At 55.7% G+C, this 142,183-nt stretch overlaps 1 protein-coding gene across 3 annotated transcripts; it reads right to left on the reverse strand.

The window, feature by feature from the left end:
- Positions 1 to 2,894: 2,894 nt before the first annotated feature.
- Positions 2,895 to 120,904, reverse strand: HIPK2 (homeodomain interacting protein kinase 2). 3 transcript variants are annotated; one of them, XM_075558733.1, is made up of 15 exons: positions 120,650 to 120,904; positions 74,779 to 75,862; positions 46,056 to 46,179; positions 45,740 to 45,859; positions 43,111 to 43,197; positions 42,695 to 42,879; positions 39,675 to 39,837; positions 36,636 to 36,762; positions 35,014 to 35,135; positions 30,860 to 30,999; positions 26,316 to 26,495; positions 22,662 to 22,946; positions 18,523 to 18,773; positions 14,102 to 14,259; positions 2,895 to 13,520 (listed from the first exon to the last, which is right to left on the reverse strand). In XM_075558733.1, the coding sequence occupies exons 1-15, from the start codon at positions 120,666 to 120,668 to the stop codon at positions 13,053 to 13,055; spliced, it is 3,513 nt and encodes a 1,170-aa protein (XP_075414848.1). In that variant the 5' UTR covers positions 120,669 to 120,904; the 3' UTR covers positions 2,895 to 13,052. The 3 variants fall into 3 exon arrangements, with proteins under 3 accessions (XP_075414848.1, XP_075414847.1, XP_075414846.1); XM_075558732.1 differs by having other exon boundaries at positions 18,523 to 18,770; positions 30,860 to 31,002; XM_075558731.1 differs by having other exon boundaries at positions 30,860 to 31,002; positions 120,650 to 120,901.
- Between the last annotated feature and the right edge of the window lie 21,279 nt (positions 120,905 to 142,183).

The following is a 142,183-nucleotide window of genomic DNA, read 5'->3' on the forward strand; positions in this document are numbered from 1 at the left end:
CACTTTCTCCAAGAGAGATTTGGTTGTTCTTTTGGCGGCCTGTGACACTTTCACTAGTCCTCAGCAGCACCATCACTGACATGGATCGATTCCTTGGTCTTCCTTATTCCATGTCCGACTTTCACACGTGTCGGGGCGACTGAAAACACATGTGGGGCACACACCTGCGTCTTCAGAGTGACATCCCTGCTTTTCAGTGCTCTAAAGAGGTCTCGCCCAGCAGATTGACCCATTGCAATGTGTCCTTTGATATCTTGACTGGTATGTCCATGCACACTGATGGTGGGGCAAGCAAGACCAACATATTTGACAACGCCAATAATTTGTACGTCTATCAAGCGATCTCTTGGCCCAGCAGTGAGGATTCGGGTTTTCTTGACGTTGAGGTGAATTTGTACTGAAGGCTGCAAGCTTTGGTCTTCATTAGCAAATGCTGCTCACTTGTAGCTAGCTAGGTCAACAGGCCTACCAGTAATCAGAAACAAACTGAGGTGCACTCCTCAAAATGTGCACTGTGGATCACCATGCCCACAAGCCACAACACAAGCAAACCTGCTGCTGAGTCCTGCCTGGAGCAGGAGGTGCAGAAGGGGCCTCCTGAAGAGGGGGCTCGGGGAATGAAGGCCCTCTCCCGAGGCCGCAGAGGGGAAGGCGATGGGGAGGACAGACAGCAGGAGAACGGGTTGGGGGTGGAGGTTGAGACTAAGGGCTCACCGGGGGTGGTGGGGGTGGTAATGAGACTGAGGTCAGTCTGCTGGGAGACTGGGCCTCGGGGGGGCGGGGTGTGAGCCGAGGGTGGATGGTGGGTGAAGATGACTGCAGGAAGAGGTCTGGGGACACAGGGAGTGGGAAGAGTGGTGATGGTGGCTTGGGAGAGGCCAGAAGACAGGAAGGGAGGCTGGGGATTGAGGACTCAGGTGGTTGTGGTTGGTGGGTGCCAAGGGCCGGGAGGGGCCTGGACAGAGGGTGTGGTCTCCTCTGCTTCCCAGTGTGGAACAGCTGTGGTGACTGGGTCACTGACCACTGACATCTGATGAGCTCTGGGTGGGAGGAAGCTGGAGCTCCAGCCCAGATCCCCAAGGAATGCTGGAATACCCTGAGGCCTGCCCACAGCCTCAGTGGGTGCTCAGGGCCCAGATGCCTGGAAGGTCACCTTGGGAGCCAGGAGCAATGACCCTGGTTGAGCTGCCCAGGAACCAACCAGGGGTCAGATGACCTCCAGGCCCCGTCACCACCCCCGGGCCCAGGAGCAAATTAAAAACAGTGGGACATGGGGAATGAACAGTGAAAAAAAACCAAACCTACCACCTGCTCTCAGCTCACTCAGCCTCGAGATTCAGCATGCATCAGGGCAGAAGTCTGCTCCGTTAGGTTTTTCAAATTCCAGTTTTGGTGGAAGCATTCATACCCGCACGGCTGCTGCGGCCCACTTCCTGCACCATCACCGTTGACATCGCTTACCTTCGTCACGGGGCGCCACCATTCCGGTGAGCTCGGCCCTAGTTGTTTGACCCCACATAGCCTCCTGTCCCACGTTCACACCTATGTTTACCTGTATGGTTGTCCCTCAGGCCTCATAAGATGAATGTATGTTTTAAGTGCACTTCTCAAAGATGACCTTTTTTTTGTGTGTTAAAGTTTTATTGGCATATAATCCACACAGCATACAATGAAAGAGTGCGATCACATCATGAAGAGTTATACAATCATTGCTGCAGGGACACAGTTCTGTTTTAAAGTTTGACGAGTATCGCAGGTGAGAGTCTTCCAGGTTTCCAGGGGTCCAGCCAGTCTGGACTCTGGGAATTTGAAGTTCTGTTCCACATTTTTGCTGCTTGCCCTTTTCATCAGGACCCATCTGTCGGTCCCGGTTGAAAGGTTTGGCAACAATAGCCTGGTGCTATCCACTTCTGCATTCTTGGCAGGGAAGGCAGTGAGCTACACCGTCCACACCCTCCTCCTCCCCCCTGGTGCTCCCAGGGCGGAGGGACCCACTGCTGGCCCTCGGATGGTTGCCTGCAGGCTTTGAAGACAGACTAGTAGGTGAGAGAACAGAAACCCTAAACATGCCACTGGGCCAACCTAGCGGGATGTCCCATGAAACCAAGACCCTTGTTTGTGGGCTTGCGTTCTCAGGACTGGGTTTGGAGTCTACAGACAACAAAAGCCCAAAGCCCTTTGCAGAGACGCCATGAGGATCAAGGCTCTGCTGGATTCCTTCTGTGAAACCGAAATGTCAGCCGTCTTGCCCTCAGGCAGCCTGTGTGAGCATGTGGGTTACAACGCTGCCCTCACCCCTCCTGGCAGGAGCAGCTGCCCAGAGGGGCTCCCCTGATGCAGAGTGGGGTCATGAGGTTGAATGGTCATGAGTCCTACCCTGACTGTGTTGGTGGGAGGGTCTCGCAGCCTGTCTTGTAAGCTCTCCTGTCTAGCGTCCAATGTGTACCCATCTCCTTCCTGTTTCTGTGTTCCCGCCCGCAACTGTGATGCCTTGATCTGCCACCCATCCTGCTTCTGTGACAGCTCACTCCGTCCTCCGGTGTCCTGTTGAAGCCTCGTAAACCCTTGGCGGCCACGTGACCTCCCTGGTCTGGATGAGCTGTCTCTGTCCTGTTTCAGACGGATGAAATGCTCTCCTTCAGTGACATTCTTGACCCTAGAACCTCGAACCCAAGGGCCACATCCCAGGAGCTGCTCGCTTCCGCAGCAGTTCCTCTGATCCTGGCTGTGAAGACAGCGCTCACACAGCTCTTGCCAAAGCAACTTTTCCAGGGGTCTGTGGACGTTTCTGGAAGCACCGCATACTTCCTGGAAGGGTTGCCGACCCCATCCCGCCCCCAGCCCTCGCCCCAAAGATGCCCCTTGTCACATCACCCCTGGAGTCATGCAGGTGGTTTGAGTGTGGGGCAGAGAAAAGGCCCGGATGAGTGTGCAGGATTTCAAACAGTTTAATGTAACTCCAAGACAAAGTGTGATTACATCTCTACACATATACAATATGCATATGTGAGTTTACAAATTTTAATAACTCGTTTCACCTCAGAGACCGAAAATATGATCAAAAAGAAACTGTGAGTAACAAGCTATAATAACATAGTTCACCACAACGGGACCCCTTTCTCACCCTACAGTTAGTCATATTACAATTAAAATAACTCTATTCTTCTATAATTTTTTCTGTTAAAATCATCTCATAAATTTACAATGCTATTATTAGTTTCCAAGACTAATATAAATTCACTCCATTTTTCTACAACGAAAATGATTATTAATTTAGAAGCACACGACGTCATGATGAAAAAACACAAGCATTTTTAGTAGCAAGAACTTGGATCAGTTAAAGAATGAGTTTTCTTGTAAAACATCCTAAAGCCAAGTAAAATATCCATTCCTGTAACATACCTATGTGACTAAAGGACAGGCTACACAGAGGTCTACATTACATTGGTTTGTCTCCAAAATAAAGAAAGAAAGAAAAGAAAAAAAAAACAAAAGAGAAACCAAAAAGTAGACATTTATAAATAAAAAAAGAGAGGGGACAATTCACAGAGGGGGGAAAAAAAGAGGTTCACGACAAAATACTGTTGCACGCGATAATTTTCACAAAGATTAACGTGGAGTTAACACTTTTTACTACAGAAACCGCACAGTGAAGGGACACAACAGACCAGGCCTTGCTGTCATGGGGCCACTGGGCTGAGATGGTGGGGTGGGGTGGGAGCTGGGTGAGACGGCCTTGGGGAGGGAGCCCTGTCCCTGGGACTGGGCCAGCAGATCCCCTCCCCCTGTTCTCCTTCCAGGGAGAGAGCCCTGATGGCCAGAATGCCCTCGATTCGCAGGCAGGCGGAAGGCAAACATGCCTACAGATCCGTCTCTTCCATCCAAAAGGACACCCTTGTGGGGACCGGATGCACCACCTCAGGCTGCGGCTCAGTACGGCTGGCCAACGGAAATGGGATGGGAAAACCCAGGCGAGGCTCACTGACCTTCTCACCTGTCCATGCCCTTGACTGCAGGGGCGGGGAGGTGACAGCGGAACCCTCGGGGCTGCCCCCACTCACGGTTCTCCTCGGCTGACCACCATCCATGGCCCACCTCCTGGCCCCTCTTCCTCCTCATCCATAAAGCTATCCTTTTCCTATCAGAAATTTGGTTTGAGAGAGAGATATATAGACACACACATATATATCTATATCTATACAGTGATTCTACTAAACTAGAACCTCCGCCGCCGTCCTCCAGCCTGACTTCCTTGTCTCCTGCATTTGGTTAACAACGCACACGCGCAGAGCAGGGGACGCTCGGGGTGGGGCCAGGCATGACTGTGCCATGGGGGCAAGCTTCGGTGGGCAGCCCCTCAGAAATGAGGGGGCGGGTGGGTTTGAAGGGACGGGGAGACACTGCTCGTGGAGGCTGCCCCTACCATTAAGGTTTGCCTTTGAGGGGCTGCTGGGGATGGGTGGGGCGGAAGGAGATGTCACCATTCAGAAGTCACGGAAAAGCTACAGAGGATGCGTGTGGTCAGGCCACTTCCCACTTCCCAAGTTCTTCCTTAAAACCTGAGCCCAACTATTAACATAATAATAATAATAACAACAACAACAACAACAATAAAAGTACGGAAAAGTCCACTGCCCCTTCAACCAAGCCGGTGGACGTAGGTCGGAGGCAAGACCACCCCTTCTCAAGCGGGTGCCAAGCGGGTCCTTCTCCCCATTCCTGGGAGGTTCCTGGGGGTCCTGGGGGGGGGGGGAATGAGGCCAAGGACCTAACTTAAGGAGATCAGCAGCGGGGCCCTTGGGAGAGGGAGGCGGAGCCAGGAGAGGCTCATTGGAGATGGGCTGGAAGAAACCGGAGCCCAGGTGGAAGGCACCCGTCCTGACTACAGCTCACACCCACTCCTCACATTCAACAAGGAGCCAGTTTCCACACCTCTAGGTTTTAAATAAGGGTTAAAGCCCCACAGACAATGACATCCAAGTTCATTTGGTTAATTGACGCTGAGGACAAGACGAACAGACAGAGGAAATCTGAGAGATGTTTGTGAGGCGAGGCAAGATGGGAACTATTACACATGGACATTTCTAACAGAAAACTATGAGACTACCCAGTTGATGAAGTTGCACTGGGGGTGAAATGCATGGAATCGCAAAAAAAAAAAAAATTAAATTAAAAAAGTAAGAAAATAGGCCCCTGGTCTCAAAAGTTTGTAGTGTGAAAGAGCGTATCTGCTAAGAGGAAAGCCTTTTTGACTACACAGACCCAGGCTCTCAGGAAACACCCCCCACAAATGTTTTTATGTCTTTCCCTAGCAGTGCCCGTCCTCATCCCTGAAGATACTCCAAACATGTTTCCCCTTGCGCTGGCCTCCAGTGGACAGCCCTGGGTACCCACTCCCCGCCGCCCCTCACTCTCCTTCCTTCTGCTCAGCAGCACTCACAGCCTCGGAAGGACCCTTCCCAGCATCCCAGGTGCCAAATCTAAGCTTGAGGATGCACACAAAGTCAACGCGTCCCTGGATCTTGTTCGGGGGAGAAAAATGAATCAAGAACAGCAGATGGATGAAAAACCCTGCCAAGCAGTTAACTGAACTACGGTCGGGCCCCCAGAAATAGCAGCTGTCCCTTCAGGGCCTTCTAAGCCCCGGTGTCCTCTCTGGCCTGGCAGCTGGAAGTCAGTGGAGCTATGAAAAAGTTAAATACTTAAGTCATGACACAACAAGGGGCCGGGACCTGTTCTCTCTAGTACCCAGGGACAAGGGGTGTGCACAGCAGACCAGTGGCGATGGGGCTTGGGGTTCCCCTTCCCACTTGGTCTGGGTTTGCTTGTTACATCCTTGTAGATTACATGGACCAGTGACATGGAAGGGCACATTTGCCTGTGACCAAAGAGAGTGCTGCCAGGGCTTGGAGGTGTCAGTTACAAGCAGAAGGTTTTCAAGGTACCAGCCTAAATGTAAACTAGAACCCATGTAGCCAGAAGGATGCTCACAAGAGCCCACAGCTGATTCCAGAGGGAACGCCCGGAGATCGCGGCTCTTCTGGGGTCTCGGAAGGCCACATGACTTTCACAGCAGCTAAAATGGTATGTGCTCAACACGGGCACCGGCATCACAGTCCATGACACCGCACCAAGGGTCACTAGCTCCTTGATTTTTAAGATTTCTGTAAAGATGAGCTATTTTTGGAATTCAGTTAAGCAACAATGGCTGGGGTGCTGGCTGGGGGGTAGGGTGCCGAGGAGGGGGGCGGGTGCAATTCATTATTTTCAGTTCACGTACAGTTCCTACACCAAGCTGGCGATGTGATTTTAAAGAAACGCTAACACCAGGATGAATGCCCACATTTGAGGTAATTATTGCCATTAGGTCACAGTTTGTGTAAGAGGATGCTTCTAAAACCTTCTTTAGAAAAAAAATCTGCGGGCGTTCCGGAAGATTCCAGAATACCTATAGCAACCAACCAGGATCTCAAATCCTGATTAGCTGGGTTTGCTTCCAATGGAGTCAAAGTTCCAGAGGATCCCAGAACGTGTGTAAACGACCTAAGAATTTAGGCAAACAAGCCTGGAGCCAGTCTAACAGAGTTTTTAAGAGACAACAAACAAGCAACCCAACATCGGAGGAGATGGCTCCTAACAAATGACATGTATCTAAATGAAAGATCTAGTCCCAAAGCATATGTAGAGTCTAACCACCTTTCAAGCAAAATTTAAAAGCGTGTCAGCATTACTTTCCTTGGAGCCCAGCAGCTGTGCAGCTTTTCTCTGTTCCTGCAACTGTGACTTGCCGTTTCTCCGAAAGTTTTGTTTGGCCCCTGACCCTTTAAGTCCTGTTCCCCACCCACCCTTTAAAAACAAAGCCAAACAGCCCCAGACCCCAAACCAAACAACACAACAGAAGGGAAGAGGAAGCAGGAGGAAGTTCCTGGGCACCAAAGCCACACGCCAGAATGTACACACGCTTGGTGTGGTCCCTCGCCTGGCTCCCTCCGAGAGCTGACGAGGGGCATCTATTGCCGAGATCTGAGTTAGTTGTGGTGATGTTTATCAGTGCAGTAAAAAATAGAATTTTGAAAAAAAATATATATACTTTTAGTATTGCCTTTCTAGAATGGACCATTAATGAGGAAACGTTATTTCAAAAAATAAAACACAAACGGAACGGGAGAAAAGACTCTTTTTCACGCTTCCAAGAGTTTGGGCTAGCAGCGCTGCTTGAGCCCCAGTGCACACTGGAGAGAAACCGAAAATGGATTCTACTCTGCGACCCGCAAGAGCCTCTCCGAAGGTTTTCTCAACAAGTTACATAAGCTGGGGGCGGGGGTGGGGTGGGGGGGCACGCTTCCACCTGCGTCGACTAGGGAGCCGACTCCCTCATTGCATTGACCTTCTGCTGAGTTTCAGCGTGGAGTGGCGTGAGGCTCGCGGTCCTCACAGGCCCTTCTCAGCACAAACTCACAGGAGGTGGTGGGGGCAGCTGGTTGGGACCACTGTGCTGGGGCTGGACAGCTGGGTCCCTGCCCGGGCTCTGCTGGGTGCTGGCCTTGGGATCCTGAGGAGGTCCCGGAGCTCTCAGGCCAGTTGTCCCCGCTGTCGGGAAGCTACGATCGGTGATCTCACGGGCTGAGGGACGGGCAGCTTTTAGCACAGTGTTTGGCACACAGCAAGGGGGACTCCCATCGAATGGTTCCAGAGAAATGGGTGGCTGCTTGGTGCTGTTAATTACAAAAGTAACAAAGCAAAACAAAAACCAAGGCCCGGTGAGCAGAAGCCACATTACAAACGTGGGGATTTGGGGCTACCATTGCTGCACCTTTCTTTTAACACATGCCACTTGCTCAGCGGGTCAGCTTCCTCGTTTCGGGGGGCGGGGCAGGCAGGCGAGGGGCTGTGAGCCTTCAGTAACTGCGGCGATCAGAGACTGGTAGGGACTCCCTGGGTGCTGCACACTTGGCTCCCACTGAGACAAAGTTGGGTGGGTTGAGCCCACCCAGAGGCCGTGGAAGAAAGGCCTGGCAATTCCACATCTGAAAACCAACCACGAAACACCTAAGCAGCACAGTCCTATTCTGCTACGCCTGGGCCGCCACGAGGCAGTCAACACAACTGCAGCCGTGGGTTCGCTTTTTAAAAGGAGAGGCAAGAAAAGGAGAGAGAGAGAGAGAGAGAGAGAGAGAGATATCACAGAGCATTTTTTGGCGGAGTCTCAGACCAGTGGCTGCCAAAGATTTGAGGGGGTTCTTGTGAGATGCCCAGACAACTCCCCAGTGGGCTGGGTGCTCAGTGAATCACCCTCTTATGTCACTCTCCGTGGGCCTGAGGGGAGACCCCACCAGCCAGGTGCTCTCTTGAACTCCAGAACAGGGGCCTCTGCTGGGTCGGGTGGGTACCATGAACATCGGTGCTGGAAGCCTTCCCGTGTGTCTTCTGCATCTAAAGAGGCTCTGGTTCCCGACAGAATGCCAGGGGACCTTCTCTGTGGCGGTGAGAAGAGCGAGTCCTAAGGCATCACCGTGGAAAAGGACTGGCAGTGGCGGGAGGCCCCCGGGTGCTCAACCCCGCACAGCCGGCCGCCTGGCAGAGGTGAGAGAGGGGTGGGCACAAATTCGACGAGATGAAGAGCCATCGGAACACGAGTTGGGACTGAATTTCGAGGAAGGACGGCACTCTGGAGCCCCCGACTAGAGATGACGTTATTGCCCAGAGGGGAGACGGAAAGCCATCTTGGCCTTAGGTCTCAGAGTTTCTTTGGCTAAAAGAAGGGGCAGGTTTAGCTTCTGGGGTCAGTTTGGTGAGGACAGCTCCCACCTGCTCATTTGAGGCCTCCCTGCTGGGCCGGCAGAGGTCAGGAGCGAGAGGGGGAAACAGACAGGGTGTGGGGTGGAGGCCCTGGAGGGAAGGCGGGGTGGGCCGGGAAGGATCCTTGCCTTTCTGAGGAATTGTCTTAACCTAGTGATGTTCTTCTCTCTGGTTTCTGTCACAGGTCACCACGGCCCGGCGCCCAACACCGCCCGGGACTGAGAGCCAGGCCGGGGCTGGGGAGGCATTGCGCTTTATCAACCATGAACCATCTGAAAGACTTCCGGAAGCCTCCTCATTGCCCTTCTCCAGTTTCCAAGACCGTCTGCTCCACGCACTCGCACGCACTCACACACCCAAACCCTCTGCCGCCAGCTTGTTCAGAAATGAGCGTCTGCAATCCCACTGGCCCGCTCCAGGGCAACATCCCTTCCTCACACCCAACAACCTGCTGTGTTGAGTCTTCTGGTGGGGAGAGGGGGACACCTACGGGGGGCGGTGTGTGTCTCTTAGCCGCCCTCAGAGAGGACAGGCCACACAGCGCCACCCACCAACCCTTCTCCCCGCTGAGTCAGCCCTGCCGGGATCCACCTTCGTGTCCACTGGCATTGTGCCCACACCTTGGCCTGCTCACCCCAGCCCTTGGAAATGGGCATGGCATCAGAGACGAGAGCCAGCCGGTTAGCAGCAAGCCACCCTCCAGGGTACCAGTGTGAGAGCTCTCCACCTGTCCTTCCACCTTCCCTGGCCACTGCCGTCCTCACGGCAGGTCTTCACGGAGGCCCCAGTTATGCCTGAAGACTTGCTGACATTCCTCCAGGGGGGCCAGGTCTGGGCTCGTGGTGGGAGTCCAGGGTCCCTGCTCATCCGTCAGGGGAGGGTCTGGCCTCCTTGCTGGGACCCTCTCCTGGGATCTCTGATCCACACCTCTGCGGGAGGGGATGCTGGAGAGGCGGTCAGGTGAGGGAAGGGAGGGTGCAGGGATGTCTTCAGACACTGGGGGTGGGGCAGCCAGACTGACCTCTTTTTCCTTCCTGCAGAGAACGCGCCCGTATAAACCCTCTTCCTCCACGGCCAGTGCTGGAAGGCTTTGCCAAGGAGCCCATTTGGGGTAGGCGGGTGGGTGGCAGGCTGCTGCGGCCGAGCAGTGCTTCATGGCAGTGACCCCTTGGTGGGCGTGGCACCACGTGTGAAAGGCTGTGGGTCTGGGTCCCACCCATCAACTACCATTTGGTCACTGCTTTCTTTTGTCTTCAGACCGGGTGCTAGGAGGGTGTGCGGGGGAGAGGCAGCACTGCTACCAAGGGAGGGAGGATGAACTGAGACCACTTGCCCATCCATCACGGTGACATCAGTTCATCACCCCCCAGAGGCTCTAGGAGGGGTCAACTGTCTGTGCACAGAAGGACATAAGCCACCATCCTGGTGTGTGACGGGAACAGGTGTGTGCTAGCTCTGGGCAGAGGGGGTTTTTCTTCGGGATAGGTAAAGCAGCAGAGGTGGGGTGACTAAACTTTGAGGGTTAGAGGAGGGTTTGGCGATGGGGGCCACCCCCCCTCCCTCAGAGTTGTCACAGCCCATGGGGAATCCAGAGGGACACAGGGCAGAACGGAGGTGATGGCAACAACTGTACCCCTCCCCCCAGTCTCACAAGTCAGACATCTGGGTGTCCCTCTGTCTACTCACACGCTCACAGACAGAACCAGTCCACAGGTGAACACCTCAGAATAAATGCGCTTTCAAACCCCTTCCCCCACACACCCCCAGGAACGACAAGCTTGACAATGGCAAAGACCCCAAACAACTCCTCCTACAATGACATCGCACTCACTCCTGCTGGGGAGAGGAGGATGGGTGGGGGGTGGGGGGGTCGGTGGGGACAAGGAACAGGCTAGTCCTGTCAAGTGGGCTGAGCATGGACTTCAGACTGGAAGGGTGGCTGTGGTTTCTGCTCAGAGGTCTGTCTGGAGAGGCTGCAGCTGGCTAGGATGGGCATCCAGGAAGCCACCCGATAAGGCAAACGGAAGGTCACCTAGAGCCATGACATTGGTCTGAGACATGGCTGCCACCTGGCTGCCAGGTGGGACCTGTGACCGGCGTCTCCCAGGCTGGTGTGTGTGTGTGTGTGGGGGGAGGGGGGCTCTGGCTCCTGTGTCCAAGGAAAGCTTGACCCTCACTGACCATTTCCCCCGACAGTCCACCTCGGGACAAAGACACATTACTATGGTCACCAAGAGGAGAGTCGGGTTGGCCGGCCAACCTCCTTCACCGTCTACAGAAACGTTGGGTCGTGAGATTCCCCCAGCCAGGGACACGTGCTCCAGGGTGGGGACCCCTTCTTTGTAAGGTCAGGAGGGCTCACTGTGGGGCAGGGGTGGGGTTTTCCAGCGTTACTTCACAGCTAAGAAATAAGGTAGCAGCTTCAAGGCTGAGTGGGATGAAGTCGGGGTTCCCCGCACACATTCCTTTCACAGTAGGTCATTCGGGGAGGCCTCAGACTGGGTGGAGGGACCCCCAAAGTTCCCCCCACACCCGCGCCCCCAGTGGACACCTCCCTCTGCCCTCAGGGGTCGTTAGCCAAGAATGACAAGTAGAGCCAACCCCACCCGGGCCCCCGGCGGTGTTCCAAGCCTGAGAAAAGGTCGAGAATGCGTCTGGGGTGGCAGAGGGTGAAGGGCACATTTCGTCGGAAACGGTCACTGCCAGTGGGTATGTTTCCCAAAGTGCTGTGGGCGACCCCTGCTCCCGGAGACCCTCGCAGTAACCCTCCTTTCAGACCTCCCCAAACACAAAACCAGCCGCGCCTGGCTGGGGCCATGACCCCTTGTGGTCCTGTGATGTGGCCAGGCTGCCTTCTCCCTGCTGTGGGTGGCCTGGGGGGCGGTCACGATGGGCTGGCTGCATCTTGTCCCAACACCCCAGCGCGGAAGCAAGCAGGGCGAGGCCGCAGCACTTGGTGCACAGCGTCAAGACCATGACCGTGATGCCCCGCCCCACAGAACTCACTCAAGCCACGCCCACGGCCCCATGCTCCGGCCTCCGTCTCAGGCCCGCAGGCTGCCCACACCCTTCTGTGACAGCGCGAGGCGACACGACTAAGGGACACACGAGATACGAGGCGCCCCAGGGAAGGCTGGAGGAGAAGGTCCCAAGAGCACGGGCCGCGGTGGCTGCTTGGCGTCCCAGCGGCGGTGGCCCTGGACGCGGCTGCCCTTCCGTAAGGCACTAGGAGGGAGATGTAAATCCAGGACTGGGAGGGCGGTCAGGGCCACGACGCGCGCGCGCACGCACGCACGCACGCACGCACGAGCTCACGCGCGCGCGCGCACACACACGCGCGCCCGGGCCACTCCGCGGGGCACCCGCCTGGGGGAAGTCACTCATCTTTGTGCAGTCGCATTGAGGAATCGTCTGTTGGTATCGCTGGAGCGGAGCTCGAACTGGACGATGCGGGGGCAGAATGCTACATCCTACTCTGGGGGGGCCGCCGGGGACGACCGCCAGCCCTCCGCTGCGCCACTAGGGGGTCGCACCAAACCGAACCTAAACCCTTGGAAGAAAGGAACGCAACCTCGCCACGTTTTTAGGAATCACATTGCTTAGGGATTTGTCCAGAGCGGGCAGGAAGGCCAGCTAGCCCCTCTCCGGGGCTCTCCACCCCGAAACCAGACGTCTCTGCGTCTGCCTCTCACACCCCAACCCTACCCCCTCCCCAAACATCAGCCTCGCCAGGGCTCAGCCTGGCACTCAGAGTTCTGGAAAAATCCCTAATGCTTACGTTGAATTCATTAAAAATCTATTGGATCTCCACAGCCGGCGGCGTCCCTGGCAGCAAACACTTCCAACGTCACCTGCTGCCCTAAGAAAATAGTCTTTGAGAAGTTCATAGATTAAAGTTCTTCAGATCCTGGGACCCGCCCTTCTCCCCGCCCCCCTGCTTCCGGAATCTTCCGCAATGCCCCGTCTCTGTGCCCGCTGGGTGCAGAGTGGGCTGAGAGCTGGATGTGTTCCTTACGCTGGACGCCTTTCTTTTTCTTCTTTCTTCCTTTTTAACATAAAAAGCATAGATCTCCCCCCACCCCACCCAAATCCCCTCTTTTTAAAACGTCTCTCCTCCACTCTGAGTCATTTCCTTCTTGGTTCACGTTTCCGTCTGCCCGCCCCTGCTCCCTGTACCCTGCCCCGTCTGTGTGGCAGGGTCTTCAGTATGCATTGCCCCCCACCCCGGCCGCTGGCCGCCCCCTCCCCAGCGTTTATAGGTAAGGGTACTGGTTGACCTTGGCGGGACTCAGCGGGTATCCAGTGTAGACGGTAGAGGCCGGCGAGGCGCTGATGTAGGTCTGGTGGGCGAACTGGGCAGGGTATTGACTCGGGTGGAGGGTGGGCGAGGGCAGCACCCGTGGACCCATGCTCACGGGCACCTGGTGGACGATGCTGGCGGGGTAGGCGGTGTGCTGCACAGGGTGGCGGGCTGAGCCCTGGGAGGCCACCAGGTGGGCCACTGTGCCGGTGGAGCCCAGGGCCGCGGGGGCCGTGTACGTGTACAGGTGAGGCTGGGCTGGGAGGTGGGCAGCAGCCGCAGCGGCCAGGTGGGGGTGAACTGCGCCGTGGCTGGGGCTGTTGTGTGGGAAGGAGTAGGGGGCTTGGGCCATCGTGGGGGCGATATAGGCCTGCTGCCTGCGGTGGCTCCCTGCTCGGTCTGCGCTGATGTGCTGCTGGGCCTGCAGGAGGCAAAGAGGGGGTGATTGAGGGGGAGTGCATAAAACTAGAGCCATGCTGCCTGCTCCTGTCAGGGGGCACAATGTCTGGGCCAGGCAGTGGCAGAATCCCCACAGGTGCCCAGTACACTGCTCTGAGCCAAGGGGGCCTTCATTTAAGGGGGCCTGTTGATGGCAGACTTGAACCCTTAGCTGCATGCGCTTCTATGATCCCCCCAAAACAAACAAACAAAAAAACTCCCAGGCAAGCCAGCCACACAGCTGCCACCTCCAGTGACCACCCAGGGGCAGGACCCGAGTCCCTCCCAGCCTGAACAACAGCTCCTGCTTAGCTCCTTTACTGGGGCCTCTCAACGTGGCAGTCAACCTCTGTCTGGGTCTCAGGCCAGCTGCATGGGGACAGCCCTCCCCCCCACACCCTGGCCGCCCTCTTCCCCATTTTTAAGCTCTGGCATCAGGGTGCTGTGTTCTGAACCACTTGGGGTTTGCTCTCCACCCTCCACCCTCAGGAAGGAGGCACTTTCGGGTGGTCCTGTCCTTACCCGGCTGCCCTGGTGGTGGTGGGTGGGTGGGGGGGCGCTCACCTGGCTGAGATTCAGAGGCTGCTGCTGGAAGTGTGGTCCTGGCCGTGGTTGCCTGTAGGTAATGGCTCCAGATGAGGTCCCTGATGTGTGGCCGCTGGTGGAGGTCACGTTGCTGGAGGACTTGGACTTGTAGAAGGATGAGTGGTGGCCAGCGCTGACTGTTGGGAGGAGAGGCCACTGGTTAGCTGGGTGGAATGGGAGGGACACGGGACGAGGTGCCCAGTAGAGAGTCTGTGGGCTTGTGGAACAAGCACATTTGAGGCCAGCTCCCTGGGGCCTGGGACCATGGTGCCTTGCTTGGTGCCACACTGGTAACCGGGCGCTGGGCACATCATGAGCCTCAACGCTGTCTGGGTCTCTGAGGGTGGGATGGAGCAGAGGGAAATGGGTGAGTGTCAGGGAAGTGGCTTGAGTCACAGCCAGAGACTATAGGCCCCAATAGCCCTCTGGGAGGGGCCATTCCTGCTACCAGGGACAGGGCAGAGCACTCCTGGAGGTCAAGTGTTTGGAATATAAAAGACTTTCATTCCTTCTACTTTCTACGGGTCCAGGCCTGTTTTGGACTTATCTTTCCTCCGCCGCCTGGTGAGAGTCACGGAAAATCTAAGAAGCAGAGGGGAGAAGGATGTCCTTTGTGCTTCGTCAGGGCCTCCCCCAGCGTAGGGTGAGCGTTAGGGTGGGGCTGTCAGCTGAGACTCAGAGAAGCATTGTTGGTGTAAGGTGCCATCAAGGGAGATCCAGCTCATAGCGACTCTGTGTACAACAGAGTGGGACACTGCCCGGTCCTGTGCCGTCCTCACCATGGTCCTTATGTTGGACCCCACTGTTGAAGCCACCGTGTCCGTCCATCTCCTGGGTGGGCTTCCTCTTCTTCACCCATCTTCGGCTTGACCCAGCATCATGGCCCGTCTAAAGTACTGAGATGATGTCTCCCAATTCTGGCTTCTAAGCAGCATTCTGGCTCTGCTTCTCCTACGACAGATTTGTTTGTCCTGGCGGCCCAGGGCGCTCTCACAGCCACCACCAGCACCGCCATTCCACTGCGCTGGAGTTCCTGTGATCTCCGTATTCACTCTGCGATTGCCATGCACCGCAGGGCACTGGAAAGCCCATCGCCTGGGCCAGGCGCACTTTTCAAAGTGACGTATTTGCTCTTCAGCACTTTGAAGCGGTCTTGTGCAGCTGATTCCCCTAACGCAGTGCATCATTTGATTTCTCCAGTGCAGCTTCCATGAACATGGCTGTGGATCCAAGCCAAACGAAACAAACCCCGACAACGTGAATCTTTTCTCCATTTGTTATGCTATCATCTTCCGGTCCAACTGGGAGGATTTGGGGTTTCCTTACACGGAGTTTTAATTCACACTGAGGACCGCACTGCTTGATTTTCATCGGCAAGTGCTTCAAGTCGTCGCACTTTCAGAAAGCATGGCTATGTCATCTGCACACTACTGGTTGTTAGTAAGTCTTCCTCTAATCCTCATGCTCCTCTCTTCTTCTAATCCAGCTTCTCTGGCGATCTGCTCTGCACACAGGCTGAATAAGTGTGGTGAGAGGCGACAACCCTGGCACACACCTTTCCTGACTTTAAACCCCGCACTGTTCCCTGGTTCTGTTCTCACCGCTGCCTCTTGGTCCATGTACAAGGTCTGAACGAGCAAAGTGAAGCGTTCCAGAATTCCCATTTTTCTCAAGGTTATTCAGGGTTTGTTATGGCCCTGTGGTAGTTACATCATCTGTTGTCAATATGAGACTTAAGAGTGAAGGGGTGGAGTTTAGCCTGTCAGTCAGGTCGCAGCTTGATGACCTCATTTGGAGGCACTATGGAGATAAATAGCTTGTTGGAGATGGGACACATGCTCACTCCCTGGGAGACATTACTGAGGACCAGCCTGATGGAGCTACACTGATGCAGCCAGAGCCCTGGAGCTGGAGGAGCCACGTGGAGACAGACCCCTGTCAGCACTGAGATGCCTTCACTGCCACTGGAACCACAAGACTTTCCACCCACTGGCCTGGGATCTTCCTGCATTGCATGTGTTGCATAAGTTTCAAGAGGAATTTATAGATTGATATCAGGCATAAGGGCTAATATCAGACTTAAGGACTTGATCTGGGCTGTTTTCTCAACATTTAATTGCTCTTGTATATAAAGCTCTTTCTTACACACCTATGTGTGTCTATGAGTTTGTTTCTCTAGTCTACCCGGACTGACACAGGTCCACACAGTCAAATGCCTTTGCAGCGTCCAAAGAACACCAGTCACCATCTTTCTGCTAGTCTCTGTTTTCAGCCAAGATTCATCTGACACCGGCAACGATGCCCATAGCGCCATGTGCTTTTCTGTAGCCGTCTTCCAAATTTATTGGCATGGATGAGTCAGTGTTTCTGGGCCTTCCTCAGCTTGTTGACACCTTTCGATTAGTCTTTGGTGACCCACCAATTCCAGACACACAGTGATGACCAAGCAGGGTGTGGGAATAGTCTCCATGAACAAGAGCCCAAGAGCTCCCTGAGGCACCAGGAGGAACAGGATGAGGGTGCTGACGGGGAACCAGCCATCTTTGCCAGCTTCTGTGAAGAGCCATCCGTGCTGGCTGCCTCTCAGCACGGCGGGTCTGGGGCTCGAAGGGCAGGGTGCCTACTGTGAAGGACACCCTGCAGGGGTGGGTGTGGCTGCACACTGGGTGCTCGCCTGCCTCTCCACTCTCCCCAGAGTACAGATGACTGAAGGTCCAGATGAATAATCCAGGCACTATGGAAAAGGCCACCCACTGTCCCTGAGAAGACTGTGTGGAAGGTGCCCAGTGTCGGGGTGCACAAGAGGAGAGGCACAGGCAGGGCCCGAGGCTTCTGAGAGCTGGCCAGGATGTCTGAAGCAGGTCCCCGGTGGTGCTCAGCACATGTTCAGGGCCCCCAGCGTGGGCTCTTGGCTATCTTTACCCATCTCCTGGCTGAGGCAGGGATCCCAGGCGGGATGGACTCTGGGAGTCACATGGGGAAGGCAGTGTGCCAGGAGCACCAGGGCCTGGTCCCGGCCAGTTCCCTTGCTGGACTTGCACCCCATCCCACGCCCTTCCAGTAACTCCATTTGGGTGCTGTCCGGAGGAGGCTCTTGGAGACTTGGCTCCAGGTGCTGTCCTCAGGGACTCTCCCTGACCTGAGACCACAGAAGGCTAGGGGGGAGGAAGGATGGACAGGCAGTCTTCCTCCGGACTGTAGTCATTGCAGGGAGACCATGGTCCCTGGCAAGCTGCGATTCCTGGTTCCAGGGGCCAGCACAGGGACCCGCAGCCCTGTAAAGCAGCGGTTCTTAACCTGTGAGTCGAGAACCCTTTGGGGGTGGAACGACACTTTCAGAGGGGTTGCCCGATTCATAGCAGTAGCAAAATGACAGTGATGAAGTAGCAACGAAAATAGCTTTATGGTTGCATGAGGAGCTGTCCGAAAGGGTCACAGCATTGGGAAGGCTGAGAACCACTGCCATGACGGACAGACAGCTGCAGGCCTGGGGTGGTGCTGTGCTCAGGGCATGGTGGGTTCTGGGACTCCGGAGCCACCAGGAATCTCTCCATAGACAGCAGCACATCGGTGCTCGAGGGACACCCGCTGTCATGGTTGGCTGCCACTCGTAGCCGCCCCGCTGGGTTTCCACAGCTGAACGTCTTTGCAGAAATGGACACCACAGCGGCTGGTGGGTTTGACCCGCTGACCTGTTTGCTTGCAGCAAGTGGTTTAACCACACTGCACCACCAGGCTGGCTTTTACTGGGAGTAACTTTTGTAATTCTTAGTATTTGTCTGAATGTCCCTTGTGTTCCTTGGCCATCTGGGTGGTTTTTAAGATTTGACTCCCAATAGAATGAAATGAGGCGCCCCGGTGGTGCAGTGGTTAGCAGCAAGGATGGGTGGCTCGGGACCACTAGCTCCATGGGAAGAAGAGGTGGCAGCTGCTTATGAGAGAAACCGCAACCTAGGCCGTTCTACCACCTCCTACAGGGCGCCGAGTTGGAAGTGACTCAATGGCAGTAGGGGTTCACAGGTTAATGCCTGGCGCTTCGAAGGACAGCCTTGTCAGTCAACTTCCGAAAAAACAAAACCACCAGACTCACTGCTGCTGAGCTGATTCTGATGCATGGTAATCCTAGCAAACAGGGCAGAGCTGCCGCTGGGGGTTTCTGAGACTGCGACTCTTTACAGAAGTACAAAGCCTCGTTTTCCCCCCAGGGAGCAAATGGTGGCTTTGAACTCCTCACCTCGAGGTGAGCAGTCTAGCACGTAACCACTATGCCACCAGGGCTCTGAGAAACTAGCCACTTCAACCCCGCGGAGCACAGTTCTACTTGACCACAAGGGTGGTGGGCTTGAGGCCAGCAGCAGGACACAGTGCCCCACCCCCGAGAAGCTGCCCTCCCCCGTTACCTGGCGCGAGGCCGTCACACTCCACCAGCACCTCGCTGGCCTGGGTCTTCAGAGGGGGCACGATGATGGTCCTGGGGTTGCCGGAGCAGTGGCTGTCCAGGCCGCCCTTGCTGTCAAAGGCGTGGCTGCTGCCGTGGCCGGCCCGCTGCTGCCCCGCCGAGTAGGGGCTGTTGTTGCTGGAGGAGTCGGAGTAGGGGGAGTCGTGGACCGTGACACAGCTGATGACGTTCTTCCGCTGCTTGGAGACGCTACTGGAAGGACAGGGGTGCAGAGGGAGGTGGGCGCCGCTCAGGCAGAGGCTCCCCAGCCCAGCTGCTGCCAGGTGTGAAGGGCTGGTGCCCGTGGGGGACTGGTGGGAGCTAAGCCCCAGGGATGCACCCAGAGTTCAGGCGTGCAGTGAGCCCAGCCCAGGGCCACTGGGATGAGCATCTAGTAAAGGTGGGGGGCGGGGGAGGGTGTTGGGCGGCAGGCAGCAGGAGCCTGGGAACTGGCGGCCTGGTCTAGGGGGTCAACCTGCTGAAGAGGAAACTGTGAGCTTAGCCTGGGGCCTGTGACATGCAGAAAGGGCACGGGGTTTCTAGGGGGACCCAGGACAGGCTACAGGGGTTGGGGGGAAGGTAAGGGAAGGTAAGGTCTGAGGAGGGTGGTGGGAAGGTCTAAAGAGGGAAAAGACAAGTCTGGGGAGGGAGGTGCTTTTTGAGGAATGGCAGGTTCTGAGGAGGGAGACACAGTCGTAAGGTGACCAGATTTTAACATTTGTAAAGCGGGACACCATTGATAAAACTCATATCCTGGTGAAATAGCCACAGGGCAGCCGAAAACCGTATACCCTTTAAAAAGGGACTTTTTAAAATGCTGCGGGACGTGGGAAAAATTGTTTAAAAGCGGACACCTGGTCACCTTATGACTTAGTGGGGAGCCAGTAAGGTCTGAGGAACCGTTTGTGCTGGGTCTACACCCTCTGCATCTTTGCAGGATCTGTGGGCAAAGGGGCAGTCATGGTCTGGGCCAGGCGAGGGTGCTTCCACACTGCCCTGGGCTGCTCACAGTAGCGGGGTGGAGGACGTGGTGTCTCTGGAAGCTGTCCTGTGTGCCTCCAAGCCCCGGGAGGCTGGTAGGAGGACGACAATTGGATGCACTGGGTTACCGGGTAAAGTTCTAAAAACGGACCTTATTAATGTGTTTTCATGCATTGATCATTTATTTTTAGGAAAGATTGACTGCTGAGGACAGATGGTCTGCTGCCGTCCCACTTGATGGCAGCCCTATTTCTAGAACGTCTCATAGGGGTGCAGTGGCTGTACGGTTGCCTGTCCAAGGTCACACGGAAGTGACAGGGCCTGCCCAAGGTCACACGGAAGTGACAGAGCCCCTGGGGGAGTTCTGGAGCTCCACCAACAAGGGCAGTGTCAGGCCGAGTGGGGGCACTGCCCTGAGAAGCTGGCTATAGCCTGGTGACTGAGGGGCTTGGGTGGGGTGCCCTCTCGAAGGCCCTGGTGCCACCACCGTGATGTTTTCTGGGTTCTGTCTGGCAGGTCATATCTAGGATGGACATTCTCAGGGGCTGCAGAAGAGCAGAAAAGGTCCCTCTGGCTCCGAGTGGAATTCACCTCCCCCCCTCCCCGCCCACCCTGTGGTAGCACTGCCTTCAGCATGAGCCGAGGTGGCTGAGGACAGGCCGCATCCTCTCTCAGTGACTTGGCGCCTCCTTGGGAAAAATGTAGACTCAGACAGTACCCACTACCCAGGACCTTTCTGGAAAAATCGAGTGAGGCCTCTACTCAACATAAACAAGTCCTTTCTGATAGCCAGAGCTGCCAGAGATAGGCTCGTTCACGAACCCCGGGCTTCCCGGCACGATGGGGCATGTGGCTGTCCTCGCTGTCAGCTCAAGTAGAGAGGGGCCCGGCTTGCTCAGCAAGTTTGAGGGTCCTCAAATCAAAATCCCCGATAAATATTTAAATCAGATCTGCCTTACTACTTAATTCTGAGGGCCCCTGCGAATGCTCTCTTCACTGTAGCCTAAGTATAGTTAGTTTTCCGTCTGCAGGCCAATTCTCCAGCCACAGTGGGAGTCACCTTTGGGAATTCATGGTCTTTCAGGTAGCAGACAGGGCTGGCATCAGGAGCCAGAACTGCAGGGACGTGGTGGAGCCGAGGTCGGCACACACAAGGTGGGGATGGAGATGCTCACTGTGAGGGAGGAGAGAGCAGTGTTCTGCTAGAACTGGATCAGTCTAGAGCTGTCCCGAGCTCCCTGTGGCTACACTTGGGGGCTCACTTCATCTGAGGGGAGCCCTCTCTGTCACCCCTGCCCATTTCAGACCCATCTCCCTGGCTTCTTGCTTTCCCCTTGATGACCAGCTGCTCTGCCGGTCTGATCCCACTTGCCCACCTCCGTGGCTTGGCCTCTCTCTCGCCATCCTCTGTTGGTGGTTCACACCTGCCTGCGTTTTGGCCTAAAGCACTCCCTCCACCCTGCTGTTTCCTGAAGCCATTTCCTCCCTGAGTCCCCACAGAAGTTGGCTGTTTTTTGTGCAGCTGGTGCAGCTTTGTGCTGCCATGATTTGTCTGCGCTTTCTTTTGCTTTTGCTTATGGCCCTGCAGACCTCTCGAGCCAGTGATCTTCATGACATTTCATGTTAGGATACTCCCGATCTCTGCACACGAGCTACCGTAGTCTCCTCCCTTCTTAAAATGTGCCCACCATCGCACGCATGGTCACACTGTGGCTGTTCAATAACATAGCGTCAACCAGACCCAAGTACACGTGCTTGCTTTCCGGATGCCTAAAAATTGGAATAGCCCTTTGAGCCTTCCAGAAAACACCATCATGGTATCTCACGGGAGAACCCACCTTGGTTCCTCTGTGATCTGAATCTGCAGCGCCTCCTTTTGGGCTTCACATCCTGGTCTAACTAGTCCCCCGGAGCCCCCACCAGGTGATATCACGTGAACTCACCCCTACAGGTGTCACAGTAGATCTGTGAGCCACAGGGTTTTCAGGGATGATTATGGGGCCTCGAACTGCCAACCTTGTAGTGCGCAGTTGAGCCCAGCCACTGTTTGCACCAGCTGCCTGACACACTCCTCACAGCACGAAGTGACCTCCCCCCCACCAGGCACTCTGGATCCGCAGCCACTCCAGGGGTGCACCTGCACAGCTTCTCTAGGACATCTAAGCCCCCTCCCCCAAACACACACCAGAGTCCCCGGGGGCACAGAGGTCAGGCGACCACAGTCACACAACCTCATCCTTTAGAAACAAGTTCTGGCTGAATTGATAGAGTAGGGTTTTAAATGATTTTCTATCTTCCAGGTCTGGCAAAGGGCTGTGGGGGAAGCTCCCTTCTGACTGGGCCCTCACCACGAACAGCTCCCCAGGGGAAGGGCAATCACGAGAAGGGCCTCACCGGACAGCTGTAGGTTTGGCAATGACTTCAAGGGTGGGGATTTCCTGCCCAACCAAGGGCTCTGTGATGGTGCATCAGTGACCAGGTAAGTCCACACCCACAGGGTCACAGGCTGGGGCTCGGCTCCCCGGCCCAGGAGCAGGCATGCCGGGTCTCGAGACCTTAGCCCATCGGGTACGGGGGGTGACTGCTTCCAGGGACAGGACCCTAGGTTCCAACAGTGGGTTACTGAGTGCCACCATACTCTGGCTGCACCCCAGGTTCCTCACTGTGCAAACACAACAAACGCTCTCCCCTCTTTCTGAGACACACGGGGGTAGGGTGGATTCTGAGGCCTCTGGAGGGAAGTCTGCAGGGGGCACCCACAGGTGGTCAGAGAGGTTGGGTTGGTCACTCCCAGGAGGGTTTCTGATGAACGGGACAGTGACGTCGTGTTCTGAGGGAGCCCGGCAGTGTGGGCCGAGGCGGTGAGCATTCATCATGTGGGGACAGGGAGCGGATATCCCGTACACCTGATTCTCACGGTGCCAACAAGCAACTGGGAGTCCACTCGGTGTCGACCAGCGATGGAAACACCTGCTCGGTGTCCCCTGAGAGTCACCTTAGGGTGCTAGGATGTAGCCGAGGCAGAGTGAGGGATCAGGCTGGCGGCTGGGGAGGGAAATGGCCCAGGCGGTGGCAGGGGCCCAGCACCCCCCTCCACGCTGGGGCGAGGTGTGGTCTCACCTGGTGGGGGCGTGCTTCTGCTCCTCCTCCTCATCCGTGTCGCTGCTGATGGTGATGACGCTGACCGTGGGGCTGGGGGTGTCGGGGATGACGATGGTCTGCCGCTGCCGCTCCCGGGTGCCGCTGGAGGCCGCGTCACCCCACCCGCAGGTGACCGTGGAGCCGCAGGCTGGGCTGTTGTGAACCATGGCGCAGCGCGGTGGCGTGTTCTCCTTCACGCGCTTGGAGCGTTGCGGGGAGCCGACGGCCTGAGAGGAGGTCACTTCGCAGGTGGACACGTTGCTCCTGGAATGGCAAAGGCGTGACCCTCAGAGGGAGGCCAGCCCAGGACCCGGGCCATCGGACACAGTGGGGATGCCAGGGCCAGGCACACGGGGAGCACCAGGCCCTGTGGTGGCACGAGGGGCTGAGCCTAGGGCCCCGTGGGCTTCCTGGGGTAGAGGGTGCCATCGCTGTGGCTGGTTGGCTCCCACCCAGCAGGCCCAAAGTCACATAGCAGCTCTGTGTGCCAAGGAGCGAAACGCTGCCCGGTGCTGTGCTGTCCCGTGCTCGGCTGTGGACCAGGTCTTTCTTCCTGGTCTCCTCTGACCGGGGCCAGCACGACAGCCACACACAGGCCTCCACTGACAGACAGGTGGCAGCAGCACGGGAAGTGCACCAGCTGGGATGAAGCCCGGGTCTCCCTCAAGGGAGGTGACATTCTACTACCAAGCTCCTGTGGATCTAACAGCGAGAACTTCCACCGGGTCTGCCCTGCAGCCCATTCTCGAGGGGTCCAGGTCCACCTTCCCAGCAGGGCCTGGTCATGGCTCAGAGTCCACAGCCACAGCTCCCCCCCAACACATACACACACACACACACACACACGCACACGCACACTGGATTTCCTAGTTTTGGGGTGTGGTGGGGGAAGTGGTATCTGCCACATGATGACTTTGGTTTCCTTGCTAATGGTTTATTTAACCAGAACACTCTTCTGTACAGTGTCTTGATCTAAAGCAGTGTTTCCCAAAGTGGGTGATGCCGTCCCCTGGGGGGCGGGGAGGAGCTCTGGAATGATCCAGAGGGGCTGCCGTTCTGGAAAGGGGACAATAGGTCAGTTGGGCTTGGGAACCTGTGGCTAAAGCAGGGTCGACAAACTGCAGCTCACTGGTCATACGTGGCTCCTGTGGGTCATGCAAGTGGTTCGGAATGGGAATCAGAAACACTGTAAAGATAGGATGCAGATAATAGCGATTCTACTTGCTTTTCGAATGTACTTTTGGTTCCCGAATAATTTAAAAATTGCTGTGAGGGACAATAGGGGCTCTTCCGCCTCAAGAGTGTGCTGGCCCCTGGTCTAGAGATCTAAACGTGGTCACCCAGACGCTGGGCTTCCTTCCTCTCGTCAGAGAGCAGGCCATGAAGGCAGAGCGTTGGGATATGTGTGAGAAAAATTACAACCGGAGGCTCTTCTGCACGTGGGTGCCGGGACCTCAAGGGGGTGGGACCAGAGCTCGGAAGGCGGCAGAAAGCCGGGCAAAGGCAGGCCTGAGAGGCCTCAATCGAGGTGGGTCAGAAATTCCTTGTCAGTTGCCGTTCTCTCTCTGGTAACTTTAGGAAAGAAAAAAAAAAGGACCTCCTTCTTTCCCCACCCTGTTCTTGCCGACCGCGGCAGGGTCTGCCCAGGGAGAGGCCAGCGCCAACGTAGAGTGGAACGCAGACTCTTACACCTTCACCAACGAGATGGCCAAACCCCAAACCTAAACCCGCTGCTGCTTCCCTTGAGGGGCTCCTGGGTTCATGTCGAGCGGGAATGGTCAAGGCAGGCCTGGTTCCGACAAGGATGTAGGATACCAGGAGGCAACCCTGGAAGCCTGGGAGTCTGGCTCCCGAGGGGGAGGGCAGCACTACTCCCGTAGCGCCCCCGCCCGGGGCTGTCATTCTGTAGCCGTGGTCCCTCAAGTAAGCCATTAGGGGGCGAGAGTGAGCCCACACTACCTGGATCCTGCCCACAGGTTTGCCGTGGCCGGGTGCTGGCGGTCCATTCCGGCGTGTGTGACTCTACCGGACAGAGAAGGGCTGCCCCACAGGGCTTCCTACGCTGAAGTCTTTATGGGGTAGATGGTCAGGCCTTTCTCCCGAGGAGCGGCTGGGTGGGTCTGAACTTGGTTAGCAATGCAGCCCTAACCGCTAGGCCACCTGGGCTCCTCAGTCAGGTTCATAGAAGCATACTTTCCATACAGTAGAATTCACTTTTCCATTTCTTCACTGAGTTTTAACAGATAGAAGAGTCAGGTAACACCTCTCCAACCACAACTTGGGGTATAGAACACACTCTACATTTCAGAGCAGGGGTCGCAAACCTTTGAGCCAGAACAGCCAACCTTGTCCCTCGCAACAATGTAAAAATCACTCTAGAGCCATAAACATATATTTTTTACCCTTTCCTGAATGATCCCCTTTACAAATTCTGTTTACTTCAGAGCTGTGGGAGCCCATCGGATGAGCCGAGGATGGCTTGAAGCTGTAGTTTGCTGGCTCCAGTTCTAGAACTTTCTCTCACAGCACATCAGTTGGCCACCCGCCCCACTCATCCCACTCAGGGCCCTGTGGGAAGCCGGCCTCTGGCTTCTGGTGCTGCCTTTTCCAGAAGGCTGTGTGAGTGGATTCCTGGGGCACAGCCTGGCGGATGCCAACTTCGTAAGGAATCAGGGAGACGAGGCTGGATTGAGCGGGAATGGTGAGGGCTCTGGGCTACTGGGTGAAATGTCTAACCTCAGATTTCAAAGGCGGCTCCATGTCTTCTCCAGAGCCGCCCCAGTGAGATGGTTTCCCAGGGGAATTTGAAGGGGGAGAGCTCCTTCACCCACAGGGCTGGCCACTGCCTGGATGAGGGCGGAACATGTCCTTCAAGGGGGGCCTGAGGCCTCCCTGGGGCCAGGCCTGTCCTGCTGGTCCCTAGAGACTGCTCAGCCCACTCGGAAAACCGTGAACAGCCTGGGGATCTCTGGGTGGAGAGGTCCTGCCTGCATCTGCCAGGGAGCAGCCCGAGACCCAAAGTGCAGGTTGCTGTGCCTCACAGTGGCCCCTGTCCAGCCGACAGAAACACGGCCTGGGACATTGTAACGATGCTTGGTCTGCTGGAGGCCACTGCGGCGGCCAGTGCGCACTTTGAGCCCCGTAGTGTGGTTGCTAGGTACACAGAGACCCTTGTGCACACAGAACAGGACACTGCCTGGTTCGGCACCATCCCCCCGTTGTTCTGAGGAGCCTGTCCTAAGCCCATGCGTCTCCTTGAGGGCCTTCCTCCTCTCTGCTGCCCCGCCACTTCTCCAAGCACGATGTCCTTCTCCAGGACTGGTGTCTCCTGAGGACACGACCCACGGACGTGGGGGTGGTCTGGCTGGGAGAGAGCATGAGGGAATGTCCTCGCTGTAGCCAACATTTTATACCCAGGTGGTGGGGGGTAGAGGGCGTGTGATGGGACTTTTCGTTGGAACTCAGTGAAAATGTCAAGAGTGAGTGTTAACGTGTGTCTCATGTATGTTGGACCTGTGCCTAGGGAGCTCCCGTCAACCTCGCTCTGTCCAGATCCCTCTGGTTTTCCTGGGCTGATGCCCGGGAGATCACCAGGCCCTTCTTCCTAGCTCTCCCAATCCACACCAGACCTACCTTGCTGCCGATTGGTGCTGCTTACTCTTCCGGGAGGAGGTGGTGCTGGTGGGCTGCTGCCGCATCACGTGGGCCACACCCACGTTCAAGGGCTGGGCTGCGGGGAGTGTCACGTGGCCTGTCAGCAGGGTGGGCTGCTGCATGATGGGATTGTAATGGCTGCCATGGGCATGGGTATTCCTAGAAGGGAGATGGGAAAAGAGGTGACTTACTGTTTTACACAAGCTTAGGGCCTTTATAAGAGAAACCTCCCTCCCCAAGTAAAAGCAGATGGAACAGAGAATGCCTGTGGCAGGGGGCTGCCTCTTCGTCTTCAAGGGGACTAAGTTCACAAGGGAAAACGGCTCCCTACGTGAGTCTCCCAGGTGTGGGGGGAGGGAGGGACATAGCTGAATGACGTGTGGGGAGGAGCCCACCGACTTTGAGCGAGAGGGAGGGGGAACAGCAAAGTCAACCGGCATGACACAGCTGCCCTGACAGTGTTCCCCATCCTCCTCCAGGGAGTTGGAGCAATGGGGGTCTTACTGCTCCTGAGCGGCCGTCTAAGGTGCAACCACTGATCCCCAAAGAGAGACCGGAGGGTCCAGAGGAAGAAGTGATGGGAACTGAAGGACACATGAAGACCCACGGACCCACAGATGTCAGTCCCAAGCACATCAGTCTCTACAGCCCTGAGACCAAACGATCTAGAGCAGTGGGGCTCCGCCGTCCTCAGGCCGCCACTCTTTCAAATGATTTCCGATGCTACTTCATCACTGTCATTTTGATACTGCTATGAGTTGGCGGTTCCTGTGAAAGGGTCGTGCGACTCCCAAAGGGGTCGGGACAGGCTGAGAACCGCTGGTCTAGAGGGTGTCCAGCCACCGCTGCCACTGCTCTGAAAGGGCTCTTGGGAGAAAGTCCTGGACTGGGGTGGAGGGTGGGGTCGACACAAACTAGAATCATGCAGGAGACCAGCCTCACTTGTTGGACAGAGCCTGGTGGACCCCAACGACTATGGCCCGTAGTCACCCTTCAGGTCTGGAAGGGGACTCACACTGTGTTTGAACCATCAACCAATTACGCCCCAGTGGGTGGCATTTGCCCCAGGACAAATTCAGAGGGCTGGGACAGGACGAGGGGTGGATTGCAGTGGATGAGTTAAAACAAAATGTGTACGAATGGCTGATTAGAAACCCGATCTGTTAAAAAAAAAGAAAAGAAAGAAAACCAATTTGCTCTGTATACTTTCTCCTAATGCACAATAAAAAGTCAAAACCAAACCGAACAGGAAAATGGGGGTTCTTTATTCCCGGTGGTAGAGTCTCAGGTCGTCTCCCTCTCGGTTTCATTGTTGTCTGGTTTCTGTGGTTCCTGTCCATGGATCATGCCAGCCCCTCAGAGGTGATCATACCAATGCAGAAAAGTGTAGTTGGTGTGGAAGAACAGATCCTGGTGCCTGGTATAATCCCACCCAAAGCCGTGCAGTCCGTTCTGACTGACGCACTGCGACCCTGCAGGACAGGGTAGGACTGCCCCAGAAGCAGACGGCCTCGGCTTTCTCCCGTGACGCAGCTGATGGATTTGAACGACCACCCTCTCGGTGAACAGCCCAAGACTTAACCTACGGCACACCAGGGCTCTCTTGGTGTTTCGGCAGCGTTAGCTCAGTGGCCAGCACGGAGTCTAGGCGGGCAGTAGGCAGGTGCCAGTTCGCCACATGTTCGGAGAACGAACAATGAGAAGAACTGAAGGTTGGGTGGGCAGGCCTGGCACGTGCCAGCTAGGTTATCAAATCAGACTTAATGACAACCAGACACACGTTGAGACATGCCAGCCGCCATTAACGTAAAAATGGGCTTCGTCTCAAAAGTTTTCATCACGTGGATTGTCTAGAGCATGGAGGCTTGTTTGCCTAACTATGGAAATATTCCTAATAATGGTGATTAATTTGCTGCCTTTCAAGCCCATTGGACACGTAATGAAATTAAATGCTCCTTTTGGATTGTGAACAATCAGGGAGGCCTCTCTCTTCAAACTGGAGAAGGGGAGAAAGAATTCTATGGAGCTTTGGATAGAGCCTCAGGGACACGAGGGTGGGCCCGAGAAGCTTCCATAGTGACAGCGTGGTGACTTCATGACAGTTACGTCTCCACTGGCAGAGGGTGTGCTGCCCTGGAGTCGACTGGGCTAGTTGGGGCTCCTCTTTGTCAGACCTGATAACAGCCATGAGGTGAGGACAGGTGGGAGGTGAGGGCAGGTGGGAAGTGAGGGCAGGTGGGTGGTGAGGGCAGGTGGGTGGTGAGGACAGGTGGGAGGTGAGGACAGGTGGGTGGTGAGGGCAGGTGGGAGGTGAGGACAGGTGGGAGGTGAGGACAGGTGGGAGGTGAGGGCAGGTGGGAGGTGAGGACAGGTGGGAGGTGAGGGCAGGTGGGAGGTGAGGACAGGTGGGAGGTGAGGGCAGGTGGGAAGTGAGGGCAGGTGGGTGGTGAGGGCAGGTGGGTGGTGAGGACAGGTGGGAGGTGAGGACAGGTGGGTGGTGAGGGCAGGTGGGAGGTGAGGGCAGGTGGGAGGTGAGGGCAGGTGGGTGGTGAGGGCAGGTGGGAGGTGAGGACAGGTGGGTGGTGAGGGCAGGTGGGTGGTGAGGACAGGTGGGAGGTGAGGACAGGTGGGAGGTGAGGGCCAGTGGGAGGTGGGCCGAGATTGAGAGGAGAGTGTGTCAGCTTCTGAAGCTTCCTGTGGTGGCTAAGCAAGGGGGTGAAGAGAGGAAGGGAAGAGGGGAGGGAAGGAGGGAGGAAGGAGGGGAGAAATTCTGCGTGAGCGTGTGAGTGTTTCTGGAATTTACACGTGGCGTTGATACTCCTGGAAGACGGGAAGCAGGAGCAGGGGTGTGTGTGTGTGGGAGGGGGGGTCTTTAGAAGCCAGGTGGGCCCCCACCACAGCTAGAGAGTCCTCATGCTACCACATGGGGAAGGTTTTGTATTGACCACAGAGCTAGACCCCAACAAGCCTTGGGCACACGGCACAGAGCCAGAGGCAGGCCCAGAGTGGCCAGCTGGGAAGTGCCCCCAATAGTCGGGGTGCATGTGTGCGTGCGTGCGTGTGTGTGTGTGTGCGGGGCTGGAGAGCACACCTGGGCCTTCTCATCGCTCTGTGATTGTTATCAGCAGGCACGATCCGCTCCGGCACTTAGCAGCGCCACAGGCCACGGGAAGAGAGGCCACTAGCTCCGGTGCCATCGCCACACTGGGCTGTGGGAAAGGACTGTTCTGATCCACAGGGCTCTCTCCTGGCTGCTTCTGGGGAGGAGACTGGCAGGACCTTCTCCCGACTCTATTTCAGTCTCCCTGGAGCCCGTTCTGATGGCAGCCACACGCACGTCTCCGTGGAGGGTGGAGTCAGTCTTTCGGGTGCAGGAGGGAAGCCCGTGGGTGGAGGTGAGGGCTGGTGCGTGGGGTCTGGCAGCCACAGGCACGATGGCCAGCCAGTTGAGTGGTGGGGGTTGGGGTGGCGGTGGGCAGTGTTGCCTCAAATCTCCACAAGCACGCTGCAGTGGTTTTAGTTCCTGCCTGGCTGAGGCCCCTGGGGACACGCCTCTGCTTTCCTCCCCTGGGGATAATTCTTTGTTTTCGGAGAAAACCAAACATCGAGAAACTTCCTACCCTGAGTAAGGTTTCTGAAATGGCAATCGACTTGAAAACACAGTGGAGGGCAGACCCTAACTCCAAGGACGAGGTGGCTCCCCAGAGTCGCCCAAAGGCTCGGAGCTTTGGCGGAGTGGGGCTGACCTCAGCAGTGAGCGAGCTCGCGGAGTCCTGGCGTGTGGATTCACAGCCTACTGCTCCCACCGGCACCCACTTCCACAGCTCACGTCTGCCTTCTCTTTTTAAAAATTAGTCCGAAACGTTAGAAAAAAGCAGTGCTAAACTGAGAGGTAGCAAACGCATTGGCTGCTTCAACTTCAACTGTTGTTCTGTGTGTCTAGCTCCGAGTCCAGTCTCCCGGCCACTGTGCGCAGGTCATGGGACTTCACAGAGCTCATGGGAAAGTGCCCGGTCTCGGGATCCCGTTTGTCCACAAACTTTTTGAAGTGCTCTTGTGTGTGTGTATCCACATACTTAAAAATAAAGTCTAGATAGCTCTTTATAGCCACAGGGAGAAAGACGGGGCCTCTCTCAGGCCCTCACAGGGGCAGTCTTACAACCCCCGCCCCACAAGGGTCCCTAGAGGCATGGTGGTTCGGCGCTGGGCTGCGACCCTCATGGTCATAAACCTGGAACCACCAGCAACTCCTCGGGAGGGAGGGAGACTGGGCTCCCCACTCTCGTCAGTCTTCACAACCCACCGGGGTGGCGATGAGTCCCCAGGGCCTTGATGGCAGCAACTTTGGCGTTTTAAGAGTTACAGTCTCGAGAGCTCACAGGGGCCGGTTCTAAACTCAAGTGCCTGGAGTTTGGTTTGATAAGGTAGGTAGCTAGGTCTGGGCCAGCTCAGGTGCTCTTGGGGGGCGTTCTCAGCTCACCACAGTTCGTCCTCCCCTCTCCCCACCCCCCAGTGCTGCTTACCGCCAGTCGGCTAGCTGCTGGGTGCCTGCCATGGTCTCTGGAATCACTGCCGCATGCGGCACAGACGTGTGGGCTGCCACGCCTGTGAGCTGCTGCCACGTGGGGGGGAGCAGGATCTGCTGGGTCCCACTGGGCCAGGCCTGCTGTGGGACAGGGGATGCAGACGTCAGGCAGATGCCCCCCACCCCCCACCCCCAGAGGGCACCCAGCTGGCCGGCACCTGGTGTCAGACTTCCAGTCACCCACTTTGGGGTGCTCTGTTACTACAGCCCGAGGGGTCTTTGGCTGGGGGCTCGGATGTCAACATTCTGGGTGACAGTCCAGGCTTGCCCCATTGTATCACCATGACTCCCAGAATCCTTTGCGAGAAACCCAAACAACCCCTAAGCACAGCTTCCAACGCCATGGAAATATAGGGATGCATGCCTGAGGGGGCTCCAAAGACCTATCACAAACAAACACAATCCTGGAAGAGTTTTTTTAATTTTAATTTTTTTAAGATAAAGAGAAGGTTGGCTATCCTTAAATCTCAGCATTTGGAATGTTCCCCACCCGGGATGTAGACGTTTGTGCATTAGACCTGGAAGTTTATGCTTCTGGGTTTCATTAAGGCTTTTTGAAAATGGCCGTCAAATCAGTGTTCTCAGTTAGCTCACGGCGTCCAGGAGCAGAGCCATTGAAGATGTCCGGGGCGAGCCCCGTATGACCAGTCCAACACACGGGCACAGGTGCCATCACAAGCGGAGAGACAAAGAGATGTCCAGAAAGAAACCAAAGGGCACAGAGTGACACAGTGTAACACTTGCCCTTTGGGATGCCATTTGGTGCTCCAGGTGATGCACACATTGCCGCTGTATCAACTAGCCCCTGACGGGGGCGCTCTAAGGGAGAGAACGGCAGTGGTAAGAATTCTTGCACGACGCTCTGCCGTTAGCGCTCAATGACAGCTTTATGCTAAACCTGCTATGGATTTATAACTGGGCAGGGACCTGATTTCAAGTATGTGAAAACCTCTATTTTAAGTCCTGCAAGGGCCACAAGGAATTATGGTGCTGGCGAAGCGGCTACAACAGCAGTTCTCAACCTGTGGGTCTCGACTCCTTTGGGGGTCCAAAGACCCTTTACATAGGGGTCACCCAATTAATGAAGTAGCAACGAAAATAAGTGTAGGGTTGGGTGGGGGGGGGTCACTACCACAGGAGAAACTGTATTAAGGGGTCGCGGCATGAGGAAGGCTGAGACCCACAGGACTAGAAGAAAAAACAAACCTGTCTTGGAAAGCTCCTAAGAAGAGACTTTGGAAATGCTAACAGGTGGACAGGTGGCAGGACACACACAAGTCCCTGGGGAAAGTGATCATGCATGGGAACAGAGGGTCAGCAGAGGACCCATCCCTCCATGAGATGGTGGACACAGCTGGGCTGATACCGTGGCTGCCACACGGCCCAGCACAGCATGGAACCGTGGGCAGGTGCAGGACCTGTGGGGTGCTTGGCTCTACTGCACACCGGGCCACTGTGAGCGGGAACCCGAAAACTGAGACTTGACAACAGTAGATTCTACAGACTCGGTCCAGAGCTAAAGGGGGACAAACACGTGGAACCCCCCAGGGTGAAGCACATGGCTGATCCAAGAACAGGATGCTGTAACGGTGGAGCATGTGCCACACCAACAGATGAAAGACGGATAAGAACACCTGAGTTTCCCATCAGATGCAGAGAGGCATTTGGTAAAACTCGAAATGCATTCCTTAAAATTCAGCACACTCGACAGAACAAAACCATTCCCGAGGTGAATGGGAGGGGGCAGGGGAGGATGGAGTGGAGACCCAATGCGCATCTGTAGACAGTTGGACATCCCCTCACAGAGGGGTCACAGGGAAGAGATGAGCCAGTCAGGGTGCAGCATAGCACTGATGAAACACACAACGTTCCTCTAGCTCTTTGGTGCTTCCTTCCCCCCACTGTCATGACCTCAATTCTACCTCACAAATCGGATTAGACCAGAGCATGCACACTGCTACCGATAAGAGCCTGCGACACAGGGTATCAGGATAGATAACCCCCTCAGGGCCAACAGGAGAGTAGAGACACCAGGAGGATTAGGGGAGGGTGGGGGTAAAACGGGGGAATCGATCACAAGGATCAACCTAGAACTACCTTCCAGGGGGATGGATAACGGGAAAGTGGGTGAGGGGCAATGGAGGATGATGTAAGATATAGAAATAATAATCTATAACTTCTCAAGGGTTCATGAGGGAGGGCGGGCAGGGGAGGGAGGAGGAAGAAGTGGGGAGCTGATATCAGAGGCTCAAGTGGGAAGAGAATGCTTTGAAAATGATGATGGCGGCCTATGTACAAATGTGCTTGACACACTGGATGAATGAATGGATTGTGATAAGAGATGTAAGAGCCCCCAATAAAAGTATTTTTTAAAAATTCAGCAGATTTGATAAGGCAAAAGTATTTATCAAAATATTTATAGTCAACAAAACACAGAACAGAAAACAGCCAGAATGATGTCCTTTAAAGCTCAGCAAAAGCTAAGGATGCCCAGTATGGCCGTCATAGCTGAATAATACAAACAACAAGGATCACGATTTGAAGCGGAAGAAAGAAAACCATATTATTTTCAAACAAAAATCTACCTATCTAGAGAATCCAAGGGAATCCACAGAAACTCAGAACTAATGAGAATCGAGGAGTGCTAGGTAACAAACTCAATCTGCCCAACTGGTCAGTCACATGTCTCGAAGTGAGTCACAAGCAATTAGAAAATACGTATTAATTACTGCAATGAAAGAAATGTCACCGAGAGTATAAGATGGAGCACACAGGATTACGTCACACTCATGACTGAAAGGGACTAACAGGATACAGGTGCCAACTGCTTCTAAAGTAACAATAAAGTCAAAGTATGTGTAAAGTTGAGTCCCATAAAAACACGGACAGGGGTTTCAATGTGGTTGCTTTTCTAAAGGAATAGCTAAAATCCTTATGGAAGAGGAAGCGTGGACTTCAAGCGGGAAAGTGAAGGAGCAGGCTTGCTCCAATTAAGGTAACAGAAGGATATCAGAGAAGACAATGGGATAGAACGACGAGCCCAGAACAGACCTTTGCAATTCGACTCTACTATCCAGCCCCACCACCCCACCGCCTACCAAATGTCTATTCAACTGGAATGTCTACAAATAAAGTCTTTTGGGGGAGCTGTGGGGTCAGAGCTATCTGTCAAACTGGGCAGTTACGTGATGGTGTGATTTGGCAGTTGTGGATGTTGTGCATAGGATGTTGTGACAGCAGCGATAGCCCCTGGGGTAGGGTCGGATGTCAGGGGAGCTTCCTCAGAGGTGCGGCATGAATCCCATAGCGACGGACAGGCTGGCAAAGCTCATTGGCTTTGGCTTGCTCGGGATCCTGCATCTGGCATGTCACCATCGGACCTCTGGTTCTTGGCCCTGGAGCCAGTGGCCTGCCCTCTGACCTGCTGATCTGTATTCACCTGTTCCCGCAGCTACCTGAGTCAGGAGATGCTTAGGCGTCTGGCTGGACTTGGGACTTGCCAGCCTCTACATCTGCTTGAGCCACTTCCTCTCTCTCTCTCTCTCCCTCCCCCCTCCCGTGGGCACCTACTTCATTAAAAAAAGAAAAAAAAATACACCAAAACTCAACTAAACTTACTGCCTTCAAGTCAATAAAGGTAGTTCTAAACCAACATTTAGGCCAAGCTGTCCCTGACTCCTATCATAGTAATGCTCACACGAAAATCGGATGGCAAAAAACCAAAACCAAACTCCCTACTATGGAGTCAACGCAGATTCATAGTGACCCTACAGGACAGGGTGGGCCTCAGAGAACCTGCTTCTTCAGCTATATGATGAGGAGATACAATTGCTCAGGCTCCTTTTGGGCTGCACACACACACACACACACACACGCCACAAAAAGAAAAAGGGGGCTCCCGGATGAATTTCTACCATAGATCCCCCCTGAGTTCTAACTTCCCCTGCACTTTTCTCGTGTCTGAATTTCTGCTTGAAATAGGGAGCTGGGTATTGGCGGGCAATGCACCCGGTGCTCATTCGCACCGCTGCTGGCACAGCACCCCGAGAACAGCCTTACCCAGGGGACGAGACACCAAAGGGGGTGAGTTACCTGGGCGAGCAGACCTGGTTGGATCTGGAGGGGCTGAGCACCGGGGGCTTGCGTGACAATGGGCACAGCGTTCTCCATTCGTACCGAGTAGCCAGCATGCTTCGAGGGCGAGGCTTGTAACCCTGTGGCCATGGGCAGGGATGAGAAGGCACAGGCGAGTCACCGACAGAGCCTCCCTCCACCCCATGCCAGCCCCTCTGCTCGATAGGTCCTTCCAGGGCCTCTGGTAGTGCCCCCTTAGTTCCTAACTGAAGTTCACATCATGGAAATGAATTGGGATGAATGTCATCCGAAGCCGTATGGTCAAATTCAGGTATGGGGAGGGTGACCACAGAGCAGCTATGTGGACGCGTTGCTACCAGACACTGAGCCAGGGGCCAGCGATCAGAGATCCACCTGTTGGGAACCACCTGGACTTGGAGACTGAGCCACTTCAGGTGGGTGTGCTCCATGGGGTCTGCAGGCACACACTTGTGAGGACTGCTTTTACATGCCAAACGTGGTCCTGCCCTGTGGATTGGTCACAAGGCAGCCTGGGGGCGATGAAGCCAGGTGGCCTTGGGACATCTCACCTTCGGCAATGTGGGCGGGCCTCCTCCAGCCAATGGAAGCTTTCAGAGCTAGGTCTTCTCCCAAGGGGGTGGGGGTGGGGTGCTGCCTCCAGGGACAGATACAGACAGTTTGGCTGAACTCTCACCTCACCTGCCTGCCACCTGACACTGGAATTTGGACCTGCTAGGTCTCCACAACATTCTAGAGACTTCTGGGTGGATCGTACCAGAGAGCATGCCAACCTTGGAACTTGGCGTCGACAGGGGACGAGGGCTGGAGGTGGGGCGTGGGGAGGTTGCCTAGACTCACTGGGGGCGAGAGTTCTGGGAGGCACCTGTCAGACATGGTTCTGTCTCATGCTCAATGGGATGGGGCTATGCTGACCCTCTTCTGCAGATGACCACACAGTAGGCACCTCAGAGAGGACACTCAGGGGCCTACACCAACATCACAGGACCCTGCTAGGGACTGAACCATGCCAGTGTGCCCTCAACTCTCCCCTCTCAAAATGTGTGCGGCCAGTGGAATTTCTCTGCCAGTGGTTGAATCCCAGTCGGGACTGGACAGTTACGCTAATGAGCAGGATTATCACGGGGTGCGCTGAGCAGAGAGTCTATTTCTCCTCTGCTATAAAAGAGATTAAACTCCAGCTAGACCTGGCAATGGGAGTAGAGCGGCCAGACCACCTGACAGTCCCCTGGTCAGGAGCACATGTTCCAAGAGATAAGGACCTTTCCCTAGAGCTGCACCCCTCACCCCCGAGTTCAGACTTCTGGCCCTGCCCACTTTGAGAATGAACCACTGTTTGTCCACGTCCTCCCTCCATGGTGTGTGTTACCGTGGCACCAGAGAATGGTGGCAGGGCCACTTACAGACAGTCCTTCCTTCAGGGATGAAGTGCCGGCCAGCGGGCTGGATACCAGGAGCCCGCTGGGGGCTGAAGCACCAGTCTCAGCCCTCAAGTTCTGTCCCACCCACATGTTCACCAAAGGAAATCTGGGGGCTTTAGTCAGCACCAACCACTGTCCTGGGGGCTTGGGGAGGTCCTGGAGGTGTCTGCTTATCCTTACCTTGGAAGCCGGGGGGACACACGATGAGAGCTTGCTGGAAGGGGTCGGGCCGGGCGCAAATCTGGGCTGTCCCCGTCTGCAAGGGCATGCTGCGTGGGGCCACGGCCGCCATGGACGCCGCGGAGGGCTGGCAGGGTGCAGATGGGTCGTTAGTACAGAGACTTCGGGGTGGCTAAGGAAACAGTGACACTGGTAGAGGTGGGGAACTGAAGGGACGATGGGAATCGAACAAAAATGAACAAAGGTGAACAGAGAGGGAGGTGCTGTGCTGGGAGATGCGTGTCCACATCCAACAGTGGGCTCCGGGAAGACATATGGACAAACCCATGAGCAGAGACCAAGACCCAGGAAGTCACACGGGGGGTGGGGGTGGGGATCTGGCTGAAAGGGGCAGCCCCTGCCTCCCAGGGGCTCAGGCCCCGGTGCCTGGCCAGACCCTGCTCTACATGCTGCCGTGAAGGTACTCTGCTCATAGTGACCTGCGATTCCCAGGTCCAGCCAGATGGTCCTCTATCATGTGGGTGGGCCTCATCCAATCAGTCGAAGGCTCTAGCAGCGAACACTGAGGTTTCTGGGAGAAGAAGCCTGCGTGACTATCTAGCTTGCTGCCTGCCCTGAGGAGTTTGGACTAGGCAGTCTCCACAGTTCCACCAGCCAGTTACTTGAAAACAATTGCCTTCTCCTAACTCTGTTATCCACCTATCCATCCATCCATCCATCCATCCATCCATCCATCCATCCATCCACCCATCACCAGTTTATCTTTCATCTAGCTGATCCATCACCCATCATTTATGAAATTGACCTTAATCCATTATCTATCTAAGAAGCCCTGGAGGTAGAGTGGGTTTTGCTGTGGCTGCTAATTGCAAGGGCAGCAATTAGAACAAGCCGCCACTCTGAGAAAGAAAGATGAGGCTGTCTGCTCCTGTCAAGATTTACTGCCTTGGAAACCCGAGAACTCTGCTCTGTCCATAACGGTGGCTAGGAGTCACAATGGACTCGATAGTCATTGTTTGATTTTATCATATATTGATTTAATCTATTATCTGTCATCCATCCATCCATCCATTACTCAATCTATTTTTCATCTACTTAATCTATCATCCATCATCTATTTTATCTATATAACCATCCATTATTGATCTATGTTATCTATCTATCTATCTATCTATCTATCTATCTATCTATCTATCTATGGTTCATCATCTATCATCCATTATCTATCTATCTATATTCGTCCATTCACCCACCCACCTAACCAACATCTATCTGTCTTTCAATCCATCCGTCTGTCTGTACCTCTATCTGACTCCTCAGGATCGGGGTCTCAGGAGAATCCGTGCTAGGGAGGAAGGTTAGGGAATTTCACTCTTGGGAATGGACAGGATGGATGTCACATCAAGGACAATGTGGAGGGACGTCTCTGTGGTCAAGGACCCAGGACCCCAGCCCTCCAGGATTACAGAGAGGGGTCCACAGCTAGGAGGGCTGGTGGGAAGGAAAGAGAAGTCTCACCTGGGCCCCATGCTTGCACCTGCAGTTAAGGTCCCTCTGTTGTCCCCTACATGCTTTTGGTGTTGGTTGGGGCAGGCAGAAGGTAGCAAGTGGTGGCAGTTTAGGGTCACGGGAGTCAGGATCAAGGGTCTCATGAGATCCAAATGAGAAAAGCTCACTCTTTAAGCGTCTGCCTGCTGACCCATGTCAGGCTGAGGGTGGCTCAGGGCCAGGTTGGGGACCGGGCGGGAATGCCTGTTTTTTGGGACAATGTGCATCAGAGAGCACTGGTGGTGTAGTGGCTATGCGCCAGCAGCTCCCTGGGAGCTTTCATTCCGGTACCAACTGACAGTCTCGGAAACCCACAGGGCCAGTTCTACCCAAAGGGTCCTTGCTGGGAGTCGGCGTCCACGGGTGGCTAAGGAGAGTGTAGGTGATGCAAACCGCCTCCAGGGGGCAGCAGACCCCAGCGGTTGCTCCCAGAGAGACAGGCCCCGGGAGCCCCAACCTGGGTCCGCGCACCCCACCTAGGGATGAAAGGCCTGGAGCGTGGTGGTGGGTGTTGGGGGTGGGTGGGGGTGGGGAGAGCAGCTTGGAGGCAGGGTCTAGAGACTGCGTCTCTGTGCAGGTTGTGCTTTGGGATCACTGTACGTGAACCGCTCTGTACTGGTGCACGTGCGTGTATGCATGTCTGTGTGCATGATTGTGTGTGTGTGTGTGTGTGTATCTAAGTGGCATCGGTACGTGTGTGTATGAGCAAGTGTGTGAATATGCGTGTGACATTTGCAGGTGTGTTTGGGCACATGCGTGAGCGTGTCCTGTGTAAGCATGTATGGTGTGTACGTGCGTGTGTGCTTCACAGATACCGAGTTGTGTCGTGTGTGCTCACAAAGAATGTGGCTGTCGTTCCCGACTGGTCGGAGGGAGAAGGCGCTGGGACCCGGCTTGGGAACCACTAAGTCAGGAAGCTGTAGAAGGCTCTTTCCAGTTCCCTGGGGTCCCTGTGCTCCCAGCAAGGTGTGAGGGGCTGGGTCCTGCTCCTTTTCTGGAAAGGCTGGACTTCTTGAGACAGAGAGGCCCCCCTTCCCTGGACCCTGGAGGTTCCCAGGATTCCACAGGCGGTCTGGTGAATTGACCGAGTCTCCCAGAGACGGAGAAGAGACAGGCTTCTCCATCCAGATAGACCCTGAGGAGCCAGCAATGTGGAGATATGGGGAAGGGCCTCACAAGGACTCTGATCCTGAGCCTCTTCCCCTTCTAGAACTTTCCCCTGGGCAGATGTCAGACACAGACGGCCCACAGCCTTTCCTTGACCTCAGCCCCACACTGGCCCAGACAGAGAACGGCAGTCAGGCATCACCAATTCAGTGACCGGTGCCTGAGGGGAGTCCTTTCCGGAACGTTCAGTGGGGCCAACAGTCAAGACCGTGCACCTCTGTCACCAGGTGCAAAGACTTCTCACTGGGTGGACGTGGCACGGGAGGAGTTCCCGCCTGAGGACAAGCTCTGCTGGGGCGCAGACCCCTTCCACTGCCCGCTCACCTGGTTGTGGACAGTGTTTAGCTGGTTGTTAAAGGTCATGGTCAGGTTGGTGGAGGTGCTGGGGGCCACGTGCGTGATGAAGGGGGTCTTGCTCTGGTTCACGGTGTCGTACATGCTCACCCGGCGCTTGCAGATCTCCATGTTCTGGAAGCAGGATTTGACGCTGTGCGTGGGGAGGGCAGAGGGAAGAGGAGAGGCATGAGGGAGGAGGGGGGCACAGAGCGGAAAAACCCGAGAAGGCACCTGGGAGATTAACTTGGGTGTCTTCACACCTTGGGGGTCTGGGCCATGTTTGTGGTGGCCACCGGGTCTCCCTACCAGGAGGCAACGGCCCCACACTGACACATTCCCTGTTCCCACTGCCTGTAGGCTCTCCCTGTGGCCTCTGCCAGCACGTAGATACAAGCTTACGCTCTCTGGCCGGCCAGAAAGAAAAACTCACAGATAAAACACTCGTGAACTCCTACCCTTCCCAGCGCTGTCTCAGGGGCAGACTCAGGTCGGCAACCCGCCTGATGCTGCTGCACCCGGGGCGGCAAGCAAGATGACTGCCGCAGTCCACTATGGCGGGGCCCCTGGCTGGACACCAAACCCTGTGCAGTTCACAACCACCCAGGGGCACTGACAAAGAAACAGACCGAAGCATGACAGCCAAGAACCCCGTGGGAATGTTCTGTTCCATTGACACTGGGACGGGATGTCTCCCCTGTCACAGGCCAAGGATGGAGATGAAGACTTCCCCGACACAGTTCACAATGGCGGGCGGCGTCGGCAAGCTCAGACTCCCTGTCTCCCACACAAAGGGTGCCACCGCGAGGATGAGACGGAAGCCTGCTGTGCTGTGGGGGTCCATTCTGACTCACAGCTCACGGCCACCCCCAGGTTCGGAGGAGAACTGCCCGGAGGAGCCTTCAGGGCTATGATCTTGGAGGAAGCAGGTTGCCAGCACTCTCTTGAGGGCCTCTGGCTGGGTTAAAACCACCAGCCTTCAGCCAGGAGCTGAGTGCTTAGCACTGAGCGCCACCCCAAGGAGGGAGCTTCTTACTGCGGTGGAGTCCACTCTGGGCTCACAGCCACCCCAGAGGGAAGACGAGGCCGCTTTTGAGAGTTTCTGAGCTTGTCAAGCTTGACGGCAGGAAAAAGCCTCACCTTTCGTCCACCAAGTGGCTGGTGGGTTGGAACTGCTGACCTTGGGCGTAGCAGGCCCATGCATGACCCACTAGGCTGCCAGGGCTTCTAGAAGGAGGCTTAAACTCAAAACAACTCACAGCGACACACAGGCCCGAGTAGAATGGCCCCTGTGGATTTCTGAGGGGGAAGTCTCGTCTTTCGTCCTCACAGTGGCTGGTGGGCTGGAACTCCTGACCATGTGGTTGAGCAGCCTGACGCGGAAACCCCTATGGATAACTTACCCAGGCACAGAGCTCATTGCTGGCAACAACCCCCTGCCCCCTGGCACATCCTCTTTGACCTTGTTCTTTTTTCTTGTAAAACTCGTGCCCAAACTCACTGCCGCCGTGCCGATTCCGACTCAAGTGGGCCCTACAGGACGGGGCAGCACCGCCCCTGGGGTTCCTGAGGCTGCAACCCTGGTGGTTTCGAACTGCTGAAACCTTGCTGCAGCCCACCGCATTGCCCCTGATGCCACCAGGGCGCCTGCATTCCTGCCCAGTCACCGGAAAGGAAGACACTCTTTCCAGGTTCAGTTCTCCTCCGTCACACTGGTGAACCGAGGCAGCCCCTGTGTTGGGAGGGCCCAGGGAGCGGTGGCCCTGGCTCTGAGGATCCGAGAGGCCCGGCCCAGATGGCTTCTCCCCACCCCGGGCTTGGAGGGAAACCACCAGAACCAGCCCTTCAGGACTCCGTCATGACTTCTCGACCTGGTCTCTCCTGCAGCTCCTGGTCGCCGTCTGCTGTATCTTTCCCCAAAGCAAACACGGCCACACAAAAGCCTGTTTGATTTCCAATCTACTTCTCCTATTTCAGTAAAAATTTTGTATCAACAACGCACTCCTCCCGTCCCAGGTATTTTCCTAAGAGCGTGATGCTAATTTTTGAAACCACATCGATGCCAAAAAGAGAACAAAAATGGCACTGAGCGCTTCCCCAAACACCTGGGGCAGGGGAGGGCGGGGTTGCCCAAAATATAGAGAATCCAGGTGAAATAATGGGCTCCTTCTATTTTAAGATTACACACCTATGCTCCTTCTGCATCCTGCAGGTATGCCATATTTTGGTCCAAAAATCCCCCCCGCGCCCCTCCCCCCACAAATCCACAACCCAAACCACGCCAATGAGCAAAACCCCTAGGGGCCTTCAATGCGCCTGTGCGTTTCCTGGTCACGGCTGATGGCTTTGGGTTCAGCCGTCCTGGAGTGGGGCCTGAGGAAGGGGGAGACATGGCTGCTTCATTTTGTTCCTGATCGTCTGCAGACAGGACCAGCAGGCACCACTGAGTCCCACCAGCACGCCAGGCCTTTCTTCCCGGTCTACCTTAGACTAGATACTCCGCGGAAACCAGCTCCACATCCTGGCAGCACATGAGCCTCCAGGACAGACAGGCAGTGGTTGCCCGTAAGCGGCGCTGGCTGGGAATTGGACCCTGGTCTCCCAAACAGAAGGCCTCGCTCTCTTGGACTGGACTCTCCCACGGTCAGGAGGACCCCTTGCAGCTCGCCCCTCCACCCCACAGCCCAATTCGAGTATGCCCCAGGATGCCTCGGCCCAAGGGGTGGTTCTGCCCCGCTCACTGTTGTCTGGCCACTGCCCTTCCCGTACGGATACCCAGAATCCAGCCCATCCAGCCTGCAGGCCGCTGGCTCCTTTTCTGGGGAAAGCAGGCCGCTAGCTGGGCAGCCCTCCACCGGCGTTTACAAATAAAGTTTGATTGGAATGCAGGCTGGCTATGTTGTGTGCATATGGTCTACTTAGACAGAGCCAAGTGTTTGTGGAAGACATGTTCCCAAGCACTACCCCTTTTCCCCCCGCCCCGCACACCTACTATGAACATGGACACCTACTGTGTACTGTGAGGGAAATCGAGGAGGTGCGTCATGGTGACGAAGGGGTGGTTCAGAGTCTCGATGGGCGTGACCCTCTTGTCGGCATCGATGGTCAGCATCTTCTTCAGCAGGTCAATGAACTCCCGGCGGTCGGCCTTCTCCACCAACATGTCACTCCCTTCCAGGTCTGTCGTCATGTTCACCTGGGGGCAGGTGGGGACAGGTTACTGGGCTCTCAGTCACCCAACCCTGACTACTCTCGTGAGGCTATGTGGGTCCCTGTCTCTGGCTGTCATGCTTCTCTGTGTGGGATGGAGAGGAGGCGGCAGACTGGCGGTCAGGTCCAAGGCCAGGCTGTTGGTTGGGTGGTGAGGCCTCCTGTCTGCCCCTAGACCCCTCTGGCCGAGGGCAGTAGTTGTGGTTTCAGGGCTTACCTGGGCCATATCATCCAGACAGTTGAAAATGTACTTCCGGGCTTCTTTGGACTTGATCCCTGTCTCTGCTTCATGATCATCTGGGGTCTGGTGAAGACAAGCAAAGGCTGATGGGTAATGTGGCTGGCACCTGGTTACGGTGCCTGGAGCCCAGAGCTTCCAGCAGAGGGTTGGCCTGACCAAGCCGAGAAAGGCCTTTGCTTTGCCTTGGGGATCGGAGCATGCTTCCCACTTCTCCCCTCAGCCACACTGCTGCGCCTTATCCCCGCCCACACCTGCTGGGTGCCTGCCCAGAGCCAGGCCCTGGGGTGCCTGCGGCCCTTGAACCTTCCCTGCATTCACAGGGTCAGTGGAGACTCTGGACGGGGCCAGCAGGCACTCAAGTCTGCATTTTTCATGTTCATGGTCCACTCGTCTCAAATGTGAGAGACAGACGGGGCTTTCTACTCCTGTCAGGAGGTATCGTCTCGGAAAACCTTCAGAGCCAGATGAACCCCGTCCTGCCAGGTCACTGTGAGTCAGCACAGACTCGATGGCAGTGACCGTGAGGTTTGCTGACCCTGATATGTACTCGGGGGCTTGGAGCCTGCTGGCCGTGGGTCGGATGGGTCACCACAAGACAAGTGGCTGGGCCTTGCATCCTGGGGCTTGGCAGTTCCGTATGAGGTCATTTGGCAGTTGTGAATGATGTCCTCAGCCCTGAGGGGGACGGGGTTGGGATGCAATGGGCTCCCTTGGCCCTCAGATCTGCCTCTCTGCTCTTCACTTTTATGCTGCCCAGTCAGTCCTTCCAGGGGGTAGGCATGGATGCTGGTGGTCACCCAATTCTCCCCACAACGCCGGGAGCCAAGAACCCTGCTGCCAGGGTCCCGAGTCAGTCGGCCCTGACTCACGATGGCCTCATGCACAGCAGAATGAAAGGTTACCTCCTCCCATACCACCTCCATTGTCAGGGCGTCCCTTGTGGCGGCCACTCTGTGGGGATGTTCACTGGATGGCTGTGGAGCTAGATCCCCAGGCCTTTTTGCCTCATCCCAGCCTGGAAGCTCTACTGAAGCCTGCCCACCCTGGCATTCAAAATGCTGGGGCACCGCTTCCAGCATCAGAGGGGCAGGCCGGTAGGGGTGGGTGATCGCGCATCCATTTCACAGAATGGGGACTCAGGAACAGGGAGCTTTAGATCCCGCCAAGGCTACAGGGCTGAGGACTGGCGGGCTGGGGTTTGAGCCCAGGTAGTGCCGCTTCTCCTGCCCCTTGGCCTCGGTCTGGAGGCTGTGTTCCTAGCAGCTCTGGCTACATGGGTTTGTCCAAGGGTTGGAAGCGGGTGGACCTAAAAAAATCTCACCTGTGGACGGCGCACCTAGAGGTGTGGGGACCCAGGCTTAGGTCCTGGAGCAGCTGCTCTGAGGCTCTTGACAGGGATAGGAACTCGGACATCTGTGCACCCTGCTTTCCTGTCCCCTGTGCCCCTCTGCCCTGGGTGAGCTATAGCTCTCTGTGGATAGCCTCAGTTCCCTCCTGAACTGCCTGCGACCCCAATATCTTCACAGCCCATTAGCATCTGGCTGGGGTGCATGTGCTGGAAGGTTCGGGCCCTACTCTCCTTGGCTGGTGATTTGAGGGAAAACTGGAGTCACAGCTCAACCACACACACAAGCATCATGGGTAATGGATAAGGCCGGCAGCTCGAGGCTACCAGCTGCTCCGAGGGAGAAAGATGAGGCTTTCTGCTCCTGCAGAGCGTGACCATCTCTGAGACTGACAGGGCCACTCCCACCCTGTCCTACAGGGTTGCTCTGACTTGATGACTATGAGTTTGGTTTGGAGTCGAAGCTATGCTCGCTGAGCTCAGGGAACCCCGGTCTGGTGGGGATGCTGGAAGGAACCAGCCCCCCTCCTACAGAGAGAAAATGCCCCAAACCATAAGATGCACCAGGACTCTGCTCCCGTTCACTGGAAGGACCGGGCCAGGCACACCTGTGGGAGAGCAGGCCGTATGCAGGGGATGCACTGGGAGGTGGCTGTGTGCAGCGGGGCAGTGCCCCTGCTGCCCAGGCTGCACCACGCTGCCCAGCTCAGCCGGCCAGTACAGCTGCAAACCCTGTGAACGCCCCCCTGCAGGCGGGGCCCTCTGTGCCTTCTTGAGAGCAGCAAGGTGGTTGTTGAGGAGGGAGGGAGTGGTGGCAGGGTGCTGTTCCCAAGGGAGAGCAGTGGGTGAAAGACAAGCCCTGCTCCCCCTCCCACCTGCCCCAACCCCCATTGACGGGCCCCTGAGCTCAGCCATAAGAGCCGAGACTCCAGTGTCCTTTGAACCACCAGCCAAGGAGCGTGGGGCCCAGAACCTTCCAGTACATGCACCCCATAACCACGCAGACAGTCCCTGTCTGGGCCAGCAGTCGAGGGTGGCGCCTTCGGCGTCACACCTGCTGGTTTAATTCACAGTCGCCCGGCAGGGCAGAGCAGGGGGGTTCCCAGGTGGCACCTCTTAGATGGGAAACAGATCGCTGCCTCTTTCTCCCCCCGTGGGAGTGAACCACCGTTGGCCAAGGACCGTGCAGCTGCCAGGCCGCCGGGGCTCCTGTGGTGTCCAAAATGCCCAAGGAACTGCCACCCGGCACCCAGCACCTACCTTCAGCCTCCACAGAGGGTACGGTGAGCCGGTGTCACGGTTGAAAAAGCGAGGGGTCTTCGTCCCTGCACTTAACAAACATTCGGCCGGCAGCCCCTGCGTTTGCGAAATGTAGCGGATCTGCGGGGAGAGGCAGACTGTGGTCAGGGTCTCCGGCGTCCACACACAGCCTGCTAGCGGCTCTGGGACACAGAGGGCAGTCGGGAGAGGAGGGAGCCCAGGGAAGAAGGGGGTGGGGCAGCATCCCCTGATGAGGGGTGTTTCGCAGATGGACAAGGCCAGATCTGGCCAAGTATCCGGGGCCCATGGTTCTCACCTGATCATACTCTGAGGCGCCGGGGTACAGCGGCCAGCCCAGGAAGAGCTCGGCGATGACACAACCCAGGGACCACATGTCTATGGCCTCACAGAAGGGCAAGCCCAGGATGATCTCGGGGGCCCTGCAGAGAGAGCGGCAAGCAGGCTGAGAACTCAGGGGGAGACCCAGGCAAGCAGCCTCCAGTGGGCCCAGGTGCCCCTGCATGGTACAGTGCTCGGTCACTAACAGGAGGGCAGGCGGTTTGAGTGCACTGAAATGCGCCCCGGCAGAGAGGCCTGGCAGCTGCTCCGGCATCACCAGGCACTGGCATCGCTGGGGGCACAGCTGTGTGTGGTGCGGCTGCCACGGGGCAGCTCCTCACCCAGCTGGCAATGGGTTTCCAGGAGGCGTGTGCTTACTGCCCAAGTGCTTGGTGACCACATCGGGCTGTATCCGTGTAGCCGAGTGCTACTGCGTGGGGTTCAGAAGCCTGTACCAGAGGCCTGGGCATGAGGGGGCTGAGGAGGGAGGTGGAATTGGGGCTGGAGTTGACTCTGGAGCATGCAGGATCAGGAGTTCACAGACCAGGCAGACTTCTTGGTCTCTGGAGTCTGTCTCTTCCTCCATCTTGAGGCCATTGTCCCACCCTCTCACCACCCCCTGGTCTCCCCTCTCCTCTGACCCCATCCCACCCAGCCCCGCTGGTCTCCTCACCCCAGCCCCCCCCCCCATCAGAGCTACTGGTCCCCGTCTTCCCTCCACACTCATCCCGATACTCCATGTCCGGCCCAGCCCTCTCTCCCCCTCCTCTTGGTGAGGAAGAACAGATGCCGGGGTCATCCCACAGACACTGAGCCCAGCTGCCCTGAAAGTCCAGCACGCACCTGCTAAGGGGCAAAGTGGAGTCTCTGCTCTGCGGACACCCCGTGATTGTCTGCAGCACCCAGACTGGAGCCCCGGGGAGTTGGGCGCTTCCCTTTTGCTCTCTGAACCCCTGGGCTGCTCCCTCTCCCATCATCACTGCATCCAGGGGAAGAGTGGCACGAATGTCCCCATCCCAGACTGCTTAGAGCCCCCCTCTGGCATCCTCTGTCTGAGGCCAGGGGTGCCTTAGTGTGCAGCACTAGGCCCGGCCGGGGAGCCCTCTGGAGCCTGGTCTAGGTGGCAGGGGCGCTAGCTCTGAGCACATGCATGCAGCAAGCAGCCTGGACCCATGCGTCTCAGGGACCCCTTCTTCACACTGGCTTTCCGACAGGTGTCAGGCTCACTGCCCACTTCCCCCGATAGAACGAGGGCCAGGCTCCGCAGCCCGCCCGCCCGGGGGCCCCAGCCAGCACCGCACAGAGGCCACTTCTCCGAGTGGTTATTTCCACCATCTATAAAATGTGATCATGCATCTCTGTTCTCCTCGTCCCCACGGCAGCTTATGGGGACAAATTACGGACGGCAGGCCTGCACAGCGGTGTGAACTCCTTGCAAGCAAGACGTTCCGAGACGTGGTGGCATGGCACGACCGCTGCTACTATGAGCGGTGCCAGAATTGGACAGCGGGGAGGAGGCTGATCTCACCAATAGATGGAGCTTTACAGTAGGCCTGCCACGGACGGGCTGGAGCAATCAACATGCAAAATTTTATTTCGGACGGGTCGTTATGTCTCATGTTTCGCCCGCAAAAAATATGGAGACTTGGCAGGGCGGGCAGCTGGGGGCCGGAGGGGAGGAGGGTGTTCTCTTACAGGGTGTGCAGCAGTGGGGACCAGCAGGAAGGGGTGTTTCTTGAAGGGTCAGAGCTGCGATGCGTGGCTGGGGCATGGTGTCTCTGACCGGGGCGAGCCTGCCAGGAGGCAGGGAGCAGTCACTTGGAGGTATACTTTCTACCATACTGGGGATTTTGAGCAGTCTCAAGAGGGCGGAGGGCGAGCTGACGGTGATGGTTCAGGGGTAGACCCCTCACCTTCCTGGGGAACACGCCTCATGCACAGCCCCCACCATCTGTCAGTGGAAGCTTCCAGACTAAGACCAGGATAAAAGGCCTGCGATCCGCCCCACAAGCACACTGCCATCGAGTGGGGCCTGACCCACAGTGACCCCATAGAGCAGAATGGAGCTGCCCCTGGGGGCTTCTGAGGCTGGCCTTGACAGGAGCAGAAAGCCTCGTCTTCCTCGACCACTACGCCATCCCCGATACCACGCTGTGGCCACCACGGTCAGGGTGTGCCTGGTGCAGGACCCGCAGCAGTTGGCTCTGCTGTCCCCAGGGACGGGTCTCCTGACAGTGGGCAGCAACACCAGCAAAGGGCCATCTCGCCGAGGGCATTCCTCTTTTCCACTGCCCTCTACCAAGTCCCAAGCATGACGTCCTTTCTCAGGGACTGGTCCTCCTGATGGCATGCTCATAGCACGTGAGACAGTCTCACTGTCCTTGCCTCTAAGGAGCTTTCTGTCTGTACTTCTTCCAGGACGATGTGTTTGCTCTTCTGGGGGTGGGGTAGGGTGGGAGGCTTCGGTAAATTGGTGGGAAAATGCCATGAAGAGAATCTATGTTCTCAGCAGCCCTTTGAAGCCCTCCTGCCTCTGATAACTGGAGCCATTTAAGCACCCCCCCCCCTCTCCCCAGCTCTTCTTAAAAGTCAATGATCAGGAGGCAAAAAATGTCAGCTTTATGTTCGGGCAAATGCCACCCCTCCCCCAAGGTTTCAGTAGACGGGAAAGGTGACACAAGGGCTTGTCCCAGTGAGCAAAGGACATCGCGGGAGTTGGTAAGGGACTTGCTGAAGATGCAGCCGCTATTAAGCGGGACACCTGGCAGCGGGACACCTGGTGGTGTCCTTCCAGCCCCACTGAATGTGCGCTCCGACAGGAAAGGTGCCCCAGCAGTCCTGTGACAGTGTGAAGTCCCCACACATCTGCCAGCAACCCACATTCCCAGTGCGGCACAACCGACTTCCACCGAGGGGGCATCCACCATCCATGGAAAATGGAGTCAAAAGATGATGACAGTTGAGATCACGGCACATGCACAATTGACACCAAACAAATCAAAACCTCACTGCCATCCTGCAAGTCGATCTGAGTCGCAGCGACCCTGCAGCACAGGGTAGATCTCCCCCTGGGGGTTCGAGAGATGGTGAATCTTGACGGGAGTAGACAGCCTCGTCTTTCTCCGTTGTAGTGGCGGGAGGTTTCGAACTGCTGATCTTTCAGTCAGCAGACCAATGTGCGACTGCTATGCTACAGGGGCTCCTGAGTTGAGCTGGAAATGCTTACCTTTCCCCTTGTAATCACAGCGCATAAGATCACCTGACATTTTGTCCTTACTCCTGATTTCTTTGGGTCTTAATACACTTGGAAACTGGCTCCATCAATTGTTACTATTCCATATGCCACGATTGTAGTCTTTGTTGATTATTTGCTGATTGCCAGTTGCTTTAAGATTCGGGTTTTAGGATCCAGAGCCAGGTGGCCACAGCTGCCCACAGAGCTCCTGGACAAAGAAGTACTTGGGGATTTTAGGGCGTGCAATGACTGTGGGGAAACCTGCAGTTGCCACGGGCTACGCTTTGGCTGCTAACCTCAGGCCACTTGGAGCACGCCAGTTGCTCCTGCAGCGATTTTCAGCCTCAGACACTCCAAGGGGCAGCTCCACCCTGCTCTATGGGGTTGCCGTGAGTCAAAACAGACTCAGTGGCAGAGAGCTTTTGAGTATCGAGGAGGAGGTCAAAGGCCATGAAACCCACCTGGCTGCTAGTACGATTTGCTGACTGCCCTCACAGGGCTGCCCAGATGCATGGTGCTGCTTCCAGGCTTGAGTTTTTTATGTTTCACCTGACCTTGGTGACAACCAGTGACACTGCACAGTCACTAAACTGGCTCAGAATCCTGTTCCCAAACCCCAAAGGCAGAGCCCTGGGTCCTGGCTCAGTGCCCCACCAGCGAGAGCTGACTGGCCGAGGTCGTCATCTCTCCAGGAGAGGAATGTCAGGCCTTTCTTCCACCTCTTTCCACTAGGAAAGCTCACACTTCACCCTTGTGGTGAGCCACGGGACACCCCGCCAAGGAGCTGCCGTGAAGTGAGCAGGGATAGCCGCTTCAGAAACGGTGCTGGCAGCCCTGGAGAGCAACACAGCCACGAGCTCCGTTGAGAACACACTGTGCAGCCATCCCTGAACTGGCGCATGACTTGCTGTGTGTAGCGGGGCCCTGATGGCACAGTGGCCACGAGCTGGGCTGCTAACCTTAAGGTCAGCGGTTCGAAACCATCAGCTGCTCCTCGGGCAAAAGACAGAGCTTTCTGCTCCTGAAAAGAATGAACCATTTTGGGAAACCCTCAGGGACAGTTCTGCTCTGCCCTATGGGGTCCCGAGGAGTGTGTACAGGCGTGCTGGTGGTGAGTGTGGTTTCTTGGTCTGTTGTGTGTGTCCACTAAACAGTAACAACAACAACAAGGAAAACATCTTAAAGTGGGTGGTGGAAGGTGTCTGAGGCTGGAGCTATTGCTACCAGAGATATTTGGGGCGATGGAAATGCTATCCAACAGGACTTAGGGGTAGGAGGTCTCCAAAACTCCAGCTCACTGTGCTTGAGTGGATTCAGGCTCACAGAGACCCTGCAGGGCAGGGAGAGCTGCTCCTGGGTGTTTCTGAGACGGTCACTCGTTACGGGGGTGGAAGCTTCATCTTCCAGCCTAATATTCGAACCGAGCCCACCACCACACCAGGGCTCCCACACAGGCCCGGGGACTCCCTACACCTCAGAGTCGTACATTCCCAGGAGAGTTTTATAGCACATAAATGATACCCCAATAAAACCGCTCACGGAAAAATAAAGAGAGAAAACACTGGCTCATTCCCAGGAAACCCTGTGGCCGTTGGTCTCATGTATAACACACACAGGCTCATTATACATGTGTGGCGGATTCACACACAATAGGCAGCAGCCACGTTCTAATTTGCATCCCCACACAGGCACGGGAAAGCTGGACAGTAAATAAGAAAGACCAAAGAAGGGATTGATGCTGAATCAGGAGCCTGGAGGAAAAAAAACCATGGCATGTGCCACAGACTGTGAGAGGAAGCAACGATCCGTCTGGGGAGAAATGAGGGGCCATGATGCTCCTCGGACGTGAGGGTGGAGAGACCTCACCCACGACGGGCACGTTGTCGGGAGGGACCTGTCCCCCAAGAAGGGCAGCGGAGAAGAGGACGGTCCAGGACACGGTGGATGGACATAGGGGCTGCAGCCAGGACTCCATCATTAGCAATTAGTGAGGATGGCGCAGGACCCCACGGCGCTTCCTTCCGCTGTGCCTGGGGTCGCGGTGCGCCACCCCCATCACACCCAATGTCCGACTTCACTGGGGGTCACCGTCCTGCGCGTGAAGACAGCATGTGTTGGCACGGGACCCACACCAGTTAAACCAACTCAGATGGCCCTAATATCAACCAGGTCACGTGCACTGCTTGTGACACACAGGTGATGGGGCCGTTGGTGAGACAGCGCTCACCTGCAGCAGCGACAGGCCGCTGAACACGTACTCAGAAACGCACCGGGCAAATCTGGTCTGCCTGGGCTTTTGCTCACTCATGTTTTTGTGATCGAAAGCTACACATCTTCATCATTATTTATTTATCTCTCCAATTTCCCCAAACGGCCCCAGGGTGATGTGAAGGCTGCCCGTTCACCCCGGCGCTCCCTGCAGTGTCTCCTGGAGACAAAGCCCGCCGTGCACCGCACGTGCTTAGGGAAAGGGGCCACTCCACAAAATGCAATTATTTATGCGGCCGGCTTTTGTCTCCTCTGCCTTTCAAATGTCAGGGTATTTTGAACATAATTAAATAACCATGAAAGCAGTCAGAATGGCAGGCTCGCCCCAGCCCAAGTCTCCTCCTTCAGTGAGTCGCAGAGGGAACGGACGGACGGACTGAGGGGCCAATCCATTTCCTTATCAAGAAAACAATGCAGCAGGGGCTTGGCCCTGAAAGTCCCTGCGTCTGCCTGGTCCCTGGGCTAACAACGGCATTCCAGAAATTGAGGGTGTAACACTGATGGGAGGCAGAGGCTCTCTGGAGCCTCACAGAGCTACCCGCTTCCACCTGGGAGACAGCACCCCACCCCTGGGGCCACACTGCAGCAGGAACAAGAGGAGGGGGCGCTGACTGATCTGTTCTGATGTACTGTTGTCAGGTGCCGCCCAGTCGGTTCTGACCGGTGTGCAACAGAACGAAACCCGGCCGGGCCTGCGCCCCCCTCACAACTGTTCTTACTTGAGCCCACCCACACAGCCACTGTGTTCGTCTGTCTTGTCCAGGGCTGTCCTCTTTCCCCCTGCCCCTCCACTTCTCCAAGGACCAGTCTCTCCTGAGAACATGACCAAAGTTCCCGAGGCACAATCTCGCCGCCCTTGCTTCTGGGGAGCCTTCCGGCTGCCCTTTTCCCAGGACAGACAGGTTGGCTCTTTTGGCTGAGCCCGGTGCTTTCATGATTCTCCACCACCATAATTTGAATCATGGTGACTGATCTGGGGTGGGGGGCGGATACAACTCAGGCTGGGGAAGGGCACTGTTTCGTGACTGTCGGTAACTGGCCAGGGCCAGCTGCCACGGCGGCACGGCCCCTGGCTTACGGTGCCCCCCTGCATGTCAGTACAGAATCGTATTCCCAGGGGTCTCCAGGGCTGGGCCCCAGAGGCAGACAGCCAGGCCTTTCTTCAGAGGCACCTGTGGGTGGGTTGAGCCTCCCACCTTCAAGCCAGCAGCCAGGGGTGGTAGCCATTTGTGCCACCACGCCCTCCTCACGTAACCAGCTCCCGCCCACAGCTCTGCCGTCGACAGAGAGGAAGGAGGTCTGGGCAGAGGTCTCCACTGAGCCAGCCTGGGAAGACTCACTGAGGGAGGCACGAGGAAGTGGACTGCGGCAGCGAGAGCGGCCCGCTGCAGCTGCGGTCGTGTCGTCGGAACTGTGGGGATGAGGACAGGCAAATGGGGAGGGGACGGGCGACACGCGGAGGCGGGGTGGGAGGGAGGATTCGTTCTCTTCTCTGCATGATCACATGGCCCCAGCAAGGAAAAAACAAACAAACACGAAATTCCACCAACAAAGTAAAATGCACCAAGGCCTAGAATAATCAAATAGAGGGTATCTCACCCCAAATTTCAATAACTCGAAGCTAAAGCAATTACAGCGGAAAGAAGCCAGGCTCCATGAATGTGCCAGTCTTGCTCGGCGGGGGGGTGGATCAGATATAAAGAACTGTTGATCACAGCCACGCAGCAGTGAGGTCACGGTGGGGTCATGCCCAGGTCTGGGCTTGGCTGGCATAATCACACTGTCTCCATGCCTGGCAGGACCCCTCCCTTCGCAACAACGGAAAAAGCCCACACCCACAGCCATCGGGTTCGGGAGCGCTGCCTCACAGGCTCTCCCATGGCAGTCCTCTCCGTGGAAGCAGACTGCCTCGTGTTCTCCTGCGGAGCGGCTGGTGGCTTCGAACCTCTCAGCTTTCAGTTAGCAGCCTATCACTCAACCATTGGACCGCCAGAGCTCCCCAGGAGCAGGCTACATTTATTTCCACCAGAAGAACCGAGAGATGCGGCTTGAGTTACTCTCAGAAGGTGTGCTGATATTTGGGCTGGGAAGACCGATGAAAGTGAGAGGGTGAAAGTGGGTGGGTCTGCAGGGCGGCCCTGGAAAGGTCAGGCTCCTCTGTGCGCTAGCAGATGCCTCACCACTCAGTGGGGGATGGGGGGTGGGGTGGGGATACATGGGACATGGACATACACACGACCCAGAGTGCGTGCCGGGGGTGCACCCAGCTCTGAGCCCCCAATTGGGATTCTAGATGTCCCTGCCTGGCTGGCCACGGGAGGGTGGAGGGTGGTGTTATTAGGTTCCTGTCAGGGTATTTTTAACCCAAACAAACAAAAATAGACTCCCATCCTTCAAGCCCATCCTGACTCATCACGATCCTACAGGACAGGGCAAAACTGGCCCCGTGGGTTCCCGAGATTGTCACTTTAAGTGGAAAGCCTCATCTTTCTCCCGGAAAGCAGGTGGTGGGTTTGAACTGCTGACCTTGTGGATAGCAGCTCAATGCCTGCATGCATTCTGATGAGAAAAAAAAAGAAATAACACTCTCACAATCCACAAATGGGAACAATGAGCCGGCAGAGCACTTTGCTATGAAAGAATGGAAAGCTATTTTTTAAGGGCAGTTGACAATAATTGGGTGATTGAAAATTCCAGCAGCTGGAATCCGGGGAGTGGAAACTGGCGCGCCAAAGGGAGGACGGAGCTGGTCGAGGCAGAGGGGAGAACAGGGAGCAGGCACGGCAGCTATCCCACAGACAGGGCGCAGAAATCACCACCAAGAGCCTGTTTACAGCCATCTCTCCAAGGTGGCACTGCCCTGGCCTCCACCTGTCAACGCCCCTGGACGGAGAGCAGCAGCCAATGGAGATCGGTTTTCATGACCTTCATGCCAAACGGGTTTGGTGCCTTGCGAGAACGTCCAGTTGAGAGTCATGTTTTCATGAGGTGCCTTCATTCAGCTTGATGCTCCCCCTCATTCACAATATGATTTTTTTGTTTTTTGATGCCTGATACCTGATCCAATTGTCACCTTTTGACCGCACCGGCTGGTGTGCTTCTTCCATGTGGGCGTTGTTGCTTCTCAGCTAGATGGTTGCTTGTTTATCTTCAAGCCTTTAAGACCCCAGACGCTATCTCTTTTGATAGTCGGGCACCATCAGCTTTTTTCACCACATTTGCTTATGCACCCACTTTGTCTTCAGCAATCATGTTGGGAAGGAAGGTGAGCATCATGGAATGCCAGTTTAATGAACGTGTTCTTGCACTGAGGGAGTACTTGAGTGGAGGCCCAATGTCCACCTGCTACCTTAACACTAGACCAATAAATATATGCACATAGATCTATTTCCGCATTGTCACATATAAATCTATTTACATACGTACATGCCTATATTTCGACTTCTATAAATGCCCTTTGCCTCCTGTCTCACTATCATGCACAGCCTTCATTTGAGTTTCAGTAATTCCTCTCTGTTAGGTTGCCCTTGATCAAGCCCTACCAGGCCTCTTACACCATCCTTGCCATCAATTGTTGGATCACTTGTTCCCTTGTCCGTAGGTTTGTTAACACCCACTTCCTTTCCCCCGACCCCTCCCTCTCCCATGTCCCCCTTCCCGCCCCTCAACCATTGTTTTCTCCTCCAGATTGTTTATCCAGCTTATTTTATCTAGATAGACCTGTACAGATAATAATATGCACAAACATAAGACAGAGCAAAACAAAGCAACAAAACAACAACAACAACAACAAACCAATGACAAAAAAAGAGAAAAAAGCCTGTAAATAGTTCAAGGACTGTTTGTTGACCTTTAGGAGTGTTTTCTGGTCTGAAAGGGTGCCAAGCCCTGGCCCCAAAGTCTATTTTTGGTATTCCCTCGGGACTTCGTTGCTCTGTTCCCCTTGCTGTGCTGTTGCACGCCCTTAGTGTTTTGCCTCTGTGTGGTGGGGTCAGATCAGATGCAATTTCCACACTGTGTCTCCAGTGTTGTCCCCTGTAGGGCTAGGGGTCAGTGAGGGATGTCGTGTCTCACAGTGGGGCTGGCCATATGGTCCTCTTTGTGCATTGTCTGCTCTGAGCCGAAATATCGTCCTCAGGCTCTTACAAATCTTATGACAATCCATCACTCAATTGTATGAAGCACACTTGTGCATATGTTGCCATCAACATTTCCAGAACATTTTCTTTCTACCTGAGCCCTTGGTATCAGCTACTCTTTCCACCCTGGTGAATCCTTGATCAATTACATATTGTTGTTGGTTTGTGCCTTACACTGCCCGTGGTCTCCCTTCACCCACTCTAGGCTGTACTCTCAATGGGAGTGGACCCTCGGGTCTTTTCTGTGGAGCTACCGGTGGGTTCAAACCACACACCTTTCAGGTGAGAGCTGAGAATACAAACCCATAGCTCATGGTCGTGGAAGCAATTCTGATGTACGGTGACCCTGCAGGACAGAGCAGAAGTGCCCCCACAGAGTTTCCAAGGCAGTCAATCTTTCCAGAAGCAAACTGCTATATCTTTCTCCCATACAGCCTCTAGTAGGCTCAAACAGAGCACTGTAACTGCTGGGACACCACCAGACCAACCCAAAGCAAAGTCACTGCCATCAAGTTGATGCTGACTCAGGGAAACCCTGTAAGACAGGGCTCCTGTTGGGTGTCCAAGGCGGTAACCCTTCACAGGAGTAGACAGCCTGGGTTCTCTCCACCGAGTGGATGTGCGATTTGAACTGCCGACCTTGTGGTTAGCAGCCCAATGCCTAACCAGTACACCACCAGGCATCCGAAAGGATTGAAAGTAAAATGCTCCATTTATGCAAGTTGACATGAAGTTGTAATCGCGCTCTGTCTGACATGGAAGGCGGAGGTGGGTGGGTGGGGTCAGGCTCATGAGAAATGTAGCAACTAACTCTTAAAACCCAAACCAGATTCGTTGCCTCCTGGTTGGTTCCGACTCATACTGACCCTCGGGGACGGTGGGTTTCCGAGACTGTAACCCTTTGTGGGAGTAGAGAGCGAGTCTCCTTTCACTTCCTCGGAGTGGCTGGTGGTTACGAACTGCTGAACTTGCACTTAGCAGTATGATGCATAACGTGCTCCACCACCAGGGCTCCAACCATGAAGCCCCATCAAGTGGTCGACTCACATCCTGACTTGAGGACATGGAAAACCTCAAAAAAAAACACCCCAATAATACTGAAACGTCGCATGTCTGCTCGTTCTGGTCAATCATCCAGATCCCTGAACTGGAGCTGCACTGACAGCCAGTGTGGGGAACCCCTGCCCCAGAGCCAGTTCCGTGGAGACAGAATGCACGTGTATTCTGCCCTCAGCCCTGATGCGAGTTCATCTTTTATTCAGTAAGCTCCTCACAGCAACGACTGTGAGATGGAACAAAGCCCACGAGGCAAGGTTTACCACCTGCAACAATTAAAACAAATATTTTTATAGCAACCACTCTGAGGCGGGCAGCTAAGTCCCTGGGGCTGCCCAGTGGTGAGTGGCGGCAGGAATGTGTTTCAGGAGAGAGAGCGAAGATGAAGGAACCTGGCAAAGAGGATGCAGGACGCAGCCTCTGCCTCCTATTAGAAAAGGCCGGGATGCCAGGGCCTCGGACGGCAGGGTGTTTGGTCTGGTTTTGAGGGCGCTCCAGGGAACCCTGGTGGCACTGTTGTGAAGAGAGTGGCTGCTAACCCAAAGGCTGGCAGTTCGAACCCACCAGGAGGTGGGAGAAAGACGCGGCCCTGTGCCTCTGAAAAGATAGCAGCCAGTCAGCGGGAGGCGGCTGGAGGGTTCTGGGCTACCGCGATCCAGGGTGAGGGGACAGGCTGGTCCTTAAGCCTTCAACCCTGCCCACGGTGCTACACGTGGACGGAGGAGGCACAGACCCACTGGGATGAGAACCTCCACGCAGGGAGGAGATGGAGTGCTGACCCCAGGCTGACACCCGGCTGGGCACAAACTGGCGCTTTCCACCACAGGGAGCGAAGCCAAGCCAGGGGTCGCAGCAATCAATTGGGCCTCCGTGTTCAAAGTCGATCCCCAGAGCTCATCAATGACCTCGTAAAGTCCCTGCTCTCTCAATCGAGGCCATGCGTGCACATTTCTGAACCCAGCGGGACGGGTGTTTTCAAGACGCGTGCATCGTCCACCCTGCTGGGGGCTCAGGGTCAGGCTGGGGACGGCTGCCACACGGAGCTGGGCTGAAGTCCAGCTGCCTTCCACCCCTCTCCTCGGTCCCCTGCCTGCCTGCGCCTCTGCCCCCAAAGCCACTCACAGGGCCCTGGAGGAGTGCTCACACCCCTGCGTGGTTCCATGCAGGCTGCTCCCGTGGCACCGACGGTGAGCGCTTTCCTATTGGCCGGAGGGTCCAGGGTTTGAACCCACCCAGAAGTGCCACAGGAGAGGTCTGGCATTCTGCTTGTGGAGGGCTGCGGCCTGGAGAGCCCCACGGGGTTCTGGGAGGGGCTCTGAGGGGCCCTAGGCAGGGAGACAGGCACAGCTTTTGAATCAGGCAACTGTTAATCACAAGGCTGTCGGTTCAAGCCCACCAGCCTCTCCTCAGGAGAAGGATGAAGTTACCCAAACCCACGTCCGCGGCAGTGGTGGGTTTGGGGCATTATATTAGGAGCACCGCACACCTTGAGCTGCTAACCGCAAGGTCAGCAGTTCAAAAACCAACAGCAGCTCCAGGGGAGAAAGATGAGGCTTTCTACTCCCGAGAAGAGTCCCACTCTCAGAAAACCTCAGGGCTCTGCCCTGAGGGTCACTCTGAGTTGCAATTGGCAATGGGTTTGGATTTTGTTGTTGTCTGTTTTTTCAGCTGTAAACAACCAATCAACGAGAAAGGGTACAGATTCTCTGCATAAGAAGTAACTAGACTAGGAAACTGCATCGAGACCAGAGTTGATTTTCGATCACCAGGATCGGGGGGTAGGGCAGGGGCGGGGTGGGGCTAGTGATTAAGGGACACGGAGTGTCTATTTTGAGAGAATTGGCAACAAACATGGTCAATGGCCACACCAGCTGTCGGTCATCATTACTGTCACCGAAACGTGTGTGCAGATGGGCTGAATCAGGCACGCGCTGTGAGATATGTATTTCACCACGTTAAATGTGCTGTCTTGCGAAGGGGGAAGGACTCTTCCAGAGAGTCTAAGATCTGGCCGGGAGCATTAAAAATTCCTCCCCGGTTCATTATTTGTCATTCAGCGGGTGTTAATATTTCTTTTGTATTCCCACTGAAGCTTGAAACGAACACAGTCTTGTGCTTATTTCTTCATTCTGGCGTCCTTGTGCAGCTCGGAATGCGGCTGGCTTGCTGTCCGTGGAGGAGCCAGACGCACGTGCCCCGAAGAGAGGCTCCGCGTGAACCCCACCCACGGAGCCTCCAGCGCTGGACATTCAGTTCAGTTGGGAATGAACACCTAAGGCCTGGGGACTCTGAAATGTTCTGTTGATTTATAATTTCTCCCGGGTGCCTGAGCGGCTCTATGATCGAGAGCAAGCTTCAGGGTCTTCTGACATCCACTGTGATTTTTTGTCTCTTGCCTGTCTCTTTCGTGACCTTCTGCTTTCTTTGTGAATGATATTCTTGATGTCCTTTTGCACAGGTTTGCTGTCTTAGGGCTCAAATGTTCAATCTGTTCTCCATGTAGTCTCAAAATCCAGGAGGGGCACACACAGGGTGGTCACCTGGCTCTCATGGACTTGTTTCAACTCTCTTCGGCTTCAACCTGAACTTACATAGGAGCAATTGATGGCCTGATCCACAGTCAGTCCCTGGTCTGGTTTTAGTTATTGACAGTGAGCTTCTCCATCCGTAGTCCATTTGGTTTCTGTGTGTTCCCTCGGAGAGGTCCACCAGTATAGTCAGTAGTCACCTTTTGTGTTATTAAAAGAAGGTATTTGGGATGACCAAGTTGTCGGTCTTGGGAAATTCTGCCACGCTATCTCCAGTTGTGTTTCCATCACCAAGACCATGTTTTGTAACAACAGGTTTCCTCTTTGTTTCCAGCGTTGGCATGTCAATCACCAATTATTACCGATGTATCTTGATCGCATGTTTGATTGATTTCAGGCTCAAGACATTGGCAGGATCCTCCATCTTCTGCTCACTAGCTGAGGTTGTCGGTTCATACATGTGAGTAGGAGTTGTACTGGCTGGATTTCCTTCTACGTGGACAGACACCACCCTGTCACAGACAGCACTGCACTTCAAGACTTCCCCTGGGGTGTCCTTTTGGATGATGAGTGCCACGCCCTTCCTCTGGACGGTGTCACTCAGGGCACAGGACACCAGATGGCTTTCTCATTCAAAGTGGCCAATACCGGTATGCTTTCAGTTTCCTTTTAACGCCTTTTGATTTCCATGGCTTCATACTTGGTACATTCCTCGTCCCGATTATTAATGCCTGTCTGCACGGTTTCTGCTCATTTGGAGTCATGCTCCATTGGCAAATTCAGGCCCCGAAGGCTGCGTTCCCACCGGCTTGCCTCCATCCACACCCTCGGGCCGACTCTACTTGGAGAAGGCAGGCAGTTGGAGTGCGTTCCCACCTGCGGGGTCATCTTCCGCGGTCTCTGCCAATGCTCTGCGGATCTTCGTGAGGCTTCAGTCCCTGACAGTGTCTCGATGGCGTCCATTAGGTCTTCAGTGGCTCCTTCCTCTGAAGTGGACAGCCTGTTCCTTCTTTGTCGTCTCTTCTCAGACCGGAAGCTCTGCTGAGACCTGTTCACGCTGGGTGAACATGCTGGCTTTGAAACACCAGCCGCTTAGCTTCCAGCACCACAGCAACACACAAGCCACCGCAGTGCAACACACCGATGGACAAGAGGTGGTCACCCTTGGTCAAAGTACAAAAACCAACAACTGACTGCCATCAAGTCGACGCTGGCTCTTAGGGACCCGACAGGACAGGGCAGAAGTGCCCTGGTGAGTTTCCAAGCCTGTAGCTGGCTACAGGAGTAGAAAGCGAGACTGTAGCTGGCTACAGGAGTAGAAAGCCTGGTCTCTGCCCCAAGGAGCAGCTAGCTGGTGGTGTCGAGTGGCTTATCTTTCGGATAGCTCTGGTGTAACCACCACACTGCCCTTGGCAGGGCACCTGGTTTGGGTTTTGGTCATCTGTGAGGTGAGCAGCAGCACAATGGGAAGGCCTGCAATCTTGGGAAACGGCTCACAGACTTGTGGGCTTGCTGGGCCGGCAGAGACCGTGTCTGTGGGCCTGCTAAGTGCACGCACAGTGACCCTACAGGGCAGAGCAGACCTGCCCTTGTGGGCCTCTGAGACTGTACCTGCTTCCTGGAGCAGAAAGGCCAGTCTTCGTAGTAAAGCACTGACGAAGCACACAAGCAAACCCCCCTACCTCCAACCATACTCATGGCCATCAGATCGAGGCCGACTCAGAGGGACCCCATAGGACAGGGTAGACCTGCCCCTGTGAGTTTGCAAGACTGAACCTCTTTACGAGTAGAAAGCCTCATCTCTCTCCTTTGGAGCGACTGGCAGTTTCAAACTGCTGACCTTCCGGCTAGCAGCACCCCAAAGCACAACCCAAAAGCAAAGAAGAAGTCGGAACTCTTACAAGGAAGGGTTGACGTGACCACGTCGGTGAGCAGCGGTCCAAGAAGACTGCGTGTCGGAGGATGGGCCTCACCCTGAGTCAGGCAGCTGCAGCCCCCTCGCGGTGGGAATCTTAAGGAGTGCAGCCGGTGCGGACATCCAGTGGTTTCTCGGAAGGTTAGGCAAAGAATGACCACTGGAGCCGGCAACCCGCCCCCGGAGGCAGTGACTCCCTCCACGCCCACCCCCAGCGTTGATCAACAGGGGTCCATGCCCCCAAGAACAGCACCCCACCGCAGGGAGAGAAGCCCAAGGATGCCAGGATTCAGGTGGACCTTGAAAACTCCGCATGGAGTGAAACACACCGGGCTCAAAAGAACAAGGCCCCTGGGGTCTCACCCACATGACATGGATTCTCACGGCCTCTGAGCCGATTCCCGCTCGCAGAGACACTGTAGGGCAGAGTAGAACTGCCCTGGTGGGCTTCCCAAGCTGGCGCTGTCTCCTCGTTCTCCCTCGGAGCTTGGGGGAGGGGGGCCTTGAACTGCTGACCTGTGATAATCATCTGTGGTCCCCGAGGACAGGGCTACACGAGGCCGCCACCTCGCAGCACCCCGATACCAGGCTCAGCGGCTGCCCCTCAGCCAAGGGGCAGACAGGAGGGACGGACGAGGCCTTGGGGAGGAGCAGATGTCCTGCCACAGCTGCATGTGAGTGAGACACGGTTCCCGGAAGACTGAAGAGCCGCGGAGGCATGTGGTGCTGGTGAAGGGTACTGACAGGACCACGGACACATCTGTCTTGGAAGAAGTAGGGTCAGAGTGCTCTTTAGAGGCCAGGACGGCTGGCGAGACTCCGTGTCTTGTCCTTTGGACATGTTGTCAGGAAAGACCAGTTCCCAGGAAGGCCCTTGACGAGACAGATGGGCACAGTGGCTGCCAATGATGGGGGGCTGGCGCAGGACCAGGCGGGGTTTCCTTCTGTTGGACTGAGTGGCGGCTCAACGACCACAAACTTCAGCGTGAGGTGAAAGCAGACCCAGCCTGGTGGCACAGTGGGCTAGGCGTCAGGCTCCTTATCCTAAAGCAGGCAGTTCAAACCCACTAGTTGCTTCTCTGGAGAAAGCCGAGGCTGTCTGCTCCTGCAGAGAGTTACGGCCCTGGACACTCTGGGGTGTCTTTCTGCTGGGCCCTGTAAGTGGCTCTGAGTCAGAAGCAACTTGACAGCACTGGGAGCTTGGGGACCCTAACCAGAAAGGTGAGGTGGACCTTGTACCAACAGCAGACCGCCAAAGTGAGGGCCTCTGTCTGTCTAGCTGTGTGTCAGTCTGTCTGCGCGTCTCTGTCAGGCCATCCCTGCATCTGGTGTGTCTCTGTCTGCCTGTCTCTATGTGTCACTGTGCCTCTCTGTAACTTTCTCTGAGTGTGTGTGTGTGTGTGTCTATCACCCTCCCATTATGGTAAGAGACTGCGGGCATCCCTGGTGCATGGATCAGAGAGCAGTGGGCACTGAAGAACACACGGACAGGAAGCTACAGGACTGAAATTTGATTGTAGGCTTGTGGGCTCCCAAACCCACTCCACTGTATGCTTTGGAGAGGTTAACAGTTCATAAACAAAACCTTTGATTCCACACAAAGACCGGCCATCCTGGAAGTTGGAGTAAGCGATTCCAGCCACCAGGCAGCTGCCCTTTCTCCAGGAAGTCCTGCCTGCCCACACCCCACCTGCTGGGCAGGTAAACACCTCTCACCAGAGCATTGCTCCCTCTGCCCTAGCCCTGGAGAGCTGGGAGTGGGGGGGGGGGCGGCATTCTCCTCCAGCCCAGAAGGGAACACAACGCTTACTTCCTCAAGGGAGCCAAGGCCCGGAAAGCATGAATCGTCTTCAATCACAATTTGTTTCTTAAAGCGTTTTTTTAACCCACTCCTGTGGCTGCTTTTGGGGGCAAAGGGAGGTATTCTGCTCCCATGAATAGCTACAGTCTCGGAAACTCACTGGCAGACTGGGCCGCTGCCATCCTCCGTGTCTGGTGGGTGGATTTCCTTGGGCAGACCACCAGTCCTTTCTTCAGCTCTGTTGAAACCCGTGGGGCATCACAACAAGACAGCCCCCATGGACAGCTGGGTGGGGGCTGTTTGAACCTGGATCTGCTGGGTGGAAGGAGAGACCCCTACTTGTGTCTTCATGGAAGACACTTGTGTCTTCATGGAAGGCTAAGGGGTTATACGGTTCTGTGGACGCTCGAATCCCCGAAGGCCCTGTCCAGTCCTGAGAGCAGGTGCGTCAGCTGGACAGACACAAGCCACAGGCAGTCAGACTGGTGGAGCAAGTCGAAGCCCCCAGACTCATCCATGCCGTCGAGCTGATCCCAGCTCCTGGCAACCCTGCGGGACAGCGCAAAACTGCCCACAGGGCTCCCAGGCCTCCAGTCTTGCTCTTGCACATGGGGCATGGCTGTTCAGGTGTGAACCTATGACCTGGTGGTTAGCAGCGAAGCGCTACATGCACTGCATCACTGGTTCCCGCCCAGGAAGCATGCAGCACATGTAGGGTGCAGTTGCACTGGGGGGTCCCCAGGGGGTTGCGAACATGAAGGAGCTCAGTTGCTCATGGAAAGATGGGTGGGGGTGTCTTGTCTGCTCACAGGAGCCTGGGAAGAAAGGTCTGAGAACCCGTGTCTGAAAGCCTGGCCTGAAAAACCCCAGGAGTATCCTGCTGAGATGCCTGCCACACTCGTAAAAGCAAGGGCACTCAGAAAGCAAGGGTGGCAGGCGGTGTGGGCCATGCTGGGAGGGGGCATCGGAGCCAGGCCAAGTGCCGTGCCCAGCCCCCCCACAGAAGGGTGACATCCTGCTTACTCCATGGGGGCTCTCCTGTGTGTGAGGGGGTCCCTACACAGTGTGTCCTTGAGGCCCAGCCTGTCCAGGGTGTTCACCCACCTGCCCTTGTCGCACCCCCACTGTGTGCTGAGTCCCCCTCTCCGCCCCCGGGAAGGCACAGTGCACAGGAGGGTTGTGTGAGTCCGCGTGCCGACGGCACCAGACGTGGCTGCGGGACAGGACGCCCCTCCCTGGGTATCAGGGGAAGGGCTCCCAAGGCCTGGTTCTCGGTATCTGTTGGAGTCCCAAGGCCACACTGCCTGGCATCTGGTGCGCCGTGAATGTGACTCGCCCCTGTCAGCTGGCCCGTGGCCTGAGAGCAGAATGCAGAGCCCACTGAAAAACCCCGAATGGCCACGTTCCGAGGGGGACTATGTGCTCATGTCCCAGACCGCTTCCTGTGTGGAGCCAGAACTCCACCCATGCCGCCTGCAGGGGCCTTTCTCCACAGAGACCCCTCACTCTCTGTTCCCGAAGGTGTCGGGGATCACTCCCAGCAAGTGCTCGATCCTCAGGGGCAGGTTGGCCTCTGTTGGGGCGCCCCCTCTGTGTCCCCTGGGTGTCCGAGGCCAGGCACACAGCAGGTGGTGCTCCCCCCGCCCCACGAAGCGAGGTGAGCTACAAATGAATAAATAAAGAGCCCAGCACGTTCCCGAGAGGAAAGTCTATCTTCTGTCCTGCAGCCTCTGTCGGCACCAGCAGCGAGCTCACGTGGACCTGCTGGGCCCGGAGGACAGTCACACATGAAGGCCCGCCTCTCGGGGGCAGCCCTGGCTCAGGAGAGGAGAGCAGTTAACTCGAACACTTCTGGAACATTCTCTCAGCTCTGCTCCTGCACCTAAGCCTGGTTGTGCCTGGGGACATCCGAGCTGCTGCCCGCTGTCCAGGAGGGGCCAGCTGTGAGAACCAGCGGGCTCCACAGCCAGCAGTAGACGGCGGGCAGGAGAGAGACCCGGCAGAGCCATGAGGGGAGCGGGCAGAGGGCTTGGCTGGTCAAGGTGGTGGCCACTGTGTCTGTCTCCCCACACCATCCTCATGGGGCCGGTGCTCTGGTTCACCGTGCCAGCCACGGTGTCTGTCTATCGAGCAGGGGGCCCTCTCATCCTTGAGGACTCCCCTCTACCAAGCAAAGGGTCCACTCCCTGCGCCTGACCTTTCCTTTCTCCAAAACACAGTTGCACTGGCACGCAATCCTCACGTCATCCTGTTCACTGTACAGTGTTCACCACAATCCTCCTGTTGTGCTCAATGCTATCAGCTCCCAGTCCCCAGTCCCCAACCTCCCCTGCCATGCCCCCAATCAACCAGGAACCAATTACTGTCTGCAGATCTACCTCTCCTGGATTCCACACACAGAAACACATCAACGACAAACACCTAACCCCGACGATCAAGTAACCCAGAGGGGACCAATCTCCCTCAATCAAAAAGAAAGCAGGAGACACTGAAAATTAGACCGCATTTAATGTGGGTCAAGAGGGAGGTCCAGTGGTGAGGGGTTGAGCCTGGCCTTTTCTGATGTCTTGTCCAAAGTAAGCCAGCCGGGGTCTAAGGTCAGCGTTCACCCCACGGCCCAGGCCTGAGGTGCTCCCATGTCACCCTAGGTGCAGCTTCCAGGCTGGAGGCTGAGCAAGTGCTGGCCCACTCCTCAGACCTGGCCAGAGCCAACAGCGAAGCGAGCACTGGCCCCCACACAAGGGTGGGTGCCCAGCTTGGCCTGGCTCGCCCCTGAGGTTGAAGGCCCAGGGAAAGTGTGAGTTCTCTGAAAGTTAATGTGTACTAGGGACAACCCGCAGGCCATGCACAGAGAAGCCCAGGGCCGGGGATGCCACAAACTGGGTCGGTTCTGCTGGAGGGAGGGGACTTCCCAGGCCAGGCTCTCGGGAGGATGCTGGCGCACCACCAGAGCTGTGGGGACACACTACTGGGGGTGGGTGTCACCTGGGGCTGCGAGTTCACTCTGTGTGTGGGGGCCGCCCAGAGCTGTGGGTACACCCTGAATGGGGGGCTGCCTGGAACTGTGGGTGTACTCTGCATGGGAGGCTGAGGCTACTGGGAGCTGAAGGCACCCTATGTGGGGCCTCCCTGAGCTGAGAGTGCACAGTGAGCAGGGTGCACACTGTCTGGAGCTGTGCGCAGTGCACAATGGCTCACATCTGCAGACAAATGGCCCATGGCAAGAGAGTGTCAGAGAACGGTGGTGTGATGTCCTTACACATTTCTGAGCCCCCTCCTCTTTCTCCTTGTTGCCTGGGAGAGAGGGAGGGATGGATAGATGGAGGGAGGGGCTGGGTCTGTCTCTGGGCCCTGGGGTCACCCCAGATCATAGCAGGGTCAGGCTCTCAGGCCCACTCCTTAACACTGGGCAGGACAGCCAAGACGGCAGACATGTGGCCTCCCACCAGGCAGGCTGAGGGCTTCTAGCCCCAGCGGCTGCTTCCCTGAGTCAGACAGACAGACATACCCGACAACAGTGGAAGGAGTGGTAGAATAGGGAGGCCCCTAAAGATCTGGCTCCTGTGCTTTGGAAGCTGGGCCGCTCAGAGTGAACAGTTCCCACTGGTCACTTCCCTTCACTCTCAGAGGACGCGCCGTGTGGCCCACCCATGCATGACACAGCACACCAGCAAGCACACAGCATGATCACAGTACAATGTCTCTTTCCCTGGCTCTGCCCGCTCCCGGTGCCAGAAATGACCGTCTTCTCTGGTGCCTCTGCAGGACGCACAGTGACCCTCCCCCCAAGCACAGCACTGTAAAACCCCGGGGGAGGGGAGCGGTGGAGGGGGAAGCTGAGGTGAGTCAGCTAGTGAAGGTGCCCCTTAGCCACAACGTCCTCAGAGGCCCCAAGTGTACACTGAACATGCCCCATTTTAAAGTGGTTTAAAAGACAGCTCTGTGTTTCAACTCCACATAGACCTTCTCTCTCACGGGGCCTTGGGCCCACGCAGGGTGCCCAGCTGACCTCAGGGGATGCCGCCTGTCTTGCTTGGTGCCTGGTCAGGGTCCTCTGGGGGCTCACACTTGGTGCTTCGTTCCTTCTTGCCAGTGAGAGTTCCCACTTGAAAGGGAGGGCCGGCAGTCCTCTGGGAGGCAATGGATGGTGGGGGGTGGGGGGGCACCAAGCCTGCCCTGAACTCTGATCCTAGCGAGGGTCAATGTCCACACAAATAGGACTGCGGGCAGTGACTCACAGTCCCGTCCCAACTCAGGACTGGGGGCTTCCAGACAACGGAGGCTGTGCGCCAACCAGGCCACCTGCTGTCACTCAGGACTTACCCCCACTTACACGTTTGCACCACACACCTCCAGACAAACATCTCATACCTTCACACACTCACATACATACCATACCCACCCACTCATTCTGTACACACAGTCACAACCACACACTATAGATACACCACACACATATACATGTACCATGATTACATGCATGTCAGTCACATGTCCACACTACACATACATTCACACATGCATAATACCACAACTACACATGATACATACACACCACACACATCCATGTTCCACACCTACACACATACACCCTCACATTTGCACTCACATCACAGTTGCACACATACTCTACATACACACTGCACACCAGCTACAACATATACATACACGCATGCGTGCATGCCGCGCATAGCCCCCAAAATGCCAAAGTCCCTGCCACCGGGTCCACGCTGACTCAGAGTGCCCCTACAGGACAGGGTAGCGCTGCCGCTGTGGCCTGAGACTGTCACTCTCTATGAGAGTAGACAGCCCGGTCTTTCTCCCAAGGAGTGGCTGGTGGGCTTGAACTGCAAACCTTGCAGCTGGCAGCACAGGTGTAACCACTTCACCACTAAGACTCCTCGATCACATGTGCACACCATCACACAAGCATACACAAACACCACACGGGCGCGCATACGCACACACTCACACCAGCAGTGTGCTCTGTGCACATGGCAGTCCTCCCGGCTGTGCGTGGGGCCAACTTCTGCGCCGTAGCCTCGCTCCCCTCCTGCTCCCCACTCAGGGTCAGGGGCCATGCTGCACTGGGATGACCTCTAGAACACAGAGCAGTCCACCAGGCATGGCCACGGGACCCCACTGGGCACGCAGTACAGGGCTTGTCATCAGGATGTGGGGGAGGGAGAGAAATGCTGTGTCCCTGTGGGTGGCAGGGAGGCAGGCTGCATGGACCCTGGGCCGGATGAGACCAGGCCATGGCCGGCTGGGAGGCAGCCGGCCACCCTGGTGTCGGTAGCCAGCTAGCCGGCATGCGGAGCAGCCGTGAGCCTTCTCCACAGCCCTGCGAACTGCGCCTCATGTTCTATGGGAAAACAACGGTGAGCCTCAGAGAGGTTTAGGGACTTGCCTGAAGTCACACAGCCATGAAGTGGCAGACCTGGAAGTCAAGGCCCGGCCTGCAAGGTGACAAGCGGGACCACCCACGGTGACAACGGCAGAGCGTGCTGTCATCGCTGTGCAGGCCGTTCCGACTCTGAGGAGCCACGACGTGCTGCAGAAAGAGCCGGGCAAGCTCTGGCTGTGGCCTGCTCGCTGAGAGGCCATGGGTTTGTATCTTCCCAGAGGTGCTGTGGAAGAGAGGCCTGGCGACCGGCCCCTGGACACCCCGGGGAAGAAAGTCCTCTCAGGGGGCGGGAGCCCTGGGACTGACTGATGGGCAGACAGCTTTTCTAAAGGTGACTTGCCCATGGAAGTGTACGACTTGTGAACATCACGTCCAGAAAACTCCTAAAGGAAGAGGAAACCATGCAGGCCCTGTGGTGGCCACGGGGAGAGGAGGGAGCGTCTACACTGTGGCACGGAACCGGCAGGTGGAGCAGTGAAGAGCATGGCACGGACGCGAGGCAGGATGAGCAGGGAGAACCCAGGTTCCAGGACTGACTGCCGGGACGACTGTGCAACCCCCCTGGATACGCCTCAACTATGTGGATGAAGGGCCAGTAAAACTGCTCAAGAAAAAAAGGAAACGAAAGTTCTCCCAGGACCCATGTGGGTGGCTATCACTTGGCATTGGAGGGACGGGGGGGGGGGAAGGGGGGGGGCTGGCATCGAGCTTGCCTGTGCCAGCAACACAGTGGATGTGTGATGATGGCCTCACTTTTCTCCCAGAAAGCTTGGCTCATCGGTGCTTTGGGACGAAAGCAGTTAGGGCCCGTGGAGAGGCTGAGCTCCTGCTTGAGGCTGGGAAGTGGTTTCTAACTTCCTGACAAGGTGCAAAGGGACGTGACAAGCGCTGGCTGAGGCCAGGAGCCGAGTCGGCCGTCTGCAGGCTTACATGGAAGGCTCGCAGGTGGACAGACGAGGTGGGGACGGGCACGTGTGGTGAGATGTGGAAGCTTCCCGGAAGCAGGTGCACCGGGGGCAGGGAGGGCGTGAGGGCACATGTGTGGGTCAAGAGGCGTGGCAGGTGTGGGCTCTTGGCCAGGGGGCGCTGAGTGCGGGCCGGCACAGCACAGGGGGCCACTGAGACCATCTGCTCCTTCACGGGTCAGCCTATCACACTCGCCCCCCTCGCTGATGGCGCCTGCACCATCGATGCAGCCAGCCTGGGCAACCTGAGGGTTCACCTCCCCGGCCCCGGGTTCTGACAGACCCAGCACTCAGCCCCTGCCTGCTCGGAGGCGGTCCTCACCCCCAGAGGCCGGGTTCATCACCATGAGATTTAAAGTCAGATCCCCGACACACAGTACCGGATACCCAAAGCTCAGACAACACTGAGCCCCTTGCTCCTAATGTTCTAGCAGAAGTCACTGCCTGGCATGCACCTCTGGGCCCTTGGGGCACAGCTCTGTGACCCCCACCTCGTGCTCCTGAGCCCTTTCTGCACCTGCTCTGACAGCCCCTGTCCCCCACCCCGAACCAACCCAGAGGAACAGGAGAACTGATCCCTCCTGAGGCGGCCCGCCACTAAGGGGACCATCCCCGGCCTCCTGCCCTCCCAACATGCAGTCGGAGGGGGTCTTAGGTGCTCTGGGGGTTACCTCCCAGATAGACTACCTGCTCCAGTCCTCATCCTGGGCTGTGCTCTCTGGGAATCCCAAAGACAATTGTGCCAACTTCCTCCCAACCTGCTCAGGAGCAAAGGCCACAGTCTAGCACCTTGGGTCCCACCAGCAGACTCGCGTCCTCTACCCCACCTCCCCGGGTCTGCTCCTTAGGACCCTTTTGAGCCAGCAGGCAGGGGTGGGGTGGGGGGACCCAGCCTGTCCTGTCAACTCATTAGGGCTGAGAACAAAGGGGGGGGCAGGGGGAGGGACCAGGCACCTCCTGTCACAGTGAGGGTGGGCGTTGAGAGTTGGGGACAAGAGGGGCTTAGTTTCCCTGATGGGGGAGAGTGAGATGCCCACTGGAGCACAGGCCCCTTCACTCCGTAGCCTTGGACTTGGGTCTCAGCAGATCCAGAGCCCATCACAAGCAGGAGGAGCCCACCCCAGTCAGTCTCAGTACCCCCTGGCCACCCTTGGGAACTCCCGAGTAACTGCCGTCGTCTCTCAGTTTCTGGGTCTCCCGACTCCTCCCTCTCCATCCCAGTTGGTTTAGACCCTCATTAACATGACTCCATTACTCCTCCGTGTAAGCATTGACAAGGCCCCTGACACTGTCAACTGGATCCCATCCAAGACCCCCGAACCCACGTTCCACGCTCTCTTTGGCCAGGCCTCACTCCCCACCCACCCCCGCCCCCAACTCATGCTCCTACCCCATCCCCCCAGCCCTGGCCTCTCCCAGCTGGCCACACACTGCTGCCCTAGCACAGGGCTGGGGCGGGGGACGACACGCTTCACTGGGCTCACCAAAGAGAAGCAGCTCAGCCGTCACCCAGGGGTGTGTTCATGACTCCTGGACCAGGAGGGCCCAAGAATGTTATAAACAGCCGAACGGCCAGGAAAAAGGTCCCGGCTCCACCTGCCTGCAGCCTGGCTTGCTCTAAGACACAGCTTCCTAATGTCGCTGGTCTCCCTCCCCCTTTGCCGGAGAAGTCACTGTGCTGCAGTCAGTGAGTGACTTTTGAACTAGGGCCCCTCGTCCAGGATGCAGCGAGGTGTCTGCTTCCACAGCGCCAGTTCATTGTGCTCCCGGGGGGCGTGGGGTCCCCCACACTGGGAAACACTGCTCTAGAGAACTAGCTAGCTAGCTAGCTAGCTAGCTGACTGACTGACTGACCGACCGACCGACCGACCGACCAACTAACTAACTAACCAGTTGCTGCAGAGCCCACGCACCTCAGAGCAGACTGCCATGGCTGTCACGGCTGGTTTGTTAACGGGGCCACCAGACCTTTCTCACGAGGCACCTCTGGGTGGCCTCGAACCTCCGGTCTGTCAGTCAGCAGCTGAGAGCATCATCCGTTCCTACCACCCACAGTTGTTACGGGCTCCAACCCATAATGACCCGCACACAACAAAGCAACAGCGCCTGGCCCACGCCATTGATGGACCCCTGCAATAATGATCCCCCTCCCCACACTGATTCCATTCTGACTCACCGTGAGCCCAGATCAGGTTTCCCAGGCCCTGACTCTGTGGGAGCGCAGTCTCCGCTTTTGCTGTCTGAGCAGCTGGTGGGTCTGGACCTCCGACCCGGTGGCTAGCAGCCCATCACCCAACCCGCAGAGCCACTAGGGCTCCCTGCGGTCTCAGCTCACTGTCCTCGGGAGGAAGCCACCCGGGCCCAGGACAGTCAGGAGACCCCGCTCCTGAGCAGCAGTCTGTTTCCTGTTGTTTCTCTTGTCTGGGGGAAGATGGAAATGTTTGGTCTCGTTGTTTGTGTGTTTGAATGCGCATGTGTGTATATGCATGTGCATGTACATGTACACGTGTACGGGCATATGTGTATAAGCATGTGCATGTATGTGTATACAAGTACGGGCATGTGTGCATATGTAGGTGTGTATGTCTATGTACATGTGCGTGTGTATATGCACCTGTGTACGAGTGTGTATGTGTACAGGTGTCTGCATGTGTATATATGTATGTGTGCGTGTTTGGGCCCTGCTGGAGGGGAAACACCGGGTAACTACTTGCTCTAAAAGTAAGATGAAAAGAAAGACAGCAACAGGGCTTGGCGCGGCGGTGGAACTCAATAAGGAAGTGAGGTAATCCAATCCTGCAGTAACACAATCACTGAGGTAACACGGTCAGGAGTTACTCGCAGCAGCCCTGCCCGGGGCTTTAGGTAAGGGACTCCCTCCCGCTTTTCCTTTGAGAGGCCTAAGACAACCCCCACACCCCCGCCTGCAGCAGCCCTGCGAACCTCCGGGTGATGCTGGGGACTCCAGACTTTAGAAAAGAAGAGAGGTGGTCTTGTACCCAGAACCACACAAGCAAGACTTGCCTCACAGGGTCCCGGCAGCAGCCTGCCCTCACCCGGGCCCCTGGCTGAGGCCGGGACATTGAGCTACACAGGCCATGGAGATGTAACCCATCCTCAGTGATGTTCGGTTGGGCTCTCGGTGCCTGGTTTACTGAAAGTGGACACCAGGCCTTTCTGGTGAGATGCCTCGAACCTCCACCCTCTGTTAGCAGCTGAGTGAGTTAGCCGAGCACCCCCAGGGGAGCCCACGCCCAGAGGAGCTTGGTGGCAGACTCAGTAAGACCCAGGACCCCCGATGACCCGGCCAGAGGCCAGCCCTCAACCCCGCAACGATGACGTCGCCCCCAGGTAGCTCTGTCCACAGACTCTCGAGATGCATGGGAAACAGCTTCCTGCTCTCCAGAGCCATGGACAAGGGGCAGCTGAAGGCAACGCAGTCCAGAAAGCAGCCTGTGAGCGTGGCCTGTGCTGGCCCCCAGTGGAGGACAGAGGACCTTCAGGACAGACACTAACCCTTGTGGGAGAAAATATCCGTGGACCCCACCAGGGGAGAGGGTGGACCCGAGACCAATTTGGGAGCTCATGTTGGGCCAGCTGCGCCCCTGAGACCTTGAGGACACTGGATCTCTGGAGAGAGGGGTTCAGAAGGCAAGAGGCTAGCTGGCTTTGAAAGCTAGGGTGCTGGGTCTCATGTGACCGGAGCCGGTGGCAGAGACCAAGCGTCCAGCTGCCCAGGGCTTTTCTAAAGGGTTGGCCCTGTCTGCAGAGTGGTGAGGACAGGACCTGGTAAAGCCAGTTACGAGCTCCAAGCCCTCCCCGCCGACATTTCCGGACACCCCACCCCTCCCCCTGATTCTGGGGTATGACCCCTGGCACCAGGGCAGACCTGCTGTAAGTGACCCTGCCACTGGCTGTATTGGGGTGGTCTTGTCAGTCACATGGGGTCAAGAAGGGAGGATGCTAAAGTGCTAAACAAAACCCCAAAACTAACCACCACCACCCGCCCCCACCTGCCATTGAGTCAGTTCTGACTCATCAAACTTCAAACTCACAGCCGTCCAGTTGATGCCAACTCAGCGACCCTATAGGACAGGGCACAACTGCCCCTGTGGGTTTCTGAGATGGTCACTCTTTATGGGAAAGTCTCCTCTTTCTACTTCAGAGCGGTTGGTGGTTTTGAACCGCTGACCTTGAGGTTAGCAGCCCAAAGCATAAAGACTCACGCTGCCATGGAGTGGATACTGACTCATCCCAACCCTACAGGATGGAGTAGAGCTGCCCTGTGGGTTTCTGAGGCTGTAAGGCTCTACAAGAGCGGAAGGCTGGTGGTTTTGAAAACCGCTGACCTTGGGACCAGCAGCCTAGGACCGCTCTCCGTGACCCTCTGCTGGGCTGCTGAGGCTATCGGTTTTCCAGGAGCAGACAGCCTCTTTGTCCTCTTTCAGAGCAAGCAGTGGTTGAACAGCTGACCTACAGCTGCTCACTGGACACACAAAATCTTGCCCTAAGCGCTCACTGGCTCTTAAATACACAGCAGTCACCACCCTAACCCAGCCCATGGCCAGCAAGTCCACTCTGACGCATCCTGAACTGTCCCCGAGCGTGCCTGAGACTGTGAATCCGGAAAGAGGTGGACTGCCTCATCTTTCCCCTGCGTAGTGGCTGCTGGGTTCGAACCGCCGACCTTTCAGTTTGCTGCCCGGCACATGAACCATGGTGTGACAGGTCAAGGGCACAGGGTGGCTCCAGAGTTGGCCCGGCATGAGAGGTCCCAGGTGGAGCCTGGAGTGTCAGACTCGGCGTGGCCGTCCAGGCAGGTGGGAATGTGAACGCTCAGTACACCCCCGCCCGTGGCACTACACTGCTCCCACACAGAGAGGGTCAGTGATCTTCTGGGCCAGAGTCCCTGGCTTCTCCCCTCCAGCAACTCCCGGGGCCGGCTCTCCTTCCTAACACGCCTCACACGGTGGCAAAAGCCGCCGGCGTATGCTCAGCGGTCCAGGGTCTGAGACCTCCAGTCATCTGCCTTGGCGTAGGCTTTCCAGTACCCCTATCTTCACCCATTAGGCCTCCTCAGGGCAGGTCCTGACCTCCAGCAGGTCACACAGACCCTGGCCTCTCCTCCTCCACCAGCAGCCCCCTTCAAAGCCTGGTCCCATGCCAATATCCCACTGTCCCCGCCGTCTCAGAAGGACTGTGCCATGCCTCTCACCCACCTCCCTCCTCCTCCTCGCGCTCTGCATGGTCACACACACACACACACACGTGTCCCTGTCACCCAGCTACATGAGGCTCACTTGAGGGAGCACGTGATGGCCTGAAGTCCCCTCTGGCCCGTGGGGACCACCCAAGCACGGGCGCGCTGCCTGGGTGGTGGCCTTACCTGTAGTATCGGGACTGCAGGTAGGTGGAGCACACGGCCTTGGACACGTGACTGGCGGAGCCAAAGTCGATGACCTTGACCCGGTAGGGCTGCCTGGACGGGTCGACCAGCATGATGTTCTCGGGCTTGAGGTCGGCATGGATGAGGCCCAGGCTCTTGAGCTTCATCAGGGCCGTGGCCACCTGCTGGAGGACCGGGCGGATGTACTTGAGGGGCAGCGGGCTGAATTTGTTCTGCTTCAGGAAGTCGTAGAGGTTCTGCTCCAGCATCTCGAAGACCAGGCAGGTGTGGTTCTTGTGCTGGAAGCACTCGTAGGCCCGGACGAAGTTGTAGTCGTCGGCACTCTCCGTGCTGAGCCGCGCCAGGATGCTGACCTCGATCTGGCCCTGCCGCGCGTACGACGGGTGGTTCTTGAGGATCTTGATGGCCACGATCTCGTTGGTGCCCCGCTTCCAGCACTTCACCACCTGCCCGAAGGTGCCCCGGCCCAAGAACTCCAGGACTTCGTAGGTGTTGGTCATGGAGCACAGCACCTCGTGCTGGACCAGCTGGTAGTCACCCTCGCTGTTGGAGGCACTGTTCTTGGAGGTGGCAGTGGACGTGGTGGCAGTGGCGACGGTGGCCCCGCTGGCGTTGTTCTGGAGCATGGGTGGGTGCTCTTCGATGATCTGCACGCTGCTCGTGTTCTCGATTTCCTCGCTCTTACGCTTGAGCCCGCATTTCTGGTAGGTGTCGAGGAGGCTCACCGTGCTCCGGCGCATCAGGTTGTACGGCCCCCCGAGGACGTGCCCAGCGACGGAGGTGCTGCTGGCCGACGTGACCACGATGTGGCCCGCGCTGCCCGGGAAGATGACCGTCTGCTCGTAAGGTAGGCTTGGGTTCGGGACGGGCAGGGAGGTGCTGACGGCGGTGGCGGCTGGCTGTGACGGTGCTAGGCTCTTGCTCTGGCTGTAGACTTTGCCGTGGGAGCCGTACCCAGTCATGTCCCAGCTGGAACTAGGCTCCACCTTCAGCTTCTTCACACTACAGAAGGCACTTGACTGGAGGGTGGGAGGGGAGAAAACGTGCACATGTGAGGCCATACCTGCAGGGAGAGGAGGAGGGGAGACATGAGCACCGTGGGACCACCGGGGGAGGGGAGGCCCCCACCCAACAGGTGGAGTTGGACTCCATCAGCGAGAGCCACCACATAGCCCACCAAGACAGTGTGCGCCATCCCACGGGGGTCCTTCAAGCTCGTGGACGGCCATGGCAGAGGCCACCCCTGGTTTGCCCCTGTCCAGAGGAAGGAAGCGTGAAGAAGGCTGAGGACGTGTCGGCCCCCGACCCCCCACTGTGACTTGGAGACCAGAAGCACTCGATGGTCCAGCTACTGCCGCCACCTGCTCCGGAAGGAATCCCATCAGGAGGTCCAGGATTGACGGGGAGAAAACCTCGGGACAAACCGTAACCTCATAAAGGAGACCGGGCTTTCTGGTCAGGCAAGAGCCCCGATGCAGGCCCTTCATCCTCCTCGGGCCTGCTCTCACGCCGGGCAAGAACAGACGGGTCTAGATGGTGAGTGGTAACCTGAGGGAGGCACGCGCCACGCCCCCCGCCCCCCCCCCCCCCGCTGCCCCCTAAACAATAAGTCATCTGAGAAGAGAGGGCAACGTTTCCATCTTTGCCCAACGACTCCGTTCAGAAGAATCGGGAAATGAGGAGAAATGGGACCAGGAAGCAGAAAGAAGGGGTGGGAAGTGTGATGGTCGGTGGTGGCTTTTACCACAGAGGAGTCAAAACAACAAAATCATAATCATTTATAAATTATCAAGGGTTCATGGGGGGAGGGGAAAGATGAGCTGATATTAAGGGTTCAAGCAGAAAGCAACTGTCTTGAGAATGATAAGGGAAACAAATGTACAAAAGTGCTTGACACAATGGATATAAGTGTGGATGTGGTAAGAGTTGTACGAGCCCCCAATAAAATTATTTTCTTAAAAAAGAAAAGAAAGCCCCTCCCTCTAGAAGAATTTATTTCAAAGGACAGCATTGAATCTGCAGCTTCAGGAGAAGGACATATCGGATCAGATGGAGCACACAGGACCAGATGAAGGGGGAGGAGGAGAGTGTGGAGCACATCCTGGCCCACCAGGCCTTGAGAACAATGTTCCCAATTAGAGTAGCCAGTCCACAGATAGAACCACATGGCTGGCCCCACTATGAGACATGAAGTCGCCTACAGAGGACAACACCGGACACACAGTGTGGGAATTGCGTCCGATCTGATCCCACCACACTGAGGCAAAACACTAAGGGGGTGCAACAGAACAGCCAGGGAACGGAGCGGCGAGGTCCCCAGGGAATGCTGAAGGTGGACTTTGGGGCCAGGGCATGGTGCTCCAACAGACTGGACTGGTAAATACTCCTAAAGGCCAACAAACGGTCCTTGAACTGACTACAAGCTTTTCTTTCTTGTGTTTTATTTTGGGTTTTTTTGTCATTGGCTTGTTGTTATTTTGTTGTATATTGTTGCTTGGTCTTGTTTTGTGCATGTTATTATCTTCGGAGGTCTGTCTAAATAAGATAGGCTGGATGAACCATCTGGAGGAGAAAACAATGGGACCAATGGTTCTGTTGGGACATGGGAGAGGGGGAGGCGGGGGGGAAAGGAAGTGGGTGTTAACAACCCAGGGACAAGGGAACAACAAGTGATCCAAATCGGTGGTGAGGAGGGTGTAGGAGGCCTGGTAGGGCGTGATCAAGGGTAATGTAACCAAGAGGAATTACTGAAACCCAAATGAACACTGAGCATGATAATGGGACAAGAGGAAAGTCAAAGGAAATAGAGGAAAGAGCTAGGAGGCAAAGGGCATTTACAGAGGTCTAAATAAAGGCATGTGCATATGTAAATATATTTATATATGAAGATGGAGAAATAGATTTATGTGTATATATTTATAGGTTTAGTATTAAGGTAGCAGAAGGACATTGGGCCTCCACTCAAGTACTCCCTCAATGCAAGAATACTTTCTTCTATTAGTTGGCATTCTATGATGCTCACTTTCCCGACACAACCTCTGAAGACAAAGCGGGTGAATAAGCAAATGTGGTGAAGAAAGCTGGTGGTGCCCGGCTATCAAAAGTTATAGTGTCTGGGGTCTTAAAGGCTTGAAGGTAAACAAGCAGCCATCTAGCTTAGAAGCAACAAAGTTCACATGGAAGAAGTACACCAGCCTGTGTAATCATAAGATGCTGAAGGGATCAGTTATCAGGCATCAAAGAAAAAAAAATCATATCTTTGTGTGCTCACCTGCCTGACATGATCGCTGAAGACAAATGGGTGAATAAGCAAATGTGGCAAAGAAAGCTGATAGTGCCCGGCTATAAAAAGATATAGCGTCTGGGGTCTTAAAAGCTTGAAGATAAACAAGCAGCTGTCTAGCTGAGAAGCAACAAAGCCCACATGGAAGAAGCACACCAACCTGTGCAATCACTAGGTCTTGAAGGGATCAGGTATCAGGCATCATCAGAACAAAAAATCTTATCATAGTGAATGAGGCGGGGGAGTGCGGAGTGGAGACCCAAAGCCCATTTGTAGGCCACTGGACATCCCCTTACAGAAGGGTCTCGAGGAAGAGACAAGCCAGTCAGGGTGCGATATAGCAATGATGAAACATACAACTTTCCTCTAGTTCCTAAATGCCCCCCACACCTTTCCACTATCATGATTCCAATTCTACCTTGCAAGTCTGGCTAGACCAGAGCATGTACACTGGTACAGATAGGAACTGGAAACGCAGGGAATCCAAGGCGGGTGATCCCTTCAGGACCAGCGGTGAGAGTGGTGATACTTGGGGGGTAGAGGGAGGGTGGGCTGGAAAGGGGGAACTGAATACAAGGATCTACATGTGACCTCCTCCCTGGGGGACGGACAACAGAAAAGTGGGTGAAGGGAAATGTCGGACAGGGAAGGTTATGACGAAATAATAATTTATAAATTATGAAGGGTTCATGAGGGAGGGGGAGCAGGGAGGGAGGAGAAAATTGAGGAGCTGATGCCAGGGGATTAGGTGGAGAGCAAATGTTTTGAGAATGATGAGGGCAATGAATGTATGAATATGCTTTACGCAATTGATGTGTGTATGGACTGTGATAAGAGTTGTATGAGTCCCTAATGAAACGATTTTAAAAAAAGAAGAGAAAATGTGAGATGTAGTAGAATAGATAATTTTTCAAAAGGCCTCTTTAAATAAAATATCATATCTGTAAAATTTTTTTTTCCAGGTCGGGTCGCTCCCGTCCCTCTCGCGCACGTCCCGACTGCCGGTGACGGCCGGGTATGGGCCCTACACTCCAGCGCCATCCATTTTCCGGGCTAGTTGATTCGGCAGGTGAGTTGTTACACATTCCTTAGCGGATTCTGACTTCCATGGCCACCGTCTCAAATTTTTTTTAAAAAACATGCAGGCATTTTGAATGGAAAATGGACCTGCTCTGTAAACCGCCCCCCGAGCCACAACAAAAAAGCTAAAGAGAAGGAAATAAACAACCTGGGGGTTGGGAGAGGAGCCCCGGCAGTCGGTCACTGTGTCCCCAGGCCCACATGGCTCCAGCGCCCACCAGCTCTGCGGGGGACCCCGCCTGAGAGTCAGACAAGGTGTCCACCATGAGGACTTCCTTCTCCTTTGGTTAAAACCAGACGGCCCATTTGCCACGGAGATGGGGGCTTGCAGAACTGTGGGCAGCACAGACAGGTCTCACACGCGCCCTCCTCCACTGCTCCGCCAGTCTCTCCTCTCCTACAACTTTTAAGGGGCATCCCTGCTGTCCCTTACCATAACCCACGGGTCCACGTGGCCCTGCTGCTGTTGGTGGCAGCCCTGCAGGCCATGGCAGAGCCCGCTCTGAGAGCTGCACAGTTCTGTGGGTTCTCAGGGTGGGTGCAGACACATGCCCACCATGGCAGTGCCCACACCTGACAGCACCACTGCACGCAAAGTGCCTTGGGCCCCCTGTATCTGTTCCCCCCGACCCAGATGGCCCAGCCACCACTGCACTGGACACTGGCCATTCCCCAGATGCCATGGTGGTTGAGACCACGCAGTTGGTCAGCAGCCTTCTCAGTTGGTTTCTCTCTCCCAGCGGTGTGCACTGCCAGCCTACCTAGCTCTGTCGTAGGGCACAGTCTTCTCCTCTGTATGGGCGTAGGGTACCCCACTGCCTGGCTGTGTCCACATGCATCAGTTAGGGGGCACCTTGGGTATCCAACATGTGCTTCTTTGGATGAATTCTCTGGTTCTGTCTAGGGGTTTTGTTGGTGGCATGGGTTTGTGGTCCTGGAAGGTGCAGCATCGGTGGGCCGCAGTTCGGCTCTCAGGCTCCAGGGCCCTCCCTGGCCATAGGCACACTGGAGAGATCAGGGAACTATCTGCCAGCACCTAGTCCCCAAACCAAGGCTGTTAGAAAGCCAAGACAGTAGCCAGGCATGCCTGGCCTGAAGTCAGCAGCCCAGGGGCAACCCAACAGCTAGCTGCCCAGAGCCTGCCTGGCCCTGACCCCAAGATCTGCCTGAGCAGTCTCTTCTTGCCTGGCCCCTGCACTCCAGCCCCGGCATGGGTGGTGGGGCCAGCATGTGTCCTGCACCAGACAAGGCTGGGGCTCTAACCTCCGAGGCCGGGATGAGATGGCCTTTTTTTCCCCCACTGCTCCTGGGTTCCAGCCAGACCCTCCCCTCCCAAATCCTGTCTTCCTGCCTGCGGGTCAATGCCAACTCCCCGGAGGGTTTCCAAGGATGCTGGGTTACAGAAGCCACCCGCCACGTCTCTCTCTCTGGGAATGGCCAGCAGCTGGGTTTGAACCGCAGACCTCCTGGTCAGCAGAGCTATTTTGCATGCACTGGCACAAACGAAATTTCCACCTCGTTCTCGGTGCAGGCGGCCAACAAGCTTGCCTTCCTCCCACGGGCTCTGTCCTGCCCCTGTTGCCACCTTCTTCCTCGACTTGGGGTTGGGGTGAGGATCGACGAGGGAGCGGTGGCTCCAGCCTCCGTTTTCCTGGCTCCCAAAATCAACCGGTAGGAAGGTAGGGCATAGAGCAGAATCTTACAGAGGGGTGGGAGTGGGGGTGGCTTACACTTACTGGATTGATGGCCAAGGTCATAAATGGTGGTGGTCATCACTGGCTGCCTCTGGCAACAGATATCCACTGTCAGAGAGGACCTGCCTGGCGGGAGATGCCTGGCTTCTGCCGGCCGCCTGGCCCAGCCTCTGCTGCCCACTGGGGAGGCCAACAGTCAACAGGCTGAAACCTGGACCCAGCTGCCCACAGAGCCATGTGACCGGGTTCTGTACTGGGAAACCCCAGCCCACAGGAGGTTTCACAGAAGAAAATCTTCAGTAATCGTCTGGAAACCGTGTCTGTAGATGGCTGATGGTTTGTAGCGTAATCATGAAAGGATTTCGTGAAAGCATGTCTCCTTGTGGGTGTCTCCCTGCAACACCTGGTGAGATTGGTGCGGCTCCCTGAAGCTGGGCGGGTTGGGGTGGGCTAGAGGAAGAGCCCAGTGTCATGTTTGCCCTGATGCCCCCGGCTCGTGACAGGAACAGGGCACCTGAACCCGATGCTGAGAGATTTTTTTTTCTTTCTTTTTAGGTGTTCCTTGGTCTGATGATCAAGGAATGAGAGAGAGTGAGAGAGAGTGAGAGAGTGAGAGTGTGAGAGTGAGTGAGAGTGTGAGAGTGAGAGTGTGAGTGTGAGTGTGAGAGTGAGAGTCCGCTGATTCTTTATGGATTTCTAAGCTAACCCTCAGAGGCCTCGCCATGACACCAAGTCACCTGTCATCGCCACTCCCTTGGGTTATGATGGCAGGAGGTATAGTACATGACTGGAAAATGCCATTGAGAATTGTTTAAAATGAGAACTTCCTCTATCAGACTCATTCTGGCCCAACGGGAAGACTGTCACCAGGGAGAAGGGGTAGTCAGCAGAAATGGGAACGAAGTAGGTGAAACACAGACCTTGGTGGCTGAGACGTGAAGCAATAGACAGAGCGTGTGCTGGGGCCAAGATGAGCGGGGCTCCTGGGGGGACTGGGAGCACGCGGAGGGGTGCTAACGCGTTTGTCTTAGTAGGTGCAGAGAACAGAACTGTTCTTTGGCAAGTTGAACTCCAAGCCCTACCTGTCAGGAACCACCGGCTACAGACGACCAATCAGCATCTAGTTCCTATTTGTTGGGGCTCATCTTGAATGACGAGCGTGGACACCCGTGGGAGGGGGCTAGTCTGCTCAGTGTGGGTGGGTGGGCGGGGGTTCAACTGGGAGAGCTGGCACCCAAGGGATCAGAGGCCCGCGGAAGAGCTCTGGTAGGGAGTAACCTGCGCCCTCCCCAAGCCGGTGTCCACTTGGGTAGGCCATGATTCCCGGACATGTGAGGCTGCCCTCTGTGTTTGTCATCTGATGTGATTATCCTCCAGTCGGGGGTGTTGTAAATCCCACCCTCCACATGCCAATGGGGCAGGATTAGGGTGGGTTGTAGCTTGAGTCACAGCCTTACAAGTGGGCAGGACTCAAGGCACACCCTTGCTTGAGACAAGGGGAGAGAAGCCAGCAGAGAACGGGGGGGCCAGCTGTCACCGGGAAAGAAGAGTCAGCATCCTTTGGACCTGAGGTCACTGCACTGGGAACCTCTTAGATGGAGGAAAGGAGTGATGGGGGACACAAGGGGCTCTTCAAGGCACGCCGGGCTCCCAGTGCCGAGTGGACAGACAGCCCAGGGCTACCAGCAGAGTGAATCTTCCCCAGGAGCTGGTGCCCTGAATCCAGACTCTGGCCTCCTCACCGTGAGTGTTCACAGCATCGGAGCAAAGGAGAGGGGACGTGTTACAGGTGCTGGGAAAGTGCCAGGGCCGGAGGATGGGCGAGAGGTCCCAGAGGAAGACGGTGACCGGTGGGCGGAGGTCAACGCTGAGATGGACATAGAATCCTTGAGGAGGTCCACTTTGGTGGGAGGGGGGAGGGCGGGGGACAGACGCAGCAGTCTGGGGGTGGGGCTCACTGAAGGCGTCTAGTAGCCTGAGGGCAGTGTGTGTCAGGGAAAGCCAAGGATCAGAGAGGGATGGAGCACAACTCCGGGACCAATCCAGGAGAATGAAGAGGGAGGAAGCCCTCCTTTCCCAGTCAGGATCTTGGGGAGGGGGAGGAAGAGGAGCTATAGAAGCGGGGAGAGGTGGTCTCTGGGAAGAAGACCAGTCATGCCCCCATGTGCGCCCTGCTAAGCTAAGGAATGGGATTCTTCCAAGAGCTGAGACAGCACTTTCTGTCACTCTAGAAATTCTGCCGCAGGCCATCCTTCTTCGGCTAGGAAAGGATCGTTTCCTGATCACAGGCAAGCTCTAGGCCCACCCAGCAGGGGCTAGCTAAGTAAAGGTCAAAACCAGCCCTCTCTGGCCACGTACCCACCAGGGACTGGCTAATGAAGGGCCCAAACCAGCCCTCCCTGAGTGCTGCTCACATTGCCCATAGCAACCTGAGCGGTCCTCGCATCCATCCGGCTGCCCCTCCTGCCCCAGCTTGGCCGCAGCTTCCTGAGACTGGACCAGGCCTCCGTGGAAACGGATGAGGGTGGCTACCTATAGCCTGACTGTGTGAAGGCTGAGGTCCCATGCCTGGGGGGCAGCCAGACCATGAGGAATCCCACTGAGCTCGGAGGGCCTCAGGGAGGCTGACGAAATGCAGCCCCCTCAGAGTCCTTCTCCAGGGCACCGACGACGCCCCCCAGGGCCCTGGCCTTCATGAGGATCATCAGCCTGCCCCGCAGCTTGTAAGTGCCACCTGGGAACCCAAGTTTGCCATGTAAACGTTCACTGAACACACTTTTTTTTTTTAAAAGAACAGCAGGCTTCTAGTCTCAGCTTGAAGGAAACCAGATGCACCTTGCTCCAGCTGCCTGTTCCCAGGGAAACTGGTCCCAGCCTTCCACAAGAAGGACCTGCATCTTCCCCTCTTTAATCAGAAGGTGGTTTGTTGTGTGTATGTGTGTGTTGTTTTCATTTCTCTACAACTAGCCTTAAAAGACCCATGGGCAACTCACCACCCCCCCTGCCATGCATTGATTCTGCCTCCTGGCGACCTTATCAGGCAGATGAGAGCTACCCCTGTGGGTTTCCAAGGTCCCCATATGTCTCCCGAGGAGCAGCTGGCGGGTTTGAACTGCTGACCTTTGTGGTTCCTCAAAGCCCCACAATTAGTGGAAGTGTTCATGTGGAAACAAGCAAAACACTGGGTTAACTTGAGGGTAAGCTGGCTCAGTGGCTATGGGCTGGGTCTCGAATTGCAAGGTCGGCAGTTCAAAACCACCAGCCTCTCCACAGGCTAAAGATGAGGCTTTCTACTCCTGTAAAAAGAGTCTCAGAAACCCACAGGGGCAGTTCCACCCTGCCTCACGGGGCGCTCCGAGTCAGAACTGAATCAGTGTTATGAGTTTGGCTTTCTGGTTTTCTGTGGGGGCTCTGGGTGCTGGCTACCGAGCGACCTTTAGGACGAGAGAGAGAGAGAGAGAGGCTGTCCACTCTGGGCCTGCAGGAGGTGAGCAGTTCTGAAGGAACCTGTGCACATCAGTGTGGGCAGAGGGCTCCCTCGCCAGGACCCATCTGCCCAGGTCCTCACCTGCTGACCACGCCACCCTGTCTCTTCTGTCCAAAGCCCGCCCACATTGACCCTTCCCTCAAGCCTGCACCATCTCCCCAACTGAGGGTGTCAGGAACTAGGCTGGCGCCCACACAGGCAAAAAACAAGACCAGCTGCCCTGATTCCAGTCCAGGCCCACCCCAGTTAAAACCACGCCACATAAGGACTGGGCGGCGGCGGCTTGCTTGCCCCAGAGACACAGATGGCCAGCGTTTCAACAGGTGAGCAGGTAGATGGACAGACGGACGATGGAGCCCTGGGGAAGCAACAGGTAAGTGCTCGGCTGTTGATGGAGAGAGAGGTCGGCAGTGCAAACCCACTGGCTGCTCTGAGGGAACGACACAGGCAGCCTGCTTCTGGAAAGACAGACGGTCTTGGAAAATGGGGTGGGAAAGTCCCATCCGGCCCTCCAGGGCCCCCAGGAGTTGCTGGCAATGTCCCAAAGGGCACACCCCACGGACAAAATGTGCAGGTGTTCTGAGTTGCCAATCTTGACCAAAGCGTGGCCACTTCCTACACAGTTGGAGAACCATGCCCACGCACCTATGGACAAGGACTCTGAGGGCAGGCCTGAGCAGTAAGCTTCTCCTGGGAGTCTGCTATCCTAAATAAAATCAAGATGAACAACTAGGTAGGCAGGGATATTTTTTTCTTTTATGCAAGAGGGAATTCGTCATCTCTGAATTTCTGGAACTCTGTTGAGTGGGTGTCCTGGTTACACATTGGGCCTCCTCTTTCTCCCACGGAGCAGCTGATGTTTTCAAACTACCAACCTTGTAGTTAGCGGCCCAATGTGGTTTTGCCCCTCTAGAGAACTCTCAGCCTCAGACAGCAGCCATCTGAAGGGCAACTCTTCGAACATGGACATGGAAAGGACACAGGGACCAATGAGTCCAGTGCACCGATGGCCAAGCAATTGTCTGTCTCCACAATCCTGAGAGCCCAAGACCTAGGTGGTGCCCGGCTACCAGTGCTGACTGCGCTGGAAAGGATGACACTGGAAGATCATGAACAGCATGGCAGAAAACTGCGGACAAGATCCCAAATCATAATAGAGACCAAGATTACTGGTCTCACAGAGACTAATGGAGCCTCCAAGACTATGTATATGACCTTTACCTTTCAGGTGTGGAACCGAACTCCCCTCCGTGTTAGAATACCCAACCACTAGTGACCATGGGGCAGCCCTGGCCCAAGGACCATGCTTCGAGGGCCAGGGCAGGGGGAAACATGGGGAGTGGGAAGCGTGCTGGCACGCCAAGGGACTGCAGTGAATGGGCTGCTGCACCTAAGACCATGATCTGCCCCGTCAACCTTCACCTAATTCAAAATAAAGTTTCTTTAAATAAAAAATACAATCGGTGTCTCTGAATGATGCATGTAGAAGCTAACTGGTGTATGTTAAAACAAATAAGATCTTGTATCCGAGATTGATGACGTGGTACTCTGTACTCTGTGCCCGTGTGACATGACTGAGAGAGAGAGAGAGAGAGATCATCTTGCTCTCAGGAAACACACCCCAAGGGATTGGGGTGATGCAACCCTGTCCAGGAGAACTCCGGAGAGGATGAGAACATTCTAGGATATGAACACGAGCCACGTGGGCATCTGAAAACATGGCTATTGTGACCGAGGGTGAATGGTGAGCTCCGTCACTCCATGTGGCCAGAGGCTGCGCTGCTGGACCCTGCAGGAGGACGGGCCCCGTGTGAATGCTCGTGCCGCCCTCATGTGGACCAAGGCCAGGCCACAGGCAGTGTCTTCAGTGGCTGGGCCTTTGGACCCAGGCTGCCAGCCTTTCTACCTTGGCAGGCGTGAACCACCAGCTTTGGGTTCATTACCGAGCGCGTAACCATTTGCAGCAGGAGCCTTGGTGGGTGGCAACGTGGTTACGTGCTGGGCTGCGGCAGTTCAACCCACCAGCCGCTCCTCTGGAGAAAGACAGGGCTTTCAAGTGCCGCCAAAAGGTACCTTCTTGGGAACTCACGGGGGGCAGTTCTACCCTGACCCGTAGGGTCGCTCTGAGCCAGCATCGCCTCACGGGCAGCGAGCCTGGAGTTTGAGTTTCCTGGTTTGCATCACTCAGACACTCTGGGACAGTCACAACTTCCCTTCCGAATCATTCAGAGCAGACACCATGCATACACGAGCTTCCAAGAGCTGGTGGGAAACGGAAGGATCTCTCCTGTGAACCTCACATACACACACCATATGGACTCAAGGAGGCCTGGTGGTGTGGTGATTAGTGCTGCTAACCACAAGGTCCATAGTTCAAACCCACAAGCTGCTCTGCGGGAGGGAGACGTGGCAGTCTGCTTCGTGACCGGCATCACTGAATCAGACATGCGGAGACTAAGCATGTCCTGCCTTGGGGACCCTCTGGGGCAGGTCTGCTCTGTCCTCTGGGGTCTCTGTGAGCTGGAACTCACAGCATGGGCTTGTTACTTGAGAAGATGCAGCAAGAGGCAGAGAGGAAAAGATACAACAGGCGGGGCTGGGGGCGAGGGGGCAGAAACTGGTGACTCTGGGCAAAGGGCTTGGATTTTCCCCCTGGTGCTACTTTTAATTTTGCAACTTCTCAGAAACTTGGAAATCATTTCCAAATACAGTGTTCAGTCACATACGCGTGTGACTGCCCATTCATTAATCGCTGGAATCTGACACGCTCCAACTGGAACTTGGCCACAGTTGGGCTGGGAATCAGGCTGCTGGCAATCGATCCGCGATTCTGTACACTTCCCTTCAGCCCCCACAGGCACCAGGTCGGCCCCTAGAACCACTGCTTAGGGCAGGACCCGCCACCCTGCCTCAGCCTGGCAGACTGCCCCTTCCTCAGGGTCCCTCGCCTGTCCATGGAGGAGCTGGCTACCGGGAAGGGTTCAGGGAAGCTTCTAGAATGGTCTCGCTGTGCTCAAATCTACACACCACGTGTGCCGGTAGTCGAAAGCCATCCCCAGAGTTAGGCGTGCTTGGCTCCAAAAACCAAACTCACTGCCATCGAGTCAATTCCAATTCATCGCAACCCTATAGGACAGGGCAGAACTGCCCATGCAGGTTTCTGAGACATGGGACTAGGAAGCCTTGTCTTTCTCTCGTGGCGCCGCTGGTGGTTTCGAACTGCTGACCTGTGGTTAGTATCCCAACACATCACTGCTATGCCACCAGGGCTCCCTTGTGCTTGGTGATGCTATCAAAGCCATCACTGGCACTTAGAGCCACGCTTGATCTCTATACTTAAATACTTCTCCACCCTGGAGCCATGAAAATTTCTCTGCCGAAGGGGCTGCAAGTGGGAAGGTTTAAGAATCCCTGCATGGTGGGGAGACGAGCCAGCCAGGATGCAGTGCAGCAACGATGAAACATACAACCTTCCTCTCGTCCTTGAATGCTTCCTCCCCTCCCCTCCTCCACTCTCATGGTCCCATTTCTACCTGACAAATCCGGCTAGACCAGAGGATGTACACTAGTACAGATAGGAACTGGAAGCACAGGGAATCCAGGGCAGATAAAACCCTTAGGACCAATTATGAGAGCAGTGATATCAGGAGGGGAAGGGGAAGGTAGGGTAGAAAGGGGGAACCGATCACAAGGATCCACTTATAACCCCCTCCCTGGGGGACGGACAAGAGAAAAGTGGGTGAAGGGAGACAGAGGCCAGTGTAAGACGTGAAACAAAAGATTTATAAATTATCAAGGATTCGTGAGGGAGGGAGGATGGGGGAAGAAGGGGGAAAAATGAGCTGATACCAAGGGCTCAAGTAGAAAGCAAATGTTTTTAAAATAATGATGGCAACATATGTACAAATGGGCTTGACACGATGGATGGATGGATAGATAGATTGTGATGAGTTGTACAAGCCCCCAATAAAATGATTTTAAAAAGAAGCCTTGCGTGTGGGTCAGAATTGATGGATGAGCAAGAGTGGGGGCACTGTAGGTGGAAATGAACATGAGCAGGTGAGCGTTTGGGACGGAGGCCGCGGCTAGAGGGAGTTGTGTCTGCGTGCACCTGCTGTGTGGTCAGCACCCAGGCTGCAGTGAGGCCGCGTCCGACGCTGCCAGAAACACCCCGTCTGTCCCACTTTGATTCACAGTGACATTTGGCGCCTCGCATGTTCAGCGTCCTTACTCTGGTGCCAGATTCGTCGCCACCTCTGTATTTAGCTGCCCCATAGGGGTGCGAACCAGTTTAAGAGGCTCGGCTGTAGAAGTCATTCTTCTCATGGGCTTTAGGGTCTTCAGAGTTGTGTAAGCCTCCCCATGACCTAACTCCAGAACCTTTCGCTACCCCACCCCCCAGCGCCCCGCCGACAAACAGCCCACATCCACCAGCAGCCACTCCCTCTCCCCGCCCCTCCTGTCTGCTGGCACCCGGTCCCTTTTCTGCCCCATGAATCTGCCAAGGCTGGAGTCGCATCTCGGTGTAATCACACGGCATGTGCACTTCAGGGCCCGGCTACTTTCTCTTGGTGAAATGCTGTGGGGAGCTGAGCAGGTGCCAGTGACCCCTTCCTGCCTCCGTGTGTGGACACTGCGTCTGACCCATCCACACTCTTGGCGCAGGTGTCTATGTGGACAAGTGCTCTCAGCTCCTGTGGGCCCGTGTCCAGCAGTGGGATCGCTGGACTCTGTGGTCGCTCAGTCTGTGCATAGCCGTCCCTGAAGTCTGGGGTGGGCTCTGGCAGGGGTCCCCGCAGGCCGTTCTGAGCCCGGCCTGTCCGCAGCCCAGGAGGCAGGGAGGCTGGGGGGTGGGGATGGAAGGACCGCTGGCCAGTCAGTGCCAGCCTCGTACCACCCAGGAGCAGCCGGCAAAGACACGTGCTCATGAAGAGGCCTCTGTGTGAGGCACAGCTGCCAGGAGCCACAGGGCACTCACCCATACTGTCCCTCATGTCCACGCAGCTGGTCAGGCCTCTCAGACCGGCCACTGCCACCAACCAGAGATGGGACCACAAACGCCCAGGGGAGATGCTGGATGTGGTCTGTCCTCCAGCTGCTCCGGGCTCCCAGGGGCCCCAGGAGACACATTGGGACTGCTCTTGGTGGCACTACTGGTTAGGCACTGGCTGCTGGCTTCAAGGTTGGCTGTTTGAACACAGGAGCCGCTCTGAGAGACAAGAGGAGGCACTCTGCTCCCGCGAAGGTTCACCCCGGAAATCCCACCCGGGGTCCCTAAGGGTCAGAGTCAGTCCGCTGGAAGCAGGTTTTGGTTTTAATCTTTCTGGGAGCAACTCTCCGGGCCCTTCCCCCAAGGAGCTGTGGGGAGGGAGGGGGCTCGAACATGGAACCTTCTGCTTAGCAGCAGAGCACTCAGCCTCCAGGATGCCACGGCTCCTTTGGGGAGAAGCAGAGAGAGGATGTGAGTGAGAGTCAGAGACAAGGAGGCTCTGCGAGGTGTCGGGGTTCGAAGGCCACAGTCCGTGTGTTCTGGGCACAATCCTAGAGTGAGCGGGCCCAGGGCGGCTGGGCTTCAGTGTGAGCAGGTGTCCCCACGGTGCCCTGGTTCTGGGCTGGGGGTTGCAGCCCCAAACCTGTGTGACACGCCTGGGTGTGGGGGTGTTGGGTGAACAGGGCAAGTGGTTGGGGGTTCACACTAGATTCGGCCCCTCAGATACCAGTCCCCACTCCCCCGGGCTGAGCACAGGCCCTTCACACCTCTCTGAGCGCCAGCCTTGTCTCCCCGTCCGTCTCTGTCCCCCGCCTTGCCGCCATATAGCTGTTGACACAAGTCACGTAACAAAGGCAAACACAGCCTACTGAGCAGCATAAAACCAAGGGTTTACCGGAGACACAGTGTGGGAATTGCACCTGACCTGATCCCACCACACCGAGGCAATGCACTGGGGGAATGCAGCGGAACAGCAAGGGAATGGAGTGGCAAGGTCCCCAGGGAATGCTGAAAGTGGACTTTGGGGCCAGGGCGTGGTGCCCCAACAGACTGGACTGGAAAACGCTCCTAAGGGCCAGCAAAGATCCCTGAACTAACTACAAGCTTTTCTCTTGTGAACTGTTTTGTTCTGTTCTTTTTCAGTGGTTTGTTTTGGTTGTTTTGTTGTCTGGTTGTATACTGTTGCTTTGTGTTCCTCTGTCTAGTTTTCGTGCATGTTAGTGACTCCACAGGTCTGTCTGAATAGGACAGGCTGGATGAACTATCTGGATGAAAAACAACGGGACCGACAGTTCCGGGGGGACTTGGGGTGGGGGGTAGGGGGGTGGTAAGGAAGTGGTGTTAACAAACCCAGGGACAAGGGAAAAACATGGGACCCCAAAGGGTAGAGAAGGGGGAGTGGCAGGCCTGGTGGGAAATGATCAAGGGTAAGGTTGCTTAGAGAAGAGGTATACTCTAGCCCAGGTGGCAATGAAGCATGGTAGTAGGGCAGGAGGAAGGTCAAGGGAGATGGAGGAAAGAGCTAGGAGTCAAAGGGCATTCATGGAGGTCTAGACAAAGACATGTACATGCAAATATATATAGGAGGTTGGGGAAATAGATCTTTGTGTCTATATTTATAGGTCAAGTATTAAGGTGGCGGAAGGACCTTGGGCCTCTACTCAAACACTCCCTCTATGCATGAATACCTTCTTTTATTAAATTGGAACTCTATGATGCTCACTCTCCCGACACAACAGCTGGAGCCAAAATGGGTGAACAAGTAAATGTGGTGAAGAAAGCTGATGGTGCCCGGCTATCAAAAGAGATAGTGACTGGGGTCTTAAAGGCTTGAAGATAAACAAGCGGCCATCTAGCTCAGAAGCAACAAAGTCCACATGGAAGAACACACCAGCCTGTGGGATCGAGTGGTCCCAAAGGGATCAGTTACCAGGCATCAAAGAACAAAAAATCATATCATTGACTGCACACCTCCATGATAGGATCGCTGAAGACAAATGGGTGCACAAGCAAATGTGGTGAAGAAAGCTGATGGTGCCCGGCTATCAAAAGAGATAGTGTTTGGGGTCTTAAAGGCTTGAAGGTGAACAAGCGGCCATCTCGCTCAGAAACAAATAAGCCCACATGGAAGAAGCACACCGGCCAGTGCGATCACGAGGTGCCCAAGGGACCAGATATAAGGCATCATGCAAAAAAAAAAAAAAAGATATAAGTGTGTGTATGTATGTGTATATATGTGTATATGTATATATGTATGCGTATATATATATTATATTAAATGAAGGGGGAAGTGCAGAGTGGAGACCCAAGGCCCAAGTGTCGGCCAATGGAGATCCCCTCATAGAGGGGCTTAGGAAAGGAGATGGGTTAATTAGGGTGTGAGGTAGTATCGATGAAGAACACAGCTTTCCCCCAGATCCTGGATGCTTCCTCCCCCCAACTACCATGATCCGAATTCTACCTTGCAGGGCTGGATAGGACAGAGGCTGTGCACTGGTACATATGAGGGTTGGAGATACAGGGAATCCAGGGTGGATGATACCTCCAGGACCAAGGGCGTGAGGGACGATGCTGGGAGAGTGGAGGGTGAGTGGGTTGGAAAGGGGGAACTGATTACAAGGAGCCACATGTGACCTCTTCCCTGGGAGAGGGACAGCAGAGAAGGGGGGAAGGGAGACCCCGAATAGGGCAAGATATGACAAAATAACGAGGTATAAATTACCAAGGGCATATGAGGGAGGGGGGAAAAGGGAGGGAGGGGGGGAAAAAAAAAAGAGGACCTGATGCAAGGGGCTTAAGTGAAGAGCAAATGCCTTGAGAATGATTGGGACAGGGAATGTATGGGTGTGCTTTATACAATTGATGTATGTATATGTATGGATTGTGGTAAGAGTTGTTGGAGTCCCTAATAAAATGTAAATGAAGAAAAGAGGAGAAAAAAAATGATTAGGGCAAAGACTGTACAGATGTGCTTTATACAACTGATGTATGTATATGTATGAACTGTGAAAAGAATTGTATCAGCCCCAATAATTTGTTAAAAAAATAAAAAATAATTAAAAAATAAAAAAATAAAAAAAAAATACAAAAAAAAAAAAAAACAAAAACAAAAACCAAGGGTTTATGTGCTGGGGACAGAGAGGGGAAGTGGCGTTTATGGGGTCCATCCATGCCCTCCAAGGTCTGTGAGCGGGGCTGGCTATGGGGCTCAGGGTCTGTCTGTACAAATGGGGCCATGTAGGTTCCATGCAGGGGAGCAGTCCTACCCCTCCTCCCTCCCGAGTGGCCCAGATCAGGAGACACAAGCAGGAGAGGACCCCACGTGGAAGTACACCAGGTGCTACGCAGGGACGCCGGGGGCTGTGGCAGCCCCCAGGCCTGGGGAGAAGGGCCCGGGTCACACGGTCCCGCAGGACTCAAAGGAATCTGCACAGCGGACACCCCCATCTGGACTCCCCACCCCTAGAGCTGAGACAGAGACTTGGGTGGCTCTTCCTGAGGGCAGCCGTGGGCCCCAAGGTGGCAGGAATGTGAGGTGTTGCAGGTCAATGCAGCCTGCTCCCCGCTCTTGGCAACCACAGCCAAGCCTCTTCCCCCCATCACCCCCCCCGGGCCTTCTCAATCCCATAAATCTCTGGGGTCCAATTCTTCCCTCTCAGCAGTTCAAACCCACCAGGCGATCCTCGGGAGAAGGAGGAGGTTTTCCACTCACAGAAAGGTCTGCCGGCCGGGAAGCCCCGGCGGCAGCTCCGCCCCACCCCGTAAAGATCCCCCAAGTCACAATGGCCTGAGTGGCAGTGAGTTTGGGTTCAGGTTGTCCTGATCAAGGGCCCGGCAGGATTGGCAGTGTCACTGTTCACTTCTTAAGCCTTCGCCTCCCACCTCAGGGGCACCTCTCACCTCTTTCCTGCACCTCTGCCCCAGGGTGCAGGAAACACTCTCACCATCAGGGACCTGGGGGCTCTGAAGGGGTAGGAGGCCTGCTGGCTGGGGGAGGAGTGAGTGGCTGGATTTGAACTGGTGGGCAGGGGGGCTGGCTCCACATCATGGGGGAAGGAGAGCCAAGGGGACAGGCAGTGAGGAGCCGACAGGGCTTGAGAACAGGCTGGGACTTCCACTCTGCTCAAAATCACCCAAGGTTTCCATAAAAGCCCTGCCGACAGATAAGAGCTCACAACACAGGGAACCCAGGACAGATCCACCCCTCAGGACCAGTCACGAGAGTAGCAATACCAGGAGGGGAAGAGAAAGGTGGGGAGAAAGGGGGAACCGATCGCAATGATCAACATATAACATATCCCCACAAGGGGGACAAACAACAGAAAACTGGATGAAGGGAGACAGCGGTCGGTGTAAGACATGAAAAAATAGTAATTTATAAATTATTAAGGGTTCATGAGGGAGGCAGGGGAAAAAAAGAAGAGCTGATACCAAGGGCTCAAGTAGAAAGAAACTGTTTTGAAAATGATGATGGCAACATATGTGCAAATTGTGTTTGACACAATGGATGGATGGAAGGATGGATTGTGATAAGAGCTGTAAGAGACCCCCCCAAAAAATGATAAACAAACAAACAAACAAACAAACCCTGCCCTTTTCACAGACCCTGATTTTCCACATTCCTTCACATTTTCACTCACAAAAGTGCCAGCTGGCTCTGGGGACACGCGGTCCCCATCTTGACCAGTGCTGTCAGTGTCCTTTCTGGATGGCAGCCATCACCCAGGTGCCAGCCAGCAGCAGCCAGCATCTATCTACAGCAGTGGTTCTCAACCTTCCTCATGCCGTGACCCTTTAAGACAGTTCCTCACGGGGTGGTGACCCCCAACCATAACATTACTTTCGCTGCTACTTCATTATTGTCGTTTTGCTACTATTATGAATCGGGCGACCCTGTGAAAGGGTCATTTGACCCCCAAAGGGGTCACAACCCAAAAGGTTGAGAACCGCTGATTTACAGTCACCTGAGAGCCCCCATCTGCAGACCTGAGCAAGCGCCCTGCTGGGACAGGTTCTCCAGGCTCAGAGCCACCGTGGACAAGGCACAAGGGGAGGGGCGCTCATGTCCAGACCCAAGGCCTCCCTCTCTGGGCAGTTGGCTCTGGGATGAGAAACCTGTGGGTGATATGATGTGGACAGCTTGCCTATTTCAGACCCAGAGACAGAAGACAGACTGCTACGGCACAGGGACAAAAGAGGGCACAACCCAATTTAAAAATGGGCCAAAAATCTGAGTCGACCTTCTTCCAGAGGAGAAGCACCGTGGCCAGTAAGCACGTGACAAGCTGTCTGACAAGCTGTCTGACAAGCTGTTTGCGGTCACCTGGAGGCAGAGAAACGCAAACCGAACCACAAATTGCCAAGAACTGGGGACTCGAGTCCTGAGATCCCCTTGAAGCCTTAGAGCAGGGAGGGGTGAGGACGTGGAAGGCCCGTGAATTCATCAGTCCCGGCCGACATCACACGCTTCACCAAACTCACGGCCATGAGTCGATGCTGACTCACAGGGACTCTCTAGCACGGGAGGGACTGCCCCGTGGGTTTCTAAGACGGCACCTCTTTATAGGAGTGGAGACCCCGTCTTTCTCCCAGTCACCATGCCGTGGTTAGGTTGGTAGGTGCCACCAAGTGAGTGTGAACCACGGCGAGCCCGTGCCCAACAGAAGGAAGCTTCGCCCGGTCCTGCTCCAGCCCCACCACTGTCCCTGTGCTGAGCCCATGTCGGCGGGCACTGCAGCCATCCACCCTGGTGAAGGCCTACCTCTCCTTCACTTGCCCTCTGCTTGACCAAACGTGATGTCCCTGGAGAGGGCAGTGTGTCCCAAGTACGCGGGAGGAGTCCCTGTCCCCTCGCCTCTCAGTAGCACTCTGGCCGTCCTTCTTCCCAGACAGATCCGTGTGTCCTTCTGGCAGCACACAGTGCTTTCCATGTTCTTCCCCAGCACCACCATGCACACACACCGATTCTTCTCCGGTCTTCCAAAGCTCGCTGCCATCGGTGTTCGGGGTGGGTTAATCTAACGCTGGACGAGGATGGCCCGGGAAGGACACTCTAAATGTCCAAATAGCCCTTGGCAGATGAAGGACTCCCCACCTCTGCCTTGGGTCCCAATCCACCCCTGCAGCTGTTGTAAAATGAAACACTGGCTCAGCTGTACAACCTACCTGTGGGGGCAAAGTGGCCGAGGCCACTGGGAGGACGAGGGGGGGCGAGCGGGCAGCACGTTTATGCTCACAGGGGGAGGGGCACCTTGGGAAGGAGGCTGAGAACAGATGCCCAGCTCAGAGCTGCCATTTCTGTCATAGGGTAGGGCTCAGACAAACGGCTGAACCGGCATCAGTTCTGTTGTGAGCCACAAGTCACGAACCCACCAGGAAAACATGCAAACCAGCGTCGGCAGCAGCGGTATCAGTGCCAGCCCCGTGTGGGAACTGCCCGAACGTCCGTCGACGGGCTGCTCACCCAGGCAGGGCTGTCGCCCAGCCAGGAACAGGCCTGGCCCACTGTTGCGGGCCCCGCGTGGGCCGGTGCAGCTGTGTGGTGCCGAAGGGAGGCAGCTGGCTCAGCTAGGCACCCAGCGTGGGACGCTGTGGATGAGGCACCCAGACTGCACAAGCCCCCAGGCAGGGAGTGGCCACCAGCGGGTAGGGTTTCTTTCTGGGGTCAAGACAACGTGCCCAAAGGAAGTGGTGATGGCCACACACAATGACAGAGGTGCTAAACACGACGGAAGGGGAGGCGTCCGCAGGGTGGCCTTAAAGCTGTGGTACGAATGCAGGAGCAGGCCCCACGGCAAATGCTCACCACCCAACAGCATACACTCACACACACACCCCTAAGAAGTGCCGTCCCGTCCTCATCTTACAGATTCGGCATCTCAGGATTGTCAAGGTGCAGCTAACTGCAGAGGGTCGAATGCCCAGCACACTGTCTGTGCTGGCTTCCCTTCGGGGCCCGGAGCTCAGGGGCCAGGCCGCCTCCCTGCCCACACGACAAAGGTCTAACTGCGACTGCAGACCGGTTCCTATGGGGAAAGTGCCACCCCAGACAGAGGTCACATGTAAGGAGGACACAGACCCATGGCACTGATCACATGCTGTGGGGAGAGGGGACAGGTCCCTGGACAGCTGCAGTTTGATCCCCTGTGATTGGTGAAGGGTCACTCAGTGGTCCAGGCAGGTTGCAGGCACTCACCACCTTTATCTGTCCACCCTTCCACCCCTCCTGCAAACAGAAGAGTAATCCCACTGCCATCCAGTCAGTGCTGACTCACAGTGACGGCAACAGTTTCCAGGAGTAGAAAGCTCTGTCTTTCTCCTGAGGAGTCACTGGTGGTTTTGAACTGCCAACCTGCAGTCGGCTGCCCAATATGTCATCACTACGTCACCAGGGACCCAGAATCTGCCCCCGTCCCCACCCCGGAGTGTTTGGAGGGTCCTTCCTGTAGGATGCACTGCCCCGAGGAGCCCTGGAAGGGCCCAAGCAGCCCAACAGGGACAGGGGCTCTGGTTCGTCTTCAAGTCTGAGAACAAAGACCCGGTGCCTGTCCCCAAGCACAGTGCCTCGGCAGGACTCAGGGAAGGCCCAGAATAAACCTGACTGTGGATCTGGAGAGCGCTCTGGGAGGGGGGCATCTAAGTCTCCTGTACTGTCCCCATGGGGGGCGGGGGAGACCACACACTTAAACCAGATAGCCCCCACGCAGACTCCTGGAGACCCTGAGGCGAGCAGAGCAAACTCTACAGGGCACTGAAGGACTAAGCTCGCCGGACGTTTCTTCAAAGGTGTGTGTGTGTCAGTCAGTCATCAAGGGTGTGGCCCTTTTGGGACCCTCTGGCGGGTACTGACTGTGGTCTTGTGGTTGGAGTGGTTAAGTAAAGGCAGCTCTTAACACAGTTTCCACGCCACCTCCCTCCCACCTCCACCCCTCCCTAGCTATCCTACTTACAGAAATAGAAGTCTTCTCCGCAAGGGTGAGAAACAGGCCTGGCCTCCCCGGTGGGACACAGCACACCCTGAGGGCGAGAGGCCTCGGGCTCAGATGCTTCCTCCCACCAGTGCGAGTGTGCACACAGGCAAACACATGCGTTTATCTGCAGAGAGGAGCAGCCCTGATGGCAGGGCAGTTAAGCACTCAGCCAGTAACCAAAGGGCCAGCAGTTCGAGCCCAGCCGCTGCTCCGTGGGAGAGAGACGGACCTGTGTATTCCATCAATATACAGCCTGGGAGACCCTGAAGCAGTTCTGCTTGGTCCCCCTGGGTCACTCTATCCTGCTGACTCCTTAGGAGTTCTGGGACTCAGCCAGCCTCGTTTTTTCTCCCATGCAGTGGCTGGCAGACTTGAATAGCTAATCTTGCGGTGGGCAGCCCGAGGCTCAGTCCACAGAACCACCAGGGCTCCTTGTGAATGGCCCGTGGGGCCCGGAGAAGCGTGGGGAGAATCGGATCTGGAAGATCTGAGGTCTTCCACGATCTTTCCTGGAGGCCCTTTCACGTGTCCGTGCGCCTGTCTGTGGAACAGGCCCAGCAGGACGGATGGATGGTCATGACCGGCAGACAGACATGACCAGCAGTTCTTCCTGCGTTTTGGGTTCCGGCTGGCGTGAGAACGCCCAGTTCTAGTTGGGGGGCTATGCCAGGCTCCATCGGCTGTGGGATGGGGCACACAGGCCCTGTCCCCGCTCAGCACTGCCCTGAGCTCAGCTTAGAGCTATGCCGGGAGTGTTTTGTCCTCTCTCGGGGAGGACTGCGAATGGCTGAAGCGGGACCAGGGCGGGCGTGAGTCCAGTGTGCAGCTGCCGTTTTCTCCCCAGCTCTTTGAACTCACGAGTTTCTGTGTCTGTGTCTTGCCGTCCCCCACACCTCCCGTTGTGACAGTATCCGTGTCCCCACTGCACCAAGCGCACCATGTTCCAGAAACCCAAATGTGTGACATGTGGTGAGGTATAAATCAGGAGCAGAGCAGAGTTCCATCCAGGTAACAGCCCTGTGGCAGCCGGATCTATAGGGTGCTGGAGTAAGGAGGCGCTGCCCATGCAGAGAGGTGCCCCCCCCGACCCCTAATGACTCGGGACCAGACTCGGCCATCCTAGGGGCAGGGAGGAGAGCAAGTGGGGACTTGTTTGCGGGAGCATGGTATGGGTGAGCTGATGGCTGGATACACTAATGCACGGACAGACAGATGGACAGACGTGGGGTTCTGCTGGACCAACCTCCTGGCTGGCTCATTTTCACACCCGTGAGACCTGCTCGGAACGGGAAAGCTGTGAAGGCAGAGGGCTTGGGAGGGGCGCGGCGTGGGGGCTGGTGAGTATGCACCCATGCACACACCAGCACCCACCCACCCACTGTGCGCAGAAAGGCCCTGAAAAGGTGCCTCGGGCCCTTCCGGTCAGGCTCGGGGTGTCATGGGTAGATGGCTCTGTTTAGGGAGAGGTACACCTGGAAATGAAGGTTGGCAGCTTTCTTGGTCCACCCAGCCTGGGGCTACCACCTGACTTCAGAGCTAGGGACGAAAGACAGGGGGAGGGGAAGGAGAGGGGTCTCAGGCAGAGTCCAGGGCACCATGGGGACCCCACTCTTCCAGGAAGATGCCCCCAGAAGGTTAAGAACAAGCTGTGAGTCCTCAGGCCCATGGGGTGGCTGGAAGGAGGAGACGTGGGGCCTTGTGACAGAGCCTGCTTCTATCTCCGAACCACTTTCAGAACAAGAGCCTCCAGGAATTCCAGCCCCACCCGTGGCAGATGCTCACACGGTGCCGTTTTGGGTCCAGGGACCCTTCCTCCAACTGCAGCCCCCTTGCCCTGGAGGGGAAGAGAAGGGGGGGTGGACATGGGGGCCTTTTGTGGGGCAAGAGGGAGAGGGCGTGTGTGCACCACATGCTTCTGACCCCACTTCCAAGGACGGATGGGGGATGTGGGGAGTTGCTGTCAGGTGGACTGACTGGGAATCAAACCCAGGTCTCCCACGGGACAGGCAGGGATCCTACGGCTGAGCCACCACCTCCGGGAGGCATGCCACAGAAACCAGGGATCCAGAACCTACGTCCACGGGGGCTGGCTGTCACTGCGCTACACATCCAAGCAGGACAGAAGCAGCCAGCAGGAGGGAACTTGTGTGGGGCAGGAAGGCTGGTTCTCCTCAAACGCTGGCCAGGCACAGCCTCCACTCTGGTATGTCACAGCTCCAGGAAGTAGCTGCTCCTCTCTTAGAAATCCCAGGCTGGAGAGTTCTAAACAATGAAGTCCGCTGAAGAAGGCCAGGGTCGGGCAAGGGCAAGGACAGGAACTTATGGAGGGATAGCAGGAGGTGGGGAAAACACCCCCCGTTTATGGAGCGTTTAACAGGTTCTTTTTCTTTCAAAAACAAAATACAAGGAATGATATAGCATATAGAGAACTGGCTTGTGGGTCCAGGAAAAGAGATGGCAGGAGGCTTCCCGGAACACCAGGGCAAGTCCCTAAGCGGGAGAGGCCTTTATGAGACACAAGTTACTGAAATGAGCTACTACGGTCCCCGGCCAGTGTGCACCTGGGTCTCCACGTTTCTGAAGGCGGTGAGCCCATCTCCATCCAGAACCCTTCCGGAAGCACTCTGCAGTCTCTGATTTACTGCAGTCAATTCTAAGTCCTATTCCCTTTCAACATCCTTTTTGTTTGGGAAGCAGCAGGAAGTGGGAAGGGGCAAGGTCAGGGCTGAAGGGTGGCTGGGGTGGGGTTTCCCGAGACAGGCTCCCAGGACAGCCCTTGCTGCCGAGCAAGGTGAGAAAGGGCAGGTGCATTGTCATGGTGGAGGGGGAAGTTCCTTAGCACATCCCCTCGCAGAAGGTCACAGGGAAGGGCGAGTTAGCCAGGGTGCAGCACTGCACCGACAGAGCACACCACTTCCCTCTGGTTCTTTAATGCTTCCTCCCCACACCCCACCCCCTTATCATGACCCCAGTTCTACCTTACAGATCCGGCTAGACCGGAGCCTGTACATGGGTACAGATAAGAGCTCTCGACACACAGAATACAGGACAGACAAACCCCTCAGGAACAGCCAATGAGAGTAGCGATACCACGAGGGTAGGGGGAAGGTGGGGGACCACGAGGGTGGGAGGGTGAGTGGGGACAGGAGGGAAAAAAGAGGAGCTGATACCAAGGGCTCAAGCAGAAAGAAAACGTTTTGAAAACGATGGTGGCAACATATGTACCAATGTGTTTGATACAATCGATGCGTGGAAAACGTCTGCCCTGTGATGGTCTGTTGGGAGCCCCAGTGGACAGTCTCCGGACCTTCTGAGCGACCTCTGTGCCCAGAGCTGAAGTGGTGCAGCAGATCCCGGGCAGTCACTGTTTCGATCGGACCTTTCTTGGAAAGGCCCCTCGGGAGACTAAGACAGGGAGAACTTGAAATACTGAGCATTTGATTTCTTTTTCCCCTTTTCTTTATTTCTGGGGGGTTTACCAAAGAGCACAGGGCTGGTTCTGGGAATGTGGGATAAAAATGTTCTGAACTTAAGAGATTGCTGGCATTTGCACAACTCGGTACACATGCTGCCCACTGCCGACCTGCCCCCTTTCAGAGGGTGAGTTCCCACAGGTCACACCTCAAGACCGCTGACCACAGACACGCAGAAGTCAGGAGTCTTCCGACGTGCAAACAGCCGCCCACAGGGAGGTCCTAATGATGGACCTTGCTGACGAGGAGTCCTGGTAGCCGAGAGGTTACGCTGGGGCTGCTGGCACGTTAGTTAGTCCCTGTGAGGAAGGTGGCTTTCTACTCCCCCCAAAGTTCAAGCGACAGTCTCAGAGGCCCACGGGGGCAGTCCCGCCCTGTCTCACGGGGCTGCTGTCAGGCAGCATTGACTCGGTGGCACGGAGTCAGACTCTTGGCTCTCTCAACAAGACGGCACGGAGCTGGTGTGTGGCAAATGAGAATGACTGACATGCCGCCCCCCGAAAGAACACGTGAGGGGCAGTCAGAGCGGGGACGGGAGCGCAGCCTCTTGCCGTGCTCCTGCCCCCCAGAGACACCCAAAGCAGCGCTGGTTCTGAAGCTCGAGTGGAAAAATACACCGGGCAGCCAGCCAGGGAACGTGGAAGGGGAGAGCTGGGAGATTCAGAGGCCAAGACCAAGCACCGACACGGCACGGCAGTGGCCTGTGGAGCGGCGGAAACAGAAACGGAACCACAGTCAGGGTAATAAAGGGCCCTGGCAGCAGGGTGGGTTCCACGTTGGGCTGGTAACTGTGAGGTCAGCAGTTTGAAACCACCAGCTACACCAAGAAAGAGGGATGAGGCTTTCGCTTCTCATCAAGAGTACTCCCCGGCTCAGGTGGGAAGAGAATGCTCTGAACACGATAGCGGCCTAGGTGCAAATGTGCTCAATACACTGGTTTGTGTGTATGGGTTGTGATAAGGGATGTAAGTACGAGCCCACAATAAAAGTATTTAATTCAAAAAAGAGTCCTCCACAGCGCAGTGAGCTTGGTGCTGTGTCTGAGCAGCGTTGCAGGGTGAGTTCAGGGGAGGGGGGGCTGGAGGCGGTGTTTTCCTGTGGACAAGGATTTGGGATGTTCCTGAGTCTGGGAGTAGGATGTCCATAAGGGGCCCTGGTGGGTATGCACTGGGCTGCTAACTATAAAGTCAGCAGTTCAAGCCCACCAGCCCTTCCTCAGGAGAGAGTGGAGGCTCTCCAGCAGACTTTACAGCTCTAGAAACCCACAGGGGCAGGTCCACCCAGTCCTCCTCCTCCGGGTCACTGTGAGTCAGGGAGGGTGGCTGGGACCACAATCCTGCCGGGAGTCGAACACGCGGTTTGAAGGCAGAGAGGGTTCAAACCTCAGAAGGAGCCTGAACAAGCCAGGTTGTCCGAGGGAAAACCGGATTCCAACAGCCCTGGGGGAACCTGGAATGCAAGAAGTCCTAGGAGCTTCTCTAACTCTGGTTCAAAATCCAGATGCCGCTGAGGGTGAGGACAGACAACAGCTGAATTTGAACGCAGAAACGGAGACGGGCTTTCGGCAGGCAGAAGGCACCACGGTAAGAAAACCCAAACACACACAGGGTTAACCGGGGGAAATGTTTGCAAGTCTCTGCCCCGACGGGATACAACAAGCTCGGAGAAATAGACAGAGACCCAGAAGGGACGCGGTGGGGGCGGTGTGTGTGTGTGTGTGCGCGCGGCGTTCAGAACACAGGGACAGAGACACGCAGCCCGGCACATAGGAAATAGAGATGCTTAGTCTCACTTATGGGAAAGAGAAATGTGAATTGACATTCCACTGTACACCTGCCAGAGTCTGACGACTGATTCCTGAAGCCAGGCTTTCTAGAAAGAAACAAACCGCCAAATGGATTCCGACTCGCGCGACCCAGCAGGAGAAAGGGGAGCCTGCAGGGTCTCTGAGGCTGTGGGTCTGTGCCGAAGTGGACTGCAGCGAGGCTGGGGGACTCGAACCACCAACCGAGAGGTCAGCACCCCAAAGCTTAACCCAATGGGTCAGCAGGGTGTCCTCACTGGACTCCCTCCCCTGCCGCCCTATTGCTTGGGAGCAGGAAATATGCTAAACATATCAAGGAGATTGTCAGTGTCTGCTTATCACATGACAGATATCATTGTGACGCTTGTCCCTCCCCACCCCCACCCCCGCCGTGCACTCCCCACCTAGGACTCCACCGCAGAGAGGCACCAGTCAGGGTGGGGCACACAGGGCAGGGGCTCTGTCAGACTGAAGGGGTGGCTAGGATCCAAGGTCATGTTTGTTCCATAAACAGTCCGGGGCCACGAACAGCAAGGGGAATACTCTAGGTACCAATAACAGCCAGGGATCTAAAACGTCGCAGGAGAACAAAGTTAAAATGAGGGTGAACAGTGTATATGGTGTGTTATCTTGTGTGTCAATCAGTCTCTTTCACACACACACACACACACACACACACACACACACACGGCCATGCTTAGATCACGCTCACTGTCACTGGGTAGATACTCTGACTCACAGTGACCCTAAAGGCCAGGGTAGAATGGAAACAGAAATCTAAGACACACGATACAAAACCTGTGTCTGCAAGGGAATACAGTGATGAGGGTAGGGCTGTGTCTTGCCACCATGCGTCCCCCTCCTGGGTTTAAACTCTGAAGCAGGCAGAAATGTAGGGAGAGGCCTTTAAACTCATTCTTCAGATTCAACATCTACACAGCAAGGACCTGCCAGCCGGGTAAATGTCTTACTGACAGAAAAAATAAAAAGCTTAGTTAAGATTTCTTAGGTTGAAATGAAACTGAAAGATACCAAGCTCACCGTAGGCACAGTGGCCCTGAGGGAGGATTCCTGCCTGGGGACCAGTGTGCACAGTATCAGTACTGACTGCTCATTAGTGGGATGCATCCTAAGGGCAGACACAGAAACGGCAGAGATGGTCCAAGTTTCCTCCGTGGCTTCCAAATGTCTGTAACCGTGGGCAGTGGCATTTTGAAATGAAGGCTGCCTCTCAAACAACGGAGGGGTTGGGATGCTACCCACACCCCTACCCCATGGAAAATCCACACGTAATTTTGACTCCCTACAAACTGAGCTACTCAGAGTCTGCAGCTGCCTGGAAGTCGAATCAGTAACATGAACAGCCAATTAACCCCTATTTTGCATGCTTATTATACACCGTACCCACATGGAGCCCTGATGGTGTCGTGGGTCACACGCTGGGCGGCTAGCCACAAGGGCAGCAGTTCGAAACCACCAGCCGCACCACAGGAGACTGGCGGAGCTTTCTACTCCTGTAAAGCATTACTGTCTCAGGGCCTGTAGGGCAGTCCTCTAAGGTCGCTGAGATTCAGAACTGACTTAATGGCAATGAGGTTGGTTTTTTAATTGCCATATAATTCACATATCACACAATTCAGTGGTTTCAACACATTGTTACTGCCTCCTCATTCCCTTAACGTCCCCTGCCATAACTCTGGGAAACTATGCATCCAGTTACGGTCTCTCTAGAGTTATCTACCCTGCAGGTCACCTATCATATAGAGAAAAACAGAGAAAAAGCAATAATAAAACAAAATACAACCAAGAACAAATTTAAACTGGGTCAACAGGGAAAGCAAATGCTTAGATGTTACTTTTTTGTTTAGTTTTATTTATTTACTTAAATCCTTTTATTGGGGGCTCAGACGCTTCTCACAATCCATCCATCCATTGTGTCCAGCACATTTGCGCATTTGTTGCCATCCTCATTCTCAAAACATTTGCTTTCTACTTGAGCCCTTGGTATCAGCTCATTTCCCCCCTCCCACTCTGCTCCCCCTCCCTCTTGAACCCTTGATAATTTAGAAATTATTATTATTTTGTCATAGCTTACACTGCCCGACGTCTCCCTTCACCCACTTTGCTGTTGTCCATCCCCCAGGGAGGAGGTCACATGTAGATCCTTGTAATAAGATGTTACATTTTAACCTGACGACACCTGCATTGGTCCACTTTCCACTGCCGGCTGTCTGTTCACATCCCTGGCCCACGGTCCGAGGGGTTTTCCAGAGGCTTCATCCCTGACACATACACTGGTTTTAAGAACACTCTGAATATACACGGATCCGAACTATTGAAGTTTGTGTTCTTGGAGGCACAGCAGTGAGTGTTCTGTGTGGACAGGCTACAGAAGAGTGGAGAGTCTCTGCAGAAGACAGATGCGTGACAGTGGTAAAGCTGAGAAAACGAGCTAAAAGGACAGGATTATCAAAAGCAAACAGAAAAGTCCATCTGAATGCTTCGCTTTTAAATGTATTTCCATGCCCCGCCTCCTGAAGTACCCGATGCAGTGGATATGGTACAGTGAATGACTTCATGTGGCCTTTCTAGCAATCTTTGTTCCTCTCATCATTTGGCTGGATGAGACCATGCAGATGAGGTTGTGGTGGCCCATCCACGGGATTGGACGGCTTGCTGATAATGTAAATAAGGTGCATGGTACACCTGTATGGATGGAGTCATGCAAATAAGGTGCATGGGACTCAAATGAGGGATTGGTCAGTTTTGCCATCCTGTCCGCCTTCAAAGAGAGCCAGGGGAGCAGAGTGCTCTTTTAGATGGGGGCTGGTGGGCCCCTGCGCTGGGAACTTCCTAGACCCAGGAGGCAGCAGAGAAATGGCAGCCCGGATGTAGCGGACACAGTGCATGGGGTGTGTCCCGCACAAGGTAAGTCAGAGGAGAGCTCCTTCAGGCTGGAGGCTTGCTGGTAGCGGGGGTGTCTGGGGCGTTGACGGCATGTAGTGGGGCGATGCTGTTGGGTCAGTTCCAAGTGTAGAGGTGTCGCACACAGCAGAAGGAAGCATCGCTCGAACCTGCGCCATCTCAGCTATGCGTCTGCTGAGCCCATGGACACAGCCACGGTGTCAGTCCATCCCATCCAGGGTCTTCCTCTTTCTTGCTTCCCTTCCACTTGACCACACAAGGGTTGAAGCCAGCTCGTGGGCCAGAGAGGTCTGGCTGTGGCCCAGCGGAGAAGCGTGTGTCTTCACCGAAGAACTGTGTCCTGCGTGTTCCGAAACCCAATCTGTGCCCTGGAGCTCCCTTGACAGTAAGTATGATGGATGAGTTCTGTGTGGTCACGGGACTCAGAAGACAAAGGAGCGAGTGGGACATGGGAGAGACGGCTGGAGACAGAACTGGTAAGGAGGTGGGATGGTGGAGGCAGGTCTGACCGCTGCCTCGTAGAGGTCAGCCTTTGGCTGTGGATGCGACCACCCTCCAGTATCCAGATGGTGGGCTCTATGCCATTGATTCCCAGTTTGGGGGGTGGGGTGGGAAGGGTACAGGAGCCCGGATACCTTGGGCATTCGGGAAGATTTTGAGAGCCGACCGAGGGTCAGTCTGAAAACCAGCTGCTGTGGAGTCATTCATGATGCTGATGCTGCCCCACGGGGTTCCCAGGGCTGCTTCCCAGCAGCAGATGGCCAGGCCTTCCTCCCGAGGCACCTTGGAGTGGACCTGCCTCTCCATCTCTTGGCCAGCAGCTGATCGTGTTAACCCTTTGTGACACGGCGATTCATATTCTAATACTCATTCTACTCTGTGGAGCCTACATTTCAGGGGGGAAACCCGAATGCTTCACGGGCTCGACACGGAAGAGGAGCGCGTTAGGGTACAAACCAGATACAACTCTGAGTTTGGGGTGGGGGAGCTTACACCAGCTCACAGCTGGCAGTTCCCTCTGGGGCTTCTCGGTTTAGAAATCTTCCCGCGCATAAATATCCACTTGCATTTCCCCTAACAAAGCAGCCGAAGGACATAGTGCGTGGTGGACCAGAGGCAGGAAAAAAGAGGAAGGCCCTGGACGAGACTGGTGGACACGGCGGCTGCCACCGTGGGCGCCATGCCGAGACCACTGCCAGCGTGGAGCGGGCAGGTGGCGCTTTGTCCTGTGGTACATCGGGTCACCGTGAGTTGGAGAGGGACTCCAGGGGAAGTGACAACCACCACCCAAGCTGCAGATCCTTCAGGGCGGAGAGAGCCTGCAGCTGCTCCCTTCACCTGTGCGCACACAGCACCTGGAAGTGTTGGGCACGCCTCACGGACTGTGTGGCACTGAACTTCTCACACGCACAGAGTGGATGCTGCCCAGATGGTGCGAGGGGACGACAACCGCCGAGCCTCGTCAGAAGGTGGCACATGTCCCTTCCTGTCCCCTCAGTGACGTCACCGCCTGCTGGCACCCCCTCCCTCCACCTGGCCCACCTGCTCCGGCCCACGAGATGGCCGGTTCAGTGCATGGCAGGTCTGAAGTGCCATGGTGTGTCTGGAGTTAAGCACCAGGCCGCTAACCCCTAGGTCAGCAGTATGAGGCCACTGGCCGCTCTGCGGGAGAAAGATGAGGCTTTCTGCTTCCATAGAGTGTAACAGCCTCAGAAATGCACAGGGGCAGCTCCACACGTCCTTTGGGGTCTTTCTGGGGTGAGTGTGTATGGCTGGGTTGATCCCCTGGTGGGACACGCCCCTACTTCAGTCTCCTCTCTCAGAACTGTCTGTCCTCAGCCCACCAACTTTTCCGTCAAGGAAACCACTAGCAGGGTGTCCCTCACAGCTTAAAACATTTCTTGGCATTTTGGTGGAGACAACAGCCATCGTCGACTTTCAGGAGGAAGGGCTCCCTGTTACACCTGTCACCTGGTGGTTAGGGAGGCGTGGGAGTGGCAGGCTGCCCTGCTTCCAGCCGCTCTGTGTCCTCGGCGCTGCCCCGCACCTCTGTGCACCACCACGACAGCAAGGCCCAGCCCACTGCACTCCCACAGTCCCCAGCGGGCACCTGGGTAATCTAGGTGGCCCCTACTTGGTGGCTTACACTGAGATGTCACCAACCCGTGGCTGCTGGCAGCTAATCCACCAGCATCTCAAGCACCAGGAGAGGCACCAAGGTGGTGCCAAAAGGATAGCTTTGCCGCGGAGAGCCGGGCAGATCACCACCGAACGTGACACTGGAACAGGTGCCCCTAGACCGGCCCTGCTGCTGTTGAGCCCGTTCCGACGCATGGCGACTGCCAACAATGGGCCACAGTTTGCAGTTGCTAATGTTTCTGAAGTAGACCCCCAGGCCTTTCTCCTGGGGCAGCCCGGGGTGGGCTCACACCTCCCATCTTGAGGTTGGTTAGCGAGGGTCTTAGCCACTTGCACCACCCAAGGAAGGCCCTGGAAACCCACAGCGGGCACCACAATGGGCTCGGATGCACTGGAGATCCTGAACACGGGGCAGGAGACCAGGCAGTGTCTGGTTCTACGGCACATGGATGGGGTTCCTGGAGTCGCCAATCCCATGGCACCCGGCCACCACCAACCCGGGCTGCACAAAGCCAGCAGCAGGCAGTGCCCGATCCATTTTGACTGCTGTTTCTAGTCCACGTTTACACGGGGCCTTTTCTGTGGTGCCGTCGTTAGGTGCTGTGGAACCGATCCCGACTCAGAGAGGCGCTGCACACAACAGGAGGAAGCGCCCCAGTCCCACGCTGCCCTCACAATTGTTGCTGTGTTCGAACCCAGTGATGCAGCTCCTGTGTCCACCCAACTCAGTTAGGGCCTTCCTTTGTCGCCGCCCCTCTGCATGACCAAGCACTGAGGACTGTCTCTCCTGATGACATGTACAAAGTGCATGAGACAAAGTCTCCCAGAGAGGAGATATATTTGTGCTTTCCTAGAGTTTGGTGCTATTTCTCATTAATAGCTATTTCAGATTTTGTACCGTTCTCCTGTTTGAGGGGCTTCTTGATCTGGCTACCTGCCACCCAGGGCAGCCATGGGCCACGGACATTCAACCTTCCCGAGGAGGTGGCGCCAGCAGGCAGCTCAACCTTGGGGTCCACTCGGCATCTGACCCCGTCTGCTTCCTGCTTTGCAAGGTGTTCAAATTGCTCCCTGGGAAGAGGCTCTTTGACACTGGACCTCACTGGAGGGCCAGGCAGGGCAGCCCAAGGTCATTCCTGGTCCACCTGGGCATGCATTTATTATTCCTTAGCCTTGTGAGTGGGGAGAAGCCCCACAGCTCTTAGATGGTCACCAGTGATGCTCTCTGACCCCAGACTCTGGGAGTACAAGGTCAAGCCTTTCCTGGCTTCAGGGCAAGAATCGCCCCGTTCTTCGGCTCCCAGGAGTCAGAGCTGGAAAGGGCCCGGCCGCCCTGGCCAAGGCCACTTGCCTGATTTGAAATCTTGCCTGCCTTCTTTTGGGATGCGCTCCTGGAGAAGCACAGCGACCCTGCAGGATAGAACAGCGCTGCCCCAGCAGCCTGCTGGAGGCTGTCCATCCTTACGGGAGCTGGCAGCCTCATCCTTCCGCCGAGGGCTTGGCCGCCCACACTTATCCCGTGGCATTCCCAGGGCGCCTTTCCTTGGGGGCCCCACCTCACATCCGCTGAATCAGACACCGGAGATGTCCCAGCCCCTGGGGTGACGCTGGGGAAAGTTCGGAACCATTTATCCAGAACATTCATTCCCTCTGCACCGCTTCCAAAAGCCCCATGCAGGGTCCTCAGAGGACTCTCGCACCCACAGCTGGGCGCGGGCCACGCCCACAGAGAGCTGAGCAAGGACCACACCCACCACGCAGAGATGGACACAGGCCACGCCCACAGTGAGCTGGGCACAGGTCACCCAGTCAGGAGGAGGAGCAGGAAGGGGGGCCCTGCCTGGTGGGATGGGCAGTGGGAGAGGCATGGATGCGCCAGTCTGGGACTGACTAAAAGGAGAAAACAGGTCGCAGGACTCCACGGAACGTCCTTGCGGCGGGACACACTGAGCTGCCATCTGGGGCTCGGGGACAGGAAAGGACGTTTCATTGAGCATGCTGCACGAAGCGGCCAGGGGCTGTGGCCAGGGGACCGAGGTCAGGAGAAGGCCGCGGGCACTCAGGCTCGGCTGACATGAACAGGAAGCAACTGCATATGGCCTTTGATGCCCAGCGTTTGCTGCATGAGCAACCTTTACCAACTCTTATCAGCTCAGCCCACTGGACAGGGCCCACAGGCCCACACCTGCCCCGCCCAGGGCCAAGACCCCAGGGACTGGGATTGAGCCTGTCCTGGGGATGTTCCCCTCCCCCTGTCTGAGGGACGTTCCCTTCAGCTCCCCCCTCTTCCAGGTTACCCTCATGATTGTGGTCCCAGGGCCTATAGGTGCACAGAGGGGTGTTGGGAAATGGGCGAGAGGCACCCCATGGTCCAAGGTAAGGTGGGGGTCCTCGCCGAGTCCTACTTTCATCACGTGCTCAAGTACCTTGCTTGCCGGTAAGCCCAGGGCAGCAGCACACATACCTGGCTGGTTCCAGCACCTCACTTGCTGGTTGCTTCAAGGAGAGCAACTGGAATTGCACTTGGGAAATGCATGTTTGCTTTTTTAAAGCTCGGTCTCACGCAGTGCCATCAAGTCGATGCCGACTCACAGTGACCTTACAGGACAAGGCAGAACTGCCCCTGTGGGGCTCCCAGACTGTGACTACAGGAGTAGAATGCCATGTCTCTCCGGAGGGGGGTGGGGTGGGGAAGATTGATTCCAAAATGCTGACCTTGAAGTTGCCAGCCCAAAGCTTAACTGCTACACCACCAGAGGCGTCGGCAGCTTACAACAAGGTGGACGGTTCAAACCCACCAGCCGGTCTGCAGGAGCAGACAAAGATGCCTGCTTCCTAAAGTTGCCCATCTCGGACGCCCTGGGGAGCTGCTCTGCTGTGTCCTGCAAGGTGGCCGGGGCAGGAACAGGTGCGAGGGTGGCGGTCGTGCAGGAAACCCTGTGGGAGGACTGGCTCTCTCTGGTCACCAGTCATCTGGTCCTTAGTGAGGGCTCCCAGTGACAAGCTGAAGATTGCTCAGAAAAAATGTGAAGAACTGCTTCCGATTGGGGGGTGGGGCGGCCTTCAACACTGCATGGAGAGCTCCGTGCGCAGCCTTGGTGTCCTGGGGTGGCATACCCAGGCGCTGAGACTACCCTCTCTGTCCTGGGGGGGTGGGGTACAATGTTCCCAGAAAGGGGACTTAGTAATGTTCTCTGTCGTGGGGGGCATCCCCAGAAGGGGAACCCAGTAATGTCCTCTCTGTCTGGTCGGTGCGCATTTTCAGAGGCTCAGTAATTCTCTCACTGTCCTGGGAGCAGGGATGTTCCTGGATGGGGGGAGGACACTTAGTGATGCCCTTGCTGATCTGAGAAGTAAAGGAAAGCACCTTGTAGGAGCCCCCCCTTGTAGGGCAGCTGGGGAACCCCCCCTACCCTGGGTCTCCTGACAAAGGCAGGTATGGGCACACTGCCCCCACCCTCCCCATGACTTCCTGGGTGAAGCTGGGCCCCTATAGCGATGTGCACACAAGCCCACAGGGATGGGATCCTTCCTTCATTTATAAGGTAGGAAGGATCCTTTAAAACGCCAGACACCGTGGTCGTGCTGGCATCCACGAGCCCTCCAGACCAGAGCCCCTGCCACGGGGTGCAGAAGAGAGGGGTAAAGGGCTCCTGTGTGACCCCCAGGTCAGCCACCCCAACTCCAGCCCCCTCTACTCAGCTCATGCCTCCCACAACAGCCAGGCTGACCCTGCCCAGGCATCACCCTGGACACACGGATCCTGCCTCTGGAACGAGTTCCCCTTTGGAGCTCTCCACAGGGACCCACATGCTTCCTGACCGTCCACTGGCGTCACCTTGTGAACAGACCCTGCTTCACCACCTGTGCAGCCTGGGACCACCACTAGTGGGACTGTCCTCTGTACACGGGGACCCCAGCACCCCCAGACTCACTCACTCCACCAGAACGCTTGCCAAGTGACTCTTGCAAGCCCTTTCTAGCGTCATCAAAGGGTTCCTTAAATCTAAGGGCAGAAGGAACAGTCATCGATCTTTCCCTGATGGTGCAGGTCACAGGGGCACACAGCAACCATGCATGGCGGGTGGCATGGTCCCAGGTCTCGGGGGCGGAGCTAAAAGCATGTGTGCCCAGCATCCGCACCCCCACACATAAACACATATAACACATACACACACTACGCACATACATCTCAGATATACACACACCCTATGTATACACACCACACTTAAAAGACAGACACATCACACATACACAGACCACATGCATGTACACACACCACACATGCACACATACCACAAACATCCCATCCCCTTCACACCACATACATTTACACACCACACAGCACACACTCACGCTTACAACCACCACCCTTCCCCCGCTGCCTCAATGGAACACCCTTTGGTGCACACCCGCCCTCACAGCGGCTCTCCCGCCGGGCGCCCACGCTCTCCACGTGGCTCTGCTGCGGGGACACGGAGTCACAGACCCTGGGAGGCTGGAACACGCTGCCTTTCTGAACAATTTCAAGAATTTACAGGTTGGTTTTGTCAGAGCTCACCCAACACTCTATAAAATCTTCATTAGAGGAAAAAAATTAATAAAAAAAAGAACACACTTCCACCCCCAGGCAGCCTTTTCCAAACCTGCTCCCTCATGTGACATTTAACAGGACCCGGAGCCCAGCGACCATTCACGGTCGCTCCTTCTGAGGAGCAGCTAGACAGCTGACGAGGGTGAGTTCCTGCTAGGGGCCTCTGGAGAAAAGCAGCCACTGTGACTAACGATGCCACAGGCGGGACCAATGAGGCAGTATCCACGAGGGAGGGAAATGGTGGAGACAACATCAAGCCCTATTTGGTCAGGATGCACTCCGCCTACACGGGACCCAGGACCTGCCACGCAGTGCTGTGGGAGCTTCTGCAAGCACCGCCCCACGGACGGACGGCCAGAAGGCCCCGGGGTGTCCCTGGTTGCCCCTCTCTCAGACTGTGTTCCTTTTGTGACAAGAAGGAGTTCCCTTTGTGACAGCAGCCGTGCCAATCAATCTTCATTCGGCTCAAACACGCTGGCATTTAATTATTCAGAACCTTCCAGGGCAAGCGAATCGAGGTGAGAATTCCTGAAAGCAAAGCGCTTTCAGGACACGGCACACTTCTCCCCGCGGCCAGCTCAGAGACCACACAAGGAGATACACGTGGGTGCGCTTCCTGCACTGCCACCGCAGCTACCTCGCTGCCTGGCTTTCCTAAGGCGCAATGCCCACCAGACAACACACAAGCTGCCGCGACCTTGGGCCCGGTGTCTGGGGCCTTTTGCAGAGGCTTGCGAGCAAACCCAGGGATCCATCCCTTCAGGATGCTGACGTGTCACCATCCTCACAACCTAGTGTACTTGTCACCGAGTGTACCGGGGGAGGCTTTCCCAGCCCCCTTGCTGGCACATCCATCCCGACCCCAGAAACACAGGGGATTACCCACAGGGCTCCCAAAGAAACCCTTCTGAGATGGGCAGCCACACCTTTCTCCTGTACAGTGGCTGGTGGCCTGGAGGTTTGCGACTGAGCGCTGAAGCACTGCGCCACCAGGGCTCCTTTTGCCGACAGCAGGGTGAAGGGTGGGGAGAAACGGCTGCCATCTGCCCCTCCAGCTCATGGCACCCCCGTGTTCATCAGGGCAGGGCTGTGCTCCAAGGTTTCCAATGGCTGACCGTTCCCCAAGGAGACCGCCAGGCCTGGGCCTTTACGCTTTGGGTGAGCAGCCAGGTGCTTAGTCGCCTGCACCCCCGGTCTGGTTTGCCAGAGCCCCAAGCCCGTCGAGACTTTGGCCAGCGGCCCTTTATGAGTCTGGGTGAGTGGAAATGACACAAAGCCACCATCGAGGTCACATGCATTTCTTCTTCGTGTCTCCCGACACGTCTTCTGCATTCTGTCTGCAGATCTCTGGAGGGATAAGACAGGGCAGCGCTCAAGCGCGAGGGTGGGGTGGGGATGGAGGGATCATCATGTGGTGTCGTTGGGGTGAGGAGTGGGTGGCCAATCACAGCTTGAGAGAGATGCAGACTTGGGACCACAAATCACCAACCAAGTGGCCACGTGAGATCTAAGCAGGAACAGGCCAGCCCACAGACACTCACAAATGCCCACTAGGTTTAAGGGACCCCTGGTGGCACAGTGGTTGCACATTAGGGTGCTAACCACAGGGTCAGCAGTTCAAACCCATCAACTGCTCCGAGCGAGAGAGGCTTGGCTTCTCACTCCCATGAAGAGTGACAGTTTGGGAGGTGCATGGGGGCAGTTCTCCCTTGTCCTGTGGGCTCAGTAGGAGTCCGGGTGGACTCAATGACAGCGAGTGAGTTACTAGGTGTAAGGACCTGGATCAAGGACGGCACTAGGGGGACAGAGACAAGTGAGGAAGGCCCATGGGGAGGAGACCATGACGCGACCTTGTTTTTCATGTGCATGTTGCATGCAGGAGGCCATTATTAAGAAACGGCCAGTCCGCCTAGACAGTCACTGTGTTGGTTGTTTTTTGTTTTTGTTGTTTAACATGAAGAAACCAGACGGAGGTAGAGAGGTGCTTATAGGGACACTGTGCAGGGACAGTCAGACATGGAGGGCCCCAGAGACAGGAGGGAGTGAGAGAAAGGAGGTGTGGATGCCCCAGGAGAGGGGCAGGTTAACAGCGCTCACCTGACCCTTTACTGCGCTGCACTTCACTGCACTCAGCAGGGACCGTGGGTTTATGGGCGGGGAGGGGGGGGAGAAAGGGGGGCAGTCTGTGGCCACCCTGCGCCCAGCAAGTCGCAGACCAGTGCTATTTTGCCAACAGCATGGGCTCCCTTTGTGCCTCTGGGTCACATCTGGGTCATCCTCACCACCTTTTGAGCTTCTGCTGCAGCTACCTCAGGACGCACAGGCTACCAAACCCAGCCCACAGCCACCTCGCCAATCCCAGATCTTAACGACCCTCTTGGGCAGAACATGACTGCTCCCTCAGGACACCTGAGGCCGTTGGCCCTTCACAGGCACAGCCAGTCTCATCTCTCCCTCTGGGAGGGGCTGGTGGGTTCAAACAGCCAGCTTAGCAGTTAGCAGCACCATGCTTAACCCAGTGTGCCGCCAGGGATCCCTATGGCTGCAGGAGAATGTAAGCAGAACCTTTTGTGTGTGTGTGTGTGTGTGTGTGTGTGTGTGTGAATTTTTTTACTGAGTTAGGTGGCGGTGGTGGTGGTCCATCTCAGGCCATCAGGCCTGCAGGTAACAGTCAGACCACTCTACACCCCTGTATCCTATTCCAACCCCCCCCCGACTTCTCTGCACCTTCTTATAGATTTCAACACCTGTCAGTCTTCTACGTGTTGCCTCCTCTCCCCGCCCTTGCCCTCCCTCCTGTGGGGTTCTCCAAAAGTTGTCCCCTCTGCTCTGCAAGTCTTCCTCTGGCTTTTTCCCCTGGTCTCACACAATAGGTGTCTTTCTGTGATGGGCTAACTGCCCCTGGCATGACGTTCCCCTGGTCCATCCGTGTCATGAGGGACTTTGTGGTTCCCCGTTTTTTGGAGGGATGCACAGTATTCCACTGCGTGGATAGACCAGAGTATCTTTATCCGGTCTTCCACTGAGCGCCTGTGGGAAATGCATTTCCCAGGATGTTCAAAGCTAAGAAATGAAGAGGGGAGAGGGGCTGAGGAGGAGCCCCCTGGCAGTACAGCCACAGAGTACCTCCGAAAAACCGGCTTCACAGTAATCCTGTGAGCATCCTACAACCCTGGCCCCGCAGGGCATCACCCGAGAATCTAAATGGGTAGTTTCCATGAATTTCTAAGAAAATATGGACTCCCAGCAACTGCGTAAGACAGGATTGAACTGCCCGCGTGGGTTCCCGAGACCGTGACTCTTTCCCATAGGAGGAAGCCTCCTCCCTTGCAGCAGCAGGTGGTTTGGAACTGCTGACCTAGGTTGCAGGCCAACACATAGCCCACTGCTCCACCGGGCCCCCTCAGGAAGATTGACGTATGTAGGAATTAAGAATGGCCACTCAAACCTCCCCGGGATCGAGTCCCAGCCAGCTGCCTCGTGGGCAGCCTCTGCTACCTGTCCGGGAGATGTGGCCATGGCACCCATGCTGAGCAGGGCTCAGAAGAGCTCCCAGGACGGAGGGAAGACTTAGAGGTGGACTTTCAAACCCTGCAGGTCACAGCAGTCAGATCCGCACGCGGAGATGAGGATGCACAGGGCTGGGTGGCCTCTCGGCCGTTGGCGCTCAGGATTAGTGTGAGTCAGGGGCTGAATTGGCAGCTACAACAGCCTCGTCGCCCCAAACCTCAAACTCACTGGCACCAAGTCCATTCTGATTTATAGTGCCGGGTAGAGCGGTCCTCTGAGTTCCTGAGACTGTCAGCCTGGACGGCCACAGAGAGCCTCAGCCCTCTCCCACGGAGTGGCTCTCAGCTGGCCATGCTGCCATCACGGTTCCTTTTATGGCCAGCTGCCGGGCCCATTCTGACTCAGAGTGGCCCCTGTGGATTTCTGGGACTGCCACTCTTAATGGGAGTAAAATGCCTCGTTTTTCGCTCAAGGAACGGTGGTTTCGAACCGCTGACCCCTTCCTCTTCTCCAGCTCTCCCGCACTCCCTTTTGCCCGGGCAGGGTCTTGCTGTCTGAAATGGACCGACGACAGGCCAGGGCCGCTCAGGTCTGGCTGCACCCCGGAGGGTTTCTTGTGGTCTGCTGGCAACGTCCCAAATCCTGGCTCTGAACCAGAGTCACGAGGCATCCGCTTGAAACCACCAGGAAGGATGGGCGAATCACGTCCATGGAGACCCTGACCCGAGCCCCGGCACCACACCCTCTCAACCAACACAGTGGTGTGCCCCCACCAGCCCAGAAGGGGGTGCCCCAAGGTTAGTGTCCTCAGGAGAGAGGACAGAAAGATGAAGAAACGTAAAAAGTACAATGGGATTCTTGTGAGCAGCTGGAGCTGGTGATAAGCACCCAGTTGGCAGACAAGGGAGACCTGGCTTGTGGCTGAGCGGGGGTTCTCTCTGCAGAGGCCCCTGGGGAGGGCCCTGCGAGCCCTCCTTTCCCCATCCACTGCCGTGTGTGGGGACAGCCCTGGCTGGGGCATAGTCTACCTTTCCTATCAGGGGACACTCCAGAAAATGAATTCTTTAATCTGACCCTGGCCTGAGCTCAGTGGGGATAACGGGGTTGGAAAGTTCACAAAACCAGCAACAACAGAAAATCAAACGCGATGTCTTCTGGTCCATTACAACGGACAGCAGCCAGAACAGGACAGTGGCGAGAACGGCCTGGGGCAGTCTCTGAGCCCGACCCTCTTACGGAAGCAGACTGCCGCCCCTCTTTCACTCAACGCTGCTGGTGAGTTCCAACGGCTGTCCCAAGCCAACTCCACCCTGCCAGAAATTAAGGGGGGGGGGCTCTTTCGTCTTCAGTGCTAGGGGAAAAGTGGAGCCGATGATTGCGTAATCACGGAGCTCTCGCTGTGATTCATTTCCCTAGCCTATCTGTGGGTTTTCTTTCCCTGGAATGATGGTGTCTGGAAGTCCCTCGGAGGACAGAGGGATTTCGCGGGGAAATGCCCATCGTGGCCGAGGACTCCCAGAGGCCTCCTGCCAGTGCAACAGCTCAGAGAAGTTTCCAACACCCAGGTGCACAGCCGGGTGAGTAGCCGAGATGTGTTCAGACTCCGGGCCCTCGGATTCGAGTCTGCGGCCACGGCCACGCTGCCCAGCATCAGGGCGGGCTCCACCAGCCTGAGTCACTCCTCCCACGTGGCTAAAGGGAAAGCCACGAGGAAACTTACTCATGTCAGAAATATAAGGTGTAAACACAGAAAGGGCTATTTTAGAACGTGTGTCATCAAATTCTCTCCTCGGAAGGTGATTGGGAATTCGTTTCCCGGTGGGGAGGCGGCAGGTGGCTCAGGGGCTTCTGATGACGGATCTGTTGGAAGTCTGACAGTGGAATGTTCCCTGAGAGAAGCCAATTTTGATCTGCGGCTCAGATCTCAGACACAGAAAAACAGAATCAACTTGGAATTGAGGTGTGGTTTGCTGGGAGATGCAAGTCTTCACGTAAGGACTCGGGTTCCACGGCCAGCCAGGGCGTCTCGTGCACGGGCCCCTGCCCTGTCAGCCAGTGGAGGTGTATGCATGGTTGTCTTGCTAAGCAGGTTTCAGCGGAGCTTCCAGACTCACCTGTACTACAAAGAAAGACCTGGAGATCAACTTCTGAGAATCAATTAAGCAGAAAGATGTGGAGGGCAGCAGCCTGATCCAAAACCCACTGGGGGGATGGATGGTGGAGGACCGGGCAGCATTTCACTCTGCTGGTGTGGGGTCATCACAAACTTGGGGGTGGGGTCGGCATTCTACCGCAGCCAACCTCCCTGGGGGAGTCCCGGGCACACAGCCTCCGGTAGCCTTTGCACTCATTGTGTGGAGCAGTTGCTAAACAAGTGACGGGAGCCAACGCCACACAAGGGGGAGGTGCAACTTTCCAAAGAACACAAAGCTTTCCCAAGAGGGCGCCCTCAGTGGGGACCACACTACCCACGGAGGACAAGTGTTCTGGACTGCTTCACACGACCCAGTACGCCTGATTCAAATCCAGCACTTCTGTCTAAACACCCATGACTGCCTCCGGGCTTGCTCCCAGCATTCTGACCTGGCACAAGCGCACCCCCGAGTCTCTCCAGGGGAACGGGGTAGGGGTGGCGTGGAGTCCCAGTGACACTATGGTTCCGCTGAGCAGAAGCGCCTGGCCCAAGCTCCAATCCTCTCTGACCGCATGCTCTTTCCAGAGAAAAACACAGGACCCTACAGTGCAATCTGATTGGGCGGCTGGGAGGTTCATCAAATCCAGGGGGTATCTCGGGGCTGGGGAGTGGAGGGGGAGGAGGCCAGTTCCTGGCCCTGGAGCCTTGAAATGGACGCAGTTTCTGGTGTTGGAGTCAATGACTGCAGCGGTCACCTGCCTGCAGAGATCCTCTTAGTGCCCCTGGCTCAGGGAGGCAGAGCTGGTGCATGGAGATTGAGCTGGGGGAGAAACTAAAGACCACGCAGGCAAGACCCCACTAAAACGGGGCCCAGGCGGGCAGCAGGAAGGATGCCCTGCTTCAAACAGCAGTGAGCTCCCCAGCACTCTGAGACCCAGTCACATTCCTCAGCGTGCCCCTTGCACACGGAGACGTCGGCACTTTCACAGGCGTCTGCCGCCCAGCATTCCATATGGATTTAGAACAAAAGATGGCTTTCTGCAAAGTTGACAAAACACATCCCAGCCCACCTACCCAGTCCCTGGGCTCCTCCACCTAACCTGGGACCCCTGTTCCTGGCCAAGACCCCTCTAGGCAGTTCGCCCAGCAAGGCCAGCAGAGGGCGACTCACAGAGGGACTTAATGAAGAGAAAATTGTTTCATTTTAACACTCCTGGCAGCCAGAGCTTTGCCCATCTCCCCTTCCCTTAGAAAGGGCCGAACAATGAGCGCCACTGGGCCCGAAAATGTCCTCACACCCACCGGCATATCCGCCTGAGCTCAGTGGAGTGACAGAAATTTCATTTTGTTCAGTACAACGGTTAAATGGACCTTGTGTTCTCGAGAATCGGCGAGGTTAAGCCGCCTCCTAAACAGTCCCTTTGTTTCTAAGCAAGCCTGAAAAAAAATATTTATAGTGCATAGGTTATTTACAACCTCGCCATCCAGGGCTGGCCGTAACTTTATCCCACCCAGAAACCTGATTTATTGGGAGTTCTGGAACTAATAACAGATTTGCTTGTAAGATAAGTTTTTGTGTGTGTCCCCCACCCCTCCAATTTTTCTCTCTATATTTAATCAGCTTCTCCTAACAGAGATAAAACTATTAAATGGCCACAACTGTACTCCGGCTTAGGGCCGGATCCACGTCCCCCCTCCTCTCCTCCACCCCAGCCCGTTTGCCCTCTCGCTGGCCCATTCACGCGCAGAATAGCTGAACAAAACCGAAAGCCAGCCAGCTGGGCCCAAGAAGAGGTGAAGACGGCGATTTCACAAGAAAAATAAATAAATAAACCTTCATCCCCCTCCCCGCCCCCCCCCCAACCCTCCGCCATGAAATGACCGGATCGCAGGCGGGCACATTTGGGCTTAGCGTTGGATCGCCTGCAAGCACCCCAAACCCGTCCGAGTGCAAAACTTCTTTGACTCGGGCCGGTCGGTGGGCGCCAGCCGGCAGCAGGGGACGCGGGCCAGGCCCGGCTCGCTCGCTCTGGGCGGACCGCGGGTTCGAGCGTACGACGCGGGCCGGTGCGCCCCGCAGGTCGGCCAGGCCCAGGCCGCGTCCTGGCCCCACGCTCCGGCCCCTCTGGCATTGCAAACTCCACGGCCCGCGCACGCGAAGGCGGGCCACCGTCCCCACCCCCAGTGCATTGTTCAGCCGGGCCGGACTGGGACTTTTCATATCTCCCCTGCCCCGCGTCCCCCACTCCACCTGCCCCACAACGCCTAGTTCACAGCCCCTGAATTCGCGCTGGCGGAGAAGAAAGACGCGTGGGGTGGGCGATGGCAGGGGCCGCAGCGGCAGCGAAGTCAGAGGGGCTGTGCTGGAGGCATGTGCTCTCTCTCTTTCGGGGTGGGGGGCGAGCCCAGAGCCACAGACCCCCCGCCCCCCCCCCCCATATCCACCTCAGCGGCTGGGCTTTCCCGGCGTCCCCCGCTCCACTTTTTTCCTTTGGGCCGAGCCCACCTCGGCCCTGCGCGCCCCCTCTGAGCCCTGGAAACGCGCCCCCGTTCTGTCCCGGACCCCAGCTCCTGGACTCCGCCGGCTTGGGGCGGGGGTTTGGCGGATCCGGGGATCGTGGTTGGGGGGATGCCGATCTGGGGGGCCGGGAGTGGGAGCGGAGGGTCTTGGAGCCAGCCGGGGGCGTGGAGCGGGGAGCCGGGGGGCGCGGGGGGCCGGACCGGGGGCCGGGCCGTGGGGAACAAAGCCGGGGGCCGGGCGCCTTACCTTCGTACACCGGGGCCATCGGGGCCGGGCCGTCCGCGGCTCATGGCAGCGGGGCGGGGACGGCGCAGCGCGGGCTGGGCGCCCCCCGGCTCAGGAGGCTTCTGCCATCTTGCGCCCGGGTCCCCGCTCGCCGCGCCGAGGCCGCCCGCGCCCGCATCCCCGCCGAGCTGCGCGCCGGGCGGGGGCGGCCGGGCCGGGCGAGCCGAGGGGCCGCGGCCCGAGCGCGTCGGCGGAGGGGGTGCCGGGGCAGCGGCCAGGCCGGGGCTCAGCGCAGCATGGCTGGGGGGTCCGGAAAGTTGACGGGAGGGGGAGGGGAGCGCAGGCCGCGCGCGGGGGGCGGGGGGCCTGGAGGCGGGGCGCGCAATCGAGCGCCGATGGCACGGATGGAGGCGGACCGGCCGGGGCGGGGCCGGCCGGGAGGGGGGCAGGCCGGCCCAGGGGCGATCGGGCAGCGGGCGGAGGCCGGGACGCGGGCCCAGCGAGGGGTCAAGATCCAGGGAGATCGAGGCGGGGAGGGGGGCGGGGCCTGGGGGGCGGGGGCGGGGCCTGGAGGGGGGACCCGGAGAACCCACCCGAGAGGCGGTCGGGGAGACCCGGAGGGGTGGGAGGTAGGTGCCTATCCCGGGATGGGGGCAGGATCAGAAGAGCTTGAGTGGGCGAGAGGACAGGGCAATCGGGGGCGGGGGAGCGAACAGGCCACCGGAGGGGCAATTGGGAAGGCCGGGCCGGGAGTAGGGGGCCGGGAGGAGGCCTAGGGAGTCGAGATCGCGAGGGACCGGGGAGGGGGGCTGGAGGGGAACAGGAGGGGCGGGTCCAGGGGGCGGGGTCCGGGCCGGAGCAGCGTGGGCAAAGGTCAAGCGGGGAAGTCTTGGGGGCCCTCTTCAGGATAGGGGAGTTCTCAGAGGTGGAGTCGTGGGGTTAAAGGGCCAATTGGAGATCCTGAGGGGGCGTCCCTTGCAAGGGAGTCGGAGACGGGGGTGCCCGAGTGCAGGTGAAAGCTGGGAAGAACCCCGGGAAGGCGAGCCCGGCCGCAAAGGTCGCCCCCAGAACTTTGAGTGCTGCGTGCGTGCGTGCGCGCGTGTGCATGCGTATGTGCGCGTGCGTGTCTGTGTGCACACTCGTGTGCGCGCGCGCACGTGCGCATGTGTGTGTGCCGGCGGCGGGGCGGGGGCTCGGAGAGCCTCTGGCTGAGCTGTCTAGCCCACCAGCACCTGAGCTGCTGCGGAATGAATGGCAGGAGCTGTAGGCGCCGCTGGGAGTCCCTGCGGAGGCCGAGCAGACAGTCAGCCAGAGCCCAGGAGACACGCACCCCTGCGGGTGGTCGCCCGCTCCCGCAGGTGCTGGCCATGGGGACGTCCCCGTGCGCCCTCCTCTGCTCCTGCAAAGGCGGGGCCCCAAGTCTGGACTCGTCTCTACCCTCCCACAGCCCCCTTCCCCAGCCTCTTGGGGACCTGTGATCATGGGCTGAAGACAGGGAGTCGCTGGGCGCATTAGCTCGGTGATGGCGACCACCTCTGGACAGAAAACATCAGAGTTTATTGTCCTTAGGAAGGACAGCTATTGTTCCATAAACTCTGTGCTTCCATGGTACATCCTGGACGAGTGTCAACTACATTTCCTAGTGTGTGGGTCAGGGATCAAGACAAGTTTAAGAAGCATCTTTTGGGGGGAGTGTGTGAAATAATTAGCTAACATTCTACAAACTTTTTCAAAAGGACCCCTTTATTCCCCCAGGAGCCTGTACTCTCCCACTCCCCACACCTTCTGACTCCCCTTCCCTCCCCACACCTGCCCTTCAGCGGCTCACCCTCCCTTCCCCCACCCTCTCCTTCCCTTCTCCCCATTTACCTGGTTGAGTTCTGGTGGCACCACCCCTTCCCCTTTCGCATGAGGGTGACCTTGGTCCCCTTGTCCCCATGCTCCCTGGTTACACTTCCTCCTGCTTCTCCCAGTCTGAGGTCATTGTGTCTGAGGAATCAGAGGGGCCTCAGAGAGCACTGGGTCCAGCCCTGCCCTCTGAGAGCTGAAGGAGTGAGGCCCAGCAGGAGGACAGGGCGCATTGCCCAATGTCACAGTGAAACCCAGGGTTAGAAGGAGCTGTGCCAACCTCAGCAGAGGTTTCACCTCTCTGAGCCCGAATGGTTGCATCTGGGTGAGGAGAAGTGGCCGTAAAACACACACTTGGTCACAGCCACACTGATTCCAGTGCGGGTGGCCCGGGTGGTGGCGTGGAACAGCCTCGGGCTGCTGCCAGCTGCATCTGTTGGGGAGCTCATTGCCAGGAGCTGCTGGCTACGTTTGAAACTTTCCACCAGCCGCCCAGCACTTAACCTTGGCACCACCAGGCCTTCTTGACCTTTCAACCCAAATCAAATCCCTGGGTCAACTCTGACTAAGCAGCACAGTCACCAGGAGAACTGCCCCCATGGGGTCTCCAAGGCTGAGACAGAGCTCTCCAGAGGAGCAGATGGTGGGTTCGAACTGCCCACCTCTCTGTTACCAGCTGAGCTCTTTAACCACTGCGCACAAGGGTGCCCATGCCTTTGTCTATTCCTGTCCTTGTCATTAGAGCACAGCGGAGTCCACCGTGCTGAAATGGTGGCCATGGAGCCACAAGTGGCTAGTGTGGCCTAAACTTAACTAGCCATGGGGTCCATGCCGACTCACAGCGACCCTCCAGGACAGGGCAGAACTGCCCTGGAAGTTTCTAAGACAGTCACTTTTTCCAGGAGTAGAAAGTCTCATCTTTCTCCCAAGGAGCCGCTGGTGGTTTTTGAGCTGCTGGCCTTTCAGAGCACAGCTGAATGCATAACCACTGACCTGAGAAGGAACTTTTCCATTAAAATTCATTTGCATTTTCATAGCCATTTGGGTCTGGTGACTGCCATGCTGGGAGGAGCATGCCTGCTCCCTGAGCTCTCTGAGGGCCAAGGCCACGTGTTCTCACCCGGGACTGGCACCCGGCCTGGCACAGGGTGGGTGCTGCACCTATATTTGCTGAGTGCATGTTCCAAACCCACTGCCAAGAAGTCAATTCTGACTCACTGTAATCCTACAGGCCAGAGCAGAGCTTCTCCGTAGGGTTCCTGAGACTTAATCTGTCCAGGAGCAGAGGCCTGCTCTTTCTCTCACAGAGATTAGCAGCACTCACCCAACCCACTGGCTTACTGGGGTTGTTTTTTTTAACTTACTACCAACTGAATTGAATCCGACTCACAGTGACCTGCAGGACAGGGTAGAACTGGCCCTGTGAGTTTCTGAGACCGTCACTCTTTACAGGGGCAAAAAGCCTCATCTTTCTCTAACAGAACGGCTGGTAGTTTCAAACTGCTGACCTTGCAGCTGGCAGTCCACCAAGTTACCCACCGCCCCACCAGGGCTCCATAACAGGATGCTGGTTGTGCTATCTTGGGTGGGCACACGCGCCCAGTGTGGCACGGAAAAGGTAGAGGACGCAGTTGCAGGGTTGTCTTCACAGTATATGGTGAGGGGGGGGGCGGGGGGGTAGGGGGAGAGGTTGCATACAGCATTGGCAGAGTGAAGTCCTATAAAGAGGCTTCTGTTTATTATAAGGACCTCTGGTGGCATGGTGGTTAAGGCGCACAGTTGCTAACCCAAACATTGGTGGTTCAAATCTACCAGCCACTCCACAGGAGAAAGACGGGCTGGTCTGGTCCCAGGAAGAATCACAGCCTTGGCAGCGGTTCTGCTCGCCTGTAGCACTGGCAAGAGTCTGGACTGACTCCTGGGCACTGGGTTTCATGGCTTATTTTTATTATGAAAAGCTTCCTGTGATCAGCGATTTTTCTCCCTCTTCCCCTAGAACAGTGATTCTCAACCTTCCTAATGCTGTGACCCTTTAATACAGTTACTCATGTGGTGGTAACCCCCCAGCCATACATTTATTTTCGTGGCTACTTCATCACTGCAACTTTGCTACTGTTATGAATCAGGCGACCCTGTGAAAGGGTCGTTCAACCCTCAAAGGGGTTGCGCGACCCACAGTTTGAGAATCGCTGCTCTAGAACATTTATTCCAGAACACTTATTTCCTGCCAGGCATACACATGCCTGTGGCCCATGGCATACCCTGCCTTGCCTTTTGTCCTCCAGAGGGGTGCCCTGCTCCCCTGCCCCTACTACCAGGCGAGGACCTCTGGCAAGGTGCTCACCCTGGACTGGTGCTGTTGGGTGTTGTGGCTCTGACTCACAGAGGCTTCTGTCCTGCTCCACCCTCACAACCATTGCTATGTTTGAGACTGGGGTGCCACCACCATCAGGCCATCGCGTGGAGCCTCCTTTCTCTCTACCCCTCTACTTTACCAAACTTCATACCCTTCTCCAGGGTCTGGTCCTGCCTGAGCACACATCCAAAGTACCTGAGATCAAGTCTCACCATCCTCGATTCTAAGGAGCATTCTGGCTATGCCTCACCCCTTCCTAAGTTTTATTAGCATATAATTCACATATATAATTCAAAACTTCAATCACATCAATTTTAAGTTCTGAAAACATTACCTCCTTTAGCTGTGGATTCTATTATTTCTAATCCTTGGGTGACACAGGCTGGTCTGGCTGTACTTCTTTCAAGAGAGAGGTTCTTCTGGCAGCACCTGGGATGTTCCATCTTCTCCACCAACACTACAGAGCAAAGGCATGCCTTGTCCAGCTTTCATCCTCATCTGTGTGCGGGGATGGACACCCCCGTGGCTTGGGTGGGCGCGCCCCAGTCTTCAGCGCTGTAAGGAAGTCTTGCCCAGTGGAATGAGTCATTTGCTCTCTTGAGTGATGCTTCCATGGGAGTTGATCGCAGAACCAAGTAAAATGAAATCCGCGCCAACTTCTGTCTCTCCTCCACTCACCATGATGCTACTGTGGGTCCAGTTGGGAGGATTTGGGTCTTCTTTGCCTTCAGTTGTAGTCCACACTGAAGGCCACAGTCTTTCATCTTTCTCGGCAAGTGATTCAAGTGCTCCTCACTTTCAGCAAACAAGGTTGTGTCGTCTGCATATTGCCGGCAGTCCTATAGCTCGGAAGATGCTGTTTGCACAACTGTAGACTTCTCTCAGATGAATTGGCAGACTGAGGATGAGGATGCCTCTCCAGTGAAGCAGCCAAATAAGAAGTCCCTAAGGTCACAGTTGATCCTGACCCGCGGTGACCCCATGGATGGAGCAGAACTGTCCCTGTGGAGTTCCCTGGCTATGAATCTCATTGGGAGCTGATGGCCTCTGCTTTCTCCCAAGAAGTGGCTGGTGGGTTTGAAGCACTCACCGAGTGGGTAGCAGCCCGATGCTTAATCCACTGTGCCACCAAGGCTCCTCTCAAGCTGGAGGAAGGGATCTGTGGAATAGTCAGAGCCCTGGAGGGGAGCCTGGAGGGGGACCAGCCATTCTGAGACCACCTATGAGGAAGGTCAATGTTTGGTGGGCAGGAGAAGGAGAAAGACTTCCCTGCACAGGAGGAATGGACAACGGGGACACAGTGACCCCTCCCCAGCCCAGGGAACGGTCCTGGGAGTGAGATAACAATGCAAAAGCATCCATGGGACCACCAACTGGTGTGACAGCAGACTAATGGTGGCAAAAAGGAAGGTTCTTGAAGTTTGCAGGGGGGAGGGGTTGTTCTTAGGAGGCGAGGGGAGTCAGGTGGGTGGGGAGAGGGGGCAGAAATAAGCAGCATGGAGTATCCAAGCAGAGGGCACGGATATCCCACAACCTAAGCCATTGCTGTCAGGTGGACCTCCACGCATGCCAGAGGAGACATGGGGTGGTGATGGAGGGGGGGCTTCCTCTGGCTGACCTTTCAGATGCAGATGGCTAAGCCTGTCTTTGGTGGCACCCCGGGGAGGACTTGAAATCCTGGCCTTTTAGTTAGTACCACTGTATGTACCACAGGGGCTCCATCCCAAACTAAGGGGGAGAAGAAAAACAGAGGGGTTTGCGGAGTGGGTGCATCTGACTAGAGAGTGTCTCTGCTGCATGTCACGGGTGCAATAGTACTTTGACGGGATGCTGGGTGCTTCACAAATACTAACCCATCTAGCGAATGAGATGGTTTGTTATCTGTGGCACCCTAGGGTGCCAGATAATGTCAGTGCTCCTCCTGGGAGCAGGTCCACTCTGTTTCATTGGGTCTCTGTGAGTCAGAACTGACTCGGTCTGGGCAGTTGGTTTGGTCGGTTTGGTTAATGTCTTTAATTGTCATCCAATCGACTCTGACTCACAGTGAACCCATAGGGCAGAGCTGGGCGCTTGCTCCTTAGGGTTCCCGGTGGTGAGGCTTTACGGGAGCAGAGCCCTTCAGCTTTCTGCCAAGGAGCAGCCCTTGGTTCCAGCTAACGGCTAGGGACTCTTATCCTGGAGGCCCAGACCCACAAAGACCCATGAACAGAACCCAGGGGCTGTCCAGAAACCACATCGTAGAGGCTGCCAGGCCCTGCAGGAGGATGGCTCTCAAGCACTCTTTGGATCTGGGCCTGAACTCACCCTGTGTTAGAGTAATCAGCTTCTTTTTTAAATTTTTTTTTTAAGTAATCAGCTTCTTAACATCCAAAGGCCAAGGGCAGAGTTCAGAGGGTTCGGGAAGGAGGAGGAAGGGAAACAGGAAACGTGGGGGGAAGTGGATGGGTGAGGTTACTTCAAGAGGATAGTAATGGGTGAGTTGCAACAAAAATGTGTGTGGCCGTGGAATGTAAAACGGACGACCTGCTCAGTAGACCTTCACCTAATTCACAATAAAGGAGTCCATGAAAAACAAGAAGTAACATCTTACTGTCCCAGCCTCCAGCCTTCCTGTGGGACTTCAGGCGACCAGCCACAGCAGGATTGCCAGCACTTGTGCCTTGGGGACTGGTAGCGAGGACAGCGGTTGCAGAAATCTTCAATGACCATTGCCCTCCTCGCAACAATGTAGCTATTAGACCCGCGCTTTCGGCTTGGGAGAGCATGCTCTTTAATGTAGCAAGAAGGATGGGAGGCTGGGAAACTCTGTTTCAACATAGTTTCATTATCATTGCAACTGTGTAGTTTACGTGCTCTATAGTTTACTGTATAGTTACGCCTTAGAATCCTTTTGAATTGCCCCACGGTGGGTAGTCGCTGGATTGTTTCAAGACACCAGAAATGTATATTCTCCCCCAGTCCTGATGGGCAGAACCCTGAGGCCAAGGTATCTAGAGTCACACTCCGACCCCGGGAAACATTTGCCCCATGTCTCTCGCCATGTTTCTCGGGACTGCTGGGAAACCAGCGAGTTCCTTGCTTCTCCGCAATCGCTCTGATCTCTGCCTCTGTCCACACACATCTGTCTCCTGTCTCCTTTCTTCCTATAAAAGGTGCTGCCCCATCAGTGCCACCTCGTAGCAGCCCCATGGGTGCACACAGCAGGACAAATCACTGCCGGCCCTGCACCGTCCTCACGGACCCAGTCAGCCTTGAGCCTGGGCAGCCGCCCACAATTCACCTGCCTGTTTTTCATTGACCTGCCTGTTTTTCATGGACTCTCTAGTTAACCGAGCACAATGCCCCCCCCCCCCCCCCGTCCCACAAGGGACTAGTCCCTTCTGATGGCATGTCCCACGTCTGTGAGATCAGGCTCACCGTCTTCCCTTCCAAAGGGCCTTCCGGCTGTTCTTCTAAGACACATCTGTGTGTTCTTTTGGCAGTCCCTGGTCCTTTCCATCGTCTCCACCAGCTCCACAGTCCAAAGGCATGGCTCAGAACCGACTCGATGACACCCAACAACAAGCGCTCCTTAGAAGCAAAGATGGCAAGATGTCCCCTTGCGCACTCTGGGCGTGTGGTCAGGAGAGACAAGTCTCTGATAAAGGGCATCATGCTTAGTAAGGCAGAGGGGTGGTGAAAAAGAGGGGGGCCCCCAGTGAGGACTGCTCACCATTGCCATCTTGGTAACTACGTGACTCGGGGTCGGGTTCCCTGACATTTGAAGTCAGCACAATGTCAAGAAGACACAGCGACAATGAAGATGAAGGCCCTGGTACCTAGTTATGGGTCTACCCCCATTGAACCCCAGACTGAACTACTGCCATGGCGTCCATGCTGCCTCGGGGCGGACTGGCCCCGTGTGTTTCTGAGACTGTAGCTCTGTCTGGAAGGAGAAGACAATGTCATCTTTCTCCCGAGAAGCCGCTGGTGGTTTCGCAGTGAGGTGCTGACCTCGCAGTGACAGCCCAGCGGGTGACCACTACACCATGAGGGCTGCTTTCAACCAGACTAGTGAGCTCCAACCATCAGGGCAGCAAGGGCCCTGAAAAGAAAAGCTTCCTGGTGCCCTGGCGGGATCACAGCAGCGACTGCCGCCTTCTAAATGAAAGTCTTGAAAAATATAAATGCCTCTCCGGCATCCGAGAGGACGTCCAAAGCATTACCACCAGGGTCCAGTTCCTGCATACGTGGATTCGTCCCCAGTGGAATGTGTGCAAGCATCCCTTTGCAGAGTGGATGGCTGCGGACAGGCTCTCTCGATCATGAACGTATCTTCGCCTCCTTCGGGCACCCTTCAAAAAAGCAAAGGTCCAAGCAAAGCAGTGGTTTCGGAGGGGATCTACTGGCGCAGTGAAATCCCAGGTCAGCTGAGAAGGTTATGGTCACTGTTTGGGGGAGATTCCCTGGGGATCATCTTGATAGTTTTTCTTCAAGGACACATGACAATCCTGGGGGCCTTCTTAGGAAGAAGTTTTAAGAAAAAGAGAATCTGCACTGGTGTGGAAAATGTCAGGAATTCCTCCCCCCCCCCCATCATGACAATGCACCAGCTCATGCTTCCAGGGCTCTAAGGGCTGCCCTAGGAGAATTTTGCTGGGAAACTCCACCTCAGACTTCGTTTAGTTCTCCAAACTCAAAAAGCATCGACAAGAACATGTTGTGAGTCCCTCTATGAACGCGTGTGCCCAGAGGGGAGAAGGCCAGGTGGATGGGAGGGAGGAGCACGGCTACACACGTGTCCAGCAGGGGTGGGGCAGCAAGGACCTGGGAGTGGCATCTACAGCTCCCTGGCTGACCCAGGAGCAGCCCTGCAGGACACTGCCAGGAGGGACAAGCTGGTTCAGGCAGCGGGAAGAAGCTGACCGAGCTGAACTTTCCCCCAGTGCAGAAAAGCAAGGACCACTGATTCATCAGCAGCTAGCCCCAGCTCCATCTAGCAGGCCCGGCAGGCTTTCAGGGGTGCGCTCTGGAGCCTGGCAGGCGTCTTGCCTCCACCCTCTCAGCCAGCCGGCCAGCACCTCCTTCCTCATGGCCCTGCTAGTCCAAGTTCAGTCTGGAGCAGGCTGAGCTTGCCGGGCCCCCACCCGCTCCCCGTCCCCATCCGTTCTCCTGCAGGGCTGGGTAGTGTCTCAGGACTTCCTCACCTGCCACTCCAAACCCCCACAAACTCCCCTGACCTCTGGGTCCGGACATCCCAGCTTCCGGTCCCGTTGTTGGCACGACCCCCTCCATAGTCCCTGTCTGAAGTGAACAGGCCTTTCCATCTCAAATTTCCAGCTCAGGCCTCCACCCTGCAGTCTTCTCTCAGGCTTGGCAGTTCTTTGTCTACTCCTTGCCTATTCCGCCCCAGGCTGGCTGGGAGTTTGGAATCTTAACTCTCTTCTGAGTAGAGCCTGTCGCCTCCCTTTCCTTCCGGGCCCAGGTGCCCGTGTCCAGTGGTTTCTCTCTCACTGCAGACACCAAACACGAAGGCCACTCCCTGGTTCCTTGAGCTTGTCCAGCCTGTTGCTCCAGCTTTGGTGGTCATGTCCACCTCAGATGCCCTTTGTGCCACCAAGCCTGGCTCTGCCCTTTGCGCTGGACGCCGCAGCTCCCGAGGGTCCTAATTGGAAGGCGGTATTTACTCTTCTCAACTGCTGCATGCTGTGTCAGCCTGGTCACCATTGCCGCCTTCAGATTTTCTACACTAGCCGCTGGAAAACCGTGTCCTTAAGACCTCCTGACATTTTAAAGCAAAACAGAGAAGGGGATTTCTTCAGAATAACAGATACAGAGACAAGATCGGTCTGCACTGTGACGGGTTGAGGGCATGAAGTATAAAAGAGAAATAAGTGCAGTGGGGGACTGAGACACACAGAGAAATAAGAGATGTGATGAGCCCTTTCAAAGGCACCTCCTGGAGCTGGTGGCCATGGCCTAAGCCCCAGATGCAGAAACAGGGAGGTCGTACACATCCGGCTAGACCAGAGGATGTACACCGGTACAGATAGGAACTGGAAACACAGGGAATCCAGGACAGATGATCCCTTCAGGACCAGAGCTTCTGAGAGTGGCAATACCAGGAGGGTGGGAGGAGGGTGGGGTAGACAGGGGGAACCAATTACAAGGATCTACATATAACCTCCTCCCTGGGAGGATGGACAACAGAAAAGTGGGTGAAGGGATATGTCGGTGAGTGTAAGACCTGAAAAAATAGTAATAATTTGTAAATTATCAAGGGTTCATGAAAGAGAAGGGAGTGGCGAGGGAGAAGGAAATGAGCTGATACCAAGGGTTCAAGTAGAAAGCAAATGTTTTGAGAATGATGATGGCAACAGATGTACAAATGTGATTGACACGATGGATGGATGGATTGTGATAAGAGTTGTACAAGCCCCCAATAAAATGATAAAAAAAAAAAGAAACAGGGAGATTTGAGCCAAACGGCGAGAGTCACCACTGCACAGTCATTGTGCTACAGATGCTGCGGGAGAGTTATAAACACACACACACACACACACAAACACACACACACACACACACACACGCACCAGAGAGAGGCACAGCACCACCTTGTGGCCTCGAGGAGATTGGATGTGCATTTTCTCAACACTAGGCACAAAAGAGGCACAAAGGAACAAAAGAAGCAAAATGCATTGGAAACAACAGCACATTTCCTCAGTCACAAGGCAGCAGTGACTGATGCTGCCTGCAGAAAGGTCCATTCTCAAGGGGCAGCTGGCTGTTTTGTGATTTAGTCTCAAAGCACATTGACAGAGCTGCGTGAGGTTAGCTGCCCAATGCATAACCCACTATGCCACCAGGACATATACATTACTATGGCGTTTAAGTCCACTTTTCACTGTCAGGAGTCTTTGTCTAGCACACCGCTGCTATGTCCCAGATGCTTAGAACTGGTCCTGCCCCTTCATTAGCCCTAGATTACACCCTGTGTTAGAGTATGTGTCATGGCAGTTACATCCTGTCAACTCACGAAGGGGTGGAGTCTAGCCTGTCATAGCCAATGAGGCCTCTGTGTGGGCATAGCTTTCTCCTGAGGATTCTGGGAACTCCTATCTTCCTCCCTAGAGGCAGGACACACTCTCTCTGCTTCATCTTCTGGAGAAACATTCCTGTTGACAAGCCACATGGAGCTATGCTGATGGAGCCAGAGCTCTGGAGCTGGAGGAGCCACGTGGAGACCCACGCCAGCGCTGAGATGCTTCCACCACCACTGCATCCAGAAGACTTTCCACCCACTGGCCTGTGATCTTCCTGCATCCTATGCCATTGCATGTGTTGCATGAGTTTTGTATTGGACTGGTATCAGACATGGGCTAACATCAGACTTCTGGACTTGATCTGGACTGGGCTAGGATGTTTTCTCAATATACAATTGCTCTTTTATATAATTTTTTTAAAAAAATTAAAAGATCATTTTATTGGGGGCTCTTACAGCTCTCATAACAATTCATACATCAATTATATCAAGCATATTTGTACATATGTTTTCATCAATATTTTCTAGACATTTGCTTTCTATTGAGCCCTTGGTATCAGCTCCTCTTTTGTCCCTGCCCCCAGCCCTCGTGACCCTCTGATAAATTATAAATTATTATTATCTTCATATCTTACACCGACCACTGTCTCCCTTCCCCCATGATTTCTGTTGTGTGTCCCCCTGGGCGGGGCCGTGTGTGTGTGTGTGGTTACGTCATTGCGATAGGTTCCCCTTTCTTCTCTTCCTCTCCCCACTTTCCCCTGCCCTTCTGGTATCACTACTCCCGTTCCTATTCCTGGATTCCATGTGTTGTGAGTAGAGCCCTTTCTCGTACACATATGAGTGTCTATGAATGTGTTTCTCTAGTCAACCCAGACTAGCACAGAGCAGTAGAACTGTGCTCTAGTCTCAGGGGTCTTTTGGAAGTGGGTTACCATGCCTCTCTGATGAGGTACACCAAGGTGGAGTGGATGTAGACCACTAGCCTTTTGGTTAGCATCCACGTGCTGTCACTGGTCACACCACTTGTGGACTCCCGTAAACACAAGTAGACATGAGCTATTCAGACAGTAAGATTGGATGAGGGTTGGAGAATGCCTGCCATAGCAGGTAGGAAGTATTTAGACGGACTTATCCGGGGGAGGAGAAGCACTGTGTCCTTGTGGGCCAGAGAGCAGGGCTCTGAGCAATCGGGGAAAGGCCTGACTGTAGGGTGCAGGGTCGGGTGGACTGGGCATGGAGAGGGGACAGTGCAGTTCTGTGACCAAAGCCATTATTATGCCACTCTGTTTGCGCAAAGGTTTGTCCAGAGCCCAAGGTGGTGAGAAACAGCAAGAATAAATAGAGAAGTTCAGTGTGTTGTGTTAATGGCGACCCTGTGCCCAACAGAACAAAACACTGCCCGGTCCTGCGTCCTCCTCGCCATGGTCCCCAGGCTGAGCCATGGCTGCAGCCATTGTGTCCGTCCATCTCCTTGAGGGTCTTCCTCTCGTTTGCTTCCCCTCCACTTGACCAAGCACGATGTCCTTCTTCAGGGACTGGTGTCTCCTGACAATGTGCCAAAGTAGGTGAGACAGAGGCTCGTTGTCCTTGCCTCTAAGGAGCATTCTGCCTTACTTCTTCCAAGGCAGGCAGTCCACAGCACCATCACCCAGATGCATTGATTCTTCGTGGGTCTCCCTGATGCACGTTCCGATTTAACATGCAGACCCAGCCCAGGGGTACCTCGTCCTCAGTCACACCCCTGTTTTTCAATGCTTTAAAAAGGTCTGTGCAGAAGATCTCTCCAATGCAGTACATCTTTTGGCTTCTTAGCTGATGTTTTCAGGAGTGCTGGCATGCCACCGTGTGGGTCATAACAGACTACAGGTAGCCTCGAGAAGAAGGGGCATTCCAGAACACAGAACCTGTACGCAGATCAAGAGGTAGTGGTGCCAACAGAACAAAGAGGACACGGCATGGATTAACGCCAGGAAAGGTGCAGGATTGGAGCCTCACAGCAAAGGTCAACGACCTGTGTGCTGCGTGTTCTCATCAGAGACGCTGGCTTAGATGAGGAGGAATGTGCATCAGGATCAGAGGAAGCCTTATTAACAACCTTCGATACACAGATGGCATGACCCCGCTTGCCGAGAGTGAGGAGGACTTGAAGCACTTGCTGACCAAGATCAAGGATGGCAGCCTTCAGTGTGAGTTACGAAGGAAACCCAAATCCTCACAACTGGGCCGTTAGATCGCATCCTGGTGAGTGGAGGAAAGAGGAAGGTGTCAGGGATCTTGTCTTTCTTGGATCCCCTGTCACTGCTAGTGGATGCAGTGGTCGAAAGATCACAAAGAACTGCGTGTGTTGTGCACATGCTTGGGACTTGCATGAGTGGGTTCCAGTGGAGATGCTGACGCATCAGCTGGATCTACAAGTCTGGACTGGAAATAGGACTTGGGGCATCATTATCAAATAGATATGAGGACAGCCCTGGGGGTGTAGTGGGTTACACATTGGGCTGTAACTGCGACGTCAGCAGTTCGAAACCACTGAGATCTTCTACTACAATAAAGAGCTGCAGTCTCAGGGAACAACCAGTGATCTAAAACAGTGGTGAGGAGGGCGTAGGATGCCTGGTGGGGCTTGATCAAGGGCAATGTAGCCAAGAGGAATTACTGAAAGCCAAATGAAGGCCGAACATAATAGTTGGACAAGAGGAAAGTAAAAGGAAATAGAGGTAAGAACTAGGAGGCAAAGGGCATTTATAGGGGTCTAAATACAGGCATGTACATATGTGAATATATTTATATATAATGATAGGGAAATAGATCTATGTCCACGTATTTATATGTTAAGTATTAAGGTAGCAGATGGACATTGGGCCTCTACTCAAGTACTCCCTCAATGCAAGAACACTTTGTTCTAATAACCCGGCATTCCATGATGTTCACCTTTTTGACATGATCTCTGAAGACAAAATGGGTGCATAAGCAAATGTGGTGAAGAAAGCTGATGGTGTCTGGCTATCAAAAAATATAATGTCTGTGGTCTTAAAGGCTTGAAGATAAAGAAGCGGCCATCTAGCAACAAAGTCCACGTGGAATAAGCACACCAGCCTGTGTGATCACGAGGTATTGATGGAATCAGGAATCAGGTATCAACCCAGAATAAAAAATCTCATGGATGTGCATGACAGGGAGTATCGAGCGGAGACTCAAACCCCATCTGTAGACAATTGGACATCCCCTCACAGAAGGGTCACAAGGAGAAGACTAGGCAGGCAGGTGCACTGATGAAACATACACCTTTTCTCTAGTTCTTTAATGCCCCCCCCACTATCGTGACCCCCATTCTACCTTACAAATCCAGCTAGATCAGACATGTACATGGGTACAGATAAGACCTGTGTGGGAATCCAGGACAGATAAGCCCCTCAGGACCAATAATGAGAATAGAGATACCAGGAGGGTAGGATGAAGGTGGGGAGAAAAAGAGGGAACAGATCACAATGATTTACATACCCCTCTTGGGGGACAAACAACAGAAAAATGGATGAAGGGAGACAGAGGATGATGTAAGGTATGAAAATAATAATAATACTTTGTAATTTCTCAAGGGTTCATGAGGGATGGAGAATGCAGTAGGGAGGGGAAAATAAGCTGATACCCAGGGCTCAAGTAGAAAGAGAATATTTTGAAAACGATGATGGAAGCATGTGTACGAATGCGCTTGATACGTGGATGGATGGATGGATGGATGGACTGTGATAAGAGCTGCAAGAGCTCCAATAAAATGTCTTGTTTTTTTAATTACAAAACAATAAAAAATCAATACACACATTGGTGGGGGGGGGGGGCGTTAAAAGCAGTTGCAGCCTCAGGAAACCACAGGGGCAGTTCTACCCTGTCTCCAGGGTCCCTGTGAGTTGGCATCGACTCAATGGCAGTGAACGTGGCATTGGAAATCTCACGTGTAGGCAGGTACCTGTTTGGAACCAGGGCTTTGCTTGTTGTGCCAACAGGCTGACTTTTAACCTGTGCCTGGGAGTGAGAGTGAGAGCAGGGCATGCCCAGACCCACCCCATGGCAGAGAGATGGCCTGGGGCCACGGGGACCACCAGCAGCCCCAGGAGCAGGGCCCGCCCAGGGTGGACCCTGACATAGCCTCTGGAATCATGAGACATCCAAACCACTGGCTTGCAGGCTCCTGTTCTGGCAGCAGCAGGTCAAGCTGACTTCTGGCCCATGTCCCACCCCAGAGCCAATCTCTCTCTTCCTTCCTCTCCACCACCCTCCTCCCATGGTGTCTGCGCTCAGGAGGCTGCTGTGGTCCACCTTACAGGCTCCGACCTCTTCCAGCTCCAGGTCAAGCCCCACCTCCTCCATGAGCTCCTCTCCAGTCCTCCTTTTTAGATCCTCCCTTCCCTCCCCCCTGCTCCTCCATCCCTCCATCCCAAGGAATGTTGGGTGTGTGCCATAGACGGGTAGTGGGCAGTGAGGTGGACCAAGAGCAGACAGTGGGACCCCGGACACACATGTACAAAGATATGCACCCCCTTAAATGTTAATGTTCAGTACCCCCAAAACAAACAAACAAACACTGCTTCTCTTCACCACAGTTGATGGCCATAGTTTGGTTTGGGTCTGGGTGTGCTGTGTTGCCTCACACAAGTCTCATCTCCCTAAGGAGCCTGCCCACCCCAAGGACAGTGCTCTCTGGCATCGTGTCCTCCCTGGGAGAGCCTGGGGGGCTGTCAGGCACACAGGATATGCACCCCCCGGTTCTGACTGTGCTCCCATCAACAGCTGGGTCGATTCCGTTTGAGTACTTGGCCCACAGGCACCCAGCTCTGTAGAGCCTGCTAGCCTTTCCTTCCCATGGTCATGCCCTCAGGGTTTCTAAGCAAACCCACTAAAGATCTGCTTCCATCCAAGAGACTTGGTTCAACCCCAAGGTCAATGAAAGAGTCCGCGTTTAACACATACATTTCAGCGTGGGGCTGCCATTAAAGGATCATTAAAATATAATTACTGGGCCACGTACCTAAAAACCCTGGTGGTGATGAACGGCTTGTGCTCAACTCACCAAGCTGCAGTGCCACGGAGGAAAGGCCTGGGACTCTTCCTCCTACTGTGATGGCCGAGTTCCATGCTCTAACAGGTGGGCAGGGGTGTGCGTGTGTGACATGAGCCAGGATGGGCTCTGCAGTCACAGGTCATCTGCAGAATCAGACAGCACAGCCCTGGAGTCCATTCCGACCCACAGGACAGGGTGGGGCTGCCCTTGTGGGTTTTCCCAGGAGTAGAATTGCCTCATCTTTCTCCGGCAGAGCAGCGGGTGAGTTTGAAGTGCTGACCTTGAGGTTATGGCAGCCCAGGCTACTTACATGAATGGAGACAAGGCCTAAGTAGGCATTTTTTTCCCCAGCAAAATTCTTTCTCTCTGGTCTGTGTTTATTTTAACAGAAGCTTTGGGGAAAGCAATATCTTCTGGGAACAAAATGCATTCCTGGCCCCTCAGGAAACAGCTTCATGGGGCCAAGTTCAGGGCCTCATTTCCAGCGTTGAAAGGGCCTGGCTCAGCATGACGGACCCAGTTGGCCTCCGCTGTGGCTCTGCCTGAGTCGAGTATCCCCTGGTCAGGAGGGTCTGGGCTGCAAGTTTGTTTATGAAAATGGCCAAATGGGTGGAGTGGACCATCGCAAAACTGTTATTCTGTCCAGCTTTCGAATGAGTGATCAGTTCACTCACTCACTGTGATTCAGCCGGTGAGGGGGAGACGCTTCCTTAGGAGGCAGAAAGGACATCCTCTGCCCCAGGCTGGCCCCCCGAACCCACCGCTGCTCTGAGGGAGATAGGTGAGGCTCGCTACTCCCGTAAAAGTTTACAGTCTCGGAAGCCCCGGGGCACAGTTCTATCCTGTGCTAGGGTGTCACTGTGTTAGAGTGGCAGAGGGTTGGTTTGGGTTGGTTCCCCTATCCTACCTGCCTCTGCCATCCCAACACCAGTCCTACCTGCCTCTCTTATCCCCAACACCAGTCCTACCTGCCTCTGCCATCCCAACACCAGTCCTACCTTTCTCTCTTATCCCCAACACCAGTCCTACCTGCCTCTCCCATCCCAACACCAGTCCTACCTGCCTCTCCCATTCCAACACCAGTCCTACCTGCCTCTCATCCCCAATACCAGTCCTACCTGCCTCTTCTATCCCAAACACGGGATCCACACTCATTAACATGTCACTTTCTGTCTAGGATTTGATATTCACAGGGGAGGAGCCTGAGGAGTACTGAGAAAATGGGGAGTTGGGGGGGGTCTTACATGTGGGGGTGCTGTGGAGCACCCGCCCCTGTCCCATCACAAATGTGCACATGGCATTCCAACCTCCAAAAAGGATCCCTGCCTCCCCCCAGGGCGCGCATGAACTTGCAGAAATGGACTGAGAAGGGGGGACCCTTAAATAAATCAACCCCTATGCAGGTCTGGCTCCTACTCATGCATTTATCTATAAGCGCCTTGGGGGTACAGTGGGCTGGGCCTTGGTACTCAAAGTCAGCCACTCTGCAAGAGAAAGACAAGGCTGTCTGTTCCCACAGTAAAGGGGTACAGTCTCAGAGACCCTAGGGAGCAGTCCTGCCCTGTCCTGTGGGGTCTCTGTGACTTGGTATTGCTGAGTCCCAAATCACCACCACTATGGGGGTGGGGTGGGGGTTCCTGTCTTTATCGGAGACCTGCTGCTGTCACGGGGACCCGGGGGGATTGCAGCTAGAACTGCTCTGTAGGGCTTCTCAGATCCTAAGTTCCCTTGATTCCGCCCACTATGGGCGGAATGGTGTCCCCAGAGGCACTGCGGGGTCCTTGCCGGTACCTGTGAAGGTGGCCTGCTGGGGAGGGAGGCCTCTCTATGAGGATGTTACAGGTGAGTCTTACTGCAGTGAGTCAGGCTGACTCTCTGAGTGGCCACTGGTGGGTGGGAGGACAGATGGAGGGGCTGCCACACAGGGAAGCATACTACAGCTGCTGCTGAAATCCCCTGCCCCCGCTCCCCATGCCCGCCCCCCCACACACACACATGGGGACAGCAACCTGAGGCACGTCTCCCATGGGGCTTGGAAGGCATGCACACACCCCGAGACAGGACCTTTAATTCCTGTTCTTTAAAACTACCCATTTGGTGGCAACTTGGGACGGCCACCCCAGGGAGCTAGACGTTGCCTTTTCAAAAAAAAAAAGACTACAGAGAAAACAGAGGCACTTAACTCGGACGCTCTTCTGGGGACTCATGTAAGACTCTCCAAGTGCACAGGGGGGCCAAGCCTGTGGCTCTGTGACAAGAAGCCCCTCTGACGGTCAGTCGGGGCAGGGGGGCAGGTTCAGATGATCAGGCTCAGGCAAGGGCTGCCCTGAGTGTCTGCGTGCCAGCCATGCTGAGCCAGCACACCATCCAGAGGGAAGGAGAGGCAAGAGGAGTGGCAGCAGAGGAGTAAGGGCCAGGGAGTTTGTCAATCACAGAGACCACCAGGATCGGGGACTCTGAGGGGGTCCGGGGGCTGGAGGTGGGGTGGGGGGTGCTTAAGCAAATCACATATCAGCTCCCATAGGGCTAAGGAGCTCTGGCAGGGCAGTGTCATGCACTGGGCTGCCAACCACTAGGTCAGTGGTTCAAACCTGCCAGTCGCTCCCCAGGAGAAAGAGGAGGCTGTCTGCTCTCTAAAAGACTGACAGTCTCAGAAACCCACAGAGGCACTTTTACTGGGTCCGACAGGGTAGGACATGGGCTAGAAATGCCTCACCACCAGCAGCTTGGGCTCACTGTCTGTCTGTCTGTTGCCTGGATATGAAGGCATCATGGGTTGAGCTGACACAAACTCTGAAGCAGAGAATCCGTGTGAATGCGGAGGACGGTAAGAAGAAACAATCCCACAAAGGGTCATGACTCCGGGGATGTTCCCCTGATGGTGGGTGTTCTGAACTCACACTGTGGGGCTGAGCAACAAAGGCCTGGCCACGGGCTGCCATTCTGATTACAATTACGAAGACCCCGGAGCAGCTCTTCTCTGTCACGAGGGGCCCCTGTGAGCCAGTGTGGCCTCAGGGCAGTGGCTCCTCTCTTCTTTCCTGATATGGAGAGCCAGTCACTTTGTGGGTCTCATATGTCAGAGTTGGGGGGCTTCCAGCCAGCCCCAATCCACGGCGAGGGTCCCGGCTCCAGACAAGAAGTCTGGGAATCTCCAAAGAGAGTTGGACGCTGTGGCATGTGGTCAGACAGATGGAGCAGAGTCCCTCCGTGGATTTCGGACCCACATGTGCCGTCACCCGGGATGCAGTCCCCCCGGGAACCAGGCAGGCTGGGCCTTGGGTCTGGGCCCTGGTCCTGCAGCCTATCGTCTGCCCTGGCCCTCACAGGTCGGGATCAGAACCAGGCCCCCCCACCCCGCCCACTCTTTTCTGGTCACAGCACCACCTTCCACCTCACTGGTGACCAGCCTCTCTCTTCTATTGCCACGTGGTACCACGTTTTCCTTCACCATGTCCCCCCTCCCCTTCCTCGCTCTCCCTGAGCCCAGGGGCACACTCCCCGGTCACCTGGCTGGCAGCCTGCGCCTCACCTTCTAGAGGCACTGTCTACCTTAGCCAGCCCCGCCTGTGCCCCCCTCCCCCAACCACATCACCTTCTCTTGTGGGAGCTTCTGCCTCTAGATGCTCAGCCGAGAACTTCTGGGAATGTTCCCTCCCTCCAATGACCCCTTATCAAGCCCAGCCGATTCGGCCTCCAGAGCACTTCCCTGTCCACCCCCGGGTCCCCAGGTCCACCTTGTTGGGACATAACTTGTAGGAACCTCCTTACTGTCCATCTGTTTTTCCTCCCCGCCAACCTAGTCTTACTCTACTACCCTCCCAACACGGATGGGCTCATCGCCCTGTCTGCACGCACCTAGACATTTCTGCAGCAAACAGTCTATGTAGGCTGGGAGCCCTGGTGACGCAGGGGATACGCACGAGGCTGCTAACCTAGAGGTCGCTGGTTCGAACCCACTACCTTCTCCTCAGATGAAAGATGAGGCCGTTTGCTCCTATGTAGACATAGCCTCAGAAGCCCTCTGGGCACTCCTGCTCTGCCATCTGAGTCAGAGTCCACTGGGCGACAGTGGGCTTGGGGTACGTCCAGTCTGCTCACCGGAGCGCTCCTTTTGCCTCACAGCTTCAGGCCCCCTGAGCAGGAGGCGGCCACGGGGCGCCTATTTACAGAGCAGAGCCCTTTTGCTTTCCAAGGAGCTGCACGGGTCCATTAGGGAGCAGCCAGCGCGGAGCAGCTGCTCCAGAGGAGACTTCAGTCGGAGCAAGATTTAGACTTCACAAATAAATATTTAAAAGCAAACCCTAACAGAGCGAATTCAGCCCGACACACAGCCCGACTACGCCTGTGAGCCCAGGGCCTGTTTCTGACAGGTATTTCATGTTTCTGAAGCCGATGTCCCCCCAGAAAAGCTTGATTTCCTCCAGAATGTCTCTCTCTCTCTCTCTCTCTCTCTCTTGTTCTCTTACACGCACACACACTGACTCTACCTCCCATGCACACACCAATCTCTCCCTGTCTCTCACACGTACACACACACCCCAGTTCTACCTCAGGCGCACATCCCAAACTCTCTCTTTCCCTATCTCTCACAGGCACGCACGCGCACATGCACACACACACACACAAACACACACATTGATTCTACCTCCATCAATATCTCCCTCTTACATGTACACACACTTACACACATGCACACTTACACACACACTAATTCTACCTCCATCAATCTCTCCCTCTCACATGTACACACACACTTACACACATGCACACTTATACACACACTGATTCTACCTCCATCAATCTCTCCTTCTCACATGTACACACACACACATGCACACTTACACACACACTAATTCTACCTCCATAAATCTCTCCCTCTCACATGTACACACATACACTTATATATACACACTGATTCTACCTCCATCAATCTCTCCCTCTCACATGTATACACACACACTTACACACATGCACACTTATACACACACTGATTCTACCTCCCTCAATCTCTCCCTCTTACATGTACACACACACTTACACACATGCACACTTATACACACACTGATTCTACCTCCATCAATCTCTCCTTCTCACATATACACACATACACTTACACACACACACACACACACTGATTCTACCTCCCTCAATCTCTCCCTCTCACATGTATACACACACTTATGCACACACACACACTGATTCTACCTCCCTCAATCTCTCCCTCTCACATGTACACACATACACTTACACACACACTGATTCTACCTC

This window comes from Tenrec ecaudatus, chromosome 9 (assembly GCF_050624435.1).
Source record: "Tenrec ecaudatus isolate mTenEca1 chromosome 9, mTenEca1.hap1, whole genome shotgun sequence".
Taxonomy (NCBI): domain Eukaryota; kingdom Metazoa; phylum Chordata; class Mammalia; order Afrosoricida; family Tenrecidae; genus Tenrec; species Tenrec ecaudatus.

Excerpts from the sequence above, each read along its gene's own strand:
- HIPK2 (XM_075558731.1), bottom strand. Across the intron at positions 42,880-43,110 it reads GTCTGGATGATATGGCCCAG|GTGAACATGACGACAGACCT; the intron begins GTAAGCCCTGAA and ends ACCTGCCCCCAG. Across the intron at positions 39,838-42,694 it reads GATTTCCCTCACAGTACACA|CGTCAAATCCTGCTTCCAGA; the intron begins GTAGGTGTCCAT and ends CCCCACGCACAG.